We start from the raw sequence: 124,478 nt of genomic DNA on the forward strand, positions 1-124,478 counted from the left end.
TATTAGTTGTCTAATGGATGATACTAGCATACCACATCCTAAACTTGCCATAGAGTTGACATGAAAATACATTCTAGTTTGAGATGAATACAATTAATTACTTTGATTTTTAAATTTTTTTTTTAAAAGGGTGGTCAACTATATAACGTCACATAATCCTTTTTTTAAATTTTTTTATACATACGTCACATAATCCTTGTAACGCCAATTTTATAAAACTATCACTTTTCTTTCGGATTCCCACCTTCAAAATAGGTCACTGAGCAATAATCGTAAAGTGATAATGCTTTAAACTACGTGGCTTGCTAACAATGTGAAACGTGTCAATCACATCTAACAAAATGGGAGGCAAAAGACAAAAGTACCTAGAGGGGCCTAATTCCAAAGTCCCACCTTCTAGTTTTATTTGTTTGGTCGAATGGTGGTGCAAGAAGCACCAGTGATGCAAAACCAACCAAGTTATTTTTACCTACCTAAACGGCAAAGGTTTGGAATTGACTTCCGTGAAAACTATGATATTTCAAATTTATAAAAAAAATTATAGAAAATATAGAGAGTGAATTGAAATATTGAAAAATATCAGTAAGATCAGTATTTAGAAATTGATTCAAATATATAGTAAGATTTAATTACATAAACATCAATGAGTTTGAAGAAATTAAAATTATTGTCTAAATCTCATTTGTAAATTCTTTAATTTAATATAATTAACGTCCTTACATAAAATTTGTTGGTAAGCAACAACAACCAGCAACTTTTTATTAAAAATAATTCTCCATCAATAAATCAAATGTCAACTATTAAACATGGACTATTACATCACCATCTAGATATGAAGATAACTTATTTATCTCAAAAAAAAAAAAAAAAAAGCTACACTTGCAAGCTTTTTATGTCATATGGAAAATTGATTGGACCTCCTATGGAAAACTCAAATGTACACACTTCCCCCACTAATAGGAACCGGTGACTAAACTAACATGATGTGGTGGAGGTCTTAATCTGTAAAATGTAAATGGAAATTGGAGTGGCAACGGTGGCAAAGTGCATGGGCCACTAGGGTTTCGTTTTTATATTGATATTATTGAAGAAGAAGAAGAGGGAAGGAGAAGTTAGGTTTGGTTTTGGGGGGATCAATTGGACAAGAGCCACAGACTCCAACACGTAGCTTGGGCATGAGTCATTAGTCATTGACCTGCCAAACAAGCAAAATGGTCGGTTGGTTCTTCAGGTAACATCGATCACCATTGTAGTCTTTTCTCTTGGTTCAATTATATGATACATGCACAATCGAGTCAGCACTCAGCAGTCGGCAGCATGAAACTTGTCTGGGGTTTGCCTCTGCACTTTTTGTTGGAACACATGGCTTCATAGGATTGGATTCTAATCTCACTCATACTTCCCACTTATCCAATAGATCGAATTATTTGACTCCACTGTCTATGGCTCCATTACAAATGTTTGGAGTAGACGTTTTGTATACTCGTACTCATACTTATCTGAGTCTCGCTTAATTAGAAGCCACTTTCCAATCGCTTAAGACCATCCGCCACGGTAAACAATAAATCCATATATAGCCTATGAACCTCTCCCGCCGTAAGCCATTCCACGTTATCAAGAAAGTTTTTTTGCCGTACGACATTAGGCCCAAGCCATATATGGCTTTCAACATGATAAGCTATATGATTGAGTTTTTTTTATTGTTTATTCATTTTATTCCTCTTTTGCCCCTCTTCATTCAACAAACACCATTTTTATTTCTTCTGTGTCATTTATCAGTTTTAGTTATAATTTTTTTTTCTTATAAAATTCTATGCCTATAAATTTGTTAATAATAAAAACTATACCATTGCGAAGATTACATTGAGATCTTTCATTTGAGCCTAATATTGAATATATTTGGATTAAATTATTTTAATACTTAATTAACCGTTGCATATGGCTTTGAATTATAACTTACCAATTATGGCTTATGGTGGAAACTTCATGCAAGGGGTATGAAAGATTCTCTAAAATATTCCTATGTGATAAGCCATATATGGCTAGGGCTGTCAATGGGTCGTGTCGGGTTGGGTTCGTGTCGGGTCAAGGTATTTGTCGTGTCACAAGATACAAACCCAAACTCAACCCATTTAATAATCGTGTCAAAAATCTAAACCCAAACCCAACCTATTTATTAAACGGGTTACCCGTTTCCAACCCGCTTAACCCATTTAACAAATAGATCATGTCGTGTTAGACAAAATGACTCATTTAAGGGTTAACAATGCGACCCAATTAATTAAAAAAAATGCATAAATTGATTAAATTCACTAAAAACTCCACAAGACGAATAATATAAATAATTAAATGGATTAATTATAAAGCAAAATATTTCAAATTGTCTAATCCTATGATCAAATACTCCCAACGTCTAAAATTTCAAGAAGAAGTATAACATAATCGGGTTATACGGGTTCACTTCGTGTTGGCGGGTTGACCCGTGGCCGACCCATTTATTAAATGGGTCATGGCGGGTTGACCCACGGCTGACCCGCTTTTTAATCGTGCGGGTTCAACCCGCTTTATTTCGTGCGGGTTTCGAGTCGTGTTATCGGGTCGTGTCGGAATTGACAGCCCTATATATGGCTATATAGCCTATCAATTATAGAGTACGATGACAGATGCTCTAAGGCAACTCAGTATAATTGTAGCTTTGTCGAGCACTCAACAAACCCTAATCTATTCTTATGAAGATTGATTTAGAAAAGTTCGTATAGACTCGAAATGTTTGACGGCAGTATGTGTTATGCCTTTCCCTTTTGACAAGGATGGGACTCATGAGAGTAAAGACCGACAAAATATTTGTTAGAAGATCTCGACGAATAAAGCAGAGAGACTAGGATACTATATACGATGAGTTTCAGAATGGATTCAAACAACATTTTGGTCAAGAAACACGAGGATGAATGTGCCTGAAGTTATTCACAGTCTTCATCAAATCGTGGTTCATGCACATGAGAATATTTTACGTGTGAAAGTGATCTTGTTCTTCAACATGAAAATTTGTTATTTAAATCTCATCTTTTGACATAATGGACATAAAAATATAAAAGTTTGGTGCAACCCCTCTTAAGTCTTAACACTCCAGATAGAGTTGAAAACACCTCCTTCTCATTACTCTTGTAAGTGTAAACATTTGTACAATGACAAAAAGTTGTGAGCACTCATCAAGTGTATATAACTGGGACAAGATACAAATCCACATACAAATACAATTCTAATATACATATCCATTTTCCTTCATTCAAAGGACTCTAGCTAGGCTCCATTCTAGCTGCCTAGCACAGCATTTTGGCACACATACAGATATGTAAAACAAAATTGCTCAGAAAACCCATTTCATTCATTCATCTCTAACCCCTAAACTCTACTACAATATTCAAAATTTAGTTATGAGTTCTTGGAAGCTTTAATTCTCCTATCAACCTCCTTCTCCAGCTCTTCCTGTCCTCCTACTTCTTCAACCTCCTGCATCACCCCACAACACAAAACTATGATTAGTTTAACTTAATTTAAATTATATATATTTAGAGGCAAAGACAAATTTGATGGGATTATTGGCTATTAAAGAATAGCAGACAAACCTGAGGACCAAGAAACAAACCATATGGAACACCCTTGAATTTCTCCGAGTGGTGGAGCTGAGGCCAAAACATCAGAATCAAAACACAATCTTTGACTGTTAGATTCAGTTTAAGTATAAACTCATAGTTTAGATAGTCAAACCAAACTATAAAAACAAAAACAAATCAAAATTTGTTTCTCTTGCAATAATTCATGAGAGGGAATTTGAGTGTATATAATTGTATGGTTCTGTTTCCTTTGTATGAGTCTGTTATATGATATAGTACCTGATGAGCTGCAGCAACCTTTCTGAAATAGGGCACGTTGGCGATGGGTCCTACCGGGAATCTTTTATGAACCAGACCATCGTGGACGAACATGTACGCCATCCCAAACACTGTAATTCCAAGACCCTGTTGTTTATTCAAAGTCAATTTGTAATAGTAGTAAGAAATTTGAGGAAAAAGTTTCATACTTCATAATCCGCAGCATTGAGTTTTTGAGGAATAAAATCAGATTTAGAAGAACTAAATTAAAGGGATAGAGAGGACACTCACAGCACCAAAACAAAGGCCAGGAACATAGCCTTTGTGGAAGAAGCCATAGTTGAGCAAAGCTATAGCTGGAACTGCGTTTATTATAGCAAACACATCGTTGAGCTCGAATGGGCCCTCTCTGGGCTTGTGGTGGGACTGTAATTGATCATAAATTTCATGTCAATATCCAAACACTATTGGTTAAATAATTCAAGACGCAATCTTTGCCGGTTTCCCAGAACAAAAGGCCAACTCAAATAACAGAGTTTGAAGCAAACCTCATGCATATGCCATAGTGAAGCGTGCCACAGAGCTTTGTGTGCCCATCTTGCCCAAAATTCCATCCCCACCTAAAAAGATAGAAAACTCCATCAAAATTTAAGCTCAATTTGGTAAGCTTTCCCCAAATTAAGAGTAAATTAGTGAGCTTGTTACTTACAGCAGCACCAACTGAGAGAGCAAATGTACCGAACATTTCAGATACAGGCACATTCCCACCCTACACCAAAAAATTAAGCACCCAATTCAATTTCCTAATCAGAGAGAGAGAGAGAGAGAGAGAGAGAGAGAGAGAGAGAGGGTGATGTTGTGAAACTAAGTAACTTTAAGTACCTCCATTTGCCAGTAAAATCTGTAATAAACAGCCATGACAGCCATGGAAGTGATACCAAAGCTAGACATGACAGCTGCGACAAGATAAGTGAACCTCTCGGATCTCTTCCGGGCCAATCGCTCGGCGCCCCGTACCGACGGAATCACAATTGGGATCTCAGAATTGGCACCGTCTTGTGGTATTTCCTCGGAACTGTCGACGTGGGTAGCAGTACTTCGTTTTTGGTCCTCCATGACAACGTAGACGGTGAGACACAGCTTTCTCCGAGTCCGATGTAGGATTGTTGTTTTTTGGAGATTCGAGGGAGGGAAGAAGACGGTCGGGTTTGGTTTGGGGAGGAGGTAAGAGGATTGGATGAGGCGGAAGGCGGTGGGGGTTGTGGCGGCGAAGAGTCCGACCGCCATGGAAGTAGTGGGTTTTTTGGGGTGTGTCTCGAGATGGGTCTAGACTCTAGAGGAGTCTGAGGTTGAGAATTGAAGTAATGAAGTGAAGAGGCACCACAGGTTGTGTCCACAACTTTGGTCTGTGAAAGAAGACGAAGAAAATCTGTGACTTGTTGGAATGACCGAATGAGAATTCTCACTCGTATTGGGGACGAGAAGCCAAGCGGAGTGGGGCTTAAAATACGGGAATGGAAAGCTTAGAAGAACTGGAAAACAAAAGGGCTTGGTTTTGGACCAAATTACCAGAACGCCGCTGGCTTGAGGCATTTGACATACGCTAATTAGGAATTATTAGGTATCGAAACGCAAGCTCCAAATGGGATTGGTCAATCTGGCTTTCCTAGGCAATATTACGTTCATAATCCTTTGTGTGAGAAAGGAAGGCCCTCAAAAGTATATTTTTGGCATACATACAATGAGCGATGTATACATACAATGAGAGATGTAATACAAATTTATTTATGAGTCGACTTACACAAACACTTATAGAAAATATTTTGATTTTAACTATGTTATCTAGCCATCCAGGTGATCCAAATCCCGAGCCTTATCAAAATTGATCTAGTAATGGGTTTGAATTCAATTTTTATGACGACTTATTTGATCTTATTTTACTGTTAATATCAGAGTTATCGGTGTTTTCAAAGTTATTTTGTTTTTGTTTCTTGCCTACATAATTCACACTAAAATAGATAAAGTGAGTGACATCACAGTCTATTATCATTTTCCGTACTTCAACAAAACATACATATCTATATAAACAAAAAATTTAGAGATTAAAATAGTAATTTATTTTTATGACAAGAATCTTAGGCAAGATCAAAATTCATAAGAAGACCCTCAAAAGTGTAACTTTTGTATGTAATTAGAGAGATATATCACACGAACTAAATAAACTAGTTAATGAATTGACTTATGAAAGTATTTATTTTGTAAAAAACATTTGATTTCAAATAGAGAAGTTCTATTCATACCTCCTAAAATGGTATTTAGACCTCCAACAATTTTTTGAAATTTTTAAATCCAACTTTGCCCTTCTAAAAAATGAACAAAATGAAAGATTAAAAAAATTAAATAAAATCTGCACCTTCTCTTCTCCCCCCTTCCCCCTCTCTCATTCTCTTACAGCTATACATGAGGATTATTCTTTGATTAAGGTAGAATGTTAAAGATTGCAAAATTGAATAAAGGACAAAAAATATAGAGAAGAACAATCGAGAAAATAATGATCGAAAAGCAATTTCTATTTTCTATTCTTTTTGTTTCTTTCTAGTTTGGCTTAATTGCTTCACTTCATGGAGTTGATGGTTAATTGTTATCTTGGTCTCTTTTTATGGGTTTTTTTTTTTGGTGCTAGAGTAGACTATGTTGCTAGCCTGATTTGGGTTTAGGAAAATTGATTTTGATAATAGTCCTGCTGTGGTATTGTAAATTGCACGATTTATTAAGAAATATAAGAAAGTTCATAAGAATATCTAAGCTTACAAGGTGACTGGTGTTAAGTCATGGATATGAACTGAGTTTTAAGTGATGAAAAAAAAAGATATTATTATTAGATTTGTATTGGAAAAAATTGTTTGGATACAAAAAAGGACAAGATTGGAAGTTTTGTGTAAATTCTAGAATGAGAGGTCCATATACAAATTTAGGAGGTATAAATAGAAGCTCTCTATCAACTATATTATCTACCTATCCAAATGATCCAAATCCCGAGCCTTACCCAAACTAACCTAATAATGGGTATGAATTCAATTTTCATGTCGACTTATTTGATCTTATCTGAGTGCTGATATCAGAGCTATCAATGTCTTTCAGGTTATCTCATTTTTGTTTTCTATCTACGTGATGCACACTAAATAGATAGAGTCAGTGATATCACAGTCACTGTCATTTTCCGTAATGCACGTTCCATGTTATTTCAGCGTAACATATATATCTATATAAACAAAAGTTTTAGTAATGTCATAAAAATAGTAATTTATTTAGAAATAATACAAAATATATGCTTCATATCTATGATATAAACTACTTGATAAAACAAAATATAAAATATAGTATAAATCCTCCCCCATAAACTAAATGTGGGATTTCTGTTGAGTCAATGGGACATCAACATGACTATAAATAGATAAATGCGACTACAAAAGGCAAGTGGCATCTATCGTAATTATTGGAGTGAGCAGGGGCAAGAGTAGAGTCTAATAAAACGACATTTGTCAGGTAACGATTAAGGAATCAGCAATGTGCGGCGTATGACCCGCCGTAGGATTGCGCAGGAGGACGACAGCGAATCACATCGCTCGATTGATTAAAACGACATTCAAACTGGGGCTTTGATTAACTCGGTAGAAAGCCACGTAGAACTTAATGGCTTCACTAATCACTCCACACCTTTCCGCGGGATGCGACGTCAGCTCATTGTCGTTTTCCTACAGGTTCTTGGTCGTTGGTCCCAACGTCAGGCTCCATATGTACGCCTCGTGGCGAGTTGCTAGTCGTCCATGCTGACACGTGCAGACCCGTGGGAATCCACGTGTTGAACCGGAGACAACGTAGGGTGATTGCATAATTGGTTGACACTGTTTCAATTTGGGCTTGGGCCGACCTACGTAGATGTATAAAGCTGGGCTTATGAAGGCGAGGCGTCGTAACCACTGGTTATCGATTTTTCGTGCATCTTCCTCTATCAGTTCAGCTTAGATAGTTAGTTGATTTCGTACTCAGTCGTGCTCAACTGTAATTGAATTTAGATATAAGAGTGACAAATTGTAAGGCACGCAGATGAAATGCTTATTATTCTCTATCCTTAAATCTAATGGTAATTAGTGCACAATTGAGTATAAATTAATTAACTGTTGGGGTTCAACTTATTTGTCTATACTCACGTCTTATGGTCATACTAAATCTTACCAAGGTATAGTAACTGTTCTTGTTATATCTAACACCTGAATTCATTCTCAGAAACAGAGGTGCAGTTACCATGTTATGTGAATATCAAACGTACTAAGATATCGGGACGAAACAGGAATGGAACACCAACCACGCTCTTTTTGTTATGAGACATTGGCTCAGACGTTTGTTTTTCTGTAAAAGGCTTTCGCATACATAGGGAATCTTTTCTCCGGCCTAGAGATCGTGATAATTAGAACTCAGCTATTGCATGCTATCTAAGACCAAGTAAGTGCAAAAATAAACACCATACACTTGCAACTAATCCAAACAAGAATCCCATGCCCCATACTGCATCTATATGCAATTCTTATATTATATACCCAATCTCCCATTACATCCTTCCATTTGGTCTCATTCTTTCTACAATGTCTAACCAGCAATGATCTTCTTTTTGAATGTGAAAAAATAGGAACTCGATGTTGGGGTAGTCTTGCATGCCATGGTGACTATAGTACTTATGCAAGTCTTGGCAGCAAGTGAGCCGAACATCGTGATCATACAGAACAATCTGGGAAATGGCGAAATGTAAGACTAAAATGGACTTTATCATTAGTTTACATCGAGTCATCAACAACTTACAAATTTACGCAGAATAAGTAATTTATTTCAGTTCAAAGTTTCATGATCCATTTCTAATTTATTTCTTGTTCTTATTTTTATACAATTGTATATGTATTCCTTGTGAAGCGATCTAATGGCTTTTAAGTTTAAGATTACACGAAAACCTAACCCTACTGTGAGCAACGAAGAACACAAACGTCGGGGAAGAAGTTATCGATCGAATTCAAGAAAACTTGGAGGTGTACTTTCGAAATGCCATTCTCAAAGTCCCTTGTGATCTGGAAAGCGATCGACGAGGTATTGGTGCAACTTCCCGTGGTAAGCGAGTCCTGGAGTAAAGATTCAAGATATGTTTGATGTATTTTGACTCTAGAGAACATGGAGATAACCAGGGGTCGATAATCAAGTTGATTGCTAGACGCAAAGGGTTGTTTTGGATGGATATTATTATTGTTAAAGGTTTGAACACCCGTGGTCATTTCCAAAAAACGCTGGTCACGAGAATAATAGCGAGGAGTAGATATATTTCTCTAATGATGATCAGAGCTCTACATGCAAAAGTAGAAGAATTTCACTATATATTTGCTTGTGATTTGTTGCCCGAGCAGCAAAACCAGTTTGATTATATGTGCTTTCCCTGACGATAAGTTAGCCATTGAGAGTGTTTAAGTTGACGACTCGGCTTAACATTGTATATATCTATACTATTATTAAGAGAAGAGGTTTTGTTAGCCAGAGCAGACGTGAAAAGACGACTAAATCCTTAAACCATGGAGTATCTAAAAATATCTTTTAATAAATAGAGGACATAATCGTAATAAGAAAAATAACAAAATAAAATTTAAATTTATTTTCCCCTAAAATCTCTCTCTGTAACTGCCTAATTCCACAGCAAAAAAGGTAAAAAAAAAAACAAACAAAAAAATTCCAAAACTCCCCACATCTTCTCTAATGATTATTATTATTTTTTTTTTTTTCAAAATTAAACTCACACACGGAGTGTGTATTTTGGTCTAGTGTATTATATACAAGGGAAATTTTATAATATGTACGTTAACATATAACATACATATAATTATCACTTTTATGATTTAATTACTCAAATGAGAACTTATTTTACTCTAATATTTGATACAAATTATAACAATACCGTGTAGTATGAATTCCGATAAAAACTAATCAAAGTTGCTTTTAAGATAGAACAGCTCTTAAAAATGCTGTCCTTTTTTTTTTTTTTGTTATGTAGAGATTATAGCATGAAAGAACTTCAAGAAAAAAAAAAAAAAAAAGGATGTTGATAAGATTTCGTATGCCATAAGTGAATCCCAGGGATATGCCATTGGACATTTTGTACGTTCTTTTCGTTTTTCAATTTTGGAAGTACATGCTTATAAGCTTATAACAATCCACTTCCAGATTGGGAAGTTAATTTACTTATAAAATACCATTCATACAGAAACTACACATACTTGGTTCCAAAACAAGATTCATGTTACAGTAGCTAAGCATATCATGCATAATTATCAGTCTCCTTATAGCTACGGCATACAATTTTCATGCAAATGAACAATTGCATAGGACAATGTACTCAAGGCTTCCTTCAACTTACAAACAGAACATAACAAAGAGATTAAAGCCCTACGTGACTGTAATGCCACGGATCAAGAACATTAATTAAGCTCAAAACGCTGTAGAAACGAGGCCTTTTCTTCTATAAAAGAATCGCAATAACTCTTTCATACTTTACCACACACAATTTTTCCTACCAAAAGTTCACAAAAGCTTTTCAATCCATTGCGTTAGATGGCTTCAATTTCAGTAGCAGCATTGCTATCTTTAGTGACATTGCTACTTCTGGCGATTGGGTCTAATGCAGGCGGAATCGCGATTTACTGGGGCCAAAATGGAAATGAAGGCACATTAGCACAAACATGTACCTCAGGGAACTACAAGTTTGTAAACATAGCTTTCCTCTCATCATTTGGCAATGGCCGAACCCCTACCATAAACCTTGCGGGTCACTGTGACCCGTCCAGCAATGGATGCACCAAGTTCAGCTCGCAAATCAAGTCGTGCCAAGCCAGAGGCATCAAGGTCATACTCTCTATTGGGGGAGGCTGGGGAGGTACCGGAGGCTACTCCCTAGCTTCATCTGAAGATGCCCGCCAAGTTGGTGCTTACTTGTGGAACAACTTCTTGGGAGGACACTCCTCTTCAAGGCCGTTGGGAGATGCTGTTTTGGATGGAGTTGACTTCGACATTGAAGGAGGGGATGACCAGTACTGGGATGACCTTGCTAGGTACCTTTCGGCGCATAGCAAGAAGGGTGGCAAGAAAGTTTACTTGACTGCTGCTCCACAGTGTCCCTTTCCTGATGCTTATGTTGGAAATGCACTTAAGACAGGCCTATTTGACTATGTTTGGGTTCAATTCTACAACAACCCTCCTTGTCAGTACACTTCTGGTGCTGTCACCAATCTCAAAGACGCTTGGAAGCAATGGACTTCAGCCATTCCTGCACAGAAGATCTTCTTAGGACTCCCTGCTGCACCTCAAGCTGCTGGGAGCGGATTTATTCCTCCTGCTGCTCTCACTTCACAAGTTCTTCCGGGTATAAAAAATTCAGCTAAATATGGTGGTGTCATGCTTTGGTCCAAGTATTATGATGATCTTGATGGATACAGCTCCTCCATCAAGAATCATGTCTAGAATGTAAATTGAAAACGATCCTTATGCGTGTATGTAATTAAAAATCCTATGTGGATTTTATGAACGATATATTGATATATATATATATATATATACACACTAGCCTCTTAACACACGCTCACGCGTGTGTCAATTGACATTTTTTACTTTATTTGTGTCTATAATATGTTATGTATAAAAAAAGAGTTTGTTTTAATAATTTCTCTAAAAACATTTTTTATGAAATTATGAAATTATGAAAAATGTTTTAATAAGTAATTTTTTTATTTAAACTGCCAACACCAAAAAAAAAAAAAACTGCTATTGCAGTTAACAAAACGTCTAAGATTTTTGTTTTTTTTTTTTGTAATTTGTTCAATTCAATTTGCTATTATATTTACTATTTTAGCCTTCATGTGTTAAATTATAAATTTTTAAACTATTATCAAAGAAGGGTAAATTGTGGGTTTTTAAAAATTTAACCATAAGCCTTATTGGCTTAATTAATACTGATATATATATATACGAAATCCATATACTCACTAGGTGAGTCTGAGTTCCTTTGCTCTTTCTTTTGTCTTTGCCTCCTATGAATTGGTAGACGAGCATCATGGAGTATTTGTATCATCGCAGAAGGAGTGGAATATAATAGCCATTATTCCGCGAATCGGGATATAGGGGGACTAATGACTCAACTAATGATGTGGATTGAATTCCAAGGCAATCCATACAGATCTACTCAAGTCAGGTTCTAAACGAAAGCCTTTCAATGAGAGTGGATCTCGTTGGGAAGTGATACTCATTATCATAAATAGAGTCACTAAGAAAGAAACGCGTATTAGGTAAATAGGCACCGAACGGTGTCACCCCCAAACAAGAACAACTGATGCATTTGCATACTTGAAATTGCTACCGAACTCACCTTCGGTGCCCTGAATCAGAGATGAACCTGTGACTAACCGCAGGGGGAGGCGCGGTGTAAAAGAGCTTACTTACTTTAAGCAAGGAATTCCAAAGCTGCTTAACTAAAAGGTCAATCAAAACGAGGAAAAAGACAATCATAAAAGCTAGCCGCGGGCTGTTGAGTATGAAAACGCTTCGAATGAGCCCGCATTCCAGATTTTCATTCCCGACCTATTGTTTTTCTGGAAAGACTAGTTATTCCAGATGCTCGCCAAATCTGAAAAAAACCAGAGGTTATTTGTATTCCTCGGAAACCCCCGCCTACACCACCATTCAATATTTCTTGACCCACTATTGGCCAAACCACCTGGGCACTAGGTCCAATGTGAGTAGGATCACTTAGCCATGCTTCATAATTGGAAAAACGAGCACCGTGGAAATACATACCACTCAGCCAAAGAAAGATGATGGAGAGTTGACCGAAATGGGCACTAAATACTTTTCGAGAGATTTCCTCCAAATCACTGGTATGGTTATCGAAATCGTGAGCATCCGCGTGTAGGTTCCAGATCCAAGTGGTAGTATCAGGTCCCTTAGCTATTGTTCTTGAGAAATGACCCGGTCTGGCCAAGAAGTTTTTACGGCTACAAAAAATTTAACCGGCGAACGACTAATCATTGAGTCCTCCTCTTTCCGGACAACACATACAAAGAGACCCGCCAATAAATAGTTAAGTAATTAGTGAACCTATAAGAGATGTTTAGACTTAGTTTTTTTCTCTTCCATCTCCCATCTATCTATTTTCTTTAGTTATTCACTAGAGCAATTATGATCCGGAAGTCGATCCGGGGGGATCTATTATGACATAGCCGCGAGGCGCTTAACGGACCCTTTTAATCTTATAAAACCCTTTTTTTTTTGCTTTCACAGTTTTGGTTTGTATATTCATAATGATACCATGAGCGCGTTAGGGCGTCCCCAAGATATGTTTTCAGATACCGCTATACAATTACAGCCCGTCTTTGATCAATGGATACAAAACACCCACGCTTTAGCACCCGGTGCAACGGCCCCTGGTGCAACAACAAGCACCAGTTTGACTTGGGGAGGTGGTGATTTAGTGGCAGTGGGCGGCAAAGTTGCTTTGTTACCTATTCCATTAGGAACCGCAGATTTTTTGGTACATCACATTCATGCATTTACAATTCATGTGACGGTATTGATACTCCCGAAAGGCGTTCTATTTGCTCGTAGTTCGCGTTTGATACCAGATAAAGCAAATCTTGGTTTTCGTTTTCCTTGTGATGGACCCGGAGGGGGGGACATGCCAAGTATCCGCTTGGGATCATGCCTTCTTAGGGCTATTCTGGATGTATAATGGAATTTCGGTAGTAATATTCCATTTCAGTTGGAAAATGCAATCAGATGTTTGGGGTAGTATAAGTGATCAAGGAGTGGTAACTCATATCACGGGAGGAAACTTTGCGCAGAGTTCCATTACGGGTGGCTCCGCGATTTCTTATGGGCACAGGCATCCCAAGTAATTCAGTCCTACGGTTCTTCATTATCTGCATATGGCCTTTTTTCCTAGGCGCTCATTTTGTATGGGCTTTTAGTTTAATGTTTCTATTCAGCGGACGGGCAAGAACTTATTGAATCCATTGTTTGGGCTCATAATAAATTAAAAGTTGCTCCTGCTACTCAGCCTAGAGCCTTGAGTATTGTCCAAGGACGTGCTGTAGGAGTAACCCATTACCTTCTGGGTGGAATTGCCACAACATGGGCGTTCTTCTTAGCAAGAATTATTGCAGTAGGATAATGGCTAGGAGGATTTGAAAGGCATTATGGCATTAAGATTTCCAAGGTTTAGCCAAGGCTTAGCTCAGGACCCCACTACTCGTCGTATTTGGTTTGGTATTGCTACCGCACATGACTTCGAGAGTCATGATGATATTACTGAGGAACGTCTTTATCAGAATATTTTTGCTTCTCATTTCGGGCAATTAGCAATAATTTTTCTGTGGACTTCCGGAAATCTGTTTCATGTAGCTTGGCAAGGAAATTTTGAGGCATGGGTACAGGATCCTTTACATGTAAGACCTATTGCTCATGCAATTTGGGATCCTCATTTTGGTCAACCAGCTGTAGAGGCTTTTACTCGTGGAGGTGCTCTTGGCCCAGTGAATATCGCTTATTCTGGTGTTTATCAGTGGTGGTATACAATTGGGTTACGTACTAATGAGGATCTTTATACTGGAGCTCTTTTTCTATTATTTCTTTCTGCCATATCCTTAATAGCGGGTTGGTTACACCTACAACCGAAATGGAAACCGAGCGTTTCGTGGTTTAAAAATGCCGAATCTCGTCTCAACCACCATTTGTCAGGACTTTTCGGAGTAAGTTCCTTGGGGACATTTAGTTCATGTCGCTATTCCTGGATCCAGGGGGGAAAACGTTCGATGGAATAATTTCAAAGAATGCTGCTTGATTGAACGAACATTGTAAGAACCTTTCTAACTGACACCCCTTTTTTTTTTTTTTTTTAACAAGGCGGCCGGTTTATTTAATGAAAAGAAAAGCGGAGGCCCGCCATCTGCTAGCATTCTGGGTTTGATATATATATATATATATATATATAATGAACTTTGTTGGGTTCTATTTGTGGAAGATGTACATCTTTTTTGAGTTTTTGACTCTTTAGGGGACATTGCGGAATAAGTGCTACATGTAGCTTGAGGCCTTGAGAAGAATGGTGGGTGTCGATGGTGAATGAGCTGAAGTGGTTTTTGACCTCTTTCTTTATGGCTCTTTACACAGTACACATGATCTAAGCCTTCATCAATTAACTCCAAAACTGTCTGGGGCATTGGTGGCAGGTTGATTACGACCAATCCTTCCAACAATTCTGTAGGTCTCGAAAATTTCATCTTGTATGCACCAAAATGCGGTTTGCAAGGCTCTTCTGAGTTCGATCTTCTTCTTCCACAGCTCCTTCTAGTCTCCTATTTGCAACTTTAAGGGGCTCTCCACTTGTCATCTCTTACAAGCATGATTAAATCCAATAAAAAAACTGTCACATATTCCATAACATCATTTGAAAGTGAAGGGAAGTAATCTCTATATACCTTATGTCTTACTCTTTTTCAGTTTTTCTTCTGGGCCAATTCTCAGATTAAACTTAATTTTCTTAAATTAACCATTATAGTTAACTAAAATGTACCTACAAGATAGTGTTACTATTTGTGTTTTGCTCTTATATCCTTTAAATTATGCAACGTCTTGTGATAGCAAATTAATTTCCTTTATATACAGAATGCAAACAATTCAATTTCTTGCTCTATTAATTATCTTCCTCTTTCTCAACACAATGTACAATATTCCTGGCGGTGATGGAGGCTGGTGGAGCGGAGCACTGCCGTCCGAGATGGCTAGCGGAGAGGAGCCGTTGGCTAAGTTCGGCGGAGGTGTGCCGCTGAAGCACAGTCCGGCGGAGGACTAGCTAGAGGCGGAGCACTTGGTTGTTGCGTTTCGGCATCTGCTGCCAGCGGAGCTTGGGTCTCCTAGCGGAGCGCCGAGGAGCTGCGGTCGCCAAAGCCGGGTGGAAGAAGCTCGAGTCAGCGGAAAAAAGGTTCAGCGGAGGAACTGAGCGCTGATGGCTAGCAGTGGAGCAGCACAGCAGAACTTGGCCGGCGGAGGAAGGTAACAACAGTGCAGTCCCCGACCTGCAGTGGGCGGAGCTCGTGCCGGCGACCAACGGTGGCGGATGCCGTGTTTGTCTGGAGGACCTGGTTCGCAACGGTGGTTGTTGTCTGGCGGAAACCACGGAGCTCAGCGGGGAACTGGAGCTCGGCGGATGAGGTTGGGCGGAGCTATTCCCGGCGGAGCACCGGAGCTGCAGAGCTCGAGGCTGGTGAGCGGAAGTCCCCGGCGTGGGCGACCGCAGTTTGGCGGAACTCGGAGTTGCCGAGCAGGAGCGCTGCTTGTGGCTGGCGGAGTTTGGTGGAGAGCTAAGCCAGCGGAGGAGCGAAGTGCGGCGGAGAGTCCGAGTGCGGCGGCGCTGATGGTGGTGCAAGGTCGGTGGTGTCCGCTTGGCGGAGGAGTTCGCCGGCGCCTGAGCTCAGTGGAGATCGAAGAGTTCGGCGGAGCTGTAGGTTGAAGTGCAGCGGAGATGAAGTCTGGTGGGAAATTTGAAAATTGGAGGGGTGCCCAGAGAAGATTTCTGGGTGTCCAGAGAAAATTTGGCAGCCCAGATTTTTTTTTTTTTTTTTTTTTTTGGAGTCCAGCGTTGACCAAGCCTTGTTCGGCGTTGACTTTTGTGAGTTGGGCGTTGACCGACCCCGCCGGGCGTTGACCGACCCCGCCGGGCGTTGACCGACCCCTAATTGATGTTGAATGAGCGTTGACTCGATATTTTTGGGTCAAAGTTCGTGGTAGGTGACGAAGCCTTTGTGTTGGCTTCCCACAGACGGCGCCAATGTTAACGTTAGAATCCGAGGGGACTCTAGTTAGCTATAAATAAAGAAAGAGAGAGAGAGAGATAAAGAGAGAGAGATAAAGAGAGAACGACACAAGATGTATAGTGGTTCGCCTCCGCATGAGCGGGAGACTACGTCCACTTGAAAGCTATACTAGTGTGTCGAGCCTTGCGGCCTAACAAGATTACAAGAGATGTAATGAATGTGTTGAGTTGTGGGAGGAGGCATTCCTTTTATAGATGAAGGAATGCTTCTCATTTACTTGTTCTTCGATGTGGGACAAGCAAAGTTACTATTCTAGTCTATTTAACATGTAGAAAGCTATGTTATGGGGGCATCTTGGCAAGGGCGGAAAGGTGGCTTCCCGGTGGCGGATTTGCGACTTCCGGATACCGCCGCGTAGCCTGAACATAGGGCTACACGATGCATGTCTCGGTTGGGCCTTGCCATGTCTTGTGGATGTCCCAAAGTAGGTGTTACTTATGCTTGGTGATGTAGTAAATACTCCATATTATTGGAGGTATGTACAATTCCTTTTACATTCTCAAGACCATATCATGGACTCAAAATCATCAGCAATGTCCCATTTATGTACATAATTTGTCCATCCCAAAATTCATAATTTCGCTTCCCACAGGATGGCTGAAAATTAATATTGATGGTGCGTTTAGAGCGGATTGTGGAGTTGAAGGTATTGGGGTGGTGGTCAGAGATGATTTGGGCACGGGAATTGCAGCTATTGCAAGGCATTTTCTGCATGCAAACTTTGTTATTAATATAGAATTAGAGGCGTGTAGAGCTGATCTTCTTCTTGGTATATATACACCAAGGTTGGACGGAAATTGACATTGAGAGTGACTTTGTCCTTCTGACTGCTGCGCTCAATAGTTATGAGGAGAATTATTCGGAGATAAGTCGAGTTTTAGATGATTGTATATCTACTTTTCAATATGTTAGAATTCGACATATCTACCGTGAAGTAAATGGTATTGCACATCTTGCTAGTGTTGCTGGGATATATGATGTTTGGTTAGAGAGGATCGAGACTCCTGCTATTATTCAGGATGTACTGTACAATGATTACTGTAAGTGTTCTATTGTAGCATGGGATACAGGTTTTATGTCCCCCGGTTGCAAAACTTTAATATTAATATAATAAATTGAATCGGATGTGGGGCTGATCGAGCCTCCCAGCTAAATTGGGTTCCAATTTTTTTTTTAAATAATTCATAATTTGTCTTTTATATTGCAATTTTTATGCTTACATTATGGTTTGAATCACATCCAGCAATCTGAACAGTGAACACTAACGTTCTTGAGAATTAATGCACGTACTGGTTATTTTATTTATTTATTTTTTTTCTGTATAGGGCTTCAGAAGGCGAGGCATCATAGTTACCGAGAGTATCATACATATTTCATCTTTGTCTGTACTCACGTCTTACGGTTTTACTAAAGTCTTGTGACTGTTGTTGTTATATCGAAACCTGAATTCTCAAAACTGAAGTCCAGCAATCAGGTTCTGTGAATATCAAACGTACCTAAGATATCGGGAAGAAACAAGAATCGAAAACCAACCTTGCACGCGTATCTACTTGGCTGCATGCTTGTTTTTCTATAAGCCTTTCTTATATAGAGGGCATCCAGATCTTTTCTCCTAGAGATCATAACAGTTAGAGCTCGATCAGTTACCGGTAGCTAAGACCAAGTAAGTGCAAAAATAAACACCAACTTTATACATATATGGAAGTGTGGGATTCTTGGTTGGCTTAGTTATTATAAGTGCTTGGTGTTTATTTTAGAAGTGTGGGATTCTTGGTTGGATTAGTTTTAAGTGCATGGTGTTTATTTTAGAAGTGTGGGATTCTTGTTTGGATAAGACAACAATTCATATATCGATCTTTCCAATAATGTAATGAATGCTAGCTAGGATAACATATAATTTCCCTTCATAAATTCGATGCACTAATGCACTATGAATTCCTTGATCTATATATAAATTCTCTCTTCCTCTTCCTCATGGTACAATATTCTCTCTTCACTTTCTAAACCTATCATCATGGACTCAAAATCACTAACAATGTCTTATGTAGGGCCGGGCACGGACTGGGTCCAACTATAATTTTACTAGGCCCGGAACCGGCCCGTTTTGACACAAACAGGGACCGGCCCGTTTCCTTTCGGCTAGGCTTGCGGGCTTTCGGGCTCAAAAACCTGTATTAAGAATGCCTATATATATCCATATCTACTTTCCTGTATTTTACCTTTGGTTATGCCTATATATATCCAGATCTACTTTGCCCTATATCCAGATTTCATTCATATCAACCTGTTGAAGATTTGAATCAAAACACAATATCAAGATCCAAAATTCAAGCTGCAAATTCAAATATCCAGAACACATAATATCCAAATTCAAATACTCATCAAGAACAATTTAAGCTGCAATTCATGTCCAAATTCAAATACAAATATCCAATGAAATAGAAAGTCCTAATTCAGATATAGCAATTTAGCAGCCATTTTTCTAGTCTTCTATCCAGCAGCAATGCAGCCATCCATCAATTAGCTTCCACAGTTTTCCCTACAATAGCCATCATAAATAGATTTAGATAACAAAGAACCATTCAAGTTGCAACTTTACTCAACTAGCACTACAGACATAATAACCTACTTCAATAACAAAGAACCATTAAAGAGCCAAAAGTTTACTCAAGATTATCAACAACTCAATATACAAAAATACCAGAAACTGCAGATCTCTTAATGTAGAAACCTTAATATAGAAACAAATACAAGAAACTGCAACTCAAGATAATCAACTTTACTCATTCATTTCAGAAACTGCAGGTAGCAACCAAAATAGCAATATGCAGCAAGAACACTCAAAATACTCAAAACACAAAAAGCAATGAACTCAACAAAAACCCAAGTCCCAGTTTAGCTACAAACCAAATAAGCACAAAAAGAGATCAAATTTATCAATAAACTGAGGAACCCATGAAGCTAAAAGTCTAAAACGAGAGTGGCAGACCTGAAGAACAACGGGCTCCTATTCTCTGGCTTCGAGTTGGCTTATGATGTGGATTATGCCATCTCGATCTGTGAGGGAGAAAGAAGCAGGCGCCGTGAGGTGAAGTGAAGAGAGAAAAAGAGAAGGACAGAGCAGTCCTGGGCAGCGTCTCGCTCGGTGTATTGATATGTGAGGGAGAAAGAAGGAGGCGTCATGTAGGTGAAGTGAAGAGGGAAAGAGAGAGAGACAGAGCAGTCTTGGGCGCCGTCTCACTCAGTGTCTCGATCCTGGGCGACTTCTCGATCGGAGCCCATTTGGTGTCTCGGCCTCACAAGTATGGCGGAAGAGAGGGAGAAAGTGAGAGATGGAGGCGCCTCTTGTGCGTTCAGACAATGTAGAAATTAGAAATGGAAGCTGAAGATTAGGTTTAGGTATTTGAGTGAAGATTAGAACCTTTGTGTTCGATCCTCCCAAACCATTTGTTTGAAAGTCAAGGCCCGGCCCGAACCATTTCGACCAAAAAAATAATTGGTACGGTCCGAGTTTGCAGGTTTTCGGGCTTAAATGCCCAACCCTAGTCTTATGTATGTACTTTTCTCCTCTTCTCGATGCCCCATCTCCAAAATTCATAATATGTTTGATCTTTTTATTTTTATTTTTTATGTTTCAATTCTTTTATGATTGTATTCTAAATAGAACATTCTTGAGGTAATATGTTTCTGTTTAATTATATTCTTATGAAACATTCAGGTCGCTACAATTATTGTTACATTGGGAGTACTATTCTTACAAGCAGTAGAAGGTAGAAGAGAGAAAATTGAGGATGTGGTTACGTACTCCGCCATTAACTGACGGAAGCACACAGTGCTCTTTTGACTGATTTTGGAGCCGTTGGAGATGGGAAAACGCTGAACACAAAGGCCTTCAAAGATGCGCGCAGTTGATAAACTAAGCCAGTATGCATCGAATGGTGGAGCACAACTAATTGTGCCTCCCGGAAAATGGCTCACCGGGAGCTTTAATCTCACTAGTTACTTTACCCTTTTCCTCCATAATGATGGTGTTATTCTTGGGTCTCAGGTTTGATTTCTGGCCCTTTTGGTTCCTATTCAATTAATTCCTTATTTGTATTTCATTTACAATATTTAAGTTTAGGTTTTTTTTTTAGAGCACAAAATAGATAGAAATAACAATTAATGGCAATAAAACAAACATATGATTCATTCTTCTACAAATCAATATATGACTTGCAACACCAAACTAGTTTGTTGCTGTATTCAGGCTCACAATGCAACAAAACATAAATTTTCATTGCATTGCGAGAGGAACACTAACCTAGAGGTTCTATGTAACTAGTTGACCCAAAGGGCTGATGAAATGTTACATTTTGTATGTAACACCCATTGAAAATCTTAATTTGACTACTGAATTCATCCATTTATATATGAAAATCCTCGAGCCTACGCATCATCTTCACTTCACTTCTTTTTCCGCCTCTCTCTTCATAATATTTTTTCAAACCTTATCACATAGTTTGAAGGAGGTTGGTTATGAATAATGCAGTCTTTTACAAGGCTTCTCACAATCTTCAATCCATAAGTATCACCAACAATATTTAAGTTTAGGTCTAATGGTTGTCATTACCTTGAAAGTAGCTTAACTAATTTATAGGCTAGTTTTAATAATAAATCAATACATTTATACTTGAGGATCGAAGTCTGTCTGATTATGACCAATACAATAGGATGAATCAGAATGGCCTCTTGTTCCAGTTCTGCCTTCATAGGGGAGAGGCAGAGACGCCCCTGGTGGAAGGCGTATCAATCTCGTCTTTGGAAGCAACCTCACTGATGTCGTAATTACTGGTATTTAAGCACTTAACTAATTTGGTTTTGCATCAGTAAATTCTATAATATTAATGGGTTTCCTTTTGGATTTAGGTAACAATGGCACCATTGATGGACAAGGTGTTCCTTGGTGGGACAACTATATATATTTTGTACTTATTTGCATGTCGATGTGGATTACATTCTCGTATTATTTGCAGCAACATAACAATCCAAAGCCTCACTATCCTTGCCCCATTTAACGTTCTCAACACAGATGGGATTAACCCCGATTCATGTTCACAAACTCGTATTGAAGACTGTTACATAGTCTCGGGGGATGACTGCATTGCAGTGAAGAGTGGCTGGGATCAGGATGGAATCAACTTCGCATGCCAACCGACTAACCGAGCATCTAGTTATTAGGAGGCTCACCTGCATTTCACCTAAAAGTGCTACCGTTGCTCTAGGCAGTGAAATGTCCGGTGGAATCAGAGATGTTAGAGTTGAGGATGTCACATCCATTAACACTGAATCTAGTATTAGGATCAAAACAGCTAAAGGGAGAGGGGCTGATGTCAATGACATCTTTGTACAACGATTAACATTGAACACTGTTAGTATATATAGGAACTTGTATGTTGGCATTCCCTTTATACAAAACTAGAGAGTTCTAGCTTAAGAGTGTGTTTGAGAAGAATGATCTTAACAATTGACATTGAGGTTCATGGCTTGAAACACAAGACAAGATCCTACTGACTCATATGGAAGGTCTGGTAAGGTTCATTCATTACATAGTGCATGATTGAGTTCCAAGATTAATTGTTAGCTGTGCTTCAATCCTGAAGTGGTCTGTTTAGTATTCTCACCTTGTACGTTGTCTAGGTGTCTGGGTTTTTAAAAGGAATATCATATCAAGTGGTTATGTCAGTGTTTAATTCTCTTATTTGGACGTGTATTGTTTAGAGCACATATCTCCTTTTATTAGGATAAAATCAAGTTCTTATTGCATATTTGTTGTAGGAGAATAAAATTGTGTTTATTATTGATAATAGGAGCCCTTTATATAGGGAGTTTACAGAGTACACAAAAGGTAACAGAATCGGAATACAATTAGTATACCTAGGGTACTTTCCTATTACAACTCTAAACCCTAGTTTGTAGAGGCACACATTATGTCGATATCCTTCAACACTCCCCCTTGTGCCGCTCAAACTTGGTGATGACGCTTTGATTGTTGCCTCGTTAAAAACCTTGCCAGGTAACAAAAACCCTGTGGGATAAAAATAACCCTGGTCGAAGGACAAAAAGAGCACAACACGTCCTTCACTTTTCGAGATATAACATGTAGACATCATGCCTCCCCCTGATGTCAATATCTCCCCCTGATTGCTACAATCATGGGAGTTCGGATAACTTTCTCAATCCGATGCTCTTCACATGTTTCTCGAAGGTGGATTTTGGTAACAACTTAGTAAATAAGTCCGCTACATTATCCTCTGATCGGATTTGGTTCACTTCAATATTTAGAAGTGTCTGTTGTTGCTGATTGTAAAAGAACTTTGGCGATATATGCTTGGTGTTGTCACCCTTGATGAAACCTAACTTCATTTGCTCAATGCAAGCTGCATTATCTTCATAAATGCATGTAGGTTTATCTGTGGTAGACTTCAAACCACAAGTTCCTCGAATGTGTCTAACTACATACCTTAGCCATATGCATTCTTGCACGGCTTCATGTAGAGCAATAATCTTTGCATGATTTGAGGAAGTGGCAACAAGGGTCTGCTTTGTAGACCTCCAAGATATCGCAGTGCTTCCCATGGTAAAGACATAACCCGTTTGGGAGCGACCTTTGTGAGGGTCAGAGAGATACTCTGCATCAGCAAAACCCATCAAAACATCGTTGTCATTTTGATGGAGGGGAGGAGGAGCACGGAAGGTGGCATTTTGCCTTGTGGAGTCCGATCCAACACTTCCGTTGTTTCTCTTCTCTCTGTAGGGATAAAACAAGCCCATATCAATCGTACCTCTCAGGTATCGAAAGATTGTCTTTATGCCAATCCAATGGCGGCGTGTTGGCGCAGAACTATGTCGAGCTAACAAGTTCACTGCGAATGAGATATCTGGTCTTGTGCATTGAGCTAAGTACAATAATACGCCTATTGCACTTAGATAGGGCACTTCAGCCTCTAATAGGTCTTCGTCCTCATCCCTTGGACGAAACGGATCTTTTTCTAGCTCAAGACTACGACTGATCATAGGAGTACTCACAGGCTTTGCTTTATCTTCATTAAAGCGCCTTAATAACTTTTGAGTATATGCTGACTGATGGATCATAATCCCATCACTACGGTGCTCGAGTTCTAATCCGAGGCAAAACCGTGTTTTCCCAAGATCTTTCATCTCAAATTCGGATTCTAAATACTTAACAGTTTCCTTTAACTCATCTAGAGTTCCAATTAGGTTCATGTCATCGACATAAACTGCTACAATTGCAAATCCGGAACTTGTCCTTTTTATGAACACGCACGGGCATATTTCATCATTGACATATCCCTTCCCAATCAAGTAGTCACTTAGACGGTTATACCACATCCGTCCGGATTGTTTCAATCCATATAGTGAGCGTCTCAATCTTATTGAAAACGCGCTCCGTGATTTAGAGCCACTTGACTTGGGTAATTGAAGTCCATCTGGAACCTTCATATATATCTCTAAATCTAGATCCCCATAGAGATATGCTGTAACCACATCCATAAGCTGCATGTCAAGTTTTTCGGAAACTACCAAACTGACAAGGTAGCGGAACGTTATAACGTCCATTACGGGAGAGTATGTCTCCTCGTAGTCGATTCCAGGGCGTTGTGAGAAACCTTGCGCCACAAGGCGGGCTTTGTATCTAACAACCTCATTTTTCTCATTACGCTTTCTAACAAAAACCCATTTATGGCCAACAGGCTTTATACTTGGGGGTGTCAGCGTTATAGGCCCAAATACCTGTCTCTTTGTTAGTGAATCCAATTCAACCTGGATCGCATTTTTCCATTTAGGCCAGTCTGCTCTACGTTGACATTCTTCAACGGAGCGAGGTTCGATATCATCATGTTCTATAATTCCTTGAGCGATAGAATATGCAAACACATCATCAAGGATAATAGAGTCTCGACTCAACGTCTCATGTACACTAGTGTAATTCATGGAGATCTCTCTATTATCTGGAATTGGTTCTAACATTGGAGCATCCCCCAATGATGTCTCTTGGACATAACCGTAATCCGGAATATCTTCATGAGACGGGTTATTTATGTCGATGATTAATGGATCTTTTTGTGCCAAACTCGCTTTCTTTCTCGGGCGAGAATCCATCGAACCTTTGGGCCTCCCACGTTTCCTTGCTGGGAGCCCAGCCTGAGCCACATTGCCATCACCATTAGTGATGGTGGCGCCATGCTCAATACCTCTAGAGGTGGCGCCATGTCCACTATTTTTAGGGACATCAATCCTTTCAGGCACGTTTGCAGCAGGTATATGTGATCTTGTCACTTTAGCGATATCAGAAAACGCGTCAGGCATAGATTCTGCTACGTTCTGAAGATCGAGAATTCTCCGCACTTCAATTTCGAACTGTGCGGTTCGGGGATCAAGATGAGACAAAGTGGGGACAGACCACGACAATTCCTGTCGTTCCTGTTGAACATTATTGTTCTTATCTCCCCCTAACGACGGGAAGACTGTCTCATCAAAGTGACAATCCGCAAATCTTGTGGTAAATTGATCGCCTGTCAAGGGTTCCAGATAGCGGATAATGGTTGGAGAGTCATATCCAACATAAATGCCCAATCGTCTTTGAGGACCCATTTTGGTGCGCTGTGGCGGCGCAATTGGCACATAAACTGCACACCCAAATATGCGTAAGTGTGAGACATTAGGCTCATACCCAGTAACCATCTGGGATGCAGAGAAGGGTTGAGTGGCAGTAGGCCTCAGAAGAATAAGCACAGCTGCATGCAATATTGCATAGCCCCAAGCAGAAACAGGGAGATTGGTGCGCATAACCAATGCTCGACCAACCATTTGAAGTCTTTTAATGGTGGCTTCTGCGAGACCATTTTGGGTGTGAATGTGAGGAACAGGGTGTTCAACCTCAATCCCAATGGACATGCAATAGTCATCAAAAGTTTTTGACGTAAACTCTCCAGCATTGTCAAGACGAATTGACTTAATGGGATGATCAGGGTGGTGAGCCCTTAACTTAATGATTTGTGCTAGGAGTTTAGCAAATGCAGCATTTCTAGTGGACAAAAGCATGACATGTGACCAACGTGTTGATGCATCAACCAACACCATAAAATATCTAAATGGTCCGCAAGTTGGTTGGATAGGTCCACAAATATCACCTTGGATTCGTTGCAAGAATGGAATATTTTGTTTAGTGTCCTTTGCATAGGATGGTCTCGATCCTAATTTTGCTAAAGAGCAGGCTTTGCAAAACGAAAGATGGGCTTTAGAAGCAACCATGGAAGAATCCGGTTGAGCCACGAAGTCACAATTGACTTTAGAAGTAGAGAAATGAACCAAGGAGGCATTATTGGTGTCAATACCACTATTGGGCCGCAGGGGGTAGGCGGCTCTAGCCCTACCTTGGACCGAAATTTCGTTCTGACTTCTTTTCGTTTTGAAAAATGGATGTCCGTGTGAAGTCTTTAGTATACGGATCATCATATCACGACCTGGGTGTCCCAGACGATCGTGCCAAAGCCTATATGTGTCAGAATCCCATAAGTCATCTCTCATGATATGGTTGGATTCAATGACTCGAATAGTGGTTGCATACAACCCACTAGAGCGACACATAAGTTTCTCTAATACGCGTTTATGCCCGTAGTCATTAGAGGTGATGCAAAGGAACTCTTGTCCATTCTCACAATGTGTTTCCACATGAAAACCATTGGCTCTTATATCTTTAAAACTCAATAGGGTCCTTCCAGCCCTAGGAGCATATAGAGCTTCGGTGACATTAATACTTGTGCCATTTGGAACATAAATTGAGCTGGTCCTCGACCATGAATCAATTGTGATGGCCCAGCCATCGTAGTCACAGAAGATCGACTAGGCGTCATGCATAGAAATAGTTGCCTATGTCGCAATATAGTATGTGTGGTGCCACTATCAACAAGGCATTCCAACTCTCCAGGAAACATACTGAGAAAAAATAAAGTTCGAAATTAAAAACATGTCCATGACATTGAATAATACGATACTTTATTAATAAATGTAGCAAATGATTACATCAATTGGTCCAAAAAGGTCTAATCCAAAATAAAGAAAATCAAACTGAGACACATTGTAGTCACTCTATTCGTTTGGCAACTCCAATAGAGTATGACCAGGAAAGTAGAGAGAGAGGTTGGTGGAGCGAGGCTCGCTTAAGTACCAATTATCTCAATGACCTTCCTAGACATCATATTTTATTGGGTATGCCACATAAGAAAGAGTTAACACAATTGTCATTTATTGACTATTACATGATTCTTGAAAAATAAAGAGGACTATTTCTAATCAAAGTCTGCAGCATCCTTGTGCACTTCATCTTCAGCTTTGAAGTCCTCCATGGTGAGATTAACGTCTCCACCATTTTCTTCTTCTTCTGCAAGGTACACTTCTTGCTCCCTCAGGTCCATGTATGCCCTGTATCTTGAAGCTAGTTGCTCGCTTGCCTTGCATCGCTTGAACCAATGCTCACTAGATCCACATCGATGACACATATCATTGTGGTTGCCTCCCTTCAATTGAGGTGCACGTTGTGCACGTTGTGGGAGTTCCCTAGGAGGATTTGCGCCTCCACCACGACCCATGGCGCCACCACCACGAGCCATGGCTCCATTACCACGGATAAGGTTGCCACGACCTCCTCTCCCACGTGTGGCTTTGCCACCACGTGTATCCGCTCCAAACTTGCGGTTTCCTTCCTGATTAGGGCTGTTATATGGACCCATACGTCCCTCATGTCCCTTATTCCTAGGGTTCCGCTCCTTGCGCCCTCTTTTGGGTGCATTATAATTCGCCTCATGAACGCTCTTAGTTCCAATGGGCCTTGAATTACTCACGAGAATGTTATCATGTTTCTCAGCTACAGATATGATATTGATAAGCTGATGAAACCTCGTGATCCGTCCAGCATTGACTTCAGTACGGTATTGCTTTGATACCACAATGGCTGAAACGGAGAAGGTAGAGAGAGTCTTCTCAATTAGCTCTTGCTCTGTGACAGGTTGTCCACAGAATCTCAACATGGATTGTAAGCGAAGAGCCTCTGAATTATATTCAGTAACAGACTTGAAGTCAGCAAAGCGCAGATTGTTCCATTGAACCTTCAAGTCAGGGAGGAGGGAATCTTGGACATTGCCAAAACGCTCTTCTAGCGCTACCCATAGCTCTCTTGCATCCTTGATCGACATATACTCCAATCTGAGTGCCTTGTCCATATGGCGTCGCATCAAGATAATTGCTTGAGCATGCTTTGTAGATGTTCGGTTGAACAAAAGATTCGGGTTAGGTGCCTGGATTATGGGTAATATTCCCTTGGAAGTGAGATGATTCTCAACATCGGTTACCCAACTGTGGTAATTCGAGCCTGTTGAGTCAAGCATGGGAAAGTCGAGTCTAGGTTCATTCGACATCCTGAAAATAAGAAGAGAAAATATATTAGTTTCGGAGTTAAACTTCCACGAAAACTAAAATAATACGATTTCTGAGCTATGCTTCCAAGAAATCAATTTCCAAGAATCTCTTTTGGATTAGACCAAACAATAATGTTTTAATATGGTCGCAATTTGATGCTTATGGACGCTCTTAGTCCAAGCATTGTGAACGCTCTTAGTTCACACGAACACTCTTAGTTCGTTTAATTATGAACACTCTTAGTTCATACGAACACTCTTAGTTCGTTAAGCGTGAATCCCCACAATTCCGCTTTGTTAAATATCAAACTCATTTGGCAACATATATTCCAATTATTTGCAGAAAATAAAATGAATTTAAATACAAGAAAGCAGCAACCTTAATTATAAAAACTTACGTGATTTAGCTTGAAGACACGCGCGTGTTGGAGCAGGCGTGTTTTTCTTTCTTTTCTGGGCTTTCCTCCCTTTTTTTTTTTTTTTTTGGTCGGCCGGGTCCCGTCTCTTTCTTCTTTTTTTTTCTTTTTTTTTTCTTTTCGGTCTGGTCCCTTCTTTTTTCTTTCGGTCTTCCTCCTCCTTCTTTTTCGCGACTTTTTCTTCCTCTGGTTCTTCTGCAATTCGCCGGTGTGCAGAGGGGGCTGGTGCGCGGGCTATGCGGAGGAAGGCTGATCGAAGGCTTGGGTTGCTGCAGGTCGGAGGCCGGAGGCTTGGGCTGCTGCAGGTTGGAGGCCGGGGCTGCTGCTGCTGCTGGAGTTCGGTGGCCTGGGCTGGTATCGCTCGGCGGGTTGCAGTGGGCTGGAGGGACGCAAGGCAGGTGGGCTTGCGATTAGATATGCTGGAGCTGCGCTTCGATATGCTGCTGTGGGTTTTGGAGGGACAGTGAAATCGGATTGGTGGCGGCGGCCGGCAGGAAGATAAGACTGGTGTGCAGTGGGCTGGAGGCTAGGCTGCTGCTGGGGTTTTTTTTTTTTTTTTTTTTTTTTTGGGTTGGCGGCAGAGTCTTTTTTTCTTCTAGGGTTTTTTTTTTTCTAAAGCTAGGGTTAGAACTCGTGCTGATAACGTGTTGTAGGAGAATAGAATTGTGTTTATTATTGATAATAGGAGCCCTTTATATAGGGAGTTTACAGAGTACACAAAAGGTAACAGAATCGGAATACAATTAGTATACCTAGGGTACTTTCCTATTACAACTCTAAACCCTAGTTTGTAGAGGCACACATTATGTCGATATCCTTCAACAATATTATCATTTAGGGAAATTTGTTTCCTATTAGGTGTCAATTTACTTTTATTGGTATTTATCACACCTAATTGTTTTAGGGGGAGTCTACTCTTGACGCATATATATGTCTTGCATTAGGTTTATTTTCTTTATGCTTTGCACGACAAAAAGTTATTTGCATCAAAAGGCAAAGTCGTGTCTTGATTGTTGGTTCATTTGTTCCATGTCAAAGTGAACCTACGAGTCAAGAATGCACTCATAAATCATTCATATCATTCTACATGTTCGAAGGTCCTACGAGTTTAGTTGGGAATCAAGCATGTTCTAGAATTAAAGATTGAAGAATTCAAGACGAGTGAAGCACATCTAGAAGCTGTAGACAAATTGGTGTGAGGTAGTTCAACCAGGCTAAAGAAGAGTTTAGCTAGAGGTAACCGAGTCCAGAGTTATCCGAGAGGTTGTATACCTTGTAATTTGTTTATGATCTTATAGTGTGTGCTTAAGCACTTGGCCTTCAAGAGTTAAGGCCCCGCAGTTGTTTACCTCACGTTGAGGGTTTTACTGCGTAAACAATCTTTGTGTTTTTGTTCTATGTTCTTGTTCTTTGTGCACAAGTTAATTTCAGTGGTTCTATTCTTATTGGTTAGGGATAGCAAGCCCTTTTCAATCCCTCAGCAACGTTCAAAAAATTGAGTGCTTTTAGGAGTGACTTGCCTGTTCACCACCCCCCCCCCCCCCAATTCTAGTACTTTCAAACACTATGAAGTACCTTTTTTGGATATCAGGCCCATATGGTTCGCATCCAGACGAGGGATTTGATCCAAAGGCACTTCCTGTGATTCTAAACATCAACTACAGAGAGATTGTCGCTGAGAATGTTACCAGGCCAGCACAGTTGGATGGACTTGCTAACGACCCTTTCAAGGGAGTTTGCATTTCTAATGTGAGTATCTCATTGACTGCAAAGCAGTGGCGGATCTACGTTCATCGTTGGGTGGGCTCAAGCCCGCCCGAGATTTGCATTATAAGTTTCCTGGTATATGCAACCTCCAAGGGGGAGGTGAATTAACTGTTGGCAAACATGCTTTGCTTTCATCAAGCCAACCCCAGTTCGAGTCCCACTTATGTGTTTTTCTTTGCACACTGCATCCCACTCATATTTTCTTTTACTTCTTCCTTTTGGCCTTTTTCTTTTTCTGTTTTTTTTTTGTTACTTCATCTTCTGCCTGTTTTCTTCCACTCATATTTCTTACTTCTTCCTATTGTCTTCCACCATACGCTAGGTATAATTACTTTATTATTTTCTTCTACTCATACCTATTAAATGATAGTTTTAATTATTTTTTCCTATTTTCTTCCACTCATACCTCTATTAAATAGGTTTAATTTTTTTTTTGTCGAAAATATTATTTCTCTCATTATGTTCTTCTAATAAAAAATGATTCCAAATTATTTTTCTTTTGCTGTGATCTATTTAATATTGGTTTAAGTTGTGTCTCTGTTTTTGACAACTCAATAAAATAGGTATAATATATTTTAGTTAAACATTGGTGTCGCAATAATTTCTCTTATCACTTTACCTGAGAAAAAAAAAATCCAAGCCCACCCCACTCTTGAATCCTGGGTCCGCCACTGCTGCAAAGCTTAAGGAGCTGTTGTGGAATTGTACTGATGTTGAGGGCATTAATTACAAGCAATGTGATCGACTCCAAAAGACTTTTGTTGCCCGAGCAGCAAAACCCAGTAGATTGTGCTTTCCCTGAGGATAAGATAGCCATTGAGGATGTTAAGTTGACGAGTTGCATGTTCTGCTTAAGATTGTGTAGCCCATACAAATGAGAATGTTGATGCTCGAACATACACAAGTTTTAACAATTCATATATGAATTCCAATAAATGAATAAAACTAATGAAAATGGCTTTTTAAGATATCTTTTCCTTCTTTTTTATTTCTTTCTAATGAGCATAAAATTTACCTCTATACATATATGCTTGAACGAAATCTGAGAAACAACTACTGTACTTGCATTTCATATCTTACTCTCTTTTTTTTTGTCTATTCTCTGATTAAACTTTTCTTAAATTAACCATTACAGTTGACTAAAATGTACGTACAAAATAATTTTACTATTTGTGTCCCTCTTATGTCTTTTCAATCATACAACGTCTGTGTGATAGCAATTTAATTTCCTTTCTAGACAGAAAACAACACAAATCAATTTCTTGCTCTATAAATTATCTTCCTCTTTCTCAACAAAATGTACAATTTTCCTTTTACATTATCAAAACCATATCATGGACTTAAAATCATCAGCAATGTCTCATGTATGTACATAATTTATTAATCCCAAATTCATAATTATCTTTTATGTTGCAATTTTTATGCTTGAATTCTGGTCTGAATCACATCCAGATATTTGAACATTAATGTTCTTGAGAATTAATGTATTGTTTTTCTTTCCTGTAATTTTGGAAAAATTACAGGCTGCTGCAACCATTGTTATATTTGGATTACTATTCCTACAAGCGGCAGAATGTAGAAACGTGAAGAAGATTAAGGATGGGGTTACGTACTCTGCCATCAAATGCCGGAAGCACAGTGCTCTTTTGACTGATTTCGGTGCCGTTGGCGATGGAAAAACATTAAACACAAAGGCGTTCAAAGCTGCAGTTGATCATCTAAGCAAGTCCGCATCGAAAGGTGGAGCACAGCTCATTGTGCCTCCCGGGAAATGGCTTACCGGGAGCTTCAACCTCACTAGCCATTTTACCCTTTTCCTCCATAAGGATGCTATAATTCATGGGACTCAGGTTTCATTTCTGGCTCTTTTGGTGTTTGATTAATTTCTTGCATATTTATATATATATATATATATATATATATATATATTTTAACCATAGAAAGTCTGGTATATGGTTGATTGTAATTTGCATGCAACTAGCTAATTTAGGCTGATTGTAATTACAATCACTGAAGTCTGAGAATCTGAGGAGTCCATCCAACAAAATGAAATTCTCGATCCCTCTGTTTGTTTTCTAAGGTTCTATTTTCTTTGATTAGTATGGTATAAAAATTAAAAACTCATGACGATTAGAGCATCTCCAACAGTAGAATTTATTTTTTAGTTAAATTTAGCTAAACTTGTAAAATATAGCTATTAATTTAACAATGTTGCTCCATCAATGATAGCTATTTGTAAGTGATATATTATGTTTCATCAAATCGTAAACTGACATGTGGACAAAAGAAGAGAGAAAAATATAACTTTTGCTTTAGCTATGTAGGATTCTCTAGCTAAATATAGCTAGCCAATTTAGCTAAAGTTAAATATAGCTAAGCTATAGCTAGTCTGTTGGAGTTGAATTTTGCTTCAAACATAGTTAAATATAGCTAAAAATTAAATTTAGCTACTCTGTTGGAGATGCTCTTAATATGAATAATTGATGTACGTAGCAACTTCAATGATGAAAAACAACTGTCGTAAGCCAAGAACATTGCAGAAGTACTACATTTCATTCCATAGAGTACTTTAATGACCCCATCTTTTGAGGAGCATTATTTTTCAAATGAGTTATCTTTCATCTTAAAGTTAACCATTTTAATGACAGGATGAGTCAGAGTGGCCTATTCTTCCGGTACTGCCTTCATATGGGAGAGGTAGAGATGCCCCCGATGGACGGTTTAGCAGTCTCATCTTTGGAACAAACCTAACCGACGTTATAATTACTGGTAGTTAACCACATATTTTACCAATGGTTTTGCATAATTGTTTTTACCTCCATATTGAGTCAATAATCATTGTTAATGGGTTTCCTTGGGTCTTAGGTAACAATGGCACCATTGATGGCCAAGGTGCTCCTTGGTGGGACAAGTACCGCAAGGGTCTTTTGAATGTGACTCGTCCATACTTGATTGAGATTATGTACTCTAATCACATCCAAATCTCTAATCTCACTCTGATCAATTCTCCATCTTGGCATGTCCACCCCATTTACAGCAGGTTTTTGACCTTTTCGTCTCCTCAATTATATATATTTCTACTTCTTTGCGTATCATTGTGCGATAACAATGTAGTATTAATCTGCAGCTATATAACAATCCAAGGGATTACTATCCTTGCACCAGTTAACGTTCCTAACACAGATGGGATTAACCCAGACTCGTGTTCACAACTTCGAATCGAAGACTGTTACATAGTATCCGGGGATGACTGCATTGCAGTGAAGAGTGGATGGGATCAGTATGGAATCAAAGTTGGAATGCCGACAGAGCATGTTGTGATCAGGAGGCTCACCTGCATTTCACCTAAAAGTGCCACCGTTGCCCTAGGCAGTGAAATGTCCGGAGGAATCAGAGACGTTAGAGTTGAGGACGTCACAGCTATTAACACTGAATCCAGCATTAGGATCAAAACCGCTGTTGGAAGAGGGGCTTATGTCAAAGATATCTATGCAAGAAGAGTGACCTTGAAGACAATGAAATATGTTTTTTGGATGACAGGCGCTTATGGTTCGCATCCGAACAATGATTTTGATCCAAATGCACTTCCTGTGATTCAAAACATCAACTTTAAAGAGTTCGTGGCTGAGAATGTTTCCATTCCAGCACAATTAGATGGAATTGCTAATGACCCTTTCAAGGGAATTTGCATGTCTAATGTTTCTATCTCACTTTCTGCGAATCCTACGAAACTTCTGTGGAATTGTACTGGTATTGAGGGAATTACGAGCAATGTGACTCCGAAGGCATGTGATTTGTTACTCCAGCAGCAAAAACCAGTCGATTGTGCTTTCCCCGAGGATAAGTTAGCCATTGAAGGGTTTAACTTGACGACTTGTTTTGCAGGTTTTGCCAAGGTTTGATGTTTTAGCATCATAAGTATTCACAATAATTTTTTCAGATATTATTTTTTTAATTTTTTTTTCATGTAGTAACTTAGGTGAAGTACTCTGAAATCGCATCATGTACTTTTACTCCATCACTGTAAATAAACGGAGGTTGTATTAATTATTGTTGATAGACCAAGTTTAAGGTTGAGCGAAAGTTTGAGTTTATTGGGTTTGAATCACCTCTTCACTTGCCCATGCAAAGATTTGAGTTGTTGTTGGAATTGAGGTTTGAACGAAACTCAGAATCACCAACAACTTTGGGTCTACCACACAGCCCAATATTTCAGATTCGTCCTCAAATCCCATTTAGTTCATTCGATATTCGAAACGAGGAAAAAAGAAACTTGTAGATGAATTAGATATTACTTACCAATACCATTTGACATAGAAAATTGAGTCTGTACTTGTAAAATGTTCTAGCTAGCTAGGAAGACCTCAACTGCATAGATTAATGGCCGGGTACGTAGGAGTAACATAACTTGTTTCAAATTGACCAACATATACATTGATGAACGATGAAAACTCTCATTGAGTTGGTTGATAGATTATTAGTTATTGAACTACAATGCAGTTTCTCGTAGCTTGTAGTGGGATTACTGCTGCTTTCCTTAATGCACCTTCATCGTTCTTGCAGAAGCTCTCTTGTAGGCAAAGATGATGAGCAGTCTCTCGATCTCTTAAGCCATCGATCCTACACATGATGGACAATGATATAAAATCAGCAATAGGAGAGAATAACAGATAGAATGTAAATGCAAATGGAGAAGGGAAAAGTTGTTGATCTTACGTCGAGCATTAGCAAGTCGCGGGGCTCAAGCATGTGAAGAACTTCTCCCATTCTAGGCCTATCTTCTAAATCAGGATCAGCGCAACGAAGAGCAACCAGAAGAACCCTTTTGAGTTCTTTTGAAGATGGCTTCTCTGGTAATTTAGGATCAACTACATAAGCAGTTCTTTGACTGGCAACCATGGACTTTAACCAGTCTACCAGATATGGCTGCAAAACAGGAGTCACATTATTCATTGTTTTAGAGTTCCAACAACAAACGCAACTAAAATGGTTCAATACTATGAGTTCATACTTGGTGTTGAGTGCGGTCAATAGGAGTCCTGCCAGAAATTATCTCCATAATCAACACTCCGAAGCTATAAACATCCGACTTCTCATTAAAATCACCAGTGGCAGCATATTCTGGGGCAACATAACTGGACATTCATGAAATTTTAGAATGAGAAGCAAATTAGCTAGACTGATTCCCTATGTTCGAACAGTGAAATGATCAAACATATATGCTTTGCTTGGGAGAAAAGAAACTGACCCTAACGATTCCATTATGGTGATTCCCCACGCCGGACTGTATAGCTTAGCAAGGCCAAAATCAGAAATCTTAGGATCCCATTGGTGACCAAGCAGTACATTGCTAGATATTAGGCTTCTATGGAAAATTTTTGGTTCAATATCCTCATGAAGGTAGGCCAATCTGCAAAAAACATATAAATTTCACTTCAGAGTATCCAAGTTAGAATTCGTCATATGCAACAAAATTAGAGAAACGAGATCTCACCCTTTTGCTATTCCATGGATTATTTTCATCCGAATATCCCATGTTAGAGGGCTGACACTTCTTGAACATTCATGAAGCCAATGGTGCAGACTTTTGTTATCTACATACTCATGCACAAGCAATCTAGTATCAAAGAAAATCGAATTAGGCCTTTGATCATCTAATCAAAATCTGAAATTTACAACTTGAAAAATCGATACCTGTAAGCTCTTTCGATTCTGTATCCAAGCATCTTGACAAGATTTTTGTGTCTCACATGCCCAATCGCCTCCATTTCTGCTATGAAGTCATCCTCATGGCAACTATTTTGCATCAGATACATAATCTACCAATCTACCATTCACCAAAATAGAGTGAGTGAATAAATAGGTACCTGTCACTCACAAGCCTCTTCACCGCCACACGAATATTATCAAACAGAATACCGTGATATACAATGCCATAGTCTCCATTGCCAATCAGATTTTCTCTACCAAACCCATTTGTTGCTGCCTCAAGTTCCCTTAGAGTAAACTTGTCACCCCTCCACACATCTTTAACCACCGAAGAGTACCTAGATTCCGATTCACTCACCTTAGTACTAGTGGGGGTTATCCCGCTGGCGCCAGTAGAGGACAGCTGATCAGAGAGCACAGTTTGCCTCTCCTTCCCATTGTTCATCTCAATTTTGGACATGTTAAGCGAAAGCAGCCTCCGATCAAGAGATGAGTGACCATAAGCAATGTGAGGGGCTTTGGAAGCAATGGGATTTTGTACACACAAATGGGAATTGTAGGACTTCCGGTGCCGGCGGTACCGGATGATATAGATCACCAAGACAAAGACAATCACCAGAAGGGTGAATAGAACAGTGAAGGTCACAAGCAGAACCCATAACTTGGCACCAAACAATGAGGTTGGCTTCATGAGCATTTGCTTCAGAGATAATGTAGTGGAAGACATAGTTTCAGAGAGATGAAGGAGCTTATCAGAGAGCAGAGTCATGACTCATTTGGGTCTTTTAGCAGAAAGAGCTATAACAAAGGGAGTTGGGCTAACAAGTATATATCAGTTCGGTAAAGTTCAAATCTTCTGAAGTAAACTAACTAACGAGCAAAAGCAGGGGAAAATATCAGCTAGGATTTAGTGTTGAACTCCTTTTTGCAACAACTCAATCAATAGTCTCCTGCCACTTCAAAAATAGCCATTTCTTTTTCTTCTTTTCTTTTGTTCCTTTCTTTTTTCTTTTTCTTTTTTGGAAGCTCTGATCTTATGAATTTCAAGCAGAGTTCCATATGTAAAAGCACAGATGTGTAACAGAAATAGCTTAAAATTTTCTACTTAATGTCACTGGGACTCAGATTTGCAAAAACTTTTCACCCGAAAAAATTCCAGTAACTTTCAAATTGTTCATTTACTAGCCATTTTAAAGGCTTCTATTTCTCGGCTTTTGGTAGACATACAACTTACAAGGCAGATCTCTAACTGATCTATGGTCCTTTCTCTGTGTAAAGGAGTCCAATTGAATTTAGATGTATGTCCTCCAAAGCCTTACAATGCAGTGTCTAGATGTTCAGTCAATAGCAAGCACGTGCTTCAAAGAAAGAATGGCTGCCGTAGGCATAGCTGCTCAATGGCTCCATCCTTGAACTGTTTCTTTATTGGATGCAGCTTGATCTCATAAAGCTTTGGCCATAGTTTTCCAGTCACTGCCAACACATATGGATTAATAGATAGTTTTTGGTTAGTCATCAGTGCATTGTAAGTCATACACATGAAAGACACCACAGCTGGAGCTTACCAAAAATACGGTTGGTGTCGCTATCCCATGCAATGCCATTTAGCACATCGATAGCCTATATAACAGAATTGAAGTTATGATAAGTAAATGATAGTTCAAGAATTTCGTATTGCCTCAACCTTCAAGGAACCACAGAAAATGCATTGTACATTTCTATATAAAAAAGGCAGTAACAACATAACAAGATAACATATTGGTTTTGGTTCAAGGGCTTACATTATTTCCAGCAGCTAGTAAACCCTCCCTATAAGGCATAAAATAAAATAAGTCACTTATGGAAATTCCCAAGAAACTTAAAAGAGAACATGATACATCTTGTGATTAGAGAAATATCTAATCATGTAGAAACTAAATAGTGAAAAAGGACTTGAATGGGAGAACCTTAAATTTGGAAGAAGAATCCATCCAAGCACCCTACCATCATCCTGTGAGATTCTAGCAATGCAGTCTGTCTAATAGTGAGAATACATAACTTTCAGAAACCAATCGAAGCCAATATAAAGCATTTTATCAGGTCATCAAAATTGATGTTTCTATTATCCATATATAGCAATCAAAACAGCTAAAAGCATTTACATGGATTTATCAGGTAATGTGAAATGAGTGACCTGATAAACATTTGCCCAAACTTCGCCTTTTATAAACTCCAACTCATTGAGGTTGTGCACTTCATGATCTTTGTATTTTACTACGTGTTTGTCTATAACTGCATGAAATATGACACAACTATATCAAAAACGTTAATTCCCAACAAAATGACAAATAACTGCATCGCTGGGGAAATATAGGTTATGAGCTTTAGGTAAAGAATAAATTCGATGACCATCACCTATAACAACAGAAGCATGAATATAAAGGATATGGCACAATGATAACATTTATAAAAACCACCAAAGAAAAAAAAAAGTGGAAACCAAAAACAGACAGAAGCACAGTACATACATACACAGTTACACACAAAGTAGGCAAATATGGATGAAGGATCATATGCAAAAGAAACCTTTCAATGTTTGAGGGTCAATCTTGTACAACACGGATGAGCCATCACTTCCAAATAACACTTTTCCATCAGTAGCCAGTCCCCAACCATCTTGCATTTGATGAGTGAACTTTTCAGACTGTATTTTTGACCAAAAACGGAGCAAGTTAATATGGATTGGAAGCCACATTTCATTGGAGCTTCAATTCTCAATTTAGGTTCAATTCTGAGAAGAATAGATTGAATCTCATAAATTTTAGCACGAGGACATAATCTATATTTAAGCACTGAATCTACGATTTCAAACCATGCAAAAGTAGAGCCATATAATAACACTATTTAAACTCAACTATATCTTTCCTGCAATTCCTTTTACATCAGCTTAAGGGATAACAATAGAATATAGCAACATAAATTTATTGTTGAAAGGAGTAAAGGAAAAGCACAAACTTTGCTTAAATCATTTCGGTCATATTTGAAACCAATTTTCGTCAACCAAGTTACTTGGAATAGCCTACAAAAGAACATGCAAATTACTCCATTAGCATTTGCAGACTTTCTATATAATGATATCATTAAACATGGAATCAAGGATCAGCTTTAATTTAACTGTTAACCGAATCAACAAAAAGCATAAGTAAAAATATTTTTCCTTACTGACCATTCACCAAGAAGAGTTAATCCCTCCCCAAAATATCTAGAATCCATCTCCTGAAGAACCTCAACCTGTACATACAAATAACAATCATTGATTCAGACACATATCAATTGAACTTGCTAGTTTGGTAATTACGCATCGAAAAGATCACTCGACATGATGAACAGCCAACTAATTCAATACGAAGCAATAACAATAAATGTATGAAAACCGAAAAGAAAGAAGCTTCTTTACCTTCCCTGTTTGAATATCCACCTTACGCACTGATGACTGAAACACACACAGAAATAAAAGGTTAAGGATTGAATCACAGAAATTAAAATGCTTTAAGCAAACGCAAAAGGCCAAACTCACCCGGCCATGAAGCCCAGTGGACTCAAATAAGCTCCCATTTCCAGCATAAAGAAGCCCCTGGGAAAACAAAACACCCCAATAAACCCTAAACCCTTACTAACAACACCCACACACACAAAAAAAAAAAAAATCAATCCAATTTGAACTGTCAAACGTTGATCCCAAATTCAAATCTTGAGTCATGGAGATCTCACCTGGGTGAAGGCATTGGGATCATGAGGGAACTCATTGACGACCTCAATCGAATAAATTCCAGTAAACACAGGGCTGTAACCAACTGTACTGAAAATGTTCGACGGAATGCCCAAGAGAACAAAAGCGGCGATAATGAGAAATATGAGGAGAATCAGAGAGGTGTTTTTGTAGAATTTGGGCGAACTAGGCCGGGTTGCCATCGCAGTGCGGGGTTTGGGGTCTGAGGATCGCTTATTGAGCCTCTTGCGAAGCGGTCCAGTGGCCATGGTGCGGAGGCTTAGTCATGGGTCGGTCAGGGTTTTGGGGCTGCCACCCGATTTGCAGAAATGGCGCTAAGCTGCTCCTGGGTTGGGGTGGGGCTGGCTCTTCATGTTGACTTGGACCGTTTGGAGTTGCCAAAAGTTTGAGTAAATATTACGTTACAATTTTAATTTATATATATATTTTAATTGGGGTATTGTAGCAAGTTATCTCGATTTTCTTAACAGTGTAGTTTACACACTCACTCATTCAGTATTCGGATCGAGATCTATTAGGATTTACCTAATTCTTAGCAAACTAGATTAATAATTTTTTGGGACCCAATATTTAAATTGTCTGATATATATCTTGGGAGAAAGAGAAATTGAGAGCTCAACCCACACAATATCAAGGCATAATCTACCAAAAAGAGTAAATATGGTTGGAGACATTTGAAGGTGTTTAGGAACACTGGTGACATGTTAAATATTGTCAACACTTTTTTTTTATATATGGAATTTTCATGTCATAAGCTTATTACTTGTGCATATGATTTTCAAAAGGTATTCTAGTTGACAGAACACTGAAATCTGATATGATTTAACTTTTTAATGAATTTCTTGTTTTCTAACTTTGAAAAATTTGTAAATGAAAAAGCGGGTCGAGATTTTTGAGTTTCATAAGTTTTTGAGAATCGTTTAAAAATTATAATATGCTTGGGCCATGTTTTAATCCTGACACTGCAATTGGGCCATGGATGACTGGATGTAAAGTTCTACAAGGAGGATGATACTAGCATTTGGGCTGAGAGGCCCGTTTGTAAGTAACGGACTAACCGCTTCTCCTCGACTGCGTCAACAACCACGTGCGAGCCCTCACACCATTTGTGCCGTCCGTTATAAAACTGTCACGAACATTCGAGACCGACTTTGTTGTGAGAACCTTCTCGACTCGCGACCCATACGACGCCGTTTACCAAAACCCGCGGGAAAAAAAAAATTACGAGAAAAGAGTGGAAGAGTCCAGAACCACACTCACGCCTTGGTTTCCTCTTCCTCTATATAAAGAGAGCACGCACTTTTCTCCTCTCTCAATCAGAATCAGAAATCAAAAGCTCTCTGAAAACCCTATTTCAAGCTCTCCAAATTTTCGCTCTCTAAATCTCCGAGCAAACCTTTTCGCTCTCTCTAAATCTCCAAGCAAACCTACAAATGGCGGATGTTAAGATGGCTGATGCTGAGACGTTTGCATTCCAGGCCGAGATCAACCAGCTTCTGAGCTTGATCATCAATACGTTCTACAGCAACAAAGAGATTTTCCTTCGCGAGCTCATCAGCAATTCATCTGATGTAAGTCTTCAATCTTCAATCTCGTTTCTATGATGTTTGATTGCGGCGATTTGGTTTGGGAATTTGAAATTTTTTGAATTGAGATTTGGAGGTATTGAGGGACTGATGTTGGTTTTGGTTGTGATGTGGTTAGGCTTTGGACAAGATTAGATTCGAGAGTCTTACGGATAAGAGCAAGCTTGATGCTCAGCCGGAGCTGTTCATCAGGATTGTTCCGGATAAGACCAACAATACTCTCTCCATTATTGATAGCGGGATCGGCATGACCAAAGCAGGTAATTAAAATCATTTTGATTTCTTTCCGTTATGATCGTGTTGAATTGGTTTCTGTGACGATGCATGATTAGAGAAGAGGTTTATGTGTTAATTGTGCTGTTATGATGCAATGTTGTTAAAATATGTGATTGAAATTGACAGAGGGAGTAATCATAAAAGTGAAATCTGTTGTTGAAATTATGCATTGAATCATTGAATGATTGATCTGGGTAGATGATGATTTGAAGAACTAAAACTAGACTATAATTTCTTCTTTTAAGTCACTAAATCTGCAATTTGGTTTCTAGCTCATCGAATATGTTGTTTCTGTTATGCCCTCTGTTTTAATCCCTCTGGTCTTCTTAGCATTTATTTCCAGACCCAAAAGAAAGATTAGACTATAGCATATTAGCATTTAGATTAGACTGTAGCATTTTTCTGAATGTGTTGGTGGACAATCAATCCATCTCAAAAGTAATCGACAGAAACTAAACGATGGTTTGATGATATAATTTATCAGTGTAGTGGGCGAAAGATCTGACTGAAGTATGTGTCATGTGTATGTAGATTTGGTGAACAACTTGGGCACAATTGCAAGGTCTGGAACCAAGGAGTTTATGGAAGCTTTGGCTTCTGGAGTGTCTGATGTGAGCATGATTGGACAGTTTGGTGTTGGATTCTATTCGGCATATCTTGTTGCGGAGAAGGTCATTGTGACTACAAAGCACAATGACGATGAGCAATACGTCTGGGAGTCTCAGGCTGGTGGTTCATTCACTGTGACAAGGGATGTTAATGGTGAGCAGCTTGGCAGGGGAACAAAGATTACCCTCTTCCTCAAGGAGGATCAGGTAAACATCTAAGTCCTTCAATTTGTTTCCTTCGAAATGGCTCCATGTGACTGAATGGTTTTCTAACTGAATGTTCAATTTGTTATTGAGCAGTTGGAATACTTGGAAGAGAGGAGGATCAAAGACCTTGTGAAGAAGCATTCCGAATTCATCAGCTATCCCATCTATTTGTGGACTGAGAAGACAACCGAAAAGGAGATCAGTGATGATGAAGAGGATGAACCCAAGAAGGAAGAAGAAGGAGATATTGAGGAAGTTGATGAGGACAAGGAGAAAGAAGGGAAGAAGAAGAAGAAGATCAAGGAAGTTTCTCATGAGTGGGAACTCATCAACAAGCAGAAACCAATCTGGCTGCGCAAGCCTGAGGAAATCACCAAGGATGAATATGCCTCATTCTACAAGAGCTTGACCAATGATTGGGAGGAACACCTTGCTGTGAAGCACTTCTCTGTGGAAGGACAGCTTGAATTCAAAGCCATCCTCTTTGTTCCAAAGAGGGCTCCATTTGACCTGTTCGATACCAGGAAGAAGATGAACAACATTAAGCTATATGTGAGGAGGGTGTTTATTATGGACAACTGTGAGGAGCTCATTCCGGAGTATCTTGGATTTGTTAAGGGTGTTGTGGACTCTGACGACTTGCCACTCAACATTTCTCGGGAGATGCTTCAGCAGAACAAGATTTTGAAGGTGATCAGGAAGAACCTTGTGAAGAAGTGCATTGAGATGTTCAATGAGATTGCTGAAAACAAAGAGGATTACGCCAAGTTTTATGAGGCATTCTCGAAGAACTTGAAGTTGGGGATTCATGAGGACAGCCAGAATAGAACCAAGTTGGCTGACCTTCTCCGATACCACTCCACCAAGAGTGGTGACGATCTCACAAGCTTGAAGGACTATGTAACCAGAATGAAGGAGGGCCAGAAGGACATCTACTACATTACTGGTGAGAGCAAGAAGGCAGTGGAAAACTCGCCATTCTTGGAACGCCTCAAGAAGAAGGGATATGAAGTTCTTTTCATGGTGGATGCAATTGACGAATACGCTGTGGGACAATTGAAGGAGTATGATGGGAAGAAGCTTGTGTCTGCTACAAAGGAAGGTCTGAAGCTCGATGATGAATCTGAGGAAGAGAAGAAGAAGAAAGAGGAGAAGAAGAAGTCTTTTGAGGATCTTTGCAAGACAATCAAAGACATCTTGGGAGACCGGGTTGAGAAGGTGGTTGTGTCCGATAGAATTGTCGACTCACCTTGCTGCTTGGTCACTGGTGAATATGGCTGGAGTGCAAACATGGAGAGGATTATGAAGGCTCAGGCACTCAGGGACAACAGCATGGGTGCTTACATGTCCAGCAAGAAGACCATGGAAATCAACCCTGACAATGGCATCATGGAGGAGCTGAGGAAGAGAGCTGAAGCTGACAAAAACGACAAGTCCGTCAAGGACCTTGTGCTGCTGCTGTTTGAGACAGCTCTTTTGACATCTGGATTCAGCCTTGATGAGCCTAACACTTTTGCCTCGAGAATTCACAGGATGCTGAAGCTGGGGCTTAGCATCGAAGAAGATGAGACTGTTGAGGATGCGGACATGCCTGAGTTGGAGGATGCAGCTGAGGAGAGCAAAATGGAGGAGGTGGACTAAGCTGCCTCTGGGTTTGTGGAATGGTCTGAGCTTGTGGATATTTCCTACAGTTGAGTAGTTGTGTGAGTCTGTTTGTGTCACAGGTTTTGGGGAAGAAGGTCCTTGGTGACCTTCTATTAGTGTCTTATGTTTTTATGTTTCGCAGTACCATGCCATAGTATGTGAACTCTGTTACAAATTTGATATAATTTTGGTTCCTCTATATCTAATTTCTCTTAGTTTTCAGTTTATTCTTAGACACGATAGTTTTCAAACAAGAAAAGAACATTGGAAAATCAAGCTACGAAGCTCTGAGACCTTGGGAGTAAGGTTTCTTTATACAAGCTATTTGTGTAAAGGATGTGCATGTTCATCATAATCAAAGCACTTTGCCAATGAAATTATATTCTTAATGAGAACTGGAAACAAAAGACTCTCTATGAATTTTTTAATGTCAGCTAACTTGGAGACACAGATTTTGGAGTGCACTCTTTATTTTGTAGATACTGATGCAAGGGAAATGGGGGAATATCACTGTTGTTCAAAGTAGCCTCCTTAATTGCCTTTACTGAACTCATGTGCTTCAATGTAAGCTTTGCTGATCTCTGGATTAGGAGTTGCTCCATTGTCGATCACAGCACATCTAGCATCCAATAAACAATTTGCTTTGGTCATCATTGAAGAGAGATCATTTGCAACTTTAATCAGCCGAGAGAGCGAAATTGAGAGAAATCATTCGTCACTAATATAAAGGGCTGCCAAACCAGTCTTTCCGTCCATTACAGGGCTACAGAGAATGCTCCACAGTTTCCGAATGCTCACCACATAAATAGGAGAAGGAATGATTATCCTTCCTTCGAAACAACTTCCATAAGCGAGTAGCATAAATTTGCAATTCTTGGAGCAAGCAAGAAACCCCAAATAGTTTTCATTCGCTGGATTTGTATAGAGATGGACAAAGTAGAGGACTTCTGCACATTTTGTTCTCTCTTTTTCGCTAAACTTGCTGTGTTCTCTCTCTCTTTTTCCCTACTTTTGCTTCCGATCCGTCATATTTGCATGAATCAGACATTATAAGGCTTGCAAAACTTATGAATTCATCCGTAAGAAATTAAACAGCAAAAATTCTATTCTTATAGGACAAAGATTTAAAGCCATTTGTATAGAGAAGCAAATCCATTTTCCAAGTCAAAACTTGTGACCATAAGCTACGAGCTAACCATTCTTAAAACAAGATTTCTAGAAAAACTTGTAGCTATACATGTACAACACTGATTCAAGATTTCAAGCCTGTGCATCAACATATCCTCCTCTTCCCCTACCAAAGCCAGGCCTTCCAACAGTGCCCTGTGTTATTTATAAGAGATCATGATTAGATACTGTAAGCATTAAAATATTGGCAACGAGAGGTAATATCCCATTGAGACAAATCCGGGTGAGGAAGAAAATCTTGGAGAGGTAATATCCCATTAAGATGGATCCGAGTGAGGAAGAAAATCTTAGAGAGGTAATATCTCCTTGAGATGGATCCGAGTAAGGAAGAGATTGTTAGTATTAAAATGTTGGCATTCTTAACTAAACACAAAACTCTACCCAAAGTCCCATGTGCAACCAAATACGTACCAAATTGTTTAATTCTATGGCTTTGGAATAATCTGACAAAGCATGAAATATGCTTAAACTGTAAGTGTGTCAGTTCCTCTTCAGCATGCTGAAGGATACCGCGGCATGGGCTCTCTCTCTTGCTTGTACTTTCTTATCTTCCTATTATGGAATCCTTGCTGTCCGCTCAGTGTAATCATGAAGACCTTGCTGTCTAAGAAGGAAGTGGGAAGTCAGTGCCTCTGCATCTCGTGGCCACACTTCAACCAGACTGAAGGAATCTTGGTGATTGCTTCCTCCTATATATATAGGAGTTCTGTGGTTCTTCTCAGGATTGAAAATAGTTGTTCTTTTCAATCCCTTTATTGTAAAGGAGTCGTTCTCTATGTATCTCTATTTTGTCAAACTGGTTTGTTCCAGGATTGAGAACAGTTTGAAAAACATCTAGTGAGTCTGTCCAGATAGGATTGCCGCGGTCAGTGCAATCCCAGAGTTGTAAACAAGTCAGTCCAGGAATGATTGTCGCGGTCAGTACAATCCTTGTGTTGTGACTTGTAATCTGTTTTTCACTAGTGATTTGGTTTGGTCTTTCAAGAGTTAAAGGCCACGCAGATGTTTTCCCTCGATAGGGTGTTTACTGCGTTAACAAAAATTTGTGTTCTTTATTGCTTTAGTTGGTTTGTTTGATTGTTCAATACATTCTATTCAATATCTACTCTCAGGATTGATCACCCAGTTGCAATCCTAGAGAAAGTTATTTTTTGTGAGTCTATTCACCCTGTCTAGGATCTTCAGATACACATTCAGCAAAGCAAAGAAAGCAGCATTTTATCAAGATCTTCAAAAGACTCGCATCAAAGCCGAAGGTGCAATTTCACTCATACAAATGCAGTGACTAAGAACGTGAAGTAGCCTAATGTATAAGTCATTCTTTTACAGACTATTCCGGCTAGTAAATAACAATTCCAATACAAGATGTAACAGATCAGAAGAACAAAATGACTATAGGATTATGTGCAAATTTTAGAGAAGTAATGCTTTCTACTTCACATTCTTAGATGCTATTATGGATTTATGGTAAACATTAATGTTCTCAGACAAACCTAAGGAAGAATTTTGGTTATGATAACCTAAAGAACATCTCACAAACTACCTATAGCTTAATGCACATTATACTGACATAGCTTAAACAAGTCTATATATGCATAGCGAACTAGCATACAAACAACAATGTATGCAAAAAAAAAAAAAAGAGCATGTTATGTGAGAAAAATGAGAACATCACTCTGAAATAGGGCTGGAAGTGTACAGGCTAGGTGCTCCTGCCTTGTCACAACCAAACTGACCTGAGGATCCCCGGTACCTATTACAATTCCCAAACCTCGAACCTCCCTCAAGGCGAGGTGGAGGACTGAACATTACCAACAAGTATTCGTCATTAACAATGAAAATACAACAACCATGAACATGAACTAATTGGACTGGATCTAATGTTACTGTGGACGGTCCCCATTGGTGCCACCCATTGATCTAGCAAAAGGCTTCTTCCTCAAGGTAGCAGGCACAATTTCGGATGGAAGATTGAGTTAAGACCTCAAATGTTCAGTTCCCTCATAGGTGAGGTACCAGTAATATGCTTCCAAGCAAATGTCTCTCGCACGTACTCCTTGGATTTGAAGCTCTGCATCAGCTTGATGACTTGTAAGTTCGTACATTGATCTCCGGGTGCTTTTCAAGATTGAAATCCTTCTTGGCATAACAAACTCCCTCTATATATACAACATTGAAAAATCCAAATAAGACTAATCCCACTGTTTTGCAGCTTTGACAAAAATAGCAGAGTATTACAATTGAAACCAAATGAATAAAGTCTCAGTACGTTCTAACCATGAACTTATATCGAAGACTCTATTCACTAAGCATGGCACATTTTATCTTTCTACCATTCTTCTCCGGTATGATCTGAAAAGAAAAGAAGATACAAGTTACCAAAATCCGTTACGTTTTCCGCGTGACACAGAGAGAGGAAGAAAGGGAGAGAGAGAGAGAGAATGAAATGAGGGAGGTTGGCTGGCTGGCTTACCATAGCTGCGAGGACAGAGCAAACTCTAGACCTTGTTTTGATTGCTCTGAAAGCTGAAGGGGAGAGGTATTATGGAGCTCTGAAAGTTGTAAAACCCTGGTGAAGAGTAAGCCCTAAACCCTACTAAGAAAAGAGCACTTGAGGTTTTGGGCTATGGAAGTGGTCCATTTCGGAATCATTTGATAATATTTATACAATTCTAAAGGCGTGTTTGGATAATCAAAAGTTGTAAAACTCTAGTGAAAGGTGTGGCCGATTATGGAGTATGGGGAATATGGAAGACGTACCCTAGTGGGCTGATGTGATTTATGACAAAAACCGGGAAAGTCCCTACTAAGAAAATGACACCAAGTATTCCCATGGAAGTGGTCCATTTCAAAATTATTCGACAATGCTTATAAGACTCTAATGGTGCTTTTAGATGATCAGAAGTATCTCTTATAGGGTTTATGAGAGAAGTAAAAATTAGGTATAGTACATGCAAATTCATTTGTCTTGGGTAAAATTTTTGCATCGAAAAACTTGTGTTATGATCCGTTTACAACAAAAGTTTTATGAGTCATTAACAATCTAAAACTTGCTACCCATTTATCATGTATTGATTGTGAATTTATTTGTTATGGCATTGACATCAGTGAAGGTAAAAAGCAAACAAGGGTTGTTTTATGACAAGGGTGAGTCTGAGACTTTTTCCTCTTGGAAAGGAACAATGGCAAGAACAAATATGGAAATAATGTGAAAATTTTCCTCGAAGTACATCATTGGATCCCTTTTATTTTCCAGATGAAAGAAACCACAACAAGCATGCCTTAAAGTGCCAAAACGTCACCGTTGATTTGGCAGAATCCTTCATGAGCCTCATGAGGCGGAGCAGAAAATAAATTGCTCCAACTGTTCCAGGCAAGTAATTTCATGATTTTTTTTTTTTTTTTGGTGCTTTCATGGCATTTTGCAAATTTAGTTGCTTTTACACACAACTTTTGGCAAGGGCTAGACCTAAACAATGGCACTGCTTGGATAAGGAAAAGTGGAAAGAATCAACCAAAAATAGTCATTCTTTCCAATATTGGACAAAGCCAAGACCAATATTTTAGGGCAAAAATGAAGGAAATTATTCTAGGAAAAGAGAAAATGAATTATTGATTATGAAATAGACTAAAATCATGTGCTATAGGTTTCAGCTTGTTGTAATAAGAATATTTAACTACTTTTAAAATAGCTTTAGAATTATGAAAAACTTAACTTTCGGATTATTTCTCGGGTCCATACTAATAAGATTTCTCGTATCATAAATAATGAAGTTGATGTTCAAATCAACAGCACCAAAACACTGTTCTCATTTCGCAATTCAAAGATAAACTAAAAGTAAACCAAAGTCAATCAAACACCAACATTAAATACGACATGTTTTCGACATACTCTACTTGATTTCAACAAAATTTTCATACGTTTAATTATTATTAACCGAATGATTAATGTTAAAATACCGGCGCCATTTCGGCCGTAAACCGATTTTCCATCCGAGACAAACAATTCGAAATACATTGCACGTGTCCTCAATATCACACAGGATACATGTTTTATTGGCAGTTAATAAATACTCATATAAACATGGTTAAAAATCATAAAAACAAAATCTCCCAAAACTTCATTCCTTTGTTAGGGACCCCCTCACCCAACCAACAAACCCCTGCCACATCATCGACAAGTCAAATCCCCAGACAACTTTATTCCTACGTGGCACCAAATCATTGCTGAAAGGTCGGTTCTGTACGTGACGTACCGCAATCGATTCCACACCGGATTTTCCCTTTCCCCAAACCAAAAAACACAGAAACGAAAAGACAGATATGCCCCTCCATTAATTTCCATACAACCTCTGTACTACTCTACTCTCCTCAGAGTTCAATTGCTGCTTCTGCAGAGTTCAGAGCCAGTAGTATTAACCAGGTCTCACCTCCATTCCTCTCTCTTCTTTTTCTTCCCCCAATTCTTCAATTTTCTCTCTCGTCCAAACCCTAGCGACTCTCCGTTCAATTTTCTGAGCACTCTTTCTTAGAATGCCGGAGCTTCTTCTTCGATTCCGTCATCGCTGTAACTCTCTCTCTCCCTCTCTGCTCCCTGTGGTTTTTTTCTTTTTTCTTTTTCTGTTTTGTTCTGATGCTCTAGCATTGCGTCTGGTTTCACAGACGGTGATGATTTCGTCGTGTACAGGTCTTGATCTTCTTGATTTCGTGACGTTTTTGCAGGTGATTTGAAGTGGAGTTGTTGAAAACTTGAAATGACGGTTTTCTCCGGCGAAATGAGCTCGGAAAGCGACGATCGGAGTGTTCTTGCTCCGTCGGAAACGAACGCACAAGGACTCTCCAAGTAAGCTTTCTGTTACTTTCTAAGCATTTGTATTATTATAATCTGATACTCTGTTAATCTTTTCTTCGTTAAATATAATACACTTTTATTATACTACAGTCTCCATTAGTCCATTTTATTATTACTCCAAGGAAATGGATAATAGATATAGTAAAAATTGGCTAAAATGTTGTTATTGTCGTTAATTTGCGGCCTAATTGGCTCATAATTAGTGTTTGGCCTTTTGGATTATTTCTCTAATTTTTGTATCTTTTTTTTTTCAGACGGTCAAGAATCAGATATACAAGATCTTTTCTTGTCTCTTTAGCGAATTTGAGTACAGAAAAAGGATTACCTAGAGGAATTGAACCTTCAGTTTTATGGTATAGTAAGCTTAAACATTGTGTACATATATATTTCCATACGAAATTTTGAAAAAAATTGCTCTTTGGTTTTTAATTTGATGATTGTGATGGAACAGTGAACTTGATTTTCGATTGGACTGGCCATTGCAAGCTTCTTCTGAATCAGGTAAGTTTTTCTAATTGTCTCTGGAGAATACTGTTGCATTTTTAATTAAGTTATAGATCAATGTTTCAAATTGATCCTCAAAATCCAAATTAATAATACTTATGATTTATGAACCGTCTATCCATTCATATAACAATACAGATTGTGAGAGGTGTCATGAGAACCTACATAAAGGTCTGCTCAGTTCTGAGAATGTTGGACTTCTGGGACCTGGTTCTTTACTGGGAGTCCATGGTGACATTGCTGATGCTTCTCCTCCCAAGGTTGAAGAAAGTACTCTTCCTCTACTCCATAAGAGCAAAGAACCATATCGGCCTCCACGCCTTTTTAAGGTCCATGCTGATACTTTCTTGTTCTATTTGGCATTACTGCACCAAAGCAGCTAACATGTGAATTCTGTATTAAAGTATTTGCTCATTGCTCTTTCTGTATTTAAGTTATCTGATCAAAACTCCCAAATTATTTTCATTCAGGCAGATTGGAATGATTATAAGGACGAAGTATGGGTTTCTCCTGAGCATCCGAGTAAAAGTGAAGGACAGAAGCAAAACTGGAGACGAGGTATAATCTCCTACCTCTGGCTACTGCATTAGAAATAAAGAAGTTATCTCTGCTCCTTTCCTGCTTTTTAATTTTCTTATTGAGATTGATTGATGAGAAGCCTCCTAATGCAAATGTGAATTACTGATTCTATCAGATTTTCCTGAGGTGATGAGGGAAGAACAGAAGGAAGCATTCCAAGATAAGCAAAAGAAAAATTCAAATGAGCATGACGAAAATGTGAAATTTATCATGCCACTGGAGATGCCTGAAAGTGATGAGATAATTGATTCCCTTGGACCACAGGTAATGGCTCATCCTTCAATATATTGGTCTAAATTTGCTTATGGGATTGAAAACTCTACTGCTTCTTAGTATTCCATTTTGTCTCACACCTTCCTCTACTGCTTCTTAGTATTCCATTTTGTCTCACACCTTCCTTTTTTTGCTACCCCACAGCATTCTGATTGTATCGCAAATCATACCAACAGCCCTGCAATTTGTGGTTCTGAATTTGCTCATCAGTTTCCTGCTATAGGTAGAGTAGAAAATGCTGGCTATCCTTTAGTAGCTTACTATTAATGTGCTTTCAACTTAAATGTTTGTGTCTTGGTCCATAAAAGAGTAACTTGCTAAGTTTAGCAGCTGATTATGGGGAGAGGCTAAACTACTTTGCTTTTTTCTCCAGAGGAAAAGCCTGCCTACGGCATCTCTTGCACCGAAGGATCTGAATCGATAGCTCATGGCATCTCAAATGAACATTCCAACAAGGTTCCAGACGAGCATTTGAAATCTACTACAGATGAAACCTCTGAGCAATTATATGGATGTAAAATCCCAGCTGTCATTCTAGGAGTTCTTGCATGCATCGGCCTTGAACACATTCTTAAACCAGAGACTAAAGAAATTAGTTGTTCTTTGCTCTGGGATGGTTGTGATGCAGAGGACGGCAACCAAGATTCTGCCAATCATCATGGTTCTCATCACCATCTGTTATTGCCAGAGAAAGGAACTGAACAGAAGGACACGACAGCATCTTCAAAGCTAAATATAGCATCAGATGAGCTCCGTCCTAGTGACAGTATAACTGACAACAACAAGCTTATATTTTTGAGTCAGGGAAATGCTGGACAGTGTGAAAAGGATCTGTCTCAAGAACCATCGTATGGAACAAGTTCCACAAAGGGATTGCAGTTGACTGATTCATCTTCTTGCATTCGACAGAGTTCTGTAGGCAGGGCAACAAGGAAAAGTGTTTCAAAAACATGCAGGTTCTTCTTTCCAGTTGCAAACAAGAATCACTTGGCTTCTGCAATTAGCAAATATAAACCCAGCGTGATCAACAGTGAAGACATCAGGTTCTCAAGTTCTACTGATCAAAGTAAGGGAAGGGAAAACCAGTCAGTCTCTGATGATTTAAAACTGAATCCTGTCTGCTGCTCTGATGAAAAAGACACTTTGCCCCTTGAACTTTGTTTGCCTGATGAGGACAGCTTAATTACAGTGGATGATTTCAGGATTGTGTCCTACAAGGATATGCTTGAGCGAAATGAAATCAAAGCTGATAGGGTAATGCCAAATGCACCAGTCGATAGTTCTAGGAAGCCGATGGACACGAAAATTGGAATCAAAGATGAAAAATCTACTCATGTCTACAAAAGTGAAGTTCCAGTTTATCAGGGGAAGTCTTCTTACCGTGCTTCACCAGCTCTTATAAATTCTCAAGTGAAAGCCGTTAATCCAAAGTTCAAGCCTCAGAATACATCCAACCGAGCTTTCTCTACAAATGTGCTTCCTACCACTTTCCATCAGTCCCAAGCCAAACCACATCAGCAACTGCAGCAGACACTCTTTACAGAAACGGTTCCAACTCCTTACATGCCGGATCTGTACCATGCCCAAGCTTTTCCCTGGAACTACCAGATGTCAAGTTATGGATGTGTGCCAGTGCCAACTCCAGGTACGATGCCATCACTGAACTGATTAGATAGTCAAACTTTTCGAGCTTTCTATTTGTGATAGTAACTCAGAAGAGGAACTGTCTTTGTGGTGTTTTCAGGGTTTCAGCCCTATGGCGGGACTAATCTTCTTGGAACTCAGAGCAATGCACTGAATGCAGGGACAGGCTATTACCTTGGTTGGCAATAGTTGGGAATTGGTATTAACAACAGCAATAGATTGATTCTATTGTAGATATTATCAACTTCCAGAAGGAATGTAATGTTCCAGGGCTCAAGTAGTAGGACAAAAACTTCCAATGGAAATGTCAATCTAATCGATGAAATGCAAGTAGGAAATAAAAAGGGGTTAAGAAGCTTTAACTGAGTTCTGGTTCTAACTGTCATTATGTTTACCATTCAAGCTGGATTCATCTGTTTTTACCATGTTAGTGACCTTTTTCTTTTCTTTTTTCTCCAAGGTTTATGCACCTTTGTATTTGAAAAGAGGTACAGAAAACCAAGTTTAATGTCGATACAGATAGAAACAGATCATAACTTACTACCTACGAAGTTGTTCTATCAAAAGGGAATCCACTGTTAACTGACTTATTCGCCGTCTAGTCCTAAATTATAACCAATGTTGTAAAACGATAGTAAAATAATTTGAGAGAGGGAGAGTTTAGACACCAAGAATGAAGTATGAGAAATGGAGTGATTTTATTCATCTCACAATGAGGTTTATATAGGAGTACCTCAGGTTTACGAAAGGTAACTATTTAACGATTACATCAATCACTCGTCTGATTATAATCAATCAATCGCTAATTATATTTTGTTAATCACCAATCAATCTTAATTGGCGTATATCACGCAACACTAATTGCTATTACATGAATAGCCACATTAATATTTACAACACTCCCCCTTGGATATTCCATGTCAATAGTGTTGCCCCTGCTATGCGCTTCTAAGTTGCCTCGTCAAAAAACCTTGCCAAGTAATAAAAACCCTGTGGGAAAAAACAACCTTGGTCGAAGGAGAAAAAGAGCACAACGCGCTTGAGTGTGGAGTAGCAGTATCACAGCTTCAGAGATAGGTGGAGTCTTCTTATCAGCACCATAAGTAGGTAGTATGTCTACGAGAGGGATGCATTAGATTTGCTACACCAAAACCTTGCCCGGTAAACCCAGTGGGAGAAACCCGTGGTCGAAGGAAAAAGATGAGCAAATGCATATATATGTCGAATCAAAGCATCTTCTGGATGCAGTAAGTGGGGTGACCATGCTAAAGATGTGCCTCGTCAAAACCTTGCCAGGTAACAAAACCCAGTGGGACAAAATAACCCTGGACGAAGGACAAAAAGAGTACACGATGGTCAAACGAGTATGCTTCAGGATACTCCCCCTGATTTTGACTCCCCCTGAAAATTACATGTTAGGTAATTCAGATAGTTTACGTAGACCAATACCTTGGACATGCTTCTGGAATGTAGACTTTGGTAGTGACTTGGTGAAGAGGTCTGCACGATTGTCTTCAAATCAAATCTACTAAACTTCAATCTTCTGATGCTCCTGTTGTTGCTAATTGAAGGAGAACTTATGTACAATATGTTTGGTGTTGTCTCCTTTGATGAAACTTGTCTTTATCTGCTCTATGTAAGCAGCATTATCCTCGTAGATAATGGTTGGTTCATCAGTGGTGGAATGCAGTCCACATGTGCTTAGAACATGCTTTGTAACGGCTTTTAGCCATGTACATTCACATACTGTTTCGTGAAGAGCTAGTATCTCAGCATGATTTGAAGAGGTAGCAACAAGTGTCTATTTTGTAGACCTCCAAGAAATTGTAGTATTCCCAATGGTAAAGACATAACCAGTTTGGGAACGTGCCTTGTGCGGGTCTGATAGATAGTCTATATCAGCATATCCAACAAGACAAGCATCATTCTGAGGAACAAGGGGGTTTGATCCATTCCTTGATGCGTAGGGATAGAATAAGCCCATATTCGCCATACCTCTAAGGTAGCGAAAAATGTCTTTTATGCCATTCCAGTGGCAGCGTGTTGGCGCAGAGCTATATCTAGCTAACAAGTTCACATCGAATGAGATGTCCTGTCTAGGTCATTAAGCCAAGTACAATAATGCGCCTATTGCACTTAGATATGGGACTTCTGGCACCAATATCTCTTCGTTATCATCTGCAGGACGATACGGTTCTCTCTAGACTTCAGACGACCATGGGTGTGCATGCTTTTATCCTCATTAAAGCATCTTAACATCTTCTGGATGTAATTTGGTTGATGGACCAAAATTTCATCTGCACTGTGCTCGGGCTCCAGGTCGAGACAATAATTTGTTGTCCCAAGGCCTTTCATCTCAAATTCCAACTTCAGGTGCTTTGCGGTTTCCTTGATCTCTTCAGGAGTATCGATCAAATTCGTGTCATTGACATAGACCGCCAAAATTCCAAACTAGGAACTTGTTTCCTTAATAAACACGTATGAGCATAGTTTATTATTCACATATCCCATCCCGATCAAATATTCACTTAGACGGTTATACCACCTCCGTCTAGATTGTTTCAATCCATAAAGTGAACGCCTCAAAACTAATAGAGAGCGTGTTCTGTGGTCTAGAACTATTTGCATCGGGTATATTAAGTCCTTCAAGAACTTTTATGTATATCTCTGTATCGTGATCCCCATAGAGATAAGTTACGACCACATTCATAAGCTGCATATTCAGTTTTTCGGAAACTACCAAACTGATAAGGTAGCGGAACGTTATGACGTCCATTACGGGAGAATACACCTCCTCGTAATCAATCACAGGGCGTTGAGAAAATCTTTGCGCCACTAGACGAGCCTTGTGTATCACAATCTCATTTTTTCTCATTACGCTTCCTTACAAATACCCATTTAAATTCTATGGGTTTAACATGGGGAGGTGTAGGAACAACAGGTCCAAACACCTTTCTCTTTATCAAGGAATCTAATTCGACCTGGATTGCTTTTTTCCTTTTTGGCCAGTCATCTCTTCATTGAATCTGATCAACAAAGCAAGGTTCGAGGTCATCGCTTATTATAATTTCGGTGGCCACCGCAAATACTAATATATCATCGATGATAATCTCAATCCGATTCCAAATCTCACTAAATTTACCGAGATTTCTCTATTCTCGGGAGTGGGTTCAAATGTTGGAGCGTCCCCCAACATAGTCTCTTCTAGGACATACCCATAATCCGGATTTATCTCGTGAGATGAATCGGTTTGAGATTGCGATTTCAAGAGGATTCGTTTGTGCCAAGTTTACCCTCTTCTGGGGATAAGAATCCTTCGAACCTAATGGTCTACCTCACTTCTGGGCAGGGACATATGACTGGTTAGCCGCCATGGTCGTACCTCATCCATCTGGGACGACACATCCTACAGGGACGTCTATCCTTGCAGGCACATTTGCAGCAGGTATATATGATCTCGTCACTTTAGCTAGATCAGAGAAAATGTCTGGCATATTTTGGGCTACACTCTGTAGATCTAGAATTCTCCACACTTCATTATCACATTGTGCGGTTCGGGGATCAAAATGAGACATAGTGGGGACATTCCACGTCAATTCACGTCGTTCATCAGGAACGGTAACGTTCTTATCTCCCCCTAACGGCGGGAAGACTGTCTCATCAAAGTGACAATCCGCAAATCTAGCGGTAAAGAGATCGCCTGTCAAGGGCTCTAAAGAGCATATAATGGATGGGATTTATAATCGACATGTATGCCCATCCTTTGTTGAGGACCCAAGTTTGTACGTTGTGACGGCACAATTGGCACGAGGACTGCATACCCAAATGCGTGTAAGTGCGAAACATCAGGTTCGTACCCAGTCACCAGCTGTAACGCAGAGTAAGGTTGGTAGCAGTGGGGCTCAACGGGACCAACGTAGCTGCATGCAAGATTACATAGCTCCATGCAGAAATTAGAAGCTTGGTGCGCATTACCAAGATTATATCTGCGAGACCATCTTGGGTGTGAACATAGGGAACTAAATGTTCAGCATCAATCCCAAAGGATATGCAATAATCATCGAAAGACTTCGATGTAAACTCTCCGGTATTATCAAGTCTTATGGACTTTATGGGATAATCCGAGTGGTGAACCCTCAATTTCATGATCTGGGCGAGAGTTTAGCAAAAGCAGCGTTTTCTTGTGGACAATAGTGTTACATGTGATCACTTTGTCGATATATCAACCAAAACCATTAATATTTAACTGGTCCACATGGTGGTTGGATATGTCCACAAATTTCCCTTGCATTCTGTGCAGAAAAATTGTGGTGTATGTACTAGTCTTTGCATATGATGGTCTAGTATGAAATCTTCTTAATGGGTATGGCATAGTGTGTCATTATATACAAGACCCTTATTCAGAAGGGGATGCACCTGCGATGAGTTGAGGATACGGTGCATCATACTGTGACCTGGATGTCCCAAACGGTCATGCCATAGCAAGTAGTTGCTTGAATTAGTTAGCTACTAGCTAACAGATTTCAATTTCTCCAATGTACGCTTCTGGCCGCACACTCAGAGGTTATGCAAAGCTATTCCACTCATTTTTCTCAGTGGTTTCAACGTGATAACTGTTGGTTCGAATATCCTTAACACTCAATAACGTTCTTCTGGAACGTGGTGATTATTAGGCCTCATTAATGGTAGGTTCAGTACCATTGGACAACATACTGTGGGTTTTGCCATAGCCCTCTATCAGGTTGGATTGCCCTGATACGGTTGTCACAGAGGTATGAATAGACAATAAGTTTGAAAAATATCTCCGATCTGGGAGTATGGTGTGCGTAATAGCACTTTTAACCAGACAACAAACTTCCCCACAAGACATGCCTATTCATAAATTTAATTCAATGGATCACATGTATGAATAAGTTTATTGAATTAAATATATTCGAACATAACCACATTTTCATAATCCAAAATGATTGAAAACATAAATCACCAACATCCGAAGATGTTTCATTCATTAAGATGAAATAGATATGGCACAAGGGGCCAATTATACCCATGTCTTCGAGTTCTAATCCTCGGTATGTTCAGTAACTGCCTGAAAATCCGTGATTTCTAGTGTGGAATCAATAGAAAATGACCCTTTAATAAAGTTGGTATTTCGAGTTCCGCTACCGGCGTAATACTCATCTATTGCTTAAGTTATCGCACAACAGGTGCGAGACAAGCAGTTAATTCCTCCACATCAATAACAAAGATCATGCTGATTTTGGTGGCGGCGGGCCGAACCAGTGTTCCTTTCCACTTTGGCTTGTTATGCAATGAGCAACATCAATTCCTTCAAGCAAAAGTGCTGCTCAGGTACCGATGGGCTTGGCTTGATCATTCCTCAACAGGAGGTTGTTGTTCATTTCAGTGAGCAACAAGATAGTGATCAATTCTGAGAATTAATAAAGTGACTCTCCTTGTATTATTTTGGGCAGATGGGCTTGTTCAATATCTTGCTAATCATGTCTTGCTTCAGGCAAGAAAATGGTCATTTAGTGGTTAAAGTACTCTTCCAGAGCGACCCAAAGAGTCTGTGGATCCTCTTCATTGAATACTCAACTTGGAGTGCTTTCTTCATATGTTTCTTTATGAACATTATGACACTCGCCTTAAAAGCCTTAGTGACTACATTGTCATGAGTATCGATTGTTGATCTCATCTTCTTTGTAGTCAGATGAATTTTCACTTCTTGAGTCCACTTTAGATAGTTTCTTCTGGAAACCTCCAAAGCAACAAAGTCAAATATGTTGAGATTTGACATTTCTTATATGAAAGGAACAAATAATATTAGTGCTTTGGGTAATATCGTCCATAAGCAAGTAATGAGAACTTCAGGTTCTATAACATGGTATGAAAAATCGGATTAGACATGTAAAATCTACTGGTTTTATCATGTGTGATGAATTTATGAAGGAAACTTCAAGTTTCTTAAATGGCATTATCGAAACTATAAATTCGATTTATGTATGAACTACTGGTTCATTTAGAACTTCTAGTTCATTAGGTACCTGCATTTTCTACACATATATTCTAGTGCGAAAATTTAGGCAAGTAACACAATAATATTGACTAAAGTAAATTGTAATAATATCTCACAAATTGGATAAATAAAAATCACAAATCAATTGAGATATTAATTGCATGCTAGTAATATAACAGATTAATTATCATACAATTATGTAAATAAATGCTTCTGGCAATTAACTACACATATTAGATATGGAGAATCTATTTACAATATGAAATCATTTTTCCTTTTATTTTGATTCTGCTGGACCAAAGAAGGAGTGGGCTTGATAGTGAAGCCTATCGGGCTTAGTCTGCGAGCTTGTGACCCGGGCTTTCATGCGTAAGTTAAAGAGTATGTGAGGCCTGCTGGGCTGCTAGGTCCTGCAGAGGGAGAGTGGGCCTACTGGGCTCAAACTGGTCTGCCAAGGAATGAAAAGTTATTACTCAACCCTTTCGGTAACTCCAATTGAATACGACCAGGTAAGGAAGGATGAGGTTTAGGTGGAGCGAGGCTCACTTAAGTACACGGCCTCATCTGAACCTTGCCTAGACATCGCATCCAATTGGATGAGCCTAGTTTGAGAAGATTCATAACTTTTGTCATGACAACATGTAGTGAGCTTCTATTCTGGCCTTGCAACTTGGGCCTGAGCTTCTGGCTCTAATTTGTTGTTGTGACTTTGGGCTTGATTTGAGCTTCTGACTCAGCCTCATTTAATATTCACCATTAACCTGTCTTTTTTTCTTCTTTAAATGCTTCTGGCATTAACGCTTCATTAACCCCATAAATATTACATAATCATTATGGCAATAAACTTAATGTACAACATTAAGAAATTGTAATGAAGTAAATAAATATCATAAAGTCAATAATGAAATCATTATGGTGATGAGCGTAATATACGGCATTAACAGGAAATGATGCACATTATTATGGCAATGATTTGAATAAACGCTTCTGGCATTATAGTAATATTAAATAGGAATCCTACATGTCAATGTGTCATGGTATATATCAATCAAATCCAAAAACATGAACAAATATGTATGACAGATATATATGTATCAACCAAATAAATTAATAAAGTAAATTTGGGGGTTCATGCATCATGGTGATTGATCATATAATCAAGTTTGAAAACATGAATTAAAATTAGAATTTGGAAAACATTACTTGATGAAGAGCGGATGAATCTTCAGTTTATATGTGCAGAACTGAGAAGGTTGTCTTCTCAGCCAATCCAAAAGCTATTCGCCTCTTCTGGACAGCTCCCACTTCGAATGGTGTACAGATCTCAAAACGACTCCAATAAGCCTGAAATTTGGAGGGCAGATAGACGAGGCAGAGACGAACAACTTTGATGAAGGAAATATTTTGATCTGAGGTCCCGATCAAGAGGTTTCGGGGGTGCAAACAGGCTGCAGCAGGGGGTTTTTTTTTTTTTCTCTGGCTAGGGCTTGGGATAGAGCTTCGTGCTGATAACGTGTTGTAAAACGATAGTAAAATAATTTGAGAGAGGGAGAGTTTAGACACCAAGAATGAAGTATGAGAAATGGAGTGATTTTATTCATCTCACAATGAGGTTTATATATAGGAGTACCTCAGGTTTACGAAAGGTAACTATTTAACGATTACATCAATCACTCGTCTGATTATAATCAATCAATCGCTAATTATATTTTGTTAATCACCAATCAATCTTAATTGGCGTATATCACGCAACACTAATTGCTATTACATGAATAGCCACATTAATATTTACAACAACCAACTGATTATCACATTATTATTGTGCCAAAGTCCTTTGCTTCAGAAAGCGGGGTTCGTGCACCATGGGTTCAGGTAGATCTTTGACTAATTTGTTTCTTTTTCCCCTTGACATGCTTCTCTAGACTTTTGAGTCTTTGCTTGAGAATTGAAGACGACGATATGCTTCTGTCAGAAACCTTCGATGTCTCTGTGCTTAATGAAGGTTCGGATTCAATAGTAGTGTCTTTTTTAACTGCTTCAAATATAGAAAATGGAGGCTGTGATGCAGTAGGAGGAGGCTCAGGAATTTCAGGAAGATTAAGTAAACTCTGCACCTCTGGACGCCTAATTGCTAATCCATATGTAAGAGAGAAGATGTGGGAGGTGAGCCAATAACAGAACAGTGCCTTGGGGAAGCTCATCATAACTGGAATTGCAATGACAGCGAGGATTCTAGAATAGGTTTTCATAGTTTGGGCAACAGGATTTCCTTCCAGACCTTCCTGCATGTTGCGCTCAACTGTGATCCAGAATGTCATTGCTGTCAGAATTGGAAGGATCAGCATGCTATCTGGAGTTGTGAGATCAGTAAACCAGGGAGCTCCACCATTTTGAAAAGACGGAACTTTCTCAGCCTTGTTTCTAAAAGCAAGAAAGAAGCTGATGAAAATAGGACCTTGAATGAATAATCCTTTCAATTGAGAAAATGGAGTGACTCCGTATTCATGGAACAATGCCATCATCCGTTTCTGACCTTCTCTTAAAACCTCAGGATCTGCTTCCATATTTTGCATCTCTTGTTTCAACTGCTCTAAACGAGGCCTCATCAAATTGAGTTTTGTAGTAGCCCTGAGTTGATCAATAAGAAGAGGAATTGTAGCCAATCGAATAAAAATAGTTGTTAAAGCTATTGATGCCCACCAATTCAATCCGGTAAGAGAATGAACGAAATCGATCAAGTATTGTAGGCCAGCAACTGGCAAGAAAGAATCTGCTGCAGCAACAGCCACTTCACTCACAGCCGGTCCTTGGGAGGTAACTACTTCCACAGTCTTATCACCTCCGCAACATTTCCAATGTCATCCATCTTATCAGACCCATCACCAATCGTGGTTGACATATGCCTATAACGGAAGGATCCAAGGCTCCAAGCCAATGATGATCCTGACCCCCCTCTTCTTTGAGAACCAAAGCTAAATCCAACCGTCGAGTTGTAAGATCCACTTGGCAAAATACTCTTTATGTTGGGTTGGGTGCTTGAACTCGGTGAATGTGATTTAGTATGCGACTCAATGAAGGATCGAAACGTCACGTAGCTAGGGTCGCCGTGGTGGAGACAGCACGTCTACACGCCATATTAGTAACTTACCATTCAGTATTGGACCTCTTTAATCCACCCAGGAAACACTAATTGGAAAAGGGGGCGCAAGCAAACCACAAAAGTGGTGCGAAAATCACTTCCCAGCACATTGAATCAAATCCATTTCCAGAGTAAACAATCATATTAAGCAAATCGAAGATATCTAAATCGTCGCACCAACATCAACACGTGAAGCACACTTACTGTGATTAGAAACCGAATGAATACAAAGGAACCCAACATCAACATGTGAAGCACACTTACTGTGGTTAAAAACCGAATGAGAACCCACCGCTGTACAAAACCACATTAACCTAAAATTTGAACAACTATACACTCCTGCAAAATGTATTGCTTTTCCTTAAAACACACTACACCATAATACAATAAATTATGAACACTGTAGTCAATGAGCTCACTACAGCTATATAATGTCAGCACCTATATGGAACCTAAAGCTTTCTGATAATTTGCCGTTTTCTTGGTGATTCAGCGGCTGGATGTCAACACCAGTCGTGCGAGATTTGATCTGTAATGCCAACACAACCAACTGACGAGAAAGAAGCTTCTAGCTTCACAACTGCCCACTCAAGCAACATTCTTTTGTTGGTCGCTATGAAGGCTTTTACTTGCATCAAGGTGATCTGTTGTATCAGCATCAATCTTGTAGGATGAAAGCAACTTTCTCTGGGATCAAACCAGAAATCAGCAATATATTCTTCAAGTGCAAGAAAAGTTAATAATACAGTAGTTCAGTGAAATGGAAACTCACATGATCCTCAAAATCGGGACTTGTCAAATTCATGGATAGATTTCTCATCAACAGTAACACCTGCATAGGAGACCAATATAACATCACAACTATGCCCCTTTGAAGTTTAAATTGATCCACAAAACCAGTTCAATTACAGATTTCAGTCGTAAACATTAATTGAGGCATAATGAGGCACAAAACTAAGACTTCTGACCAGGCATTGAAAGGATAGATAAACCAACAAAAGAGGAAATAAATACCGTTTCAACATCTATAGGGTCCATCTTCTTCAGTGTCTGCAGATGCCCTGAAGTATTAGGGTCAAAGACACTGCCAATGAAGCCGTATACTTGACAAAAGTCAGGCAGAACTGCATAGAACAAACAGATGTCACATACATAACAAACCAGAATATTTAACTATAAATTGCACTCCCTGGTTAAGGCCACTACACAATAAACAGCAGTCTGCAAGGAGATAAAACAAGTAGACATATATTTCCCAAAGCTGCAAGTGTGTCTTGCATATACAAGCCCAAATTCTTTAATCAATCCAATTCTGAGTTGCGATTTGATGCAAATGACTCATCTAGAAGATAGATAGACATTGTAAACTTTGTCGTGTGTGAAACATTTAGTGAAATCTTAACTACGCTTTTGTTCACATGCTCTACATACATTGGACACCAAGGCCACACTAGCAAAGATGTAAAAACAGGATAATAGAAAACCTACTTATTGATATAGCTGTACTTATATCTTGAAAGCTTGAAACTATCGAGCACCCAAATACATGCTGAAACAGTAATGTGCCGTATCTACAATATTAAATGTTCGATGACGTTACTTTTGTGTATGACAATAATATTCCATATTTTGCCATAAATTTATTCCACTTCGAAGTTAAAAAGAATCCAAAATCAATATTACAATAAATGAACCATTTAGGTGACTATTAATTTCAAAAGCGGGAAAAACTTCAAGTATGAAGATTGAAGCCTCACCTCTCAATGGATGGTTATGATTAAGGCTGCGATTCCCTTGATCAGTTGTTTCACTGGGTGGTTGAGCGTTTGGAGTGCTTTCTGCACTATTGCAGCTCGGCTTAGCTGGCCCTGCAAAAACACACCAAACTTTTAGCAGAGGAACAAAGATAAATTATAGAAAACATATACTACTACAAAATCAAGTTTTGTAACAGAAAACGTTCATATACAAGGAGATCAGGTTGCCGCTAAGGTCGTCCAATGTACTTGATAATCTCACCTTTGGTCTCATGTGATAGGTTGGCTGTTTGCACAGAACTATTAGGCCAAGAAGGGACTACACCACCAGGAATGGGACTAATAAGCACCGATGATGAATCTGGCCTTTGGATGAACGCAGATTCAAGTAACGCCGATGAAGATTGACATGAACCAGACACTTGTGGGAGTGCCAGCACTGACAAATAGGAAGGAAAAAAAAGAAGAAGCAGATATATGAGTGATAATTTTATAGAGTTTACAACTATGATACGTGAAATGATTCAAATGAACTATCCTCACCATTTTTTGAGGCTTTCTGAGGGTAGGGGTGAGAAGCTTTCCTTTTCGGCCTAGGTGGAGGTAGATGCTCGCTTGTCCCATTCTTCTGAACCTTCAGGAAATACTTCTGTGCATGACTGCGTATCTGCAAAACGAATCCTTCTAGTGAGCATCGGCATTCATTTATCATCTAACATTACGAATTCAAAAAATAAAACATTAAAGCAAATGCACCAGTTGGTCATATTCCCTAATTCGTTACTCTCTTTGCACTGGAAGTTATATGAATGAAGGCAATTCATGAAGGAAGTAACAAAGCTAACCTGTATAACTGTCTTCGAACCAATAAAAGCTTCAATCTTCTTCCAATCCCGGTCAAAGCTGAACAAACCATAGCGAAAACAAGCAAATTAGGAGATTCAACAACACGAAAAATGTACTTAAAACTCAAACAACATCAACCTCATTTCATATAATATCACAATTATCCCCCTTTCAACTCAATTCGCCGGTAAAACCTTCATTTGATTACTCTATCCATCAGCAATTTCATTCGAATTCACACATTCTGTTCACAACAAACACAAAAATTCTCTCCATTTCCATATGTGATACAAGTGCTGTCTTTCTTCGTTCGAAAAAAATCGCAATTGAACACAATTTGAGCAAAGGAACCAGAAAATTCCAATTCAGAACTAAAATTCAAACTCTACTGCGATCGAAAAATCGCAATTGAACACAATTTGAGCAAAAGAAACCAGAAAACTCCAATTCAGAACTGAAATTCAAACCCTAAGTAATAGAAACGAAACTTACAGCTGAAGAGCTTCGAGGAACTTATCGTGCTCGGGCTCAGTCCAGCTCTCTCTGGACTTGGTAATAGTGTAGGGCTTCCGAATCTTCTTGCTCAGATCCTCCGCCGACGACGACGTCGACGCCGTGGTGGTCGCCGCCGTGGCGACAGACGCGAATGGCCCGAGTCCGGGTAACGCCATTTCGTTCGGATCCAAGTACAGGCCGTCGGGCGGAGTCGGGTTTTTGGATACCATACAAAAATTTGAAACGGAGTCGGGTTTTGGGCTTTTTCCGAAGGTGCGAGGAAGTTTGCGAATTTTTTGCGCCGGCGGCTTTGAAGGTTATATAGGGGACCCTCTGGGTATTGTTGGCTGAAGCTGGTGGAGGTTTTGTTTGGGCATGGACCAATGGCTGGTCGCCACGTATACGATATGATAATTGACCAAAACACTAATTCGAGTGGAGTTATCTTTTGAAGACAATTTGCCCTATATGTGTGTGTTTTAGTAGCACGTTAATGTGAAAAATAATTAATAGTTTGAGTGGTATGAGAGCATCGGATTTGAGACGATAGTTTAGGCTAGTTGAAAATAATGTATTGATTAGGATGATTAATCTCACTGCAAACCTCGAATTGAAATAAGATATTGTTTTTTATGACTCTGAACAAGAGTTTTGAATGTAGACATCACGACCATATTGGTGTAACTAATATGGGATGTATTCGGACTTCATTTAGTGGGTGTTAAATTCTTAATCGTCCAATTTTTATATTTTTTCTTTGTAGTTATGAATTTAACCCTAAAAGCTTGTTAATTCAAGTTTAGAGGCATGAAATAACCAACTAAATAATTAATTTTCTTATTAGCTGTGTGATTAGGTTTGAAATGACTAATATGAAGGGCGAGGTACATAAACCAGAGAAGGGCACACATGGTTGTAAAGGGCTTAAAAATGTATGGACCAATGCTGTCTAGCTCACTCCAATAGTGACTAATATTAGTGGCCATATACTAGGCCACATGCTGGATTGTTCTAGCACAATAAGGGCCAGATATTTTTCACGGGGCCCCGCCTTGCTTTTGATTTCCATCGAGTATCTTCTTTCTGATCTTTCATGATATTTTTGTTTTTATTGTTGGAATTGGAAACAGATTGAATTTGAGATCCAGGCACCTATAAAAAGTAGGCTGTTTTTGTTATGTGGTAATTGCGTGGTTAATATTCAAGATAATGACCCATCACTCCATAAGAGCCTGTCTTATTTAGCTACTTAGGTTTTTTTTTTTTTTTTTTTTGAGAATGTGGCTACTTTAGTGTATGGTGTACTAGGGTGTGTAATGAATTGCATGTTTATTTCTTTGGATGATGGAAGAGAGATTACATGACAACAAATTTGTGATGAATAATTTTATTTTATTTTATTCATCCTAGAGCGAACAATAATTTTTAGAGTTGAGACTTAAAAACGTCATTCATCGGAAGTGGTCCATAATAATGTTTCAATCTTTAAAATGACCTAAATTGGCACACATATGTATCAATTTACAATGACAATGATCAATCCTTGATAAAAACTAATACTACGTACTTTGTCATCAAACATACCTACAAGTAACCATAAACGACATTTGAACTGGTTCAAACTTTGGATAATTGCATCCAAACTCTTACTCGTGACCTCAACAATGTTGATTCTTATCACAATTGCATAAATATTGACATGTTGTTATTCTCTAAGATTGTGTTTGGATAAGACAACTTTAAATTTTAGAATTTTAGAAATGATGGAATTTAGAACTCCATCAATTAAAATTTCATTAATTGCAAGCTAATTCCTCGTGTGACTTTAGAACGCAACCTCCCTCCTCGTCTGAATTCCTCAATTCAATTTCTATTAAAATAGAAAATTCGAAATGAGACCTATGTTTGTTGGTCCGAGATATAAGGATAGTAATGTTGATAGATGACTAACTGGTGTCTTTTAAAAAAGGGGATAAAAAAATTTGTGCTTAAGGCTACTTTTGATATTACAATTTTTAAGGTTGAGATTTATATCAAGCCGGTAAATACTGACTTGATTTCTTCGGCACGACACGAATTAAGGGGCTTTTGAAGTGAAACAGGACAGAATAAAGAGTTGGAGCATTTCTATGAGATGATGGAAAAAGAGTAAGTGCATCGTCTACAAGCTTTTTACCATTCTATTTTTGTAATAGAAGCAACAAGTTATTTACAACTGTAATCTTTTCTAATTTCAGCATTGAGTTTGAGAAGCTCGGAATGACGAAAGGCCTATAATATGTGATGATTTTTTTTTTCATCCTAGAGCAAACAATGATTTTTTGAGTTGAGACTTAAGAAACGTCATTCATCCGAAGTGGTCCATAATAATGTTTCAATATTTAAGATGACATAAATTGGCATATATATATATGTATCAATTTACAATGACAGTGATCTGCTCTTAATAAAAATTAATACTACGTACTTTGTCATCGAGCTATAAGTAACCATAAACTACATTTGAACGTACTAGTTCAAACTTTGGATAACTTCATCCAAACTACTCTTACTCTTGACCTCAACGATGTTGGTTCTTATCACAGTTGCATAAATATTGACAATTGTTATTCTCGAAAGATACGGGTGGTTTAGATATATATACACACACACACACACGAAAATGTTCTGAAGAGGACGTCCGTACTTTAGCAATAGTGCGGACATCGTCGCTGCAGCTCGGCTCAGGGTTCGACGGAGCTGCGGGGCTTGGCGGAAGGATGGCAGGGGTCGGACGGAGCGGTCTGCAGTCTGTAGAGTCGCTCGCGAAGCGGTTGCAGCTCGCTGCAAAAAACCTAAAGTTGCAGGTCGGGTTGCTGCCCAGAACTTGTGACTTGATACACATTTAGCAAGCGTACGTATCATTGTCAATATAGGAAAGTATTGTGCCCAAAATTATCATACCACAAGGATTAGTGGCTAACCCACAATCTTTGGATAGTCGGAACTAAAGTCACTAAGCAAACAAAAGAAAAAGAAAATAAATAAATATGTTATTCTAAGGCACCAAGCCTTAGCAACCAAAGCCTAATCAAAACTAAAAACCTAGTGGTGGATATAAACAAATGAGTCGAAAATTGTATGAAGTTTTGAATTGTGAGTTAACTAAACTGAACGCAATCGAAAAGTAAACTAAACAACTAATTAACGAACTAGAAAATTAAATTTGGGTTTTCAAATTAATGGGAACATGGGAGTGTAGGGTGATTCACACTAACTCTCTTGCAAATATCGATGCCAATTTCACAAATGCATGCATTTCCTATATGTGTCGAGTCTCGTATCTAGTACCGGTTAAGACTACTAAACCAATTATCCTTTCGGTGTATTGATTATGCCGGTTAATGCCACAATCAACTCTCTAATTTGGGCATTACGACGGTTAAGGCCGCAATATCCAAAATTGAAGGCCGAGAGAGCAAGATAATAGAGATCCAAGCAAGCTTAGCTACAATTAAGCTAGCTAATGGTCACCACACTTAAACCTAGATGCCACAAGACTAATAAGTTGTCAATTTATCAATCTATTCATTACAATTGTCCATAACATAATTTCAAAGGTTGACAAAGCCTAGAAACATGCTTCTAAGGACCAATAAATTCGGATTTAAAACATACACAATGGAAATTGCATTTATTAAAAGTAAAGCATCAATATTTATACAAGATGAGTTAGGGCTTCACAACCCTAACTCCCAAAATTGAACTACTCACTATCCATAGTCAAATACATCATCAATAGCAAATAAAATTATAAAATAGATAATAAGAAAGATAAGGGGAGTTAGCTTGGTCACTTCTAGCTATGAGCTAGTATGAATCAAGTAATTTCTTCACTCAACTACCCAAAATAGAGGTGTGGTGCTCTTGATGATGATTCTTTGAAGCTTGAGTGAGAAATCCTCTAAATACCCAAAAGAAAACAAACAAAATAAGAAAAATGGAAGGGAAGGAGGGAGAGGGCAGTAGCCCTCCCCAAAGTTGTTGTGCGGCGCTGTAAGGTGTGTCTGTAGGGTTCTCCCCAAATGTGAGTGAGGGTTCCAATATAAATAGCTGCAAGGTGACTGATTAATTGGAAACGTGGTCGTTTTGAATGGATATGAGATAAGTGGTTGGCTGTTGACGCGCGAGAGAAGGAGAGGATTTTGTCTTTGGCGTGTAGTGAGGCAAAAACACGCTGCAATGCTTCCTAACTTAATTATGCCACCATGCTTAATTGTACTGCTGCCATGTGTCAACAATGGTTTTAGACCCTTCCAATTAAGGTAACGTGCAGCACATGATTGACCTTAATTAACCATTAGTTAATTAAAACTAATGGTTAATTAAGATTGTAATTTTCATTTTCTTCAATTTATTTCTTTTCCCCAATTTTCTTCTGCATTTCTTGACCGTGTCGACTAGTGCTTGACCGATGCTCTACTATTTTTACCTTTTGTCAGAATACCCCAATTTGCTTCATTTTCGCATTATTTTCCTACGATTTCTGTAATTCCGCTTATTTTCTTCAAAATAAATTAAAGTGGATTAATTACCTAATAATTGACATGAGAATTAGCTTAAGGGAAAATTATTGGTCACTCCCTGTACTTTTAGGGTGTCGACAGTTCAGTCTCTGTTATCCTAATTTCAACAAGTTACTCCTCAGACATTCAAATCTCACACAATTTGGTCCAAAATGACTATTTTGCCCCTCACTCCCTTTTTTTATTTATGTTTTCTCTCCTCTCCCCTCATTTCTTCTAAAATTCATAATTAATTCATATGAACTCCGATTTTTGCGTTCCTTATATGCACGAGATCGTATCGATGAACTCTACAACTTTTATGAAGGAAGTTTTTCCAAATTTTGTATGTATAACCAGTCAATTTTCACGACCGCCCCCTAAATAACACACACACACACACACACTCTCTCTCTCTCACTATGCACATTTCAACCCAAGACATATCAAATATTTGAATTATGAATATTGAGACTATTTCATAAGTAGTTGTACGAGAAATTCGGTTTTGTATCGATTTTATTTTCGAAACAAACGTTATTTAGGGGGGGTCATGAAAATTGACTTTTTATACATACAAAATTTGGAAAAACTTCCTTCATGAAAGTTGTAGATCTCATTGATACGATCTCGTGCATATATGGAACGCAAAAATCAGAGTTTGTATGAATTAATTATGAATTTTAGAAGAAAGGGAATTTTCAAAATGAACGTTATTTAGGGGGTAGTGAAAATTGACTTTTTATACATACAAAATTTGGAAAATTTTCTTCATGAAAGTTGTAGATCTCGTCAATACAATCTTGTGCATATATGGAAAGCAAAAATCAGAGTTTGTATGAATTAATTATGAGTTTTAGAGGACAGGGGATTTTCGAAACGAATGTTATTTAGGGGGGGGGGGGTCGTGGAAATTGACTTTTTATACATACAAAATTTGGAAAAACTTTCCTCATAAAAGTTGTAGAGCTCATTGATATGATCTCGTACATGTATGGAACGTAAATATCGGAGTTCGTATGAATTAATTATGAATTTTAGAAGAAAGGGGGGGGAGAGGAGAGAAAAATAAAAAATAAAAAGAGGAAGGGAGGGGCAAAATAGTCATTTTGGACCAAATTGTGTGAGATTTGAATGTTTGAGGAGTAACTTGTTGAAATTAGAATAGCAGGGACTGAACTGTCGACGCCCTAAAAATACAGGAAGTGACCAGTAATTTCCCCTTAGCTTAATTATAGTATTTTAGATACAATTACACGCATATAAATGCGTGTAATCAACTTGCAACCCCGACCTCCTCAGACCTCAAACGCTGCCCAGAACCGTTCGGGATGCCTCCGGTCTCCCTCCTGCAAGCGGTCGCCGCCTGGAAGGCCTCAGCTGCGTCGACGTCCGCACTTTAGCAAAGTGCAGATGTCCTCTTCAGAACCGGACTCTATATATATATAGGATCCGGCTCCTCTAAAGTGAGGAGAGTGTGAATTTACTTCAATTTCATAAAATCTGGACTATCCGTCTATTCTAAAGGTCATAACAATTGACATATCACTCTTTCACCAATTTTTTGTTTTTCTTCTAAAACCAAAGTTAACTTGTCGTTAAGTCTAGGAAAAAAAAAATTAGGGATTTGGCGTGGAGTTGTTGCGTTGGCTTCTCTGTTTCTTCCATGGCAACTCATCCATGGTTGAAGAAAAGAAAGGGAAAAAATCGTGCCGTGCTTTACCATTCAATTGTTCATTCTTTCCGGAGAGCATGAAGACATTAAAATAGTAGCTGACAAAGTCCTTATGTGCTCGCAAAGAAAGAGCCACTGAGAGATTATGTAAGAAAATTCTTATCCAATTATGCAGGTCCTCCATTTCCAGGCAAAACCTATATCCTCTCCGATTTCATAAAAGCCACATCTTGCAATAACTCCCTTAGTTTCTCTCTTGCTCCTGCGATATAATGTCTCTCACATCGTACAAAACCAGCATCTACATACAGTTGTTTCTGACTCCCACATATTCAGCAAAAGTTTGCAGATGCTTCAAGGTTAGGCATACAAATGACAAATGACATAGGGACTCATCAGTTTTCCCTCACCAACACCCAGAAGATATGGACATTCACGTTGAGAATTCCCAGGTTATGTTTCTTAAATTCATATTGCATATTCGTTGCTGCTATTCAATGCCAAACAGGTTTTTTTTTTCCTTCTTGCAACCATGATTCATGAATGAGTTGCAATGGAAACACAATGAAAGCAAATGCCAAATGCCAAATCCCTAATTTGTTTTTTCTAGATTTAACGGTAAGTTAACGGTGGTTTAGAAGAAAAACAAAAAATTAGTGAAAGAGTGATGTGTCAATTGTTATGACTTTTAGATTAGACAAAGAGTCCAGATTTTATGAAAGTGAAGTAAATTCACACTCTCCTCACTTTAGAGGAGCCGGATCCATATAGGTATATATTTTTAGTTTCAACTTTAAATACATATATACGTATCCATCCATGCATGTTGTTTTGTATAAATTAACATGTACATATATTTTGCTTGATCGATCAAGAATAGTCAAACTTAATTTGACCGGTGTCACAGTCACATTGAGAATCAATATCCGTACATGTGCAACTAAATTGTTAATTAGATGTCTAATTCATACCTTAAGACGGTTCATAGCTGTAGTTAATTAGGATTTTCTCATTAGAATAACTTAATCACAATGGAGATAATATAAATTAGCATCTACTTGTAGACTGAGGCTCGAATCTTGTCGAGTCAATTCTCAGATCAAGTTAAGACTATAGAAATCGATCTAGCTTGGCTCATTTTTATATATGAAGGAACAGATCGATAACCTGCATGTTCTTCCATGTTCAAGATGATTAACTATAATTAACCAGGCATGTATTAATCTTACTGGATTTTCCATTCAAATTTAATCACTCTCTAGCTCATAATCAAAGCTTCCATATCTGCCTGCATGGATATGATGACTACTTAATTGGCTCTAGTAAACGTAGTGAGAATCTTAAAAATGGAGGATATACAATATGTAACAAAGTTATTAACCACTGGCTATGGTGTTGCAGCAGAAGTAGAATCAAAGCAAAAGACTTGGATATATAAGGCTATAGCAGTCGACACTGGGTTCATGAACCATGTGACACTGCCCTTAATTAATATGTAATTAGGCATAAAATAACACTATTATGCGACCACTCTACGACTCTAGGGTACACTCGATCACATTAGTCGCTGTACGTACGCGTGTATCAATGGGTCAAAACTTGAGAATTTTCTATATTTTCTCAATTAACTCGATCTTTTGGACGAAAAAATTATCACTGAAACGCTCGTGACAAATGAATAATGCTGCTGCCCAAATGATAATTAAGTGTGCCATTCCGAGACACACATGCATGACTCTTGCTGTTTTAGGCAGCCGCATGGTGCGAGCGCGGGTGCCGCAATGAAACCAAGATGTGTTTGAAAACAAAGAGATGATGGGTCGAGCCGGAGAGGAGAGGTAGGTACGTGGAAGGTTGGTGCGGAAGGAATTGAATGAGATACTTCGTCTGTGCTTCTTAATTCTTATGATGATGATTAAAGTTAGTACCATGGACAGCGAAGACGGCGACGACTCAACATACGAGTCAAGACAAAGGTCCCAATGACGGCGAAGACTCGCAATCCTTTGCTATTGCCTGGAAGGAGGAAATCTCTATCATTCGGATTACTTTTGAATTTTCAAAAGGCCACAAGCTTTAAACGGTGACGTCTTGCTTTCAGGTCTCCAATACGATGTCGTTTCTGGTGTGAATACACTGAAAATAAAGTGTACTACAGTACTAGTGTCAGAAAATTTAATTTATTTGTCATTGGGGCCAGAATGGAGCACATGATTTTATTGACCGGAGACTGATTGAAACGTTGACCCTCCTTCTATAAATTGGTGTCGCCACTCCAATCACTTCACCATCTCTCTCTCCCCCTCTGTCTATCTCTCTCTCTCACTAAATTTGGCAGCTTCATTATAACTTCTGTTTTTCAGATCTTCCAAATCCAGTGAAAATGAAGGTACTTAGAGATTTTTACTCTGATCTGATTCAAAGCTCTTTCTTCCCTCTAGCTATGTTTGTGGTTTGCTTTTTACATAAAATTAAGTTCATGATGGGTGTTTTTGGGTTGAGTTCTGATCAGTTTTCTGAAAATTTTATGAAAATCTGTGATACTCTTCACCTGTTTGACACTATATAGTCACTGGTTCTGAAATTTCACTTGTTTCTTGAAGTTCTAAGTTCAAGTAATGATGGGTTTAATCTTTGCTCTATATGCTTTATAAGGTTTGAATCGTTTGATCATAATTTGTTCTAATAGTTTTTTGACTCTGCTTCATGACAGAAAGTTGTGTTGTTGTTGGACGTACACGACGACAGGTCCAAGAAGAAAGCCATGAGGGCAGTCTCAGGGCTCGAAGGTATATACACACACTAGTCTTTCTCATATTACTCTGTTTCTCATCAATGAATTAACCTGATATATATGTACCAAAGTGTGTTGTGTATTTCGTGTTTTGGAACAAAATAGAAGATTAGCGATATTAGCTTCTCATAGCTTATGTGTAGCTAATTAGTTTTGTGATGGCAACAATTGAACTTTCAGGGCTAGATTCGATCTCGATGGACATGAAGGACAAGAAGCTCACGGTGACTGGGGAAATAGATCCAGTGAACTTGGTGAGCAAGTTGAGGAAGCTATGCCGCACTGAGATAGTGTCGGTAGGACCAGCAAAAGAGGAAAAGAAGAAGGAAGAGAAGAAAGAGGAACCCAAAAAGGGTGGGGAGAAGAAGAAAGATCCAAAAGATGAACTGGCTGAGCTAATCAAGGCCTACAATGCATACAACCCACCAATGAGTACGCATTATTATGTGAGAAGTGTGGAAGAGGATCCCAATGCCTGTGTCATCTGCTAATCTAAGGGTTAGGAAAGATTAAAGCCAAGATGAATAAAGGTTCATATGGATAATTTTGATATTGTTCTAAGAAGAGAGAGGCCATATTGTACAGTAGGGGGTGATTTTATATTAATAATTTCTTTTATTTCTTTGTAGTTAATCTTGGAATGGAACTAGAACAAAAGTAAGCTTATGTTAGTGGCTTCTTTGGTGTGGGACTCCAGATTTAGATTTTTCCAACTGTTGGATGTGGTATTACTAAGATGATTAATGAAATATTGTAACAGTTAGCTGTGTGCTATCTTCATTGATATTTTGAGCAGATTAATCATTGACTTTTGAACTTCTATGCATGAAAGGAAAAGAATAATGGATATGCAAGCTGCATTTTTCATTGCTCAAGTTTTTGTTTTGTAGTTTGTATGCCTAAAATTAACATACATATATACAATTTGAGGTTTGTATTTGTTTAGAAATAAAGAAATATTGGTCGATAATGAAAAGAAGGGTCATTATTATTGATATTCTTGGAAATATTGGCAAAGGTTATATTCCAAGAAGAGAAGTTTTGAAGTACTGTGAGTGCAGGGAAGAAAGAGTAAAAGGTAGCATCTGATGTAAAAGGTGCATTTTGCAATGATAAAGTTTCTCTTTTGCCTAAAATTAAACAGACATGAATCTATGTGGCAATGGTGGTTATCAATGCTAGTCATCTTATCTTTCACATTAAAGTAAAAACTTCTTCATGTTTAGTAGAGGATTTTGCATTTTTTTCTTTTCCTCCAAACAATCCCAACTGAAATAATGACCGGAGGACCTTTGATTGTACATGAGTTATGTCTTTAATAAATTCTAACAGATATCTTAATATAAGTTATACTTGTATTAGAATCACATCAAGACATTATCAAATCATTTCGAGCTTTAGACATTCATCATAGACCTAGCTCTAGATTGATTATAAGAATCCACTATCTTATAAAAACAGCAAATTGACGATTTAATTAACTAAATGCGATAAACTAATCATGTTAGAGAATTAGTGAGGTGAAAGTTGAAGAACCATGTCCATTTCAACAAAATATTTACAAAATCCATGCTCTAGATTCGAATATATAAAATCAACTTGATATGACTTAATCCAAACAAACGACAAGAAGGTGGGTCTAGCTTAGTTTGCTTTATCAATTCTTAATAGAGTTGATGAAGACTTTGCCTATTTACAAATACAAAACGTCTCACTCGATCGATTGGCAAAGGGATTATTAGGATTCTATTTGATGCTTTCTTAACGTACTAGATCATTTGTTAATATGAGTTAACTATTCTAGGTATGCAACGTCGTCGTTTTTGTTTCTAGTGGTGAGGTAGTGTAACCGAAGACCTTCTCATGGTTTGTGTTTTACTTGGTGCTGATTCTGCCGCTGAAATAAATTACTGCATACATTAATTTTGGTATACTTGTTTGTTTGTGAAGACAGTTTTTAGGTAGGGGTGAACAAACATATTCACTCCATTGTCGATTAATATATTTTTATTTAATAAATTTATAATCTAACGGTTCATATCATAAATTAGTCTTTAAAATTATCTCTGTAAAAAATCAATCGAATCGGAAATCGTTTAATTATCTAATTGAATCAAACAAATTGATGGTTCTAACAACACTTATTATTGTTATGATGAGCCGTCCATGTATTTCATTAAAATGAATAACTAAAAGGTCTTCAATTTGATTTATTTTTTACAGAGCTAATATTTGTATTACGTTATACAACATGAATGACTGAATTAAAAAATTATAAAATTATTATGCGTTAATCATAATAGAGGGATATACTCATTCACCCAAGGGATGAACATAAGAATTGTTCTTAATTTACTCGTTAATCGTTATCCAATCTACATTTAGAGTTTTAGTTGATGTAAACAACTTGTTTAGAGGTTTAATTACGACCACATATTTATTAAACAAACGAAATTACTCGGACCTTAGCTAGGCAGTGGGATCAGTAATCAGTGATTAGTACATATATAGGTATCGCTATGCTAATTTTAAAAGATTAACTTTAGAAGCATGGATAGTTAAGTGTATAGTATAATATCAGGTAGATGACTACATCAATCCATATGTAAAACGCTGATGAGGCTTCAGATCTAAACAAATCTTATTTTACTACTTAGAGTAACATCAACCTATATGAAACATGAATATCAATTAAGCATAGTTAAGTGATCATCGATGCAGACGCTTTAGACTAATTTTAAACCAATTGCTCGATCTCTTTTTGGAACCCTGTGCTATGCAGGTCAACGTCCCACCTTTGTTATCTGCAGCATGCTTTTAGCAGTGCTTGCCTTTTTTTTTTCCCTACCCTTTTCAGATAAAAAAAAAGGCAGTGTGCTACAAAGGAATTTCACTTTAGAGCATACGTGGTATGTCCATTACCGGTAACGGATTTAGAAATTACTTATTGAAATAGCAATGGTGATGGCTCCTGTTTAACTTTTATTGAAATGATTTATTTGGTCAATCTGATGTTGCCCTTTGAGGCTCTTTGTTAAGCAGTTTTGCGTAAACATTTTTGCTTCCCCCAAAAGATAGGGAGATACGTGCTTACGTAGCACATATCATGAAATAAAGCCTACATTCCAAAAAACAAGTTGTTATAGGAATCTGCAGAAGTGCCGAATATACACTAGCATCAATTGCAAAAGCAATAAGGGAGATAAAGAAGGGAAAAAAAAACAAAACTAACAATGTTATGGGAAAGCTATGTCAGTGTACATGGTACTGTAGAAGATGCTTAATCATTATGCGTTCATGACAACCAAATATGTATCACTTCAAAAGTTGCAACATCTATGAACTACCCTCATCTTCCTCCCTCCACATATCAACCCAATTCTTCTGAGCTTCTTCAAAACCAAGAATGGAACCCTTCTTCTCTGCATCCCAACTCGTAGACAGAGCCCCATACGCAATCCCAAGCGCTGACGTCCCAAAGGTCAACAGCGTCGTCAAGAAAGGAAGCCAAATCGGCACATCCCACAAGTGCTTCTCCTTAATGAATTCGAAAACGTTCAGAAAAGCTATGCCGGTAGCCAGTGGCAGCCCGACTGCCGCCACAATCCTCACCAACATCCTCTCCGTTACGACCTGTGGAATCTCCTCATCGTCATCATCATGCTTAGGGTTTTTACTTGTGGGTTTTTCTTTCATGGTGATTGGTGTGTTATTGCCAAACCCTTTTGCATTGGCATGTGGTTGAATATGATGTGTTCTTTTGGGGAGTGGTAGGTTTTGGAGACTTGTTGGGTGGGGGGCTGGGCTTTTGGGCTTCCATGGAGAAGACTGAGAAAGATGGAAAGATGGTTGTGACTGAAAGATCAGAGTTCTCATGGCTTAGCAAGGCTAAGTTATAGTTTCCACAACACCATATCAAATGGCTGTATGGTCTTATTGCCATAAACCTTATCCCAAAATGAATGGTGGTGACATTATTTCTTATAAGATATTTTTTTAGATAATGAGCCTACTGCAGGCCCAGGCTAGATTAACAAAATTTGTTCCCTTCTTATAAGATTTTTCAGCATTTAAAATTTTCCTTTTGACACCGGGTCTTCTGACTCTTCTCGGTGTGGCATCGCGGTGGTGCAACAGGCCCTTGAGTTTGCGGCGGCAGTGGTGCGCTTGAGGTGAGTCATGGCGGCAGGTTCGCTTGCAGCGAGTCGTAGCGGCGGCAGTCACTAGAGGGGTGTGGGCGGTTCTACACGAAGAGGTGAATGGGAAATTGGGCTAGGGCAGCTGTTTGGACCTAGGGTTCTAGACTTCTAGCTATCCTTTGGGCTGAAAATTATTTATGTTTTAATTAGTTCTATTTTTCAATAATTCCCTGCATTCTTTACTCTTCAGGGAGCTAGGCACTAATTTTGTGCACTCTTGGTGTTTCTCGCAAATCTTATTGGAGTAGTATTAAAGGAGAATTCAAGTTATTGTGTAATCTACATATTTGATGTCTAATGAGTGGACATATTTCTATCTATCACTATGGGTACTACCACATATTTTTATCTATAGATGACAGTAGAATGACTATTTTGGCTTGTAGAATAAAATTGAAACCCTGCTTGGGATTGATTCAAAAAAAATAAAAATAAACATTTTAAGCAGGAGAACTATATTGTGGCCTTAAAAGTGCAAATACAATCACTATTCTGGCAATCTTTTGCACTCTCTTATACTGAATCCATTCTCACATTTTGCAATGATCCGTATACTTGGGTTAGCCTCAAGAGCAATTAGATACATCATCAATGTTGTTTAATCTGTTATTTGCAGTTTAACAAGTAAAAGCCTAAGATTAGATAGAGAAAGGGAAACAAACAATAAACTGGATGACGGATGACCTACTTAATTAGGTCAATCCATAAACACTAGATTTTTTGATCTGTTAGATCAATGATGCATGTATGTTGACAGTTTTGAAGGAATATTCCAAAGGGAATTAGATGGAGCTAGGAATCTAAGTCTTAGATATATGGACTAATCTTTGAAGATACATAGCTGCATATGCTCCAGCGCTTCGGCACATAACTAAGGAAGACCGAAGACCTACTAAATTAGTAGGTAATTAGGTAATTAGTACTTAATTAAGGGAAAGTGAGATTTTAATGGTCCTCTATCTACAACCCACTTGGAATAATAATGACCTTTTGATTACTATATATAGTAGTTGTTGGTCAGTCTCTAGCTACAAGACTAGCAATTTTCAATTCAAAGAAGGAGAAAATGTCTACTTTGAGATGTTTTGTGATTGTATTCCTAATAGTGTTTATGTTTTTTAACATCAGGTCTGATCCTCAGTCTTTTAGTTCGGAGGCCCAAGCGATTCGGAAAATGTTGGCTAGGAAAACCAAGGAAGCGTATTTTATAGGGTTGGGAAAAGAAAAGGCAACCATAGTTCATGAGAAGAAGTCAACGAAGAGTCAGAATGAGTCAAAGCGATTGACTCCTGGAGGCCCTGATTCACGTCATCACTAGCTCATCCGAAGCAACTTCGTCGAAGGTCGAAACAGAAGAGTAGCTAGTGGCTGGTTACATTGTAATGTGAGTTTGATCTAAAAATAATGATAGAGAAATGTGCATGGATTCACCACTTTCTAATAAGTAGTTAGAATTTGTTGATCAACTCCCAAGTGTGTTCTTGTCCTTTCTGCGAATATTTTCATGTCATATATCATATGTAATGCAGAGCTCATGACTGCTGAGAGTTTCAACTAAATCTAAAGACATACAGTGATGAATCACAACGGTTTGGCTTAACTCAGCGAGTAGCTTCTTGTAGGTTTACGTCCACTGGGTTGTCGTAGCTTCTCATATGACTTTCTTGAGGCCTGTCAAGAATCAAATTTTGAGTTATGAGTAATTATTATGAAGTTTAAGCTACTTTAGACATAGTATATGTAATATGTATACTTACTCGATGTGAGGATGGTGAGGCGCGAATAGGACCTGCAAATGGTCCAGCTTGTGGAGAACTGATATTGAGTAATGATTTAGCAGGGGAAGGATACAAAGTAGGTCTGGTGATGAGGAAAGGAGGTGGTTGAATGTATGCGGGATTAATGGGAGAACGGAGTATAGGACTATTGTATTTCGAAGGCAGGGGAGAGGGCTCCGGAGTTCTCCAATAAATTTGAGATAGAGACTTTGTTCTAGGAGATTTTGAGGGTGACGATCTTCTTGAAGGTAGCAGGTTGATTTTGATTCTGAAATAGATTAAGAGAAAACAAACTAAGTAACTAATATCGAATGGTAATGTATTAACTTAGAGCGCGGAGAGCATGTGAAGTTCACTACAGGAGAGAAAAAACTGGTTATACTCACTTGTTATGCACATCCACATACTCATCTGTTTCATCCAGTATGTCTTCCTTCAAGACAGAAATTAACAAAAAGAGTTGGTTCAGTTCATGATAAACATTTGCATATCAAACTAGGTTTCATGCTATAGTTACTTGGTACCTGTAGCAGTTCCTCCATAACATCCTCCATTGTTATGATACCAATTACCTCCTCGTCCAAGTGACTTTGAATAGATCCTACACTTTCATTTGATACATTTCCACCTCCCTGCTTTTTATGGCGCTTGTTATGCATCTGCTTAATATCTTCATCTTGCTCCATGACATGCTCTGATAGCGCAGTGCAGTATTCTGTATCAGTACTCGAGTACACAGGGGATGTGTCTATGGTGTTACTCAGATGCTCTTTCCCATTGATCGGAGAATTTAAACCTGTAATATCTGTGCAACATTAACCCTGGCTACCACAAGTCTAGGACAGTTTCTTACGTGAAAACTTGGTTTTCACTAATCAAACCCAATGTAAATACCTTTGCTCTCCGCTCGTGGTGAATCTAATCTTGAACTCCTAGCATCTTTTTCCTTCTGTCCATTAACGTCCTTTTTATTCCTCACCACAGCAGCCATGTGACTGTAGCCTTTCCGGAACTGATTCAGGATATCATATAAAGGCCAGTTGCCATAAACCCTGTTACATAGCAGATTATACACTTTTATGACAAGTGCCGAACATATGTTTTATCAGGGTGGTAATATGGAGGGCACTCATTTGTTTTGCTGCTAATAACTTTTAAACTTGCCGAATGGCATAAGTAAATACTAGTACATTTTACATACCTTGGAATTTTTCTGATTGTCATGTACTTAACTGGGGTTTCATCTTCAGGGCGACAGAAGATCAAATTCTTTGCCTAATTCCAAAACAACAACGAGGCCAAAAGAAAGAACATAGTAAACCATGAAGCCTGCATCTTTATTAGGAAAGGAACAATACAGAAAGACTTGATCAACAAAACTAATGAACAACTAATGTTTCTGAAGTGCTTACCAAAATAAGGCCAATGATATTGTTTGGGTTTCCTGAATAGATTGGTATCCGACTATGACCTCTGCTCATTATTGAACCCAGTGTATTCCTAAGGACAGCAATGAGCTAGAGTAGTTAAACACAAGTAACTACTATGTACAGATTAGAGTAATAGATATCTACATGTCAAGTTTGGAGTTTATGTCAAGGGAAAAAGTTTCTGATATTGGAGTCATTGCATCTTCAGCAGTCTTTCGCGTCAAATCCAAAGCACCACCAATAACCGTAGTTTCATGATGCGACAACTCTCCACCTATCCCTGCCTGAGGATGAACAATAGAAATGTTATATAAAAACTAATAATCACTTTCAAGTTTCAACTACCACAGAAGATATGCAAAGTAATCACATTTAGTAAGAAGCAAATTAACCTCATTTGCATGCATATCCACCAATGTTTTTAGCTCTGCTCGTCTTAGGAGAGCAGAATGCCCTTCTCCAAGGAGGCAATCCAACAGCTGTGCCATGGTCGAAATTATTAATACACAGAAAAGAGAAAAACTTATAGTGCTTCATCTATGGTGGAATGATATTATAACAATCCAGGGTATACTAAATATGTATTACCTTACTGAAAGGGTAAGCTATGGGGAAAAAAACCACCAGAAGTAATCGTACCAAGTAAGATCCTTTTGCACCAAGACTTAGTCCATATCGGGAACATACAGCTTGAGGAATGATCTAAGGGAAAAGGTACGTATGGAAGATAAGATAATGATGGTGTATATAAAGAATTGGGGCTACATTATGACCAAAACCAAACTAAAACGGTGAAGTAAAAGCAATGACCTCTGTAACTGCAACTACAATCGTGCCAGACACAAGAATGGCAGCCCAAACTGGGAGAATTGAGTCCACGAAAATGGGAAGTGCCTTGTAGATAGAACAATAATATTATATTCAGTCAATTAACTTCAGAATATAAATTCCAATAATGCATGTATATTTCAGCATACCTCCAAGGCCAATGATTTGCATATGAGGAGAGTACATAACAGTAGATGCTCATTCTTAACAAGTGGCAGAATCGTTGCTGTAAAATTATATGAAAGAAAAATAGTAGATGAAGCTTTAGAAGTAGAAAACTGAAGGAACTAGTACCCTGCAGAATGTAATGAAATTCAATTACCAACCTGCATTCTTCTGGTCTTTGGGTTGACCGGACCTAATGAGAACCTCAAGATCAACTTTGCTGAAGGACAAGAGTCCTAATGCAAGGCCTGATGCAATACCAGCAAGTGACGAAAGGATCAAGCTAATCACTATAAACACCCAGAAATCGACCCGGCAACACGGAACATCATCCTCTCTCATTGTAATTTGATGTTTGATGAAGTATGCGACTCTGTGGAAAGAAAAGGAATGCAACAACACACTAGCTAGAATTGGCTTGATAAAACAAGGGGTTGGCTACTTGGGTTTATACACAACAACTCATCATACAAACAAATAGAAAAGTTTTACAAATTTTGGAGAAAGACAAATATGAAGATAGCTACACTCCTACAAGCTAGTCTAGTGTCCAAATCCAAGTCGACCCGAGTGCCGAACCCCCTCGTTCTTATAGATTCCAGGGAAAAGAAGAAAATCCTGTTAACTGTTTTAGACTGGAATAAAGGCCAGGAATATTCAAGTTTTACTTGAAATAAAACAAATGGAAAGAAAAGAAAAAAAAAAAACAAAGTACGAGTCATCAGAAAATTCAATTGATTGTGACTAGTGAGTGGCTTTTGGTTGTAGTATTAACACCCAAATACAAAAATTCTAGTGCAACAACCATATACCTGCCAAAGGTAGAAGATGCTGAGCTAAATGAGCCGGAAACACGTCTTCTATATGCCTTCATTCAGGCAAGCCTGCATCAGATAACCCCTATGCATGGAGGAACATAAACATAAACTGGGGAAGTCTTATCTGGTCTTCAAAATTGTTGAACCTAGCAGCAAAAGATTCCAAGCTTGATAAACTTCGAGGAGTAGTTGAAAAAATAAACAACTCAAGTTCGCGTTTACATCGAGTGATCACGGATACAATGTAGCTAAAATAGTATAATGTGTTTAAGTATAATGTATTTGAGAGAGATTGATGAGAGAGATGTGTTCTTATTATTGAGAATAGGAGCCCTATATATAGGGATTACAAAGTGCTAGTTCTAATGTTACAAGGAATACCAATCCGTGTAGGATTGGGAAATCTAGAACCTTCTCTCCTATTCCTATTCCTAGTTTGATAAGGCACACTAAACTTGATTTTCCTTCAACACTCCCCCTTGTGCCGCTCAAACTTGGTGGTGACGCTTCATCCGTTGCCTCGTTAAAAACCTTGCCAGGTAACAAAAACCCTGTGGGACAAAAATAATCCTGGTCGAAGGACAAAAAGAGCACAACACGTCCTTCACTCTTCGAGATCGAACATGTAGACATCATAACTCCCCCTGATGTCGATATCTCCCCCTGATTGCTACAATCGTGGGAGTTCGGATAACTTTCTCAATCTGATGCTCTTCACATGTTTCTCGAAGGTGGATTTAGGTAACGACTTAGTGAATAAGTCCGCTACATTATCCTCTGATCGGATTTGATTCACTTCAATCTTTAGAAGTGATTGTTGTTGCTGATTATAAAAGAACTTGGGCGATATATGCTTGGTGTTGTCGCCCTTGATGAAACCTAACTTCATTTGTTCAATACAAGCTGCATTATCCTCATAAATGCATGTAGGTTCATCTGTGGTAGACTTCAAACCACAACTTCCTTGAATATGTCGAATCACAGACCTTAGCCATATACATTCACAAACGGCTTCATGTAGAGCAATAATCTCTGCATGATTTGAGGAAGTAGCAACAAGGGTCTGTTTCGTAGACCTCCAAGATATCGCAGTGCTTCCCATGGTAAAGACATAACCAGTTTGGGAGCGACCTTTGTGAGGGTCAGAGAGGTACCCTGCATCAGCAAAACCCATCAAGACATCATTGTCGTTTTGATGGAGGGGAATAGGGTGAGGCCGGCCACCATGGGCGGCGACGGAGCTGGCGGTGACAACATGGCCGACGGTCATGTTATGGACGGCGGCTCCATGCCTAATGGGGTCCGATCCCATTCTTCTGTCATTCCTTTTCTCTCTGTAGGGATAAAATAGGCCCATATCAATCGTACCTCCAAGGTATCGAAAGATTGTCTTTATACCAATCCAATGGCGGCATGTTGGCGCAGAGCTATGTCGAGCTAACAAGTTCACTGCAAATGAGATATCCGGTCTTATGCATTGAGCTAAGTACAATAATGCGCCTATTGCACTTAAATAGGGCACTTCGGCCTCTAATGGTTCTTCGTCCTCATCCTTTGGACGAAGCGGATCTTTTCCGGGCTCAAGACTACGACCAATCATGGGAGTACTCTCAGGCTTTGCTTTATCTTCATTAAAGCGCCTTAGGATTTTCTGAGTATATGCAGACTGATGGATCAAAATCCCATCACTATGGTGCTCGAGTTCTAAACCGAGACAAAACCGTGTCTTCCCAAGATCTTTCATCTCAAATTCGGATTTCAAGTATTTAGCAGTTTCCTTCAACTCATCTAGAGTTCCAATTAGGTTCATGTCATCGACATAAACTGCTACGATTGCAAATCCGGAACTTGTTCTCTTAATGAACACGCATGGGCATATTTCATTATTAATATATCCCTTCCCAATCAAGTAGTCACTTAGACGGTTATACCACATCCTTCTGGATTGTTTTAATCCATATAGTGAGCGTTTTAATCTTATTGAAAACGCGCTCCGTGATTTAGAGCCACTTGATTTGGGTAATTGAAGTCCATCTGGAACCTTCATATATATCTCTGAATCTAGATCCCCATAGAGATATGTTGTAACCACATCCATAAGCTGCATGTCAAGTTTTTAGGAAACTACCAAATTGACAAGGTAGCGGAACGTTATAACGTCCATTACGGGAGAATATGTCTCCTCGTAGTCGTTTCCAGGGCGTTGTGAGAAACCTTGCGCCACAAGGCGGGCTTTATATCTTACCACCTCATTTTTCTCATTACGCTTTCTAACAAAGACCCATTTATGGCCAACAGGCTTTACACTTGGGGGTGTCTGCGTTACAGGCCCAAATACCTGTCTCTTTGTTAGTGAATCCAATTCAACCTGGATCGCATCTTTCCATTTAGGCCAATCTGCTCTTTGTTGACATTCTTCAACAGAGCGAGGTTCGATATCATCATATTCTATAATCCCTTTCGCAATATGATATGCAAATGCATCATCAATTGCCATAGAATTTCTATCCATCATCTCATGTACACTAGTGTAATTTATGGAGATCTCTCTATTCTCTGGAGTTGGTTCTGACATTGGAGCGTCCCCCAATGATGTCTCTTGGACATAACCATAATCCGGAATATTCTCATGAGATGGATTTATATCGATGATTAATGGATTATTTTGTGCCAAACTCGCTTTCTTTCTTGGGCGAGAATCCATCGAACCTATAGGCCTCCCGCGCTTCCTGGCAGGAGCCATGGGCCTAGCCACAACGTCACCATCACTGTGAGAGGGGACGTTGGCGCCATGCTCAAATCCTCTTGAGTTAGCGTCATGTCCTCTAGTTTTAGGGACATCAATCCTTGCAGGCACGTTTGCAGCAGGTATGTGTGATCTCGTCACTTTAGCGATATCAGAAAACGTATCAGGCATCGACTCTACTACGTTCTGAAGATCGAGAATTCTCCGCACTTCAGTTTCGGACTGTGCGGTTCGGGGATCAAGATGAGACAGAGTGGGGACAGACCACGACAATTCCTGTCGTTCCTGTTTGAACATTGGTGTTCTTATCTCCCCCTAACGATGGGAAGACTGTCTCATCGAAGTGACAATCCGCAAATCTTGCGGTAAAGAGATCGCCTGTCAAGGGTTCTATGTAGCGGATAATCGTTGGAGAATCATATCCAACATAAATGCCTAATCGTCTTTGAGGACCCATTTTGGTGCGCTGTGGTGGCGCAATTGGCACATAAACTGCACACCCAAATATGCGTAAGTGTGAGACATTAGGCTCATACACAGTCACCATCTGGGACGCAGAAAAGGGTTGAGTGGCAGTGGGCCTCAGACTAATAAGCACAGCTGCATGCAATATTGCATAGCCCCAAGCAGAAATAGGGAGATTGGTGCGCATTACCAATGCCCTAGCGACCATTTGTAGTCATTTAATGGCGGCTTCTGCGAGACCATTTTGGGTGTGAACATGAGGAACAGGATGTTCAACATCAATCCCAATGGACATGCAATAATCATCAAAAGTCTTTGATGTAAACTCTCCAGCATTGTCTAATCTTATAGACTTAATAGGATGATACGGGTGGTGAGCCCTTAACTTAATTATTTGTGCTAGGAGTTTAGCAAATGCAGCGTTCCTTGTGGACAATAGCATGACATGTGACCAGCGTGTCGATGCATCAACCAATACCATAAAATATTGAAATGGTCCGCATGATGGTTGAATAGGTCCACAAATATCACCTTGGATTCTTTGCAAGAATGGTATATTTTCTTTGGTGTCCTTTGCATAGGATGGTCTCGATCCTAACTTTGCTAAAGAGCAGGCTTTGCAGAACGAATGATGGGCTTTATAAACAACCAATGAGGATTTCGGTTGAGCCACAAAGGCACAAGTGACTTTAGAAGTAAAAGTTGGAGACAAAGGAGCCTTGGTGGCGTCAATGCCACCCTGAGGCCGCAGGGGGAAGGCGGCGCCCGCCAAGGATGGCCGGATATGGGGGTGAACGGCGCCGTAAGGCGCAGGGGCTCCTTCGGTGTCCAAAAACCGAGTTTTACTTCTTTTCGTTCTGAAAAAGGGATGTCCGTGTGAAGTCTTTAATATACGGATCATCATGTCACGACCTGGGTGTCCCAAACGGTCGTGCCAAAGCCTATATGTGTCGGAATCCCATAAATCATCTCTCATGACATGGTTGGATTCAATGAATCGAATAGTGGTTGCATACAACCCACTAGAGCGACACATAAGTTTCTCTAATACTCGGTTATTTCCGTAGTCATTAGAGGTGATGCAAAGGAACTCTTGTCCATTCTCACAATGCGTTTCCGCATGAAAACCATTGGCTCTTACATCTTGTAAGTAATAAAGTTCGAGAAGTATGTCCATGACATGAGATAAAATAAATCGATACTTTATTAATAATAGCCAATGATTACATCAAAGTTTCTTGACCAAAATCTAATCCAATATAAAAATCAAATCGTAGATAAATCGTAGTCACTCAATCCTTTCGGTAATTTCAATTTAGTTGTGACCAGGTAAGGTAAGGCGAGAAACCGTTCTCTCAGATCAAACCTTGCCTAGACATCACAAGTACTCTTGAGTACGCCTAGATGGAAAGTGTTAATACAATAAGTCATTTTATTGATTTAAGGCATAATAGCCATTACATAATTCTTGGAAAAATAAAAGACTATAAATAAAAATCTGCGGCATTTTGTCTTCATCGCCAGATTTAAAGTCTTTGTGAACTCGAAGTCTTGATCACCATGATGCGACTACCTCCGTAGGTACATTGCAAATTCAGGTCCATTGATCAGACGTTCCATATCAGAAATAGACACCATAAAGAGGATTCTCCCTTGATTGAGGCGCATTGGCGCAATATGCATAGTCCTTAGGACTGGTGGCGTTGGAAAGTGGTGCCCATGGCCAACGTTGGCTCCATGGTTTCCAACCCTATTTCCCTCAAAATCACGCCTCCTACGGTCGTGGGATTGTCGCCTTGAGCGATTACCTTCTTGAGCATTTCGATCGTATGGATCATGACGTCGATGGCGACTTTCTCTAGTCATAGGACGATGCTCTTGATAGCTATCTTGAAGCCTATCAAATCTTCTTTGCACAAGTTCATTGCCATGTCTTTCAGCAGTGGCCATAGCTTCAATAAGCTGTTGGAAACTTGTGATCCGTCTTGCATTTACATGAGTCCGGAATAAGTCAGAGGACCTCATAGCATAGACGGGGAAGGTATTGAGGGTTTTCTCAATCAATTGGTCTTCTGTGATTGTTTTTCCACAGAGACGCATCATTGCTCTGATGCTGAGAGCTTCCGAATAAAATTGCATGACAGTGTCAAATTTAGAGAAGCGAAGATCTTTCCATTCTGCTTCTGTATTCGGAAGTATGGAGTCACGAACATTGCCATATCGTTCGCAAAGCACATGCCAAAGCTTTATGGCGCTTTCCTCATTTATGAACTCAAACTGTAGGTCACTATCCATGTGACGTTTCATGAAGGCAAGTGCCTTGGAATTATCTTTCTCAGTCTGAGGGTCTGGAGCTGTTTCAATAGGACAAAGCTCTTGGATTGTATGCAATAAATCACGGGCAATAAGGTGGATCTCGACATCAGTGACCCAAATTAAGTACCTTTTGCCTGCATAATCCAATGGAACAAAATCGAGTTTGTTCATGTTTGACATCCTGAAAGATGAAACAAGAACAAGTTAGTTTCGGAGTCAATGCTTCCACGAAAACTAATATAAATAAGATTTCCGAGCTATGCTACCAAGAAATCTATTTCCAAGAATAATTGGATTAGACCGAAACAATGATGTTTGTATGGTCAAAATAGATGCTCACGAACGCTCTTAGTCCGTAGCATACGAACGCTCTTAGTTCGTTAAATCGATGCTTACGGACGCTCTTAGTCCGAAGTCTTACGAACGCTCTTAGTTCGTTAATTGCGTGAATCCCCACGATTCCGCTTTTCAATGATCGAACCCACGTTATAAGAAAGGTGGGATGTAGAAGAAGGGAGGTTTTCAAGTCCCGAGAAAAGAAGAAGTAATATAAATTCCGAATTATAGGAACCTCAAAACTTACTCTTTTGAATACTTACTTGGTGAAAATTCGGAGCAGATTCTGTTCTGAACAGCTTGTACCTCGATTGGTGTACAGATCTCAATATGACTCCGATAAGGCTGAAATTCGGAGGTTAGATGGAAGAGACAGAGACGAACAACTTTGATGAAGAAAGTTTTTCGATCTGAGCTTCCGAACTAGACGTTTCGAGGCTTGCAAGAAGACGGACGTGCACAGGAACGGAAAAAAGATGCAGTGGGTATGCGTTGTCTTGTTTGCGCAGCAGGGATGCTTCGGTGGCAGCAGGCTGGAACGTAGGGCTGCAGGAAGGGGGCAGCAGGGGCTGCTGTGCAAGGTTGCAAGCACACGGGCGCTCGGGCTGCAGCGAAGGCTCGGCTAGCTCGGGCTAGGGGCTGCTTTGTGAATGAGTTTTGGTTTTCTGTTTTGTGGTTAGAGTCGTGCTGATAACGTGTTTAAGTATAATGTATTTGAGAGAGATTGATGAGAGAGATGTGTTATTATTATTGAGAATAGGAGCCCTATATACAGGGATTACAAAGTGCTAGTTCTAATGTTACAAGGAATACCAATCCGTGTAGGATTGGGAAATCTAGAACCTTCTCTCCTATTCCTATTCCTAGTTTGATAAGGCACACTAAACTTGATTTTCCTTCAACATAATGAACAATAATTTGCAACTCTTGCATGGCTAGATAACAACTCCATTCAGGTTCATAAAACACGTTAAAGCATTGCAACTTTTACAGATTATCATGTATATTCATATGTTTGATATCCAAGTGGACGTCTTAAACCAGTCACGCGGTCACGTCCACCTCTCCACAGCATTTATATATTCTATGTTCACACACACACATGTATGCATAACGGATTGAGACCTATTTCTTAAAAAATGCCATACGTGCAATGGTCCAAGCATGCAATATTGCTGATTATAGAGGCCGAAAGCTTTGGGAGAGATATATATATATATATATATATATTAATCAGATAAGCAACACGCACATTAGAAAAAATATCAGTGTGTTATCAGTTGATAGCTCTCTGCTCAGATCACATGGATATATCTACCACAAAAACTTCCTATTAAAACAAAGAGAAAAATTCAGTTACCGTCCCCAAACTATTCTGCCAAGGCCAATTTGATACCCGAACTCTCAAAAGTATCAATGTGATACCTAAAGACCTAAATTGGCATCAACGTGATACTTCCGTCCAAAATTTCTGACGGCGCCGTTTGTTTGCTGACGTGGCAAGCACGTGGGTAAAAAAAAAAAAGTGAAATTACCCATTTACCCTTTTTTATTTTGGAGAAAAATTCAGCTACAGTCCCCAAACTATTCTGCCAAGGCCAATTTGATACCCGAACTCTCAAAAGTATCAATGTGATACCCAAAGACCTAAATTGGCATCAACGTGATACTTCCGTTCAAAATTTCTGACGGCGCCGTTTGTTTGCTGATGTGGCAAGCACGTGGGTCCCAAAAAAAGGTGAAATGACCCATTTACCCAAATCGAGCAATTGACAGTGTGTGGGAGAAGCCAAAGGTACCAAGTACCAGTTGGCAAGTCTTTTTTCTTGATCTAATTGTGCTCAATTGCTATCTGGGTTGGTTTTGCTTTTTTGGTTTATGCTGGGTATGTTTTTAGTTCTTATATACATGAATTCATGTTATATGTTGTTTTGGCCTTATGATTGTGATTTTGATTGGAGTATTTGGTATATGTTGTTACTGACATGACGGCGGCAGTGGAGAAGGAGGATGCTGAGGTTGTGGCGGTGGAGGAGGGGGTTTGATGAATGGAGGTTCTATTAGCGAATGGGTGACGGTCTCTGCAAAGAAAGAAGATGGTTGGTGGAGCTAAGGTTTACCAAAATTTGGTGTGCAACGAACCAATTATCCAGTTGGTTGCCCCGGAAGAGGAAAGCTGTTGAGCGGAGAAAAAGGAAATCGGTTTTGGCGGAGAAGAAGATATGGGTGTCTCTGGGTGCCCAGAGCAGTTTTCTGGGTGCAGAAAGATTTGATTTTTTTTTGTTAATCGTGTCACCCAACTTTCGTTTTGGGTCAGTCTGTTGGGAGTTGAATGCGAAGAACATGGATTTGTAGCAGGAATTGGAGAGGATGATGGCAGCATTGGTGATGGTTTGGGCAGAGGGGAAGGAGATGAGAGAGAGGAGGAGGAGAGAGAAGAAGAAGAGGACTGAGTTTGAAGAAGAAGCATAAGCCATTTTTCTTTGATTCTTGGGTGGAGGAGAAGGAGCGGAGCTTATGGTGGTTTGGCTAGAACAAAATCCCAAAAGAAGAAGAAGAAGAAGAAAAAGAATGAAAAGAAAGGTTTAATAGGATTGATTTAGGTGCTTTCACTTAGGTTAATTAGTAAAGGAAAGTAAAATATGGGAAATCATTTGCTTCAAATGTTTCACATGATCGACTTCTTTCTCATGACTTAGATGATCAATTATAGGATTTGAATTGAGTTTAATCATATGGAATTAGTTTTGATCTTTGTTTCTTACATGTCATCCTTGTATATATGTTTTTATATTTTCTTTATTTCATTTAATTTTAATTTTCAATTTTATAAATCTTAAAACCCCCTTATTTGTGTGTACTTGTATATATTTATATTCTTTATTTTATTTTTGTAAATAATACTTTATTATTTTAATTCTTTATTTGTTTACACAATTACAAGTGTACCCTCAATCCTCGGTTAGAACGATCCCTACTTATTCTATACTAATGATGACATTTTACAGGGTTAAATTACGCGCTCATTTTGTGCGTGTCAATTTTTGGCGCCGTTGCCAGGGATTGACGCTCATTTTGAGCGTGTCAATTTTTGGCGCCGTTGCCGGGGATTGACACTCATTTTGAGCGTGTCAATTTTTGGGGCCGTTGCCAGTGATTGACGCTCATTTTGTGCGTGTCAACAAACAGACGACGCCGTTAGAGATTTTTGACCGAAGTATCACTTCGATGTCAAAATACGTCTTTAGGTATCACATTGATACTTTTGAGAGTTCGGGTATCAAATTGGCCTTGGCAGCATAGTTTGTGGATGGTAGCTGAAATTTTCTTTTTTTGAGGAATTAACAAAAAAAACAGAGGTAAAAAGTCGATTTTGCCCTTTTTTTTAGTGCCACGTCAGCAAACAAATGGCGCCGTCAGAAATTTTGGACGGAAGTATCACGTTGATGCCAATTTAGGTCTTTAGGTATCACATTGATACTTTTGAGAGTTCGGGTATCAAATTGGCCTTGGTAGAATAGTTTGGGGACGGTAACTGAATTTTTCTCTAAAACAAACCAGGATATAGGGATGGCTCTCTAATAGTGACCATAAAAAAGATACTACATGTCTTCACGGTAAAGCCAAAAATAAGCTCACTGTGACCAAATGGTATGATTCGAAGTCCTGAATTCGACTCAAGTACAATCGATTGTTGTGTAAATCAATAAGTTGCATATAATAAAAAGCAAAATAGATGAAACTACTTGCAGCAATATTATTTATATATAGAAGCATCCTTCTCACAAAAAATCAAGCTCATAATAGTTGTCATCGATCACTATTGAGATTGTAAGATCAAATATGGACTTAACACATATCATCATAAAGTAATTGATGATTAGCTAAATGTCAAACCTAGTTTAACATGGATACAAACTATAAATCAATACTTGTAACTTAATGAAGCAGTGTATCTATTCATTAAGGTAAGTAATCCTATTCTTAGTCTGCAAGAAAGACTACAATGAAGTGTTACATTAGGAATCTAACTAGGAAACCTAAACCGATATGGATAGCTTTAATGGGAAGCTTCTTGAGGTTTAAGTCACCTATATATACAGATGAATTGGTCCCTGATTACTACCGACGTTTTGCATATTGTTCTGTCCATTGAGAAGCAAGTTGGTAAGTAACAGAAGGCTATATTCAGTGTTCGTGTTTGCAACTGCATAAGATGGAATCCATGCCAGTAATTGCTGAAGGTAAGCCTTAATCCCTTTTATGATTGTGTGCATATGTTGTGAGCATGTATATGGTTAATTTTACAATTGGTATCAGAGCATAGGCTCACAAGTATCAAAATCGTTTTAGGGTTTTGCAAAACAAACACAAAAAAAAAAAAAAAAAAAAAGGGTTTTTTGCTTTACGGACCAAGTCACTGATCAGGTAACTGACCATGTAACTGGTCATGTAACTGATCAAGGTAAGTTACTTAAGTCAATTGCTGCATCTGGTTAAATATCAAGTTCACGCTTCCGCTGTGATTTTTAGCAGCAAATTGGGGAAAAAGCAAAAACAGGTTTTTCTGTGAAATTGATTTCGATTCATAGCATGATAATTGAATTTTTGATTGTGCACAAGAACACTAGTTGCATTCCCGGCGTGCGTTAGGTTAGAGTAGATGGTGACCGGATGAAATTTACAATTTCTTGATTGTTCTGTGGTTTCTTGGAATCAAATCAATTTTGGTTATGATTGAATATGCATGTTGAATTGATTGATGATATGGTATTGTATCTGTGATTGTGTAAAATTGCATGAAGAACAAAAATCTCCCAGATTTTGTTTACACATTATTAAAATTGACAGATACGAGAGCTTAATTTTCTTACAAGGATGAATCTGGGTAGAATATAAAGTTAAAAGCTCATGGGTTTTGTGGTTTTCTGTTGGCATAAGTGATTATGATGCACAAAGCATTCTTCATTGATGTTGGCAGAAAACAATGATCAGGTAACTGACCATGCATGTAACTGGCCAGGTCACTGACCATGTAACTGGCCAGGTCACTGACCATGTAACTGGTCAGGTCACTGACCATGTAACTGGCCAGGTCACTGACCATGTAACTGGCCAGGTCACTGACCATGTAACTGGCCAGGTCACTGACCATGTAACTGGCCAGGTCACTGACCATGTAACTGGTCAGGTAACTAATCAAGTACCTGATCGGGTGACAAAACTGAAATTGTGTTTTGTGTTTTAAAACTATGCTTCAGTTTTATCTTCCAAAGAAGTGGTCAAGTATAGTTTTAGAATACAAAACAGCAATATGCATGCTTGATGAAAATAAATACGGATACTTAGAAATTTTTCTTCTGTCTAAAGATGTGGATAAATTTCTTTGGATAACTTATTTTCATTGAATATGGTATATTGATAAAGAACTCCAGGATGTTATGCTTCTGCTCAAAAGTGTTGCTTAACATTGTTTTTGGTTATGGACTGATATGAATGCAAGTATGGATTGTTTAGGTTTTCTGTATGTTCTTGTTTTGGTTGCTTAAAGCTAAATAAAACGCAGAAAACTTAATATTATTTTCTTTACAAATTAAGAACTCACATGAATTTTTGTTTTGCTCCTTAGGTAACTCCTACATGAACTTGAACAGTGTCTTGATGTTAACTGGAACCAACTATAGAGCTTGGCTAGATTCTGTAGAGAACTATATGGGAATGCATGAGAATATAGACTATTGCTTTACTGAGGATAAGCCTATAGAGTTGAATGAAAAGAGCACCAAGAAAGAAACAGACCTTTACAAGAAGTGGCATAGATCCAATAGAATGGCTAAGAATCTCATTCGTACCTCTATGTCCAAGACTGTCAGGGGAAGTATAGAAGAGCCTGAGCTAGCATCTGATTTTCTGGAACTCATCGGTGCTAAGTTTAAAGAAAGTGAAAAGGCAGAAGCAGCTAGACTAACCAAGGAGTTTCATGATTTGAAGTACATGGGTTCAGGGGGAGTTAGAGAACATATTATGAAGATGATCAATATAAATGGCAGACTCAGGGAGCTCTTGATGGGGGTTAGGGATGAGCAGGTAGTGCATTATGCACTTCATTCCTTGCCTAACAGTTTTAGTCATCTTAGGACCAGTTACAACTCTCAAAAGGGAAACTGGACTTTAGATGAACTTATATCCATCTGTGTTGATGAGGAAGCTAGGATCAAGGAAGAAAAAGAACCTGCTACAGCCATAAATCTCATAGAGAAGCCTAAGAAGAAAAAGCCCCAGAATAAGCTCAAGCCTACCAAAGCCATAACTAAGAGTTCAACAGCTGCAGTGGCCAAGGAAAACAGGCCATTTAGGTTCAAGTGCTACTTTTGCAAAAGAGTAGGACACATGAAAAAGGACTGCACTGGCTATAAAAATTGGTTAGCCAAAAAGGGTAAGATTTTTTCTAATACAGTTTTTCTTTAGAAATTAATCTTATAAATATTGAACCACAGTCTTGGTGGATAGATTCAGGCTCACCTATTCATATTACTAATTCTTTGCAGGGATTCATAAGGAGCAGAATCCCAAAAAGTGATGAAGTGAACCTGTGTGTAGGCAATGGCATGAGAGTGGCAGTCAAGGCTATTGGAACCTTAAAGCTCGATCTAGGATTAGGAAAATTGTTAGTTTTGGATAATGTTTTTTATGTACCTTCCATGAGAAGGAATTTGGTTTCAGTTTCTCTTTTAGTAAAATCTGGTTGTAGACTTGTTATTGATAGTAATGGAATTCTTATTTCTAAAAATTCTGTTCAAATTGGTTCTGGTGTTATCTCGAATGATTATTTACAGTTAAGTTGTTCAATGGCTCAACAAGAAATTTTACTTGTTGAAGATAACACAAACAGTACTAGCACTTTAACAGGTGTTAAAAGAACCAAACTAAATGAAAAGTCTGCATTTTTATGGCATAGAAGACTCGGCCATGTTTCAAAAGAGAGACTGAAAATTTTGGTGAAAAACAACATCCTAAATGAACTTGATTTTTCTGATCTAACAGACTGTGTTGAATGCTTTAAGGGAAAAATAACTAATACTAGAAAGAAGACTGCATATAGAAGCCAAAATTTATTAGAACTCATACACACTGATATATGTGGACCATTTAGGCATCAAACTATCTGTGGGAATGTGTATTTTATCACATTCATTGATGACTTTTCTAGATACAGTTATATTTATCTACTTTCAGAAAAGGCACAAGCATTGAAAGCCTTTCAAATCTTTAAGTCTGAGGTAGAAAATCAACTAGAAAAGAAAATCAAAACAGTAAGGTCAGATAGAGGGGGAGAGTTCTATGGAAAGTACACTGAATCCGGCCAACAAAAGGGTCCATTTGCCTTGTTTTTGCAAGACAATGGAATTAAAGCTCAATACACAACACCCTATAATCCACAACAGAATGGTGTTGCAGAGAGAAAGAATAGGACTCTTTTGAACATGGTTAGATGCATGATGTGTACAACTGGCTTGCCTAAATTTCTGTGGGGTGAGGCTTTAAAAACTGCAAATTATATTTGCAACAGAACACCTAGCAAAGCCATAGAAAATACTGCTTTTGAGCTTTGGTGTGGCAGGAAACCTAGTCTTCATCACTGTCATGTTTGGGGATGTCATGCAGAAGCTAGGATTTATAATCCAAGCTTGAATAAACTTGACCCCAAAACTGTTAGTTGCTATTTTATAGGTTATCCAGATAAATCTAAAGGCTATAAATTATATTCTGCTCATCATTCACCTAGAATTTTTGAAACACATCAAGTAAAGTTTTTAAGTGAAAAAAGTTCACAATACAAACCTTGAGGATTTAACCTCAGATTTTGAGGAAATTGTGTCGGATGAGAATTTAAGTGTAGCATTGCCTTTAGAACAAGATGTAACTGATCATGTCACTGGTCACGTAACTGACCGAGTCACTGACCATGTAACTGTACCTGATCAAGTCACTGCCCAAGTCACTGCCCATGTCTCTGACCATGTCACTGACCGAGTCTCTGACCATGTCACTGACCGAGTCACTGACCATGTAACTACCCAAGTAACTGTACCTGGTCAAGTCACTGACCATGTAACTGCCCATGTCACTGACCAAGTAACTGACCACGTAACTGGTCAAGTAACTGAACCTCAAAATCATCCAGTAGCTCAACCTAGAAGATCACAGAGAGCAAGAAAACCAACTTATGGGGGGGAAGAGAGTGACTACATTGTTTATCTACAAGAAGCAGAAATTGAAATGGATTGTGCAGAGGACAATGATCCAACTACATTTAATCTGGCCATTGAAAGTAGTGAATCTCATCAATGGCAGCTAGCAATGGAAGCAGAAATTGATTCCATGAGTCAAAATGCAGTTTGGGAATTAGTTGAACCTGACCCCAACCAGAAGCCTATAGGTTGTAAATGGGTTTTCAAAACCAAAAGAGATGCAAATGGCAATGTAGAGAGACATAAAGCAAGATTAGTTGCCAAGGGTTTTACACAGAAGGAGGGCATTGACTTTACTGAGACTTTTTCTCCAGTTTCTACAAAAGACTCGTTTAGGATAATCATGGCTTTAGTGGCTCATTTTGATATGGAGCTGCACCAGATGGATGTTAAAACAGCTTTCTTGAATGGTGAACTAGATGAAGTGATTTATATGAGGCAGCCAGAAGGGTTTGTACAAGCTGGAAGTGAAAACTTAGTGTGTAAATTAAGAAAATCAATTTATGGCCTTAAACAAGCTTCTAGACAGTGGTACAAGAAATTTGATTCTGTGATTTCTACTTTTGGATTTACAGAAAATCTTGTTGATGAATGTGTTTATTTGAAGACAGTTGGGAACAATTTTATTTTTCTGGTACTCTATGTGGATGATATACTTTTGGCTAGCAGTAACATTAAATTGCTTAAAGATACCAAGAGTTTTCTGTCAAGTAATTTTGACATGAAAGACTTAGGAGAAGCATCCTATGTACTAGGTATTGAGATTAAAAGAGATAGGGCACAGAGACTACTTGGTTTGTCTCAACACAATTATATTACCAAAGTTTTAAAGAGGTTTGGTATGGAGAAGTGTGCAGCTGGAGAAGTTCCCATGTCCAAAGGAGATAAGTTAACCAAGAAGCAAAGTCCCAATAGTGATGTTGAAAAGGAAAATATGGAGTCAAAGCCTTATGCCAGACTTGTAGGAAGTCTCATGTATGCACAAGTCTGCACTAGGCCAGACTTGTCTTTTGCAGTAGGGATTTTGTCAAGATTCCAATCTAATCCAGGCCATGAACATTGGGTAGCTGGGAAGAAAGTATTGAGATACCTGCAGAGAACTAAAAGCCACATGCTAGTTTATAGGCAAGTGAAGAATCTGAAACTCATTGGATTTTCAGACTCGGATTTTGCAGGGAATTATCCGGACTCCAAGAAATCGACTTGTGGATATGTGTTCATGCTTGCAGGAGGTGCTATTGCTTGGAAAACCATGAAACAAACACTTGTTTCAACTTCTACTATGCAAGCTGAATTTATTGCAGTATATGAAACTGTGTGTGAAGGACTTTGGATTCGAAATTTTCTCATGCAGACCAAAGTATTGAGTCACATTGTGGCTGGAACACTTGTAATTTATTGTGACAATGAGGCTGCAGTTTTCTTTAGCAAAAACAGTAAAAGGTCAAATAATTCTAAACACATTGATCTAAAGTATTACAGTGTTAGAGAAAGAGTAAAGCATGGTGAAATAGCTGTTTTGAGTATTGACACAAATTCACAGCTAGCAGATCCCTTCACCAAGGCCTTGTCAGTAGCAGCATTCCAGAAGCATACAACAAGCATTGGAGTTTTAGCTAATCTAGATGCTTAGGTTCAGTAGAGAGTTAGTCCAATTGGAGCAATTTAAAATTTTAAGGTTCTTGAGTTCTTGTATTTTAGTTGTGATCTTTTATTGTTTGTTTATCACAACTTATTTGTAATGACAGTTTTGATTATCAATAAAATTTTGAGGTATTTCCAGTTATGATTTTGCTGCAGCTTTATTGTTTTGTTTTGGAAATTATCATCTTGTTTTGAATATCATACTTGCTATCAGATGGCTTAAATCATGTATAGCATGATGTTGAGGTTCAAGCAATAATTTTAAGCCATCAGTGTTCAGAAAAATTGCTTGAGTTTCTGGTTTTAGAAACATAAAGTAGGACCTAATATATGTTTACTTGTTGATACACATTAACATATATTGTATCACTTCTGGTTTGACATATGTGGATTGCAGGAGCTTATGTTTGTGGTTTTGAAACTCTGCATTTTTGTTAAAATGTATACTGTTTCTTGCTCTGCATAAGTAACTGTGATCTGACCATGTTGGAATGGATTTTCGATTTGAGTTTGTTATCTGGCGCGCACTTCAGTAAGTTAAGTAGGTTTTGATGTTCTCTGGTGCAAATCATCGAGCATGATATGTGTGAGTCCAAGGGGGAGATTGTAAGATCAAATATGGACTTAACACATATCATCATAAAGTAATTGATGATTAGCTAAATGTCAAACCTAGTTTAACATGGATACAAACTATAAATCAATACTTGTAACTTAATGAAGCAGTGTATCTATTCATTAAGGTAAGTAATCCTATTCTTAGTCTGCAAGAAAGACTACAATGAAGTGTTACATTAGGAATCTAACTAGGAAACCTAAACCGATATGGATAGCTTTAATGGGAAGCTTCTTGAGGTTTAAGTCACCTATATATACAGATGAATTGGTCCCTGATTACTACCGACGTTTTGCATATTGTTCTGTCCATTGAGAAGCAAGTTGGTAAGTAACAGAAGGCTATATTCAGTGTTCGTGTTTGCAACTGCATAAGATGGAATCCATGCCAGTAATTGCTGAAGGTAAGCCTTAATCCCTTTTATGATTGTGTGCATATGTTGTGAGCATGTATATGGTTAATTTTACAGAGATTTGAGAACAAAGAGCACAACCTCTCGAGAACAGCAGCTGCTCCCTTAATTTGAACAGCATGCTCGTCGCAACATGCCACAAACTCCACAACCCCAGTCATCCTCATCTTCTTCTTTATATCAAGATCGATGTAGTCCTCTTTGGATAATCGTTTTCTCTCCTCTCCCTTATTCTTCTTTTTCTTCTTTGATCTTCTCCAATTGATCCAATTGAAGGAGCAAGGCAAAGTTGCATTAATCCCTTACATTACTGCTGGTGATCCTGATCTATCTGTCACCGCAGAAACATTGAAGGCACTGGATTCTTGTGGATCAGACATAATTGAATTAGGAGTGCCCTACTCTGATCCATTAGCAGATGGGCCAGTTACACAGGCTGCAGCCACTCGTTATTTGGCAAGAGGGACCAATTTGAATGCAATCTTGGCAATGTTGAAGGAGGTGATTCCCAAATTGTCTTGCCCAATTGCTCACTTTACATACTACAATCCTATTTTGAAGCGTGGTGTTGGAGAGTTCATGTGCACCATTAAATTAAAGATGTCGGTGTACATGGACTTGTGGTTCCAGATGTTCCATTGGAAGAGAGACATTCTGCGAAAGGAAGCCATGAAAAATAATATTGAACTGGTATTACTGACTACACCCACCACTCCAATGGAGCGAATGAAGGCCATTGCCGATGCTTCCGAAGGGTTTTTGTACCTGGTGAGCTCAATTGGAGTTACGGGGGTCCGGGCATCCGTGAATGAACGAGTTCCTGCCCTTTTGAAAGTAATTAAGGAGGCTACTTCAAAGGCTGTAGCTGTTGGTTTTGGCATCTTAAAGCCTGAACAAGCTAAACAGGTAGCAGGGTGGGGAGCTGATGGTGTCATTGTTGGTATCGCAATGGTGAAGCTGTTGGGTGAAGCTAAAACTCCTGAGGAAGGGTTGAAGGGACTGGAAATTTTCACCGGTCTTTTTTTTTTGTTTTTTGGGTCAAATAGTTAATTCATTAACAAAACAACTACAAATGTAGAAGTAAATGTACATAAGGAAGCAAAGGTCCTAGACTCAGAAGCCCAATAGACAAAAGCTTAATTAACATACATCCAACAGATCAATAACACACCAAGACCCAAAATCCCAACAACAACAAAAAAAATCCTAGATCTAGAATCACAAATCACTGCCTCCAGGAGACCAGCCGCCATGGCTGCTAACCTCCAATTTGCAGAGGGAGTAACATCAGCCAACGCTTTACTTCAGGATGCCAAGGGTTTGTCCACCATCATTCTCCATACCCGAACAGTCTGCAAAAGAAGGATAAAGGTACCAAAAGACATAAGATCGGTTGTCGTGGTGGTGGAGACCACCGAACAACACAACGCCACTGGTCCGGCAACATCCACAAGCATCAGTGGAGTATCGGTTCGGCAGCTATTCTCAAGTGTAGAGTTAGGTATATAAACCCAGTTCACCTATTTAAACCAATTATGCTGACTCTATGTGAAAACCTGCTGTTGTAATTTACACACAACTTTGTCTCAAAACTGGATGAAGATCCCAGCATCACAGTCCACCTAGGCATAGAAAACCTAAGGAATAAGAATGACTCCCAACATTAGTCTTGGGCTGGATTAATATCATTGATCCATGCACGTATAACAATTTGTTGTTGATTAGTTATTCAATGAAATTTTGTTTTCATCCCTATAATGTGGGGTGCGTGAAAATATCTCAATTATATTAACTTAGATGTCTATATATGTAACAATACCGTGTACGTAATACTCCGAAACTATAAAATAATTACTCGTTGATGTCAATTTTGAATCATCAGGCACAAAAAAAATATCTTAATCGGCTATATTGATTCAAGTATTGAAAACCTAGAATTGGAACATTTAATCTGAAACAGAAGAACAACTAGTCACCAATTATTAGACCTCTGAACTATTTGTAACGTAACAAGTGATTTTCAAGAATAGTATATGTTCATTTCACCAAACTGAGAGAGAGAGAGAGAGAGAGAGTTAGAATCATAACAATGACCTAAAGTGAAGAAAATTTTGTTGGGAATTAGACAAATACAAAGATAGATCCGCAACAGACCTCAATGAAATCTTTATTCCAGACAAATTAAGATGTTTTCAAAACAAATTACCATGCACATGCATAGAGAAGAAAAAGGAGACTAATACATATATACGGGCGGGGGGAGGCAGGGGCCACTGAGTCCCGTGCCCCACTCAGATATTCAGAAAAAAAATTAATATATGTATATAGTTTAATATTATATTAATATCATATTTGCATTATAGATTTTTATATTATTTTTTCTCAACTTAATCTGAAGTGCTTAGGTGCTCTTCTTTTATTTATTATTTTTTTTATGGGATTGTTTGAGGAGGCACACGTTTGAACTTTTAGTAATATTATATAATATTTTTTTTCCCTAAATTTATTTGACATCAATAATAGAATTTGTTACGATTAAAGATTCATATTTCTTATTACTTACAGAATTTTAAATTCAATAAAATTTTTCTAAAAATATATAATACAAATCTGTGACATATAGTTCAGACAAAAAAAGATGTGACACATATTCACCGATGTACTTACTTTTGTTGTTAGCTTCGATTGTACCAGTTGCGACTGCAAGTGTAGAAATAGTATTTTCTGCTATGAATATTGTAAAGACTCGTTTACGCAGTCGAATGGGTGACAAGTTTATGAATGATTGCTTGATTTCATATGTTGAGAAAGACATTTTTACTAGTATAGATAATGAGACTATCATGCAACGATTTCAAAATATGAAATCTCGTCGAGGACAAATCATTGTAATAGATAGAAATTACATTTAAAGATTTTGTATGTTTTTATATATTTTTTTTTTGTGCCCAGTAAACCTAAATTCCTCGCTCCGCCACTATATATATATATATATATATATATATATATATCTAACAGTTTGAATTAACTTATATGGTATAATGAACAATGATTTGCAACTCCTGCATGCATGGTTACTTGAGGGAATTCCCAACTCGATCCATTAGGCAAGATAATGATCGATATGTACTGATTGAGACGTATTTCTACCCAAATGCCATATAATAAAGCCATACTCCAAGCATGCTGATGCTAGCTAGCACCAGAAAATGCAACATGCAGATTAGAAATTAATATATCAGTTAATTGGTGTCATCCCTTATCAGTTGATAGCTACCTGCACAGATCATATATATATGTCAATTAGATGAGTTTAGGGGTTACTATAGGCTCAACAATGACTTGTAATAGCATGGTAACACAAGAAATAGCACCTCCATTTGGAAGAATTCTCACTCCATCAAACACATCATATACCACAGTACGTATGCTACCGATAAAAATAATGTATGTCGTTTATATGTATATATAATTTATATTAAAATGACAAATCGCATCAAGTACATGCATTATATTATTAATTATATGATATTATATTTTGAGAGGAGTTTCCAAGCATGCAAAATTGTAAATACGTACGCTATTGATAAAAATAATGTAAGTCGTTTATATGTATATGTAATTTATATCAAAATGACAAATTACATGTATCGCGTACATTATATTATTAATGATCTAATATTATATTTTAAGAGGAGTTTCCAAGTATGCAAAATTGCAAATATGTACGCTACTGATAAAAATAATGTAAGTCATTTTATATCAAAATGACAAATCACATGCATCACGCACATTATATTAATAATGATCTAATATTATATTTTGAGAGGACTTTCCTAGCATGCAAAATTGCAAATGCTGATGGAAGCTGGAAAAAAAAAAAAGTTGAACCTGACGTGAATCGAACACGCAACCTTCTGATCTGGAGTCAGACGCGCTACCATTGCGCCACAGATCCGATTAATAATGTCCTCTGCAAATAAATATTTAACAAGAATTTTTGGGCTTCTACAAATTGGGCTAGCCGATCTGGGATGGGATAATGCGTTGAATATAGGAGGAGCAGATTCACATTTTTTGCTAGCTTCCACTTGAAATTAGCATATTTTGATGCAAGTTCATCTCCAGGAACCTTTTTATCTGGAGTGCCGAACAGCGATGATACCTTTGTATTTTGAAGAGAGTACAAAAACTGTAATAAACGAGGGACTAGATTGCGAAAAATAACCATGTCCATTAGCGGAGTTCCTGAACACTGCAATAGTCTATCATAGAGGATAGCTACAACTGCACAATTTGATCCCAAAAATAAAAGGCTGCATTATTTTCTGACATACTCGGTGCTTTATAGGTCACTCGGCGGTTGTACGTAGATTATCATAGGACGTACATTCATGAGACCTGCCAAGAAGTAAGTAGTTGATGCAAGGTTAGTACATTCATATTACAGAGAAATCACAATGATGATAGGCTACCACATTTTGTAACATAAATAAAGTCTTCTGAATAGTACAGAATCTCTTTCCCAAGGAAGCAATCCAATAGCTGTAGTCATATCTATTACTAGTGTGTATTAATGGCATCTATATATATTTTCAGGTAGATATCTGGAATTTGGGTTAGCTTACTTTACTGATTGGATATAATATTGGGAGGAAGACCAACAGAAGAAATGGGACCAAGAGAGAGAGAGTTTTGCACCAACATTTAGTCCATATCTAGCACACAAAGCCTGAGGGATAATATAGAAAAGATTAAAAACAAAAACAGAAGAAGAGTAAATAACACGATTCTTCATGTCTAATTAGTAATTACATAAATGAAAGTGGGGGCATTTCAGAGTGCAAACTTATACCTCTGTAAAAGCAAGTACAAGGATGACTGCAGCAAAGATAGCAAGCCATATACGCTGGGACAATTGAGTCCAAGAAAATGGGATCGAATTGCCTTGCATAACAAAATGCCTAGAATCAAATCACATTTCTTTAGGATACATGTCTACATAATGCATATTAAGTATACGCGGCATACCTCTGTCGCTAGTGACTTTTCTACGAGGAGGATCCATAGGAGTAAGTGCTCATTCTTAACAAGTGGTAGGATCTTTGCTGCATAATAATAACAAAACATAAAAGTGAAACACCAAGACATAGACAAGTATCAGGTAATTAGTAATTGTCACTCAATTACCTGCATTTTTTTGGGCTTGGGGCTCGCCAGCCTTAATGAGGACTTCACTTTGGAGAAAGATAAGAGTCTAAGAGCAAGGCCTGAAGTGACGACTCCTGCAATTGACATAAGGACGATACAGATAGCTAGAAAAATCCTGAAAAGGTTCTCGCAACATATGGCATGTCATTGCTCTTTGAGTATCATTGCTAAGTTCAGTACAAATGTAACAAGGAAAAGAGACGATGCAATGGAGATCAATTATATGATGGTGTATATATAGGGCCGGCTTTATAGAGACACAAAGTTGAAAAAGGGAACATGAATTCTATAAGATATCGTATGAGTTATTATGAGAAGCCAAAATCCAAAATGCAATTGCAAGTTTGCAACAGTCTGTATCTTTGTCCTCTTGTGTTCATAATGCTAACTACTGCCTCAAGTTCTGCAGAAAACCTATATTACTTTTAGTCCTAGTCAGAGATGCACATTTGAACCTCAGTAACTGAGGCAGTTCATATATCTGATATCGATATCCCAATTCTCCTATGACCAATAATCACCCATTGTCATTACAAATCCTTATTAAGTGATTGAAGAATGAAAACTATCGCGAAGAGCCAGTGCTGAGATAGCTGTTGATAATGAACAAGTGTTACACACAATGTTGAATTCTAATCAAGTCAGATATGGACAGTTAACACCTCAAGAAACTAATTATCAAATTGATTAATGGGACAGTTGACGCATATATAAATGATACAAAATAATACTACTCTCCATAGTCCAAGCAGAATCAAGTATGTTAGTTTCTTCTTCTTCTTCTTCTTGTCTTAAAATAATAGTAGCAAGCTCCTTAATTGGTTTGAAGACCAACATTAGATTGATAGGTTATTACAACTGATACATCAACAACCTTCCAATTCACTTAATCGAACATTTTACGATCAGTTGTTGAGCCAGACATCATCAACTCAAGAATTTTACTCATTTGACAGATGGAAAAAAAATAAAAAATTCAATGATTAGAGAAAATACGTACAATACTCACACACACGTTTATACAAAACATGATGGATAATATACAAAAGATGGACTCATACCATATAAATTATATAACATGACCCGGAATACTAACATCAACCTCCACTGAAATTTAGCACACACCTTTCCATTATTCCTGCAATTTCTCCTATCAATTGTCCTTCAATTGCTTTCTACAAAAATATGGGGGTGAATGGCAATTTTGTAATTAAGTATAACCGGAACCAAAATTTCAAATTCCCGCCTGTTTAAGAAAGAGTGCACGGTTTATTTTTAAACCTACAAACAAAACCCCAAATTAGAAAAAAGGGTAAAAAATTGAAGTGCTTGAAAATCAAGACGACGGTGAAGAGTGTCCATGGACGACGTTGATCGGTTGTTCGAGTGCTTCAAGTGCGGCATCTCACCACCACGTAAGCTCTCTCTCTCTCTCATCTTCTTTCAAATTCGTAGAATTAGGGATTTGAAATTTGAAGACTTGGATTGGGGAATTCAAGATTCGGTAATGAGCTTACTATCTGAGTAATTGGGTTCATTGCTGATTTGGGTTTTGCTTTGATTCTTGGGTTTTCCAAAAAGTTACAATCTTTTCTTGTGTTTCAGCATCTGCTTTGAGAGAGAGAAAGAGAATCAAGAGGCAACCGATTCAGAGGAGTAAAGCCCAGGAAGTCGATTCTCCGCGGTCGCCGGAGCAGATAAAGAAAATCTCATCAGATTTACAGCTTTCTGCAGAAAAAGTATATACTCTGAATTTGTTGCATTTCATGCTTTAATGGTTTTTACTATATTGGGGATTCTGCGGTAGAATCAGAAAATTGATCGGAAAATAAACAATGTTGCATTAGTTCAGTGGTGTCTGTATGCAATTAACTCAGAAGAATTCATGTTCTATGTTTGAGTATGCTTACTTCATGGAGTGTCCTTTTCTTGCATGATTTGGTTATCTAAAATATGTATTATAGCTTGTTCAGGGTGGTTCTACAACAGTCGAAGCAAAAAGCTTTAATCGGAGGAAGCAGTTATCTCCGGTTGTATTTTATGGGTCTCCACATGGTGTACCTCCAAAGCAACCATCAAGATTGTTGCTGCGAGTGTTACGTGAGATACGTGTTGATCTCACTGCACAGAAACGATTGAGCTCAAGGTATATGTGTAGTTATTCTTCCAGCTTTTACTGCTTTAAGACATTTTCTTCTGGCTTTTACAATTTGACTTGACCCTTGTTTTTAGTCTGTTTAGGAAGGAAGTATGGGCTACATTTCCAAGGCAGGAGGAAGCAATGCAGTTTGCCAAACGGCACGAGAATGTTCACGTTTTTAGTTATCAAGATCACTTCAGTGGACAAAGAAGGTTCCTTGTTTCAAGTTATAATGAGTTTTGGAGAAGGTTTGCCCTTTCTATGTGTTCTTCTACAAATATATGTACTTTATCGTTATCTGAGGTATTCTCTTCTTGATGTATTTGTACTGTTTGTCTTTAATTTCAGGTACAAGATTATGGAGTCCAAGTTTCGTCACCATTACGAAGTCATTCAGGAGGTGACAATTTTTCTTTCTTTTCATCAATAAAAGAAAGTGTGAGTACCATAGTCATCAACATTAGATGCTTTTTTAGGCTGTGGTTCCTAAAATTTTGTATGCATTGTTGTCAGGGTTTACCATGCCACCTTTATTTTGACCTGGAGTTCAATAAGAAAGACAATGGAAACAGAAATGGAGATGAAATGGTTGATCTTTTAATATCAGTTGTTTTTGAAGCCTTGCTTGAAAAGTATTCTATTCAGGGGAACATGGAATGGATATTGGAACTTGATTCCTCTACTGAAGGTACAGTGCATGACTATCGCTTGGCTGGATATTCGTGAAATCTTATAAACAAATACTATAATTGTAATTAGGTTGGTACAGTGCATTTGTTCTCCATATTACAACATAAACGTATGTTATATATTGCAATTAGGTTCATTATTTGCTTGGTTTTTGAAACTCGTTGTTGTATTTGTGCCCCTGTGCAGCAAAGTTCTCTCGACATTTAATTATTCGCATTCAGAAGACTGCTTTTAAGGACAACTCACATGTAGGTGCATTTGTCACCGAGGTATGTGTTGATGAAGATGACCGAAATTTTGTGCCACTTCTCTTCATTAATGGAAATTGAGTCTGTAATTTATCATTATATTATGATCATTAATTCTCATCCTTTCCTTTTTTAATTTATATTTGCCAAGTAAAAATATAACAGAGATTATAAGCAAGAAGCAAATTCTACATTGCATATAGCCTCCTTTTCTAGTGATGAACAGATAGCTACTTCATTTACTACGGTTCTTTCATTTACTTTTCCCTATAGAAATACCAACTCTTGTCACTATATGATGACATATTATCAGATATGCTCACGGATATCAAGTGCAAAAGGGAGGGATGGAAGATTTGAGAATTTGTTTATTAGAAAAGATTCAAGCTCTGCAGACTTTAGTCACCTATTTGTGGACACTGCTGTGTATACCAGGAATCGTTGTTTTCGTTTAGCTCTATCATCAAAGGCAGGGAAGAATTCAGTGCTTCTACCTACTGGGCGCTTCAAAGCTAAGGACATGATGGTATGCTACCCACCCTTCTAAATGGTATCTGACACCTGGCCTTTTCTTACCAATGTTTTGATATCTAGTGCTTCTTTAACTATGATATATCTTATGATCAAAGTTATGGTTTCCAACAGCAGTCTGAAGAGGAGATGTTCATGGCGTCTTTGATCTGCAATTTGGAAGTTGATTGTGAGAAGCTTCTAGTCTGCAAATCTGATCTTGATTGTATAAAGACCCTGCATTTTGATACAGAGGTATATTAGAGTTCAGACGTTTACTTTTTAGTTTGATTACATGCCAAACTTCTCGAGTCTTGACATTTATTTTGAGGACAATCTATAGCATTTTTATACTTCTTTAAGTGGCAATATATCGTATTGACTAGATAAATTCTTTCTTATGCAGGTCAACCCTAGTTTTGGAAAATCTTACAGTTGGCCCCAAGAATTTGCATTGAATGGTTGCACCAGTGATGCTTCAGCAACATACTTCCTGGGGAAATCTCCATTTCCAGCTTTGGATGCATTTGTAGAATTTGTTGCTACAATTGGAAATGTCTCAGGTGCTAACTTGTAGCCTGCTTTAGAAATATTTGTTCTTCTTCTGTCCTCAAATATATAACTTGCTGCAATTCTAGGTAAAATTCGCAGCTGGTATTGGTTCTCAGAGTTTGGACTCATGGTCTACAGCATGTCAAGAAACAGATACTGTGAGCGAATTGGCAGACAGCACAAAAGCAATCATGGTAAAGCCTATACATTGTTGCATTACATTGTATCTTATGCACTTCATATTTCAAAGTCCTACTGTGTTCGTTCTCTTCATACATATGTGGAATTTGCAGCTGCATTTTGTCTGGCACTTCCCCTCCCCACTCTTTCTTATAATGTAAGAGCTAATATTCATATTCATTCTGTTGGTTAGTGATATACATTGCTGACCTCAGAAAGGGTGTTTATTATCAGAAATGTCATGATCCCGACTGCAGAGGTGAGGAAAAGTTAATATCGTGTACGTTTATCTACTTTGGCTCTCTCCAATGAATAAGTGACTTGCTCTCAACTTGCATATATATGACACCAGGCTACCGTTCTCCATCACGTCCGATTCCATGGAATATTGTCCCTGACATGGTGTATGAATGTCAAAAAGATCATGAACGTGTTTTTTTTGATGATGAGAACACGGCAAGCAGCGGCGTTACAGATTCATGGTGGCTTGAAGCTATAAGAGTTGCAGATGAAGTTGAAAATAAGCAGAATTCATTAGAGCTCAGCAATCCGGTGGGACTAAATCTTCCGTGTCATTAATTTGCATGTTTGGTTCATAGCCAAAATTATGCCATCACTACAGACAATTTCAATTCTCTTCTTTTTTGTCCGAAGTTTCTTGTAATCTGAGTTTTCCCATTTCCTTCCACAAATAGGAATACATGGATCCAAAATATGACGACTGGTGGACTTCTGCTGCTTCCCAAGTTGCACTAACGCACTAATAACTGATTCAAAATCCACGCCCTTTGTCTCGATAATGAGAAGTTAGCCTGGGCCCTAGTCCCTATAGATAGTGCACTGAAGTGCCGACCTTAAGTATACATACTTTGGTAGTGTCCTCAGTATGTTGCGGCTTACTAGTACTTTTGTATAGTGGACCCTAGCACGTGGATTTATGAATTGTAACCAGTTAATCTGAAATATTCACAAAGAAGAGAAATGTACTTATATTATTTTGATCAAATATATGTTCGCTATATTATTAATATGTTACGATGTCAAATGAAAAGAGAATCGAGCATGCATTGCTTTGAGGTCATTTCACATATTAATGCTGCAATATTTGTTGGTTCAATAAGGAGTTGTGACTATGTGATTTATTTCTAGTCTCATAAACATTCATGCAGATGAATATATTTGAATATATATGCGTATGTTGTGTGTATACATATACATATACATATTTAAGAACTGGTACAAACGTATAAATGGTTCTAGGTACATTTTTACTTGGTTGTTCAGTTTGATTTCTTATAAGATACATTAATATAAGAATGTAAGTTGTGTACTTACTGGGCTTGTGTTGCTCATGATGTTACACCTTCTTGTTTTCAGGTATTGAGTAGATACTTGGGGAAATGGGATGAACCTACTAGATAAAAGAATGTTTTTCTACTACTATCTCTAGTGAATATGTGTAATGTTTTGAATTTTCTTGCTAAACTTTGATTTTGTAAAGATAATAATGATTTTGTTTTCTAATAAAAGTACTGTTCAGACATGTATATAATTTCTTTTAATTCCTATCGATTTATTCAAGAAGAAAATTTTATTTGTTTTGACTCACGTCACAGATTCACGAGCCATATTTCAGTACAATATTGGCCTTGGATTTGGGGGCGTGACATCCTAGATTGCACATATTGGAGCATCAATAAGCTCATTTACTATTCCTAATAACAAAACTCATAAATTTCCGTCGTAACAAACAAATCTTATAAACCAAAGCTACTGACCCTCATAAACTAAAGCTATTGATCTTGAGAGGTTTCATATAATTGTAAATTGCACATAGTGCAGCATTTTAGTGCTGGTTGCTTTCACTAAGCTCATAAAATTTGTTCTTTTACTATTCTTAATCACATAACTCATCAATTTTCATCATAACAAACAAATCTAAAAAATTAAAGCTACTGGCACTTAGAAACTAAAGCGATTGATCTCAAATAATGATGACCTCCTTGCTCGATGATTAATTTGCAGACTGAGAGCAATCAGTAGCTTCATCACCTTGCTCAACTGTAGATTTGTCGGTCGGGAACAAACCCTAATTTCGATGCCTTCATCAATGAAAATTTGTAGATTGGGAGCAATCTCTAGCTTCGCACACTCTGCTCGATTATGGATTCTTATGCCGGGACCAAACCCTAGTTTCGCTTTTTGATTCGACGCTAACTTCATCATCTTGCTTCTTTGCCTTGCTTTGCCGCCTACCTAGCTTCGCCGAAATGGAAGAGAGAGTTTTGATTTGGGAGAAATGATTTCACGGGTTTTATTTTGGGAGGAATCTAAAGTGAAGATTGTGGCAATTGTTGTGATTAATTAGAACTTGGTGGGCTGTTTCATTTTATGTAATCGGGTCGTTACTCTTAAAACTGACTGCATGGCATGGTCTGCAATTTATGAATCTTGCTATGGGAAGAACACTAGTCCATTGTAGCTAGTGGTAATTTACTCTAAAATTAACCTTGATTAAAAAATAACTAGAACAAAACACACCCGACGGGTGTGAATAATTATTAATTAAATAGATATGGAAAAGCTTTTTTCAAAATAAGTGGGGTGTTATTACAAATAGTGGGAAGTTTTGTCTTAGATGAAATGCACATAGTGGGTAAGTGAGAAGTTATCTGCAGATAAGTAAATTATTGTTTTATTATTTTTTTCAATTTTAATTTTGTTATATATTTACCTTCTTATCCCTTAGTTATTAAATATAATTTAAAATTAATATATGATGTAAGGATCCATATGTAATTTCATGTGCATTTTGGCTAATAAAGTCCCTTCTCTTAATAATAGTATAGATAATAATGAATTTTGTTGGATAAATTATATTAAAAAAGTGGAAAATCTTATTTGACCGAGAAGTATATAAGTATACAATGGCTTCTTCATCCACCACCACCAGACAATCCCAGTCTTCATCACCACCGCCAGACAATCCCAGTCTTCATCACCACCGCTTCCTTACACTCTATCCTCTCTTAGCAAACCCTAATCAACCACTTCCACTCTTCCCTCCCCACCATCTCCATGCCTCCTCCCTCTGCTCCCCAATCCGCCAAAGCTAGGCTGTGTCGCCCACCTCTTCCCCCTCCTCGTGTCCTGGTATCCTTCCCCTTCTTCCCCTATGTCGGCGTCAAGCTTGTCACCTACTGCCCCCTTAACTCCACCGTCAACTTCCCGGAATCCATGGCAGCTATGTTTTTTTTTGCTCCACCTCTAGCCAAACCCTAGCCACCATGGAAGGCATTGCTCTCACTCTCTACCGCATCGCCTGCGTCTCCGGCTTGGCTTCCAAAATTCTCTTAAGAAATGACGGTGAGGTTTTGGCCATGATCGGAGCCGGTGCTCTGGCACCTCATTTGATCAGGGCACATCTTGCGGCGAGGCCTGATTTGGAGTGATCATATGGAACAGCCCAACATGACGGAAGAGAAGGCGAGAGCACTGGGGATTGGGATGGAGTTTGGATAAGGCAACGGGGATTAGGGACATTGTGAGTTGCGTCACGAATCCGGAGGTGGCGTTGGTGAAGAGGGAGAGGCTGAAGGTGGGAGCTCATTTAGAATTAGTTGGACAGTTCCAGCATTTAATGGAGCGTGATGATGAGGCCATTTGGAGAAGGCTGGGGAGTCGGTTGGAGCTTTCGAGAGAGGTGTGATCGAGAAGGGTAATGTGTGTGGGATGCTAGTGGAGTTGATTGGAGGAGAGAAGGCTAGGAGGAGAAGTTTTGAGGAGATTAATGTGTTCAAGTTGATTGGTTATGCAGTTGTGGATATATATTCTTGCAACACATGGTGTATGAAATAACTTATATGAAGCAGTGAGATTAGTTCACTGAGGCTGAGATTTCTAAATAGTAAACATAAAGATCATTTTTTGTGTATGTAATCAAAGCTATAAACTGATAGGTTAGTCCCTCCTTAGTTGGAGAAGGTAATCCATGTGGTGGCTTACTACATGAGGAAAGCATTATTTGCTGCCTTGGTGACTCATTGAATGCCAAGAAGGCCAGTTGCTATATGAATAGCAAAGTTGGTGCAGTAGAGTTTGAAAGGTAAGAAACAAACTTATAAGCATAGGTTAGAGGTGGCAGCAATCTTTGATGATGGAGGAGACATGTATTAATAAGCATGCAAGCATTGAATCATGAAATAAGGAAGGAAGATTGACTTTGCTTCCAATTGCATTTTCGTGCATGAAGCCAATTGTCTATATATTGGCATGACAGATTGCATGCGCAGCAACATAACCAAGGCAAAGTCATCCAAAGTACAAAGATTTTGTGATAGTAGTGAGATCCTCGCTTGAGAGATTAGTAAGGAGAAGATTCCTCTTGAAAGATACAGTGTGTGTTACCACTTTAGTAAAGTTTAGTCACTAAAGTGAGATTATCTTTTTGTAATCCCATTATATAGTGGAAGAGAGAACTACTACTACCCCGAGGATGTAGGCACATTTACTGAACCTCGTTAAATATTGTGTCTTCTTTTGATTATTTATTGTTGTTTCCACAAAGCACATGAGGGGTGGGAAAAATTAGATCCTTAGATAATCAATTATCCATTGGCCTTGCATTAAGGCAGCGATTCTTTCCCAACATAAACTGTGATAGCCGAATCCATGAATAAAATGTCTACTTGTAATTTTAGATTGAAAATCTACAGTGCAGAATCCAAGTCTATGACAGGGAACTCAACATTAAGCTTCTATTATGATAGAGCAGTATGTGGCTTCTATTATGACAGAGTCGTACGTATGTGGCGTTATAGTCAAAATTACACCATCACTCCAGTCAGTTCCCATTTTCCCTCTCTTTTTTGGGTTGGAAGTTTCTTGTAATCTGAGTTTTCCCATTTCCTTCCACAAATAGGAAAAACATGGATCCAGAGGATGGCGACAACTGGTGGACTACTGCTACATCCTAAGTTGCACTAACGCACTAATAACTGTTGCAAAATCCTATCTATTGCCCCCATACAACCCATGTGGCATTTTTAGTGGGACCATGTGATGCCATATCATCATATAATGACCATGTTAGCAGTTAAGTGTCATGTCAGCACTTAACGGACACTACTAGAATAAAGTTCATAGACATCAGTTCCTAACTGATGTTAAAAAAAAAAAATCCGATGTCTTAGTGGGTGATGTTAAAGATCATGAAAACTCAGACATCGGTTGTTAGCCGGTGTTAAAAATGCATTTACACATCGCTTTAAATGATTTAAATGACGTGATGTCTATTAGCATTATTCTTGTTAGAGGTGGCAAACGGGCAAGCCCGGCCCATTTTAAGCTGGCCTAATCGTGCTTGGGCCGACCCATTTATTATCGTGCCGGGCTCGTGTCGACTCATTTACTTAAACATTAAGCCCGGCCTGGCCCATGGCCCGAGCCCATATCGTGCCGGGCTGTGCTCGTGCCTACCCACTATAAAGCATGATTTGAAAATCTTAATTTGAACAAATAAAAATTAATTTTATTTAACTATTTAGAAAATTAAAATAAATTAAGTTCTACAACGTTTTTCTTAATCTTAGATTTTTAAGATTAGATTTCTAATAATTTTTTATATTTCACTATAAGAAAGAAAGAAAGAAAAAAACTCAAAATATATTGTTTTTAGTATATTATTGTGAGATTAATCTTTATTAATATAATGAAGATTTAGTATCTATTATTCTTTCCTTCATTCTATAGTTGTATTATTATGAGATTGTCTTTATTAATAAACATATATTTAATATTTAGAAAAAATACTTATGTCAAAACAAGGATATAATGTTTTGTTTCATTATTTTGACAATATAAAAGAAAGTATTGGTGTAATTGTCATGAGATTTTAAATAAAAAGGTCTCATATTCAAATCTCATCATTATAGTTTTTTAATATATATTTTTTTTTATGAAATTTTGTGTTTGTAACGGGCCGGCCCACAATATGTAGTGCTCGGGCCAGGCCGCTTTTAAGCGTGTCGGGCCCGTGCCGTGCTCGTGCTTTGTGGCCCGTTTGCCACCTCTAATTCTTGTAGTGGGATTTTTTTAACAAAATCGATAATCGGTGTATGAAATTGTCTGACGGATAAATGTTGAGGTATGTAAATGCAAAATTTTGAAAGTTATGTATGAAATTGAAAACGACCTTATAGTTCAGAGAGTCTTTTGTAATTGATTCTCAAATTTATAGTACCGAAACCAAGTTTTAGGATAACAGACCCTAATAGAGAAATCTATGAGAAATTGAAGAGAGAAAAATCTATAGAAAATGAAAATGATATTTCATAGCTTGAATTCGTCTACAAGAAAAGGCAGCTTTATTGCTGGAAAAAGTTTTGAACGAGGCAATCAAACTGGTGCGCATAATACCAACCAAACCGGTGCGTTCTAAATACAGCTAGACCTCTTCTCATGCAAATAGGAAAATTAAATCTACTTTCATACTTACATCTATAAAAAGCCTTCTAACCCTAATACCACCAGCAAAGCTCCCAAAGCTATGAAACGACATAAATTCAATCATCCTAAAAGCTGCTCAAAATACCGGAAGCTATGAAACGGCTTCAATTCAAGCGTCCTAAAAAGCTCATCAAAATACCGGATATGGAAGATGACGTAGAGGAGATCGTGAGGCTGATGAAGAGGAAACCTGGTATGATTTTGATTCATATCACATCAGCTATCACCCAAATCTTGCGTACAAATCATATCATCATCATCGTCAATTCATCATCATCATCCGAATCTGTTAGATCATCACGTTCATCGACTTCTCCTTTCCCTTCTTTCTCTTCTTTGGGGATGAGGTGGTACTCATCGATTCTCTTAACATCCAATAACCTCAAGAAATCTATAGAGGGCTTTGCCAAAAAGAATACCTTGTTATCATATTCTATTTCTCTTACGTCCATACCCTTCAGCAAACTGTAGTTGTTGCTTCCGCAGCAAAGCGCATAATTTGCAAGATTTTCACTCTTGAAATCGATGCAGCCAAAAACTAGTTGTTGTTTCTTTACCTTGGCAATTGGTGAACCGAGTACGATAGTTGTCCCTCCACTTCTAGTCTTTATGCTCCTTTGACAAAGAACGGAAAAGAAAAACAGAGTTATTTTTTATGGCTTGCCATTGTTAAATGAGAAGGAAAATTATTGGAGATTTGAGCACAAATACCTGATCCACTTCAAAACGTACTCTTGATCCTGCTCCCTTCAGTCATATAGTACGTAGAGGATAGTATCCTTTGCCCAGGAATCATAGAACTCAACCATACAATTTACTGTCTTCTTCTTGGTTGTGTCACATATGATCTTTTGTTCGTCATCCATATATAGATGGACTGTATTAATAAATCCACCGGTGTCTTCATTAGTCACATAAGCCGTAATCATTACTAAAGCTACTACTCTCTTGACTTTATCAACCGGCGAGCTCTTGTTACATAACCTTAAGCGGTCTCCAGCCACTTTCTCCCCGGAACCAGTAGCAAATTTACTCTTCCTCATGCAAGGCTTCAAATCTTGCTTCATCTTCGGATTGAGCCTATTATTGCTGATTAAGAGATAAAGCAGACGAGAGTCCTGCACAAACATAAGTTATATATTATAGGACTAAACAGCGTTTAGTCCTTGAACATTTACCTGAAAAACACTTCAGTCATTCACCTTCTAATTTCACACGTTTAGTCCTTGTACTCTCCAATTTTGAACCAATAGGTCAATTCCGTTACTTTCCGTCCAAAAACTCTGTTAAGTTGCTGTTGTGGCAATCCTTACTCGACAAAAAGTCTATTATACCCTCACGTCTTATTTTAATTTATTCTTTTCTCTTTTTATTTTTATTTTTAATTCTTTTTCTTTTTCTTCTTTTCTTTCTTTCTTTTTATATCTTCTCCTCTGCGATTATGGTCTCTGTTTTCCCGGGGAAAGGTAGTGGAGCTCTACCCTCTCCATTGCTTTAGATCAGTTCACCCAACGAGTGAGTATAAAATGGTGGAGATCGAATCAAACGATCGAGATCGTTCTAGAAATTCCAGATGTTCTGGGAAGGGTGACGAAGGAACAATATTTGATCTTGTTTCATGTACGTTGTTGTGTTCATACTTTGAATTTGATTGTGCAAGATGGTTTACATATTTTAGGTCCATCTATTGATAAAATAATCAATGTTGTTCGAAGCATGAATTCTTCTAATAAGAACATGAATTGTGGGTGCGTTGTTGTAAGATTTGCCAAAAAAAATATATTGATAATGATGTGCCTCATAGGTGGAATTCCACTTACGAATTTTTAGAAGTAGCTATAAAATTTAAAGGGTCTTTGAATAGGTATGCTCCCTTGAAGCATTTCTGTACATATCCTTTCCTGTTCTACTCTACAAATCTACAAAAATGAATCTTGCATACAAATCATGCTTTATATCACATCCATATCATTATCATCATCATCATCCGAATCTGTCAAAATAATCACGTTCATTGACTTCTTCTGCTCCGTCTTTCTCTTCGTTCGGGATGAGATGGTATTCATCAATTCTCTCGACATTCAACGATCTCAAGAATTCAATGGAAGGTTTGCCAAATAGAATTTCTTGTTGTCGTATTCAATTTCTCATAAATCCATACCCCACAGTAAATTGCAGTTCTTGCTTCCCAAGCCAAGCACATAATTTGCAAGTCTTTCACACAGAAAATTGATGCAGCCGAAAACTAATTGGAGTTTCTTCACCTTGGCAATAGGTGAACAAAGTTGGATATTTTTCTGTGCCATTCTATGTCATGTGCTACTGTGACACAGAAAAGAAAATGAGAGTTATTTTTTTATGACTTGCTATATTTAAATGAAAAGGAAAATTACTAAACGTTTTATCACCGGTACCTCATCCACTTTAAAAAATAATCTCCATTCTGCTTCCTTCTGTTGTAGAGTACGTAAAGCAAAGAATCCTTTTCCCAGGAATCATACAAGTCAACCATGCACTTAAGGGTCTTCTGTTTGGTGGTGACACATCAAATGTTTTGTTCATCATCCATCTGGATATGCACCATGTTGATATACCCACCAGTGTCCTCATTTGTCACAGACACCGAAATCATCACTAAACCAACTATCCTCTTGATTTGATCCATGGAGTACTCTTCCTACATCCCTTCAACTGAGTTTCAGCCGCTTTCATCTTCGAACCAGAAGCAAATCTACTGTTGTTGACCATATAAAGCTTCAGCTCTTGCTTCATCCTCGGCCTGCTCCTCTCATTGCCAATAAAAACATGAAGGAGACGGGGATCCTGCACAAAAGTAAGTACTTAATAAGCCAAGAACATTTGGTAATTGTTCACAAACACCAACATTAATACCATATTATATATACATATATATTATTCATAAATTTTATAAGATAATACATACCCCACTGTCCAAAAGGCCGCCTATGTATACATCACATGTTCCCTCTGTGGTGGGATGAAACTCGTACGCCAATAATCCAAACTCATCGATAGAGAGCTCCCTGTTAATGAGAACACTATTATGCAAATACTTCAGAACTGCTCTGCCAATGAGAATATCGCCAGTTAAGACAACAAAAATCCGGTCCCAAAACACCCGGTACTTTCTAAGAACTTCACTACATATGTATTTATATTCAGCCATTGGTAAGTTTTCCCGTGAATCCACACAGCCCAAGAAATGATTATTCATTAAAAAGAAAATTGCAGTTAAAAGGGGTATTCAATTAGAACTTTTAAGAATAAATGAAAGTACAGAGGTATTCAAAATATCATTCATACTTATAGAATTAGAAAATCATGGATAATTATGGACTTTGTAGTGTTAACTATACAAATCAAATTTCTTCTCTCTGTGCGTGAAGAGGTTGGTCCTCCATCATATTTCTTTCTTGCTTTTTTTGTCTTTTCTATAATCTTTTATGATATCAACATTTTTTGATACCCAACACGTTCATTGTGTAGTTGTTAAATGTGATAATTTTGTTTTTCAATTGTGATACTTGGAACCTCTAATATTAATAAAAATGATTTGTGAAACCCTAAAACCCAACTATTGTGGTCTACCCCTAAAATTTGGCATAGTGTTGCTATGAAATATTGGATTAATTTTGTTTTACTAATTATTCTCATCGATTTGTATTTATATTATAGTTCAAAGAAAGCTTGAACAATTGATTTCACTTGATTGCTTATAGATCAAGACAATCAATGTTATGATATATGTTAATCGGTGAAAACAAAATTGATCGATGAGATAATTAACCATAAACATCAAGTGATATATATTGTATCTTTATGTTTGTTGGGAGATTAGGAATGAGAACGAACTAGCTAGACAAAGTAGTGATCATTCATTTGAGTCAATTTCTACTAAAAGATACTTGACCATTAAAGAGGCAACGTGTTATTATCTTGTTTTGCATATGGGCTGCATTGATTTTGTTTTTATTTTCTGTACGTGCTAAAAAATATATAGAAGTCGTTCATAATAAAGTATATAGATTTTTATAAATCAATAAAAAGCTGTTTCTAAAATCAATTATTTAAAGAAATTAATAGTAGTCTATCAACTTTTTAAAGAGTCTATCATTTAAAAAAAGTCTGTACAAATCCAAATATAATATACCCCCCTTAGCATGTCATATTTTAACTATGAAAATGCTTTCGCGGTCGAACCTATAGCAAAAGATTTTATTTCAACTTTGTGTTTTTAATCATGGAAACACGTGTCGATGAAGTGTTTGTCATAAAACGACATTTTGAATTTATGGGTGAGACTTTAATGAGAGCCATTAAAATGATGACTTTCTAATCAACGATTGTGAGACATACTTTTCGATCACATGTTCGCAAATCAACTGTTAGATGTTTAGAGATTCATAAGTAGATCATTCATGTTTGACAGATTTGGTTTGTCCATTGATTTGAAATAGTTTGGTATCTTAACAATTAACAATTTGGAAGAAAATTTTCAAAAGTGATATACTCATGCATAGCTAAACAATTAACGGTTGATTTGACGTAATGTGAAAGAAAAATGGGGTCTCACAATCGTTGATTAGAAAGCCCTCATGATGTCCTCATTAGAAGTTCTCCCTTGAATTCATTATGAAAATACTATCGTCAACCAATAGTTCGTTGGTAGAATCAAAATTTAAACTTGGTTTTATTTTAATCCTGGGAATACTTATTCTAACAAAATTTTGTTGAAATTATGTTATTAAAGTGGGAATTGAAGGTGACACCTTTAATTTTATTACTATTATTGAACTTGTATGGTTGTATCTCTTGATTTAAGTGAAGTTGGTATTGTTATGGATAAGGTGAGGCAGTTGACTAAATTTGAAGTGGTTTCTTGGAAAAATGTGCACAAGAAAAATAATAGAGTCGCTCATTATTTAGCTCAATGACTTAAGATGTATTGTATTGTATTGGTCCTCCCTAGTTGGAGGAGTTAGAGCAAATGCACCGGTGGACCCAACTGTTGACCAATTGGGTGATAAGCTTGAATTGTTGAATGTAGTGGTGAATTTTGAGTCGTACAATACGTAGGCCCACGTGCCTTACCAATCTAGTGACTAATTTTTGGTCAGCCAATAGCTCGACCTTAGTGGTGGGCTCCACATGCAAGCGTGCCAACTATATATTTGTAACATTTAATTTAATCTGTAACGGTCATTTAATTTCAACCGTTGTATTTTCAATCCGAAGGCTGCAACTAAATAAACATGGTAACATTTTTTAATTATTTTCTGTACCTCAAACAACTGATGGACTGTAAACCCGACGCCTGCAACTAGATGACGAAAACTGGTGGATTGCTGCTGCATCCTAAGTTGAATTAATTAAGATTAATTTCAGTTTACCCCCCTGAGGTTTGGGGGTGACATCCTCGACTCTCACTTTTGAATTTTTACCCCCCAAACTTTCCAATTTCAGTCAGTCATGTCCAATTTCTCAGATTCCGTCCAAATTAGACGTTAATTCTGACGATCTAACCCACTTTGAGGGCTAAAATTGTTATTTCAAGACAAAAAAAAACTCATATGTGTCCTTAAAAGGCTTCAAAGTGGGTTAGATCGTCAGAATTAACGTCTAATTTGGACGGAATATGAGAAATTGGACATGACTAACTAAAATTAGAAAGTTTGGGGGGTAAAAATTCAAAATTGAGAGTCGCATGATGACACCCCCAAACCTCAAGGGGGTAAACTGAAATTAATCCAATTAATTAACACACTAATAACTTATTCAAAACCCTATCTACTGCCCCCACATTACCCGAGTGGCATTTTTGGCGGGAATAGGTGTTGCCATATCATCATATAACGGCCATGTTAGCACTTGATAGAATTTTTTTTTTTTTTTAACAATTTCTTTAACCGGGGCATGAAATTCTCAAAGGGACAAATGTTGAGGTATGCAAATGCAAAATTTTGAAAGTTAGGTATGAAATTGAAAACGACCTTATATTTCGAGAGTGTAGACACCAAAAATTTAATGAAAATAAAATTCATTAAATAAATTGGTCAACACTTGAAATTATGACCGAACAAAATTAGTCGGCATATGGGTCCCACAAAATGTGCACGGGGCTTATGAGTAAGCAGAACCAGACGGACTCAGGGAATGACACGTGGCGGCATACCAAAAAAAGCCCGGCGGCGATAAATAAATTTGTTTCGACTTAATCAGATGATATTAAAGCGGATCAATTAAATTAAATCAATTGATTCCGAGTCAAATCAAGTATTACATTTCGTCCGCTGATTAGATGTCAATTTATTTAAATTGATAATCAAGATGAAAATCAGCCATCAAATTAATTGGCTAATTCCTTAATAGTCGTGATGAAATCAGTTAATTAAAGCTGATTGATTTGATTATGATATTAATGAAATACAATTAAAATCAACCATCAAATTAATTGGATAATTCCTTAATAATCATGATTGAATCAGTTAATTAGGACTGATTGATTTGATTATATTATTAAGGAAAATGCAATTAATTACGTGTCATCAAAGGCATTCCAAATGAAGAGAAACGCCGACACTATAAATACCCCTTCACAAATCAAGAGAAGGACTTCGGCCAGAAAAGAGAAGGAAATACTCTCAAAATTCCTGAAGCCTCCCAAGCACGTGTGAAGAACCCTCAAGCTGCCAAATAGCCGGTTCCTCACCAACCTCAAGTCAAAACGTTCGTCACGTGTCAACTCTCGTGATCATCTTCCAACTCAAGATCAAGCGTCAAGCCCTTGAGTGAAATTCATCGTCGGAGATCGAATAAGAGGATTACCAAAGATTGTAACCCGCACTTAAATTAATAAAATATTTTTGTACACGTGTTTTGCATCTTATTTGCTTTCAGATTTCCGTGTTTACAGAGAGATCTTTTGTAATTAATCCTTAAATTTATAGGATCGAAACCCAGTGTCAGGGCAATAAACTCTAACAGAGAAATCTATATATAAGAAATTGAAGAGAGAAAATTTAAAGAAAATGGAAACGATATTTCATAACTTGACTTCTTCTACAAGAAAATGTAGCATTATAGCTGAAAAAAGCTTGGATCGATCGAGGCAACCAGACCGGTGCGCATAATACTAACCAAACCGGTGCGTTTTAAATACAGCTAGAGCTCTCCTAACGCAAACGGGAAAGAAACTATTACTGAAATCTATAAAAGACCCAATTCCCTGTATATTTTACCCTAATACCACCAGCAAAGCTCCCAAGCCCCAAAGTTATGTCGTAGATTCAGTCGTCCGCTCAAAATACCGGAAGCCATGAAACGACATAAACCTAAAAAGCTCAAAATACCGGATCTGGAAGACGACCCGCTGAAGAAGAGGAAACCTGGTATGATTTTGATTTTGTTGAATTTCTCTCATTCGCGGATCCATACTGCTAATTATTTTGTTAATCGAGTATAATTCCCGATTGAAGTTGGTTTGTGTATTAGTTTCTGGAATGAACATGCATGTACTACTATTATTGAAAGTCGATCAGTTGCTCTTTTTTTTTTTTTTTAAATTTTGTAGTCGTAAAAGAAACCGATGAAGATGGCTGTCCCGTCTGCAGTGACAAAATCCCACTGGGCGTAGTTATTGATCCTGTATATGACGAAGTTTGCATTGGTTGTGGCATAATTGGAGAGATCTGCTGTTCCAAGGGAGCATATGCTGTTCTCAAGAGGTGTGGTGTTTGTATGGCTATAGCCGCCTATAGGTCACTGGTACTGGGACGGCAGGTGCTCGAAGAACTGCCACCGGCCCCCCTGGATAGTTGAGATTCG

The 124,478-nt window shown here is 38.3% G+C and overlaps 13 protein-coding genes, 1 non-coding gene and 3 pseudogenes across 27 annotated transcripts; 9 read left to right on the forward strand and 8 right to left on the reverse strand.

Annotated features, from left to right (window-relative positions):
• Window positions 1-3,186: 3,186 nt before the first annotated feature.
• LOC112195185 (beta-carotene hydroxylase 2, chloroplastic) lies at window positions 3,187-5,365 on the reverse strand. 2 transcript variants are annotated; one of them, XM_024335560.2, is made up of 7 exons: window positions 4,755-5,159; window positions 4,582-4,641; window positions 4,421-4,492; window positions 4,164-4,298; window positions 3,894-4,019; window positions 3,627-3,683; window positions 3,187-3,510 (listed from the first exon to the last, which is right to left on the reverse strand). In XM_024335560.2, exons 1-7 carry the CDS (start codon window positions 5,157-5,159, stop codon window positions 3,433-3,435), a joined length of 933 nt encoding a protein of 310 aa, XP_024191328.1. In that variant the 3' UTR covers window positions 3,187-3,432. The 2 variants fall into 2 exon arrangements, with proteins under 2 accessions (XP_024191328.1, XP_040375409.1); XM_040519475.1 differs by lacking the exon at window positions 3,187-3,510 and having other exon boundaries at window positions 3,627-3,715; window positions 4,755-5,365.
• Window positions 5,366-10,514: 5,149 nt separating this feature from the next.
• On the forward strand, window positions 10,515-11,420 carry LOC112183587 (hevamine-A). The gene has a single exon (XM_024321965.1). It carries the CDS (start codon window positions 10,515-10,517, stop codon window positions 11,418-11,420), a length of 906 nt encoding a protein of 301 aa, XP_024177733.1.
• Window positions 11,421-20,154: 8,734 nt separating this feature from the next.
• Window positions 20,155-31,360, forward strand: LOC112172223 (annotated as a pseudogene).
• Window positions 31,361-31,727: 367 nt separating this feature from the next.
• LOC112172233 (probable polygalacturonase) lies at window positions 31,728-34,577 on the forward strand. The gene is made up of 5 exons (XM_040512914.1): window positions 31,728-31,846; window positions 32,006-32,332; window positions 33,131-33,251; window positions 33,348-33,522; window positions 33,610-34,577. The coding sequence occupies exons 1-5, from the start codon at window positions 31,817-31,819 to the stop codon at window positions 34,382-34,384; spliced, it is 1,428 nt and encodes a 475-aa protein (XP_040368848.1). The 5' UTR covers window positions 31,728-31,816; the 3' UTR covers window positions 34,385-34,577.
• A 183-nt stretch (window positions 34,578-34,760) lies between these two features.
• Window positions 34,761-37,120, reverse strand: LOC112181679 (probable serine/threonine-protein kinase At1g01540). Its single transcript, XM_024320067.2, has 7 exons — window positions 36,350-37,120; window positions 36,177-36,278; window positions 35,977-36,099; window positions 35,731-35,892; window positions 35,494-35,617; window positions 35,199-35,408; window positions 34,761-35,102 (listed from the first exon to the last, which is right to left on the reverse strand). The coding sequence occupies exons 1-7, from the start codon at window positions 36,958-36,960 to the stop codon at window positions 35,031-35,033; spliced, it is 1,404 nt and encodes a 467-aa protein (XP_024175835.1). The 5' UTR covers window positions 36,961-37,120; the 3' UTR covers window positions 34,761-35,030.
• A 158-nt stretch (window positions 37,121-37,278) lies between these two features.
• Window positions 37,279-40,345, reverse strand: LOC112181686 (glutaminyl-peptide cyclotransferase). Its single transcript, XM_024320079.2, has 11 exons — window positions 39,942-40,345; window positions 39,748-39,804; window positions 39,628-39,663; window positions 39,397-39,461; window positions 39,186-39,249; window positions 38,757-38,874; window positions 38,365-38,462; window positions 38,138-38,208; window positions 37,973-38,000; window positions 37,757-37,811; window positions 37,279-37,664 (listed from the first exon to the last, which is right to left on the reverse strand). Exons 1-11 carry the CDS (start codon window positions 40,206-40,208, stop codon window positions 37,552-37,554), a joined length of 972 nt encoding a protein of 323 aa, XP_024175847.1. The 5' UTR covers window positions 40,209-40,345; the 3' UTR covers window positions 37,279-37,551.
• A 913-nt stretch (window positions 40,346-41,258) lies between these two features.
• Window positions 41,259-44,496, forward strand: LOC112181743 (heat shock protein 83). Its single transcript, XM_024320133.2, has 4 exons — window positions 41,259-41,531; window positions 41,665-41,806; window positions 42,354-42,637; window positions 42,731-44,496. Exons 1-4 carry the CDS (start codon window positions 41,394-41,396, stop codon window positions 44,276-44,278), a joined length of 2,112 nt encoding a protein of 703 aa, XP_024175901.1. The 5' UTR covers window positions 41,259-41,393; the 3' UTR covers window positions 44,279-44,496.
• A 5,362-nt stretch (window positions 44,497-49,858) lies between these two features.
• LOC112177260 lies at window positions 49,859-53,769 on the forward strand. The gene is made up of 10 exons (XM_040508298.1): window positions 49,859-50,036; window positions 50,192-50,312; window positions 50,576-50,674; window positions 50,773-50,822; window positions 50,964-51,154; window positions 51,296-51,383; window positions 51,520-51,668; window positions 51,822-51,900; window positions 52,051-53,322; window positions 53,422-53,769. The coding sequence occupies exons 2-10, from the start codon at window positions 50,224-50,226 to the stop codon at window positions 53,508-53,510; spliced, it is 2,106 nt and encodes a 701-aa protein (XP_040364232.1). The 5' UTR covers window positions 49,859-50,036; window positions 50,192-50,223; the 3' UTR covers window positions 53,511-53,769.
• A 7,254-nt stretch (window positions 53,770-61,023) lies between these two features.
• LOC112182471 (mitochondrial inner membrane protein OXA1-like) lies at window positions 61,024-62,510 on the reverse strand. The gene is given in 2 exon segments (XM_024320962.2): window positions 61,024-62,173; window positions 62,176-62,510. Coding segments are annotated over 2 exon segments (1,029 nt in total). The 5' UTR covers window positions 62,240-62,510; the 3' UTR covers window positions 61,024-61,208.
• A 159-nt stretch (window positions 62,511-62,669) lies between these two features.
• Window positions 62,670-65,911, reverse strand: LOC112181762 (protein REVEILLE 6). Its single transcript, XM_024320165.2, has 8 exons — window positions 65,575-65,911; window positions 65,082-65,139; window positions 64,780-64,903; window positions 64,499-64,675; window positions 64,237-64,347; window positions 63,494-63,603; window positions 63,252-63,311; window positions 62,670-63,166 (listed from the first exon to the last, which is right to left on the reverse strand). The coding sequence occupies exons 1-8, from the start codon at window positions 65,805-65,807 to the stop codon at window positions 63,068-63,070; spliced, it is 972 nt and encodes a 323-aa protein (XP_024175933.1). The 5' UTR covers window positions 65,808-65,911; the 3' UTR covers window positions 62,670-63,067.
• Window positions 65,912-74,037: 8,126 nt separating this feature from the next.
• Window positions 74,038-75,391, forward strand: LOC112181770 (heavy metal-associated isoprenylated plant protein 39). The gene is made up of 3 exons (XM_024320177.2): window positions 74,038-74,185; window positions 74,510-74,585; window positions 74,771-75,391. Exons 1-3 carry the CDS (start codon window positions 74,180-74,182, stop codon window positions 75,079-75,081), a joined length of 393 nt encoding a protein of 130 aa, XP_024175945.1. The 5' UTR covers window positions 74,038-74,179; the 3' UTR covers window positions 75,082-75,391.
• A 2,343-nt stretch (window positions 75,392-77,734) lies between these two features.
• On the reverse strand, window positions 77,735-78,514 carry LOC112173322 (uncharacterized protein PAM68-like). The gene has a single exon (XM_024310938.2). It carries the CDS (start codon window positions 78,464-78,466, stop codon window positions 77,927-77,929), a length of 540 nt encoding a protein of 179 aa, XP_024166706.1. The 5' UTR covers window positions 78,467-78,514; the 3' UTR covers window positions 77,735-77,926.
• A 1,749-nt stretch (window positions 78,515-80,263) lies between these two features.
• On the reverse strand, window positions 80,264-83,636 carry LOC112177375 (DUF21 domain-containing protein At5g52790). 2 transcript variants are annotated; one of them, XM_024315680.2, is made up of 13 exons: window positions 83,152-83,636; window positions 82,975-83,051; window positions 82,808-82,891; window positions 82,586-82,699; window positions 82,390-82,476; window positions 82,142-82,281; window positions 81,980-82,067; window positions 81,769-81,842; window positions 81,462-81,619; window positions 81,092-81,363; window positions 80,954-81,000; window positions 80,547-80,835; window positions 80,264-80,460 (listed from the first exon to the last, which is right to left on the reverse strand). In XM_024315680.2, exons 1-13 carry the CDS (start codon window positions 83,330-83,332, stop codon window positions 80,386-80,388), a joined length of 1,686 nt encoding a protein of 561 aa, XP_024171448.1. In that variant the 5' UTR covers window positions 83,333-83,636; the 3' UTR covers window positions 80,264-80,385. The 2 variants fall into 2 exon arrangements, with proteins under 2 accessions (XP_024171448.1, XP_024171441.1); XM_024315673.2 differs by having other exon boundaries at window positions 81,092-81,372.
• An 8,020-nt stretch (window positions 83,637-91,656) lies between these two features.
• On the forward strand, window positions 91,657-101,645 carry LOC112172243 (annotated as a pseudogene).
• Window positions 101,646-104,481: 2,836 nt separating this feature from the next.
• Window positions 104,482-104,553, reverse strand: TRNAW-CCA. Its single transcript has one exon. It is a non-coding gene; the product is annotated as a tRNA-Trp (tRNA).
• Window positions 104,554-107,076: 2,523 nt separating this feature from the next.
• LOC112181805 (DNA-directed primase/polymerase protein) lies at window positions 107,077-111,188 on the forward strand. 12 transcript variants are annotated; one of them, XM_040510723.1, is made up of 14 exons: window positions 107,077-107,221; window positions 107,412-107,545; window positions 107,780-107,952; window positions 108,039-108,194; window positions 108,295-108,346; window positions 108,460-108,634; window positions 108,823-108,905; window positions 109,180-109,410; window positions 109,512-109,649; window positions 109,801-109,957; window positions 110,033-110,140; window positions 110,320-110,385; window positions 110,479-110,678; window positions 110,822-111,188. In XM_040510723.1, exons 1-14 carry the CDS (start codon window positions 107,167-107,169, stop codon window positions 110,888-110,890), a joined length of 1,797 nt encoding a protein of 598 aa, XP_040366657.1. In that variant the 5' UTR covers window positions 107,077-107,166; the 3' UTR covers window positions 110,891-111,188. The 12 variants fall into 12 exon arrangements, 11 of the variants coding, with proteins under 11 accessions (XP_040366657.1, XP_040366084.1, XP_040367333.1 ...); XM_040510150.1 differs by having other exon boundaries at window positions 107,771-107,952; window positions 110,822-111,184; XM_040511399.1 differs by having other exon boundaries at window positions 107,771-107,952; window positions 109,533-109,649; window positions 110,822-111,184.
• Window positions 111,189-112,902: 1,714 nt separating this feature from the next.
• Window positions 112,903-113,984, forward strand: LOC112172252 (annotated as a pseudogene).
• The last annotated feature ends 10,494 nt before the right edge of the window (window positions 113,985-124,478 follow it).

This window comes from Rosa chinensis, chromosome 1 (genome assembly GCF_002994745.2).
Source record: "Rosa chinensis cultivar Old Blush chromosome 1, RchiOBHm-V2, whole genome shotgun sequence".
Taxonomy (NCBI): domain Eukaryota; kingdom Viridiplantae; phylum Streptophyta; class Magnoliopsida; order Rosales; family Rosaceae; genus Rosa; species Rosa chinensis.

Bases quoted from the DNA above. Each gene is read 5' to 3' on its own strand.
- LOC112195185 (XM_024335560.2), bottom strand. From the start codon at position 5,159: ATGGCGGTCGGACTCTTCGCCGCCACAACCCCCACCGCCTTCCGCCTC. The intron at 4,493-4,581 runs GTAAGTAACAAG...CTATCTTTTTAG, and splicing joins CTCTCTCAGTTGGTGCTGCT to GTGGGGATGGAATTTTGGGC. The intron at 4,020-4,163 runs GTGAGTGTCCTC...AATAAACAACAG, and splicing joins CTGGCCTTTGTTTTGGTGCT to GGTCTTGGAATTACAGTGTT.
- LOC112183587 (XM_024321965.1), top strand. From the start codon at position 10,515: ATGGCTTCAATTTCAGTAGCAGCATTGCTATCTTTAGTGACATTGCTA.
- LOC112172233 (XM_040512914.1), top strand. From the start codon at position 31,817: ATGGACTTAAAATCATCAGCAATGTCTCAT. The intron at 31,847-32,005 runs GTATGTACATAA...GAAAAATTACAG, and splicing joins AATCATCAGCAATGTCTCAT to GCTGCTGCAACCATTGTTAT. The intron at 33,523-33,609 runs GTTTTTGACCTT...ATTAATCTGCAG, and splicing joins GTCCACCCCATTTACAGCAG to CTATATAACAATCCAAGGGA.
- LOC112181679 (XM_024320067.2), bottom strand. From the start codon at position 36,960: ATGACTCTGCTCTCTGATAAGCTCCTTCATCTCTCTGAAACTATGTCT. The intron at 36,100-36,176 runs GTATCGATTTTT...CTTTGATACTAG, and splicing joins AGAATCGAAAGAGCTTACAG to ATTGCTTGTGCATGAGTATG. The intron at 35,893-35,976 runs GTGAGATCTCGT...TGTTTTTTGCAG, and splicing joins ATCCATGGAATAGCAAAAGG to ATTGGCCTACCTTCATGAGG.
- LOC112181686 (XM_024320079.2), bottom strand. From the start codon at position 40,208: ATGGCCACTGGACCGCTTCGCAAGAGGCTCAATAAGCGATCCTCAGAC. The intron at 38,209-38,364 runs GTCACTCATTTC...TCTCACTATTAG, and splicing joins TTTGGGCAAATGTTTATCAG to ACAGACTGCATTGCTAGAAT. The intron at 37,812-37,972 runs GTAAGCCCTTGA...TCTGTTATATAG, and splicing joins TACTAGCTGCTGGAAATAAT to GCTATCGATGTGCTAAATGG.
- LOC112181743 (XM_024320133.2), top strand. From the start codon at position 41,394: ATGGCGGATGTTAAGATGGCTGATGCTGAGACGTTTGCATTCCAGGCC. The intron at 41,532-41,664 runs GTAAGTCTTCAA...TGATGTGGTTAG, and splicing joins TCATCAGCAATTCATCTGAT to GCTTTGGACAAGATTAGATT. The intron at 42,638-42,730 runs GTAAACATCTAA...GTTATTGAGCAG, and splicing joins TCTTCCTCAAGGAGGATCAG to TTGGAATACTTGGAAGAGAG.
- LOC112177260 (XM_040508298.1), top strand. From the start codon at position 50,224: ATGACGGTTTTCTCCGGCGAAATGAGCTCGGAAAGCGACGATCGGAGT. The intron at 50,823-50,963 runs GTAAGTTTTTCT...ATAACAATACAG, and splicing joins GCAAGCTTCTTCTGAATCAG to ATTGTGAGAGGTGTCATGAG. The intron at 51,901-52,050 runs GTAGAGTAGAAA...TTTTTTCTCCAG, and splicing joins TCATCAGTTTCCTGCTATAG to AGGAAAAGCCTGCCTACGGC.
- LOC112181762 (XM_024320165.2), bottom strand. From the start codon at position 65,807: ATGGTATCCAAAAACCCGACTCCGCCCGACGGCCTGTACTTGGATCCG. The intron at 64,676-64,779 runs GTGAGGATAGTT...CCTATTTGTCAG, and splicing joins TCAGAAAGCCTCAAAAAATG to TGCTGGCACTCCCACAAGTG. The intron at 63,604-64,236 runs GTGAGGCTTCAA...TGTTCTATGCAG, and splicing joins TCATAACCATCCATTGAGAG to TTCTGCCTGACTTTTGTCAA.
- LOC112181770 (XM_024320177.2), top strand. The intron at 74,586-74,770 runs GTATATACACAC...TTGAACTTTCAG, and splicing joins GGCAGTCTCAGGGCTCGAAG to GGCTAGATTCGATCTCGATG.
- LOC112173322 (XM_024310938.2), bottom strand. From the start codon at position 78,466: ATGAGAACTCTGATCTTTCAGTCACAACCATCTTTCCATCTTTCTCAG.
- LOC112177375 (XM_024315673.2), bottom strand. From the start codon at position 83,332: ATGAGAGAGGATGATGTTCCGTGTTGCCGGGTCGATTTCTGGGTGTTT. The intron at 82,892-82,974 runs GTATGCTGAAAT...TCTATCTACAAG, and splicing joins GCAAATCATTGGCCTTGGAG to GCACTTCCCATTTTCGTGGA. The intron at 81,843-81,979 runs GTAAGCACTTCA...TTTTGGAATTAG, and splicing joins ATATCATTGGCCTTATTTTG to GCAAAGAATTTGATCTTCTG.
- LOC112181805 (XM_040510150.1), top strand. From the start codon at position 107,167: ATGGACGACGTTGATCGGTTGTTCGAGTGCTTCAAGTGCGGCATCTCA. The intron at 108,347-108,459 runs GTGACAATTTTT...CATTGTTGTCAG, and splicing joins ATTACGAAGTCATTCAGGAG to GGTTTACCATGCCACCTTTA. The intron at 110,386-110,478 runs GTGAGGAAAAGT...ATATGACACCAG, and splicing joins TCATGATCCCGACTGCAGAG to GCTACCGTTCTCCATCACGT.